General features: G+C 36.5%; 1 long non-coding RNA gene across 1 annotated transcript; it reads left to right on the forward strand.

Annotated features, from left to right (window-relative positions):
- Positions 1-3,070: 3,070 nt before the first annotated feature.
- On the forward strand, positions 3,071-105,825 carry LOC128851015 (uncharacterized). The gene is made up of 5 exons (XR_008448304.1): positions 3,071-3,464; positions 19,398-19,496; positions 62,843-62,962; positions 80,257-80,295; positions 100,267-105,825. It is a non-coding gene; the product is annotated as an uncharacterized LOC128851015 (long non-coding RNA).
- The last annotated feature ends 38,354 nt before the right edge of the window (positions 105,826-144,179 follow it).

The raw sequence follows: 144,179 nt of genomic DNA on the forward strand, positions 1-144,179 counted from the left end.
CCTCTAGATAACAATACTTCTGTGATGCAGATATTGCTTTTATCCTGCACAAAAGCTTTCTCAACACTACATGACAAAGATGAGGTTAGACTACAGGCAGTTGATTGCCCACCCTGTCTACAGATATCACTTGGCTTTAAGAAGTAATAGAAGAAAATCTTTAATTTACAGTATTATTGGATGGACTTCAAATGATCCTGTGAGCATTGATATTTATCTGTTTCTCTTTGATGAGATGTCTGGAGGAATTTCCTGCTTCTGTTGTGATTTAAAATACTGAGACACTATTTAGAGTAGTTTCATAATTTTTCACTTCTGCTGTTACTTATAACGAGGAAGAACAGTCTTTGAAAATCAGAGGAACTCCCTCATAAAAAGTTCCAGGAATTTTCTGGTCTTCCTGGAAGTTCAAAATTTGTCTCTGTCACCACTACTGTTTTGAGTCATATCTTCCTTATTTCTGATGTGTCAGATCTTGCTTGTGTTTTCTTCACAAATAATGAAAGACCAGAGGAAGAACTTAAAAGACTCGAAACAGATGAACTATGATGGGCTTAGTTCAACTTTAGTTGTCAATGGCCTCATCTAACAAGACAGAACAAGTATGTGCTATCCAGCAGGCAGAGAAAAGGGGGAGATTATTTTTGTATAATTTTAACAATATTTCTGTGCTATTTAGGGGAATTCTTTAAAGATATTCTTTCTGATTAATAAAAATATAGTTCTTCTACAGAATGAGCCAGTGTGGAATCTGAATGGCCAGGGAGATTTTGTTTTCTGTGAAACACCTGATTTCATTCTTAACTCTACGTACTTCAGTAAATCCAGAAACATAATATTGTGACCATAAAAAACAGCATTCTTGTGCTTACAAAAACACTGCTTTAAAATTGCTTTTGTTATTTCTTTTATAATTTATTGAAATATCATGTACTGCCTGATGTATCCATTAAGGTTAGGACAAGGTCTAGAATTATAAGGACAATATTCATGTTTCTGTTCACATTCTTGGCAGGAATGTTGTAAACTGAAGTAGATAAAAGCTGCTATTGAATGCTTAAACCCAAACAAGCAATTAATAAGCCAAAGAATATGCAATAAGAACTGGAATCTGATTTCTCATGCAGACAGTGTAAATGCTATCTCTGTAAAGCAACAGGATGAAAAGAGGAATGTTAAATCTAGGAAAAAATGAAATCTAGTAAACATACGAAGTTTTAAAAACTAATTTTTCAGTCAAGTTGAATAAAGCTAGCAATACATATGGTTGGGACTATGTGATACATGAGAAAATAAAAACCACGTTGAATACCGTTTTTCTGAATTAACATGTTAACAATCGCATTGGTCTCTAACTGAGCAGTTTGTCTGAATGGAAAGGACATTGAGACTGAAGAAAGAAATGAAAATTGGATCTTAGAATAGAATAGACTGGAAAGAATAGGATAAAGGAGTCAAACTCAAGATGTCTGGGTCATGTAATGGAAGAGAATAGGACAGTTTTTGCTGATCCATCTGTTTCCAGCAAACGTTGTTACAGAGAAAGATGACTTACTATTACTATCAGAGATTAGTTCAGATACTGGAATTTAGAATTGTAAATTTAATAGTTTCAGTCATACAGAGAATGAAAGGGATCATCTATATTTTGTCCCCGAGTAGATTTTTTATTGGATAGAAACTGCTTTGGGGATTAGCATGTCTGTGGTTCTTCTCTAACCTGCAGTATTAGACAGCTATTTCAAATCACAGCCAAGTGTATTGACCCTATTTCAAAATATAGTACAGTAAGATTAAGAAACACCAGAACTATTTTTTGGAGCAATCTGAATTAAACTCTTTTGTGTATATGCACAAGTTAAAAATCTTTATTTATTTTACAATTATTATTTCTTTTCCTTATTCAGTGTCAGGATGGCAATGAGGATGAATCGAGATTGAACAGTGAGTAGTGAAAAGACCTGCATTTATTTACTAAATAAAACTAAATCAGGGTGGAAGATCTTGGACTTTCTTCAGTCAAATTAGGAGAATCCTGGGGACTTCAAGCCTTTAAGAAATCTGATGTTGTATATGCCTCTAACAGACACTCACTAATTTGATACTTTCCATTTTTAAAATACCCATCGTAATATCCCTATGCCAGATTTGCAAAAATACTGAGCTGTAACAGCTCCCTCTTGAGTTACAATGAGCTTTATTTTGCCACTTTAAATGTTTAACAACATTAATTTACCTGAAAAAAAACAGGCCATAGACTGTTTAATGGGACACTCTAGATTAGTGAAAAATATTTGACTTATTGAGCCTTGTGCAATGCAGACCAATGAATTATCATCCCTCTCTCTTTGTTGAAACATTTCTGAGATTATGTCCTCAATTTCTGAAATATTCATATATAATAGAGGTAAATATGACAGAAAACTCATGAGAAAATGAATACTGTGCTTTCAGATAAATGTTTGAATAAGGTGCATAAATTAGGATATTGGCCCACCCACTGAAAAATAAAATAAAATAAAATAAAATAAAATAAAATAAAATAAAATAAAATAAAATAAAATAAAATAAAATAAAATAGAAATAGTACCTCATTTAGAAAAAAAATTATCTATCCTTATTGAGGCAGAGTCCCCTTGAGGGAAAAAAAATCATGTAATTGAAAACTGTTAAAACCAGTTTTGTAAAGTACCAGGAAATTCATTAAGATTTCGGACTTAATCCTCCACTTTTCTCCACACTTGAATGTTTCTCTCTTTATAGTATTTTTCCTTTTTAGTTCTTTTTATGTATAATTCTTTATTCGGTCAAAGACATTTCCCCAGAACTTCTTTTAATGTAAATTCTGTCCTTGTTAAGCACTTTTTCTGTTCCCAGTGCCACAGCTTGCACTGACAAAGATAACTATGTCAAGATGACTTGTCAATATGTTTTCCTGTTTGTTCACCCTCAGATTACTGTAATCTTCTGTTTGTGACATCCAAATGACTCACACTGCCTAAGACTGAAAAGTCTCTGGGGGATTACGGCTTTTTAGTTTACACAAGCTGGGGGTAGTAAAGGAGAAAGAATGAGATGAGCTATAGGAGTATTAATTAATTTGCCATTGAAGTTTCTCTGCACAGAGGAAAAGGCTAGATGCATGATACAATAAGAAGATCACAGCCACTTGTGACACAGTTGTTTCGGGCTGCTTGTTCAGGGTCTGTAAAGACATATTCAGCCCTTCGTTGCCACTTGAAGGAAAACCAGCTTCTTGGAAACACACGGACTCATTAATCCAAAGGTTATTATGGTTCAAAACTTTCTGATGTTTTGCAGAGCTTTCCCGGAAAAGTACTTTGAGATCCTGTCTGGAAAATTGCTCTTGAATAGGCATAAGTAACCAAACCATGGACAGCCATTGTGTAAGCCCTCTTCAAATCAATGACACAACACGAGTTCCATGTCTGCAAGCATAAAAGGTAAGTGAAAAATAAAAGTCAGCACTTTGGCATAATTAGTAAGCTGAAACAGCTGGAATGTGAAGGGCATTTAAACCTTCCTGCGAAAGGTCAGGGCTAGACTGAGAATTGGGTGACGAAATATGTAGCTAAGCCAGTTACACATCACTCAGCCAGATCATTCACTCTTTCTTAGCCCTTTAAGAGATATTTGCAAGCTTAGTATGAGACAATATCAACTTACAGAATTCCTACCAGTGAGGCAAATTCAACAAGCAAACTGCTCCATTTATTTTTAACAGTAATGAATTTCCATGGAAAGACAGCTGATTGTGAACTCCAGATTTGAGAATTTAAGTTTCTCCTCATATATGTCAGACAGGTTTCACACTGGTGTAGAGTATCAGCAAAGCAGAACAACAATTAGCCATTTCTCAGATGCACGGTAGGTTCAGGAGCCAACACTCTGTGCATTTGTAATTCTAATGACCACTTAAGATCAGAGTGCTATCCACATTGCATTGCATTTACCTTTGCAATTTACAGCAAGCTAATCAGATAACAATTTTAAAGTTCAAACAGAGAAGGAAGTGTTTCCAGCAGATAACACTTTTACGGTTACTCTCATAGCAAAACGATGTAAACTCTGGAATGCTTCCAGCTCAGAGGAATGTGAATGACTTCTTCTGAAGATATCTCCAGCAATTATAATGACTATCATAAAAACATTAGAGGCATTGCGATAAGTTATATATTGAGAAAAGTGACTATAGCAGCAATTAAAATCCTCCCATGACAAAACAAACAGAAAATTGAACTGTGTCATTCTCTGGAAGTAGAGAAAGTTTTGACAAGTATGTTCCTATTTAATTTTGAACATCTTGTCTTCTGTCTAATGGTGGCTGCATAATGCAAGACAGACCAGGACATGGGAGTTAGCAGTTTATACCCAACACTGACAGACTCATCAGACAACTCATCTTAATTTCAGCCTGAGGACTGTACCAGGTACCCCTTCCTGGTGTTATTCATTTATTTCTCTGACAAGAAAGCAGTATGCTCTGTATTCACATTGTGAGTGCTACTAAAGTATTGAGCACAGAGTATTATTTTCCCCAGTTGTTGCCAATATCTATATATTTTTGGTTCAAAGCTTCATGTTCAGAAGAAAAAGAAAATCTGTAAATTCAAGAAGCCAGGTTTGTCATCTCCTCCAGTTTACATCACATAAAAAAGGCTGATGCAAGCTATGTGTGTGAAAGTTGTGATACTACATAATAGTAAAAGTTGTTAATAATATAGACAGCACAGCTATACTGTTCGTTTTATTAGCTTTCAAAATAATTTGGTGTAATTCAACATAATCTCAATGCTATTTGAAAGATATTGATGTCAGTCAGAAGTATTTCAACATCATTAAACTACTCTTGGATAGCAAGGAGACTGCCAGAGGGCACTTGAGGCCGTTAAAGGAAAGAAGTTTGGTTTTGAATTCCAGACAATTCTGCAGAACTCTTAAAAAACTACTGAGGCTACTTTGACATACCACTCTAACACTTCATATCTGTCAGTGCTCAAACTGTGCACTAGCTTATGATTTTTCATTATATTGCAGAAAAGCAATTATACACACAGAAGTATTTAGGTTATTAGTCATCATCAGTTACAGGAGGTGTGTACCTATGAGTGTGTTTAAATGTAAAAATTATATTATAATTCCTCACACTGGGAGTACTCCAGAAGAGGAAGTTCAAATGGTTTCTCTCACCTAAGAATTCATATTACCAAACACTTTCTAAAACAGCTGTATGTACATAGATCTTTTTTCCTATTGTTCCTAGAATGTCTCAGATCATATTCTGCACTCCTATCCCACTCACAGTACTTCTAACACACAGAGGAAAAAATATAAGATTATTAAGGGACCGAATCCTGGAAGGAATCCAAAGGTACAGCCTTAACATTGCTCAGACTACTTCCACTGAAATCATGCAACTGCATGGGTATGAGGCAGAGACAGATGCCTTTACAGAAAAGGAGTAGTTTTTCATTTGCTAAGAGCAAATGAGTAATTGTTTCCCATGAAGAACTAATACAAGTGTGTTTGCCAAGAGATATTTCCTCATTCTGTGTTTATGGTTCTGAGGAAGTGTTTTGTTTAAATAAGACAACAAATGATCATATTTTCATGCTCTAAGAAAGGTTATCAGATACTTGAAGTGTGCATTGGAAAATGAGGCTCATGAAAGGCCTCAGTTAAAAGATTTCTTACACATCTCTCAGGGATACAGGTGTGAGAGAACTCTAAGGTAAGCTCTTCAGGGTTAAATCACTGTCATATGGAAAGTGGAACATTGTTTCCCCAGACCTCTTCCAGAAATCAGAACAAACAACACATTTTTTTCAAATTATATCTGATTTTTTTTGATCAGGCTTTTAATATTTCCAAATTTCAGCCCACGCTCTGTAGGTTTTATCTTGGAAACAGACTTTCCCTACTTTTTTCTTCTGCCTGTTGCTACAGTTCCTCATTGGTTGTCTTGCTCTCTTTGTGGTGCTTAGTTTTCAAAGATAACCTTTTAGCACATTTTTCCCCAGTCCAGAATGTATTGCAATGTCTCCACCTCTCTCTTTCTCCGGGAAAACCCACAGAGTGACAAATTTTGATACACAAACAGAAACAAGTGGCTGCCAACAGAAGGGAAGGAAGGACATGGGTGGAATTAGTTTGGGAGTGCCTTAAGAAGATATTGTTGCCCAATAAAGTCCCAATTATGTTTATAATTGTATGTTTGAGGTCAGCTCAAGTTAGTTGAGTATGTAAATAAAATTCCTGCTACATTTAATAAAATATCTGCATCTGTGTCTGAGGAAAATGTGGACACAGAAGGAGTTGAATATGTGGTCATTTACATTTGAAAGTTAAGTTTGAATTAAGTTTTTACAAAATTTAGCCTGAGTTCAGAACTGACTGATGGAGAGAGAGCATCAGTGTTTATATTCTAATGCTTGTGTATTCATTACAGCAAATGCAGCACCCTATATTTTCTTACAGACACTTAAAATTGCTGGTTCTTGTTGCACTTCTTCCTCAAGTAAATGATGCTCTTGGGTAAGCAAAATGACATAGGTGACCTAAGTAAATAATCAATAGACCCTAAGAAGTAAATTTTAAACATCATTTATCACCTGTCCACTGATCATTAGCAGCCAAGTTATTTTCTGAAAACACCTACAAATAATGCTGTATGACTACACTGTGAATTTCATAGCCTGTTCATACAGTGCAGGCAGATATATTTTTTCAGTAATTAAAAACCTTGAAGTACGTTACTATTAACCAAAGAGACATATTCCAGTTAAGGCTGTATGATTACCTTATTTCAAAATACAGACTAGAATTTACAGGTATCATATAGTATGCATTTTATGTGTTATGCAACACCACTGTAAAAAACAGAGAAGTACACCACATTTGCAGCTAAGCCACTTCTGTATTAATCTTATATAATGTTTCTAGCACATATTTTGAATTTTAGGTTATATCAGTAGCACTGATAATAAATTACATGAGTACACAATTATATTTATATACTAAACAAACTATTAAGTTACATTGGATAGTGACCATAATCTGTTCTTATTCTTGTCCAGTTGGTCTTGGCTAATGAGCCCTAAATTAATGAGCTCTCAGCTCTCAGCAACATAGTTCTGTCTAATCCCATTGAGAACAAAATTTGCATGCTGACAGGCACTGGGATGAAACTCTGTGGAAAATAAGGTTGAACATTCATTCAGCAGAAATAATTTGCATACATCTGTACTGGAGAAACATGGGGAATTTTTTTTTTTTTTTTTTGATGATGGAGCAGGTTACTTGCAAGAACAAATATGAAATATTAGCAAAAGGAAACACATTTTCTGGAAAAATTACAACCTTGTCCAGCCTGACATCAGTGACTTAATGGTATAAATAGTAGTCTATATCCTGCAGTTTAGCAGTACATGGACTACTATACAATGCTCAACTAATGAACTTTATTTTGGTGAATTAATTTACATTTTTGCTGACATAAAGTCAATAGAGCAATCTCTACTGTTGCTAAATAATCAAATAGAATTCTTCATCAAGAATTTTCAGAGCACATTTATACTTGTTTAGTTTCTCTAGTTGTTGATTAGTCAAATGGAAAGAAGGATTTCCTCTCACCTATCGAGAAATACTTTCTATTGTGTTTATTTAAAAGAGAAATTTATCCAAGATAAATCCCCCATGCTGTGATTTTACATAAGGAAAGAGGGAGATTCAGAGGTATTCTATATTTTGTATGCAACTCATTGCTGTGAAAAGGATTAGAAGGGAGTGAGGAAAAGTGAGATTGTGTGGAATTCAGAGGGTTTGCATCTACTGTCCCCAAAGCTCCTACTACTTCTACTACTTCTTCATATAGTAACATAAATTCTCCCTATGATATATGATTATCCTGTGCACCGTAGTAATGCTAAGCCAATTTGGTCTGAGGAAATCTTGGACTGCTTTCTACTATGCTTCAATGAGAGAGACAGAGTGGTGCAATTGTATAATTATTACTGGACAGTAACATTTCAATGATTATATCTGTTAAAAAAGACAGTATGTTAAAATTTATACAGACATAATATTGCTAATGGAATAACTTGTCTAAGTATTCTAACACCTGTGATTTCTTGTGTTTATGACCTAGTAAATGCCTAACTGTTGACTCTTTTTCCCCTGACAGCAGTTTATGTGTGTATAGATAGTTTAAAAATTGGCATTAATTTCAACCATTCACTCCTTTCTGAGCACCCCATGTTCAGAGAAATTCCATAAAATATTAGGAAAGGATGTTCAAACATGCCTGTGATGTTGGATATTGCAGGCAATCTTGGGTGTGCCTCCATTGCCTAAATGTAGTCTTTGAAACAAACTATGAGATACCCAAAGTTTTTGAGATATTCACATGTTAATAATTATGACAAAGGACCTACAGGTGACGCATGGTCTTCTGTAGAGGCAGATGTAGGCCACACAGGGTAGCCTAGAGGATCTCAGAAAAGCTAGACAACTCTGTCTTGGTAATGATAGCTAAACTTTTATGTAGACAACGGAGTTTAGTTGACACAGTGACATCCACAGAGGGATTCAAAGTACTCTCTAGTGAACATACATTTGATCAACTGACATTTATGTCGATGATGGACCATAATCTGTGAGCTGAATCCTATACTGTAGTCTCCAGAAAGGTCTGAGCGTCCTCTGTGTCCTGTGTCTTATCTGGACACCATAACTAAACTCACTAGAAAGCCCCTTGGCTTTGTAGGTAAATGAATTAAACCCTGGTTGTCTAAAGTCAGATGAGGTACATTCTTTCCTCACACTCTAAAATAGATCAGAAATGTTTACTTGACACTTGTCCTTGTACTTTGATACTACTGAGGGGTCAGAAACATTTTAATAAGCAAATTTTATACAATCAAATCAAGTAGTATATAATCAATAGGAAAAAGGAACACTAAAACTCCCATGAGGTCAAAAAACATTTAAATTCTAGTTCTAGAATGCATCTTTATAGCTGCTGTTTTGCCCAATAGAATTAAGTGATACAAAGAGATTTGAGTAACTATCTGATTGTTTAAATCATTATGGTTTTAACTGAATTTGACAAATATCAATTTAAAGGACATTCAAATGTCTTGTAGGAAGATATAGCCATCCTAAATTGTTATTTATTCTACCTTAGAATGTGAATAGTAGTGTGCAACTTAGAAATAAAACCAGCTTTTTGATACAAGAATGTGTTTTTGGAGGGTTGTTGTTATTCAAGTGAGCTTTCCTAAGAGAAATATTCTGTTAAAAAGTCCTGAACTTCAAGGAACAATTACTTGAAAAATGGCATCAATATTGGATTGCCATTTTAATGTATTTGACTTAGAGGAGTTAAAAACAAACATATAAAATGACCCTTCTTGTTATCTGCAGTGGGTAAAAAGGGCAGTTTAATGAGTTTTTAACAAAAAAACACATGTACAGAGTAGCTGATATGGTATCATCTCTTAGAAAGTGGGTGCACCAAAAACAATAATTAAAAGTGAGTGTACAGAACTGCAACTAAAGTATTAAATTTTTTATTTAGTTACATAGTATTTTCTGTCATGGATCTCACGCTTTACAGGGTTTTGGTGTGATTTCGTTCTCTGTCAGGTAAGTTCAAAATGGAAAAAATATTTGTTCAAGGTTTTTAGTGGCTTGCAGCAAACCTAATTCTTGCAAAACCAAACCCAGGTTCTATCTACCACTTAATACAGTAGTATTTCTTTGAAAGAAAGTGTTATATTCCAGTTAGAATGCCAGAAATGGTGAAATTATTACTGTTAAGTAACATATTAGTCCAATGATATTAAAGATATTGAGTAAGCTAAAAAAGCCTTAAACCACTATCTGACAGGTACAGTGGTGTTTTTGTACACAAGATTCCTCTGAAAGTTTCATCAAGGAAGCTTTCAAATACAAAAGTACATTCTAAGACAAAGGTGATGTAGGAAATACATGGGCATGTTATTTCAGATGTGTGGGTAGCCCTTCTGAAATTAATGAAACTGCCAAATAGTCTCATAAAAATCCTGCTCATAAAAATAGAAATACTTCTACAGACTGAGATGGATCTTATCTGGTCCCATCCATCTGTGTGTTTTTGAGAGTCAGAGCCTGCTCTTATGACCATATTTTGGTGGAAGACTTGGTTTTCAGATACCTGAATAACAACATTTGAAATGAAAAAGCTTGGAATGGGCTCACATTCTGAGATCATAAAGTAAAAAAGGATTGTATTTGTGTTTACATTGTGCCATGCTGCCACATTTTGTATATCCTTCTGCCCCTTAACACTACTGAGACGGTAAATTCCATGGGGCTGAAGTTTCCATTCTTTGTTTCAACATTGCCTGACAAGTGGGCTTCTAAGCAGAAATAACAAGTGAAAATACACACTACAAGAGGGCCTAGTATAGTATTAGTTTGCCTCCATTTATTTGCCCTCAGATGGCACTGAAAATTATTAGTATTAGTACTAGTACTAGTATTAGTATAAGTATTAGTATTAGTATTATATTGTATACTAATTATTAACTAAACACAAATTAAACTGTCTGTTCATTTTTTTTCTCACACAAGTATCTTCTCATAAACTAAGTCTTTTTCTCCTCTCTTTGGCCACACTCCCTCAACTGCCTATATGTCATTCGCCAAAAGGTTATTTCTCTTGCAAAACCATCACAAATCAGGAGAGCTTTATGTTCTTAATAAAGGGATTATAAAGAGGCTGTTCTTCCTTGTCATGTCTCTCAAGACAGCTATTTTAATGTAAAATACAGATGGAGAAAAATAATGCAGGTACCATCTCAGTGCAAAAACTTGTGGTCTCAGAATCTGCTAAGGATTTTTCTCAAATTCATAAATCATGTTTATTGTGAATACTCAAACTATTCTGAAACTACTTGAAAGGAGGATGATTGTGCCCCTCAGCTAGTTGTCTCTGCAAAGAGGCAGTTCTTACTAGTTGTAACACAGTGCTGCAGAAGCAAGACTTATTTTCCAGTCCCCAACTAGTTCTCTGTTATGACAAGAGCTGTGACAAACTACTAACATGAAACACTAAAATCAAAGCAAACATAGAGGTCTCTGCACAAAGCTCCACACAATATGACACACAGGTACAAGCTTCCTTCTTTAGTGAGATAGAAGCCTAAATTTAGGTTCTTGGTTTCCTAAATCTCCTCAAGAAGGGAGACATTCTCTCAGAGAGATCTTAGGTAGCATCTCCACTGAAGGCATAAGGAAACCTAGACATGTTAATCTCAGAATGTAGATGTCTAAAATGAGGTGCCAGGTTTACTTCCCCTAGTCCACATAAAATGCACTATATAACCCTTTATTTATTTATTTCTCCTTACTGCAAACTTAGTCCTAGTGATTACTGCAAAGAGATAAGAAGCAGTTTCGTTTCCCTCCCCTGTGCTCCTGCCAGCTTAGATGCAGAAGGTCTGAGAGTTACTGTCCCCATACCCCGAGGTAAAAAGATGTGAGATCAATAGTTTTCTTGGTTAACTTTACTCCACTAAGCAGGCGGCTGAAGCTTGTAAAGATCTCGCTATTAACAGGCAATTAAGGACATGATGTCCCAGACCAAAATATACAATATAGTGATACTGGAAAAGACAGAGATTTAAAAACTCAACCTTCTAATGAAAGCCCACATAACATATGTAAGTTTAGAGACTGATATTTCCAATGACATCTGTTCTGTTTAGCACTCTTGTCTCCATGTGTAGACTGCAGATGGACTGGCAGGCAGCTAAACATCATCTGTACATAGAGGATTTATTTTTTATATATTTCAGTGATATTTAGGGTTTATACACACATTTCTAGAAAACAGCAATTGCCAGAAAAAATGGTGGTTTAACACAGCTCAGATAACACTTTCCCTATCAATCTGCAACAAGGAGAAAGACCAGCATGCTTTTGGTAGATGAACTGAAAAGAAGGACAGCCAATCCATTGGGCTAGAACTTAAAATAATAGGACAACTGGCTCTGCCACAGGCTTCCTGCATGGTTTTGACCATGATGCTCATTAAGCCTCAGGAATGCATCAGCAAAATGTGGTAATATGTCTTGCACCACAAAGTTGCAAGGAACAAGAGCATAAGACTATGAAGTCTGAGAATATTTGTATGAAAAGCAGTCTTGTCCCGTATATCTCTCCTACAGATATAGCAAGTTGAGAATTATGCAGCAGTCAACCTTCATCCTACTTGACACGACGCTGGAATCATTAAGTGTTCAGATGCTTTCCTGGAGACTGACAAAGAAAATACTTGTATAAAGAAAATGCACAATCCTTTAACACTAATGGGGAGGGACTAGTAAATACTATTGCTCAGAATATATTCCTTAGACATACAGCCAGCTAAAAAGCACAGTTCATGATGATAATGTCTAATCTTGTTTATCTTCCAAACCGTTGTGAATGGTGCCTGTCCTGTGCAAAATCTACCGCTGTGCCTTGGAATTGTTGCGAATTAGCATGAACTATCAACAAGCAGAGATCCTAGCAACTCAGTACCCTGGTCCTTAAGCTACCTTCAAACTTGATTGGACTGTGAAAAACAACCTGACTGAGGACACAAAACACTACTGTATCACAAGAAACGAAAATATGGAATAGTCGTATTTTCAGAAACACCTCCAAAAGCATTTCAACAAAAATTCTGTTCCCCTTTAATGTCAGACTTCACTGGTTTTAGTGATTGGCTTGGGCTTTTCCCATTAGAAAGAAGAGACAGCTTGAAACAGTCAGATATCTCAAGGGTAGTGCTCTTGATCAGAATAGTTGGTATTACCTAATTCATGGCAGAACTTGTTTAAAGACAGAGCTTTTAAACAGCCATTTTATCTATCTTGTTGTTTCCCCTATCTTACTTACAAATAGATGACTATAATTTACTTTTACCTGTAAAATTTTGCTTGTAAAATTTTCTTTCATCAAAATACATGTAGGAGCTGGGGCAGGGAGAGGACACGGGACAGAACACGACACGGGGGACCAAGCTTTGTTTTCTTTGTTTTTTCCTAAACAAGTAAAAGCTTCCAGTAATTATTTTAATATGATTTGCCCCGTTGTTTGGATAATTTTTGATAAGTAAAGTCTGTTGACTAATTAACTTTATTGACTACTCATTTTAATCAACAGAGGAGGAAAAGTGAATGTTCACATGTTCTCACTTCAGAAAGGTCAATTCTTTTCTTCCTATTCACTTTTTCATTTTCTCTGTCTCTCCCTCCGAGTATATGTGAATATATGCCATATCATCCACTGCTGGCTGGATGCCAAACAAAGGTCTTTGGGGCTGTGGCTGCCTGATTCATTCTTCCAGCACTGCTTCTCTGGTTCTATGCATATAGTTAGATGCAGTAGCTCTCAGGCACTGTATTTGCATTCCTCAGCATTTTCCAAGCCATTTCATTTGAGACAGTAAATATTAATTAATGGACTTGGAATTTGTCCAATAAATTGCCAGTGAGCTACCTCAGGTGCTGTTAAAAATATTACTGTAACACATAGACTGTGCAGTACATGACATTTTGAAATCCACTATCATGTTTCTGAGAAAAGCAAATACATGAGTATACATATCTTCAAAAAGCTAAAACCAATATTCAGAGTTTTAAAAAGGATATAGGGGGTTATTACTTTCCAAGTCTTTCTCCTATTTATTCCTTTCCTAATAATTATTCCTACAGAAAAATCACAAACAGTTTTACTTAGTATGTTTTAAGGATATTCACATTCCAAACATTCCGGTCAACTAGAGTTTACAGTTATCTATTAACCAAATTCTAATTAATCTATAGATGGGTATACCAAAAATGCTTTGCTCTTTGATGAGAAAAAAATCTTGGTGCAGACAACACTTAGAGACTAATCAATAACTTTCCAGAAGTCAGACTGAGAATACAGTGCAATGTGAAACCTGAGACAGAATGTGTTACCACATAATTCCACGAAAAAGGCAAGGGCAAAATACACCACTAGTACTTTCAGGAACCTTCTCCAGTTGATATAGAAGACCTATCATGTTGATCTTCTGAGCATAGATGTGTTAACAACCTTTCAAGAACTACTGTATGTACTTTGTAAGTTGACATGGAAGCTAACATTTTAGTGGATGTAAAAACATTGTCTTAGGAGACAAGGAAGTATTTTAGAGACTCACTGTAATTATAAAAGCTGCTTTAAAACTTATAGACCTTTTTTTTTTTTTTTCCAGAAAGGAATAACATTCTATTTCTATCTTGTGACATTCATCATACTTTCCAGTCATAACCATTATATCTTTGGAGATTAAACAAATGCTTCTTCTAAACATCTCACTTCTATAATGATGTTTTTCTGAGGCACCTATACTCTATAGAAATTTAGTCTCTTTCTTTAACAGTCATGATATATAGTCCCAAGGCTAAAGCATGGCTCCTGAAATACATTTGTTAGGGTAGTCTGGTTTCCATTGCCATATTTTAGCAATTTGTGGCCCTTTTGTAGAATCAAGTATAAAAATTTTTAAAAGAAATTTTACCACTAGTAGTTTACATCTTCTAATGATTAACATTAGATTTTAATTCTATTTTCTAGCTTCCAACAACATACTACAACACAGTTGTTCAAGTTAAAAATGTCTTTATTGACTGTATTATAATCAAGATTGGGATTGTTCATATAACTTTTAACGAGGTACTATTTTGGCACACATTTTTAATATTGTGTTTCTTTTAAAACCATTTCTGTCATTACAGAGGACTGCTTATCCTTTACAATGATATGAATTAGGAGAGAAGTTTCTGTGATTCATTACCAGTTTAGTCCATTTCCATCCATTTTACCCTGAGACCACAAGTTAGTGGGTTACCTTCGCATTAAAGAAGAAAGTATTCAGTTTTTTTCGTAGCCTTTTAAGTGATCTGGTGCCTGGTGTTTCTTCTTGCTCAACTCCTTAATCTCTGTCAGAATGATAGCCCATAGAGATTCAAGAAAGTTAACTTTTGAAATTAATCTGTGCAGTTTTACCGAAATTGACCTGTGTCAAAGTACAATTTGTCCTTAAAAATGCCTTGTGCTAGTTCTCTGTCTGGCTAGTCTGATGCAGATGAAATCATTCCTAATTCCTGTCTTTGCATGAACAAATGCTTCCACATAGTCATAATCCATGTTCTATTACCTCATCACAATACCATCTAAGCACCTCACACTCGCTAATTAACCTTATCATCATAATAGTCCTGTTTCTAAAGATGAGACACTGACATACAATAGAAGAGTAGTTCAAGGTCATCATGGGAATGTGTCTGCACTACATACTGCAGTACAGAATGGAAACACTCTGGGTAGACCTATTGTTCTCAGCCAGATAAACATCCTACATTATTTGCCTCTCGCCTTATCTTTATTGTTTTAGGTATTTAGGCGAGGCACTTAGGGTATCTCTATGCTTTTCTGCAAATTTATTTTTAGATTCAGTCTAACATGGAATTATTCAGAAATAGCTGCTGCAAAAAAAAGTAATCCTGTTTGGACTCTATTCCAGAGCAAAAGAAGCTAATTTACTTAAAAAAATGTTAAAATTGCTTTTAAAATCCATCTTATCTTATGAGTGCATATAATTCTTCAAAAGAATACAGAAAGGCAACTAATAAAACAAATAAATTTTAACAAAGGGAGAAAACATCTGCAAATCCTGAATAGCCTGGTGTCTCACCTATTTTTAAACTGTACTTACTCCACATCCCTTAAAGGCGTACTTGATGTTAAAGAATGAAATGGTTATCATGTAGGTTCTGAAGACATGCAAATGCTAACAGCTCAAGGCTATACATCGCTCTGCTTATGATAGAATTTCAAATTTCTGGGTGCAAATAATAACATGTAGAGGGAAGCTTCAGGACACAGGATCAAAGTCTTGGGTTAAAAAAAATAAATTCCTCTTGCTCCTGTATGGCAAAATGTATCGAATGAGCCAGAATAGTCATTGGATGCTGTGACAATCAGATGTTCTCTTCCTGCCCTCTGATAAACTGCACAAGTATACTCAGTCTTTTCACAATTTTTCCACTTTCCAGAAGAGTCTCAGATGTTTCTTCCAAATCTAATTAAAACATATCTATTCAACCACAGAGATTTTTCAGAACACATCTGGGATTCTATTGCAGAAGAGACAGTCTTGCCATAGGAATCCAAATTTGATTCTTAGTGTTGCCTGAGACTTACAGATGCCCTTTGACACAACAACTTGAAAATGAATCTCAAAACCAAGGACTAATTTCCAAAGTTCAAATTCATAATTTCCAAAATTTACCATTTTGTTGTTTATTGTTAAGTTCTAGAAATGTATTTCTAAGCATTTGCAGGGCTGTACGCCAAATGCAAGATGTGGGCTGGGACTAGTTGGATAGTTTTAAATAATGTTACAGAATAAGTTACAGTCTCTTTCCTGTTATTCTTTTTTCTATTCTTTTTCCTATTATTTTCCTTTTTTCTCTGCTTACTTTTTCCAAACAACAATCTTCATAATTTTAAATTCTAATAAGAATTCAGATGGTAGATAGAGTTGCTAAGAACTGCTGAAAATCCTGCACTTGGTGGGACAAAAGCTCATGGAAATTTTGGTCTTTGCTCTCTTTGCCTCCCTTTTAAGTCAAGTGTGAAACACATATATGGCTAGATCCTAAGCAGGAGCAAATCATTGTAGCAAAACTAAAGAAAAGAGGGAAGACCAAAGATTTTAGTACTGTTTGTAATGTTTTGAGAGAAAAGGAATGCATTCCTTACTTTTTTTCATGAAGATACTGAGTGCATGCTTGTTTGTATATAATTGGTACACGGTGAAAATAACACAGCTGCTGTAAATGAACTGACTCCACAGACTTTGGAATATGCAGTCTGTGGATCACTCCATGATGTCTACTGTTTACTCCATGGTGCTGTGAGTTTGAAATAAGGACAGATACTGAAGTCCTTTGTAATTCTTGCATGAAAGAGTTTAAAACACTTCTCCCTCTCCTCGCTGCAACTTGGTGTTCAATACACTCAGCAAGATGACTAAAGAAAGACAAAAAACAACCTTCACCTTGCAGTCAAGTTGTTTATCTTCTATCCGTCTCAGTGGAAAGAAAAGTGTACATTACATGCGTATGCATTTATGCATATTATATAAATATACACACATATTAAGTAGCGTCCCCTTTCCTCATTAACACTTATGTGTTTTGGCAGGCACTACAAAACAAACAGGTGGTCTGTTACGAACTGATAGTGTTGTCAAAGTCTGAAGAGCAGAGGGAAAAAAGTCACGGCTTACATTCAGCCAAACTCAGCATAATTATTATTGGCACTTATTGCAATGAAACCTGTCAGGAGTAGAAAGAAAGATATGTCACTGTGTCTGGCAAAACACAGGAGAGAAGAGGACAGAAATGTTTATAACTCATTTGTATTTAAAGTTCTTCCTGGTGGAAAGCCCATCTCCTTATCCTTCCACGTTTGTTTGGTAAGACAGTCATGATCTATGAATTTTAATAGAACCTAGCCAACTATATAACAATAATGTATGAACAACTGATGGAAAATTCTGTCAGTCACCACATGTCATGTACGGATAGTTTCTCCAGTCTTATAGCCTCCTAATATTAAACCCTAGTTTTCAAAAAAAAAAAAGTGATCCCTGAAATATGTTTACTGAAATACTTCTAGACATAGGAAGAAAATTCCTTCCTAATTCCACTTGTTCAAGCTGTGCCCTGGAACATCTAGATAAGTAGTACCTGTAATACTGCCACTTCACCCTCTATTTTTCCATTTTCACCATGATACATTTAAATGCATTTTTTTCTGAATAAGAATTGAAATTTAGGAAGAGAAATATTAGTCTTCACAGTAACTTATCACAGACTTCACTAGTTAATTATATGGTGAGTAAAATAATTACTCCCTTTATAATACTTTTTAATTTCATTTATCACACAAAAGCTTATATCTTCTTAAGACACCACACCACCATGCAGTGAGTGTGCCAACTACTAACATCACAGGCAGCAGCGTATCACAGACTGTACATAGCCTTGATCATGCCAGTGAAAAGGAACGGACAGAATGGAGTTGGTACTTGGAAAAAAAGGGTTTACATTTTCTCAGAATGACAAATCATGGATCTCAACCAATAGCTTCTGGAAAATAAACTGCAAAGATTTTAGACTGAATGTCATGTACTTCTTTTGAGTTGCAGTGGACAGGCCTCAGGACTGAAGCTAAAACCTACAATTACTTTTCCTAGAAAACATCATTAGCACACTATTGATAGCTGATATGTTGGGGATTTTTTAACATATTCCTTCTTATGCTGTGCTGCCATAAATTAACATACGCACAGAGTATCAGGATCATGTTCGGAGCTTGACTTTCTTTTCTATAATGCATAGAGATTTGTCAAGAAATTAAGAGCTGCATATTTTCACTATGGACTGCATAATGGCATTTTTTAACACATGCTTATGTCTAGCATATGTAGTGTAAGTTTTCAAAACAGCACAATGCTAAATTACCAAGAATTCCCCCCTTAACTACATATGTATACATGCAACTCCCATGTATGTATTATAAGGGAAGAACTCCACTCAAATCAGCCCTCTAGGAAACCAAACCCAGCATCTCAGGTAATTAATGATTTCAGTTAAAATTTCTTACAACTATACACCACCAAAGCAGGGTGCTTCAATCTTTTTGCATGTGATCGTGCATTCACAAGGACGGGCCTTGCTACAGACAGGGATTCCACAACAATAAATATACAAGAAATCTTCTCAAGTAGAAGCATAAATGTTGTTACATTAATGTTTCCACACTTAATCTGATCATCTTTAATATAATACTAGTTTATTAGTACAGTGGAAAATAAATTGCAAGCTTAAAAATATGAGCAGATACTGCAATATTAAACATTTCTTTTCACAAAATCTTTTATTCTTTGTACTCATCCCTCCTTTTGTCCCCTCCTAAAAGAAAAGTCAGAAAAAAACATCAAAATACAATGTGTATTATGGACTATAATATTGACTGACTTTTCAAGTAAATGAGAAGTGCAAGGCTGGTGAAACTGTTGCTGCAAGATGTTGGAAAAGTATTCTTGTATTTTGTTTACCGGAAATCCATGTTTGGTAAGGTTTGAAAGTGGCAACATTTTAAGAGAGGAAGAATTCCAAAACAAATTTCCACAGATTTCCACAAAGTACTTCTAGGTTACTTTTCTACCTTGCTGGTTTTCTAGCTTTTCTTGTAGGTGATGATGCAGGTGAATCTGGTGACTAATGTTGTTTTTACACTTCCAGCTAGTCAAGAGTTTTCCCAGACTTTTGTCCTGTCCATATCCTCCAGTAAGAGATCCATGAAAGGCTTGGGAGAAAGGAAGAAGAGAAAGACAGCAAGTGGTGAGTGTTTCAGTTTGTAGGGCACTGCAATTCACAGTCTATCCTTTTAAGAGTTAAAGCACAAATACTATAACTGCTGAAGTGCCTTGGAGCTGTTACTGACCTTTGTGTGAGCAAAAAAGGGTTCAACTATGAAAGCTGGAGATTCTCTAGCACAGGTGTCGTTGCAGAGGTGTTTTGCTGTTTGTAACACAGTTCAGAGGCACAGTGCTCTCCCCGTCTCTCTGAACTGCACTGGAGACAGAAAAGTTAGTGCTGACAAGCATGGTAGCTGGCTTATGAAATACTCTGTGCAACCATAAACAGTAATTTTGTTCTACCTTAGGGAACATGCACAAGGTAGTGATCTCTGGCACGATCTTATGCAATGAAAACTGAAGAATCATGAAATGGAAAAGTTCTCCATTCAAATACAATTCCAAGATGTGGTTTTTGACAATGACAGTGTCAAGCTTCAGCTGAACTTCAGTGTAGCGAGTCCTGTTCTTATCAAAAGGGGATCATACATTCATGGAGGTCAACGGCCAATTTGTTAACCAAATGTCAATTGCATAGAAACACTTGGGAAAAAGAGATTCTGGTGAACTGAGAAGAAACTGGAAAAATCTGTACCTGCTAATTGAATTCCAATGAATTATCAAGCTAGAATACTGGATGGTATGTTTTTTAAAAAATGTTTACCTAAAACCTATTGTGAGCCTCTTGATCATAGCTGCTCTTGTCACTGGGATATTGAGATTATACTCACTTTAGCTTTGTAATTGAGGTCAGGGGCCTGCTCTTGAAGTGAACCTCTCAATCATCCCCATCGTACTTTTGTGCACATCATTAAACTCTTGCAAAATACACAATCTGGATTCTTTCAGATGAAATTAGACTGTACGCAGAGCCCCAGGAGTATACTCATCAGTTGCTGCAACTAATGAGCACTCAGCATCCAGGGCCAGGCAGCATCCAGGCCAAAGTAAAGCTTGAAACATGTTTAACATAGTTGTGAGGGCATTGGCAACAGCTGTTTTCCCATCCAGACCCACTGCACTAGTGGCTCGTGTTGACATAGTCTGAGTGAACCTCTTCTTTGTCTGACCAAGTATGGTGAGAAAGAGCTGGTTTGGGTTTCTAACTCCAGGGAAAAAAATTACAGATGTGTGAATGTTGAACGGAGAGAGACATTTCCCTTAGCCTCAGGCTTAGAGACATCTTTGTGGCTAGAGAATTAAGACTGTCTGTCACTGCAGGTTAAGCAGCTGTATTAGTGCCCTGGATTTTATGGTTCCCATTTTTAAGTAATGAGTTGACCACACACATGGTGTAAACAGCTGAAGTATTTCATTCAGCACTGGTGGTGCCACAAAATGCTAAGTACCTAGAACTTGCTATTTTAGCTAGCAACCAGTACTTCTGAGTAGCAACAACAGAGCAAGGTGCACTCTAGAGTTTTCAAATGGCACTCGCGAAGTTTTCTTCTAAGACCAAGCAGATCTTGGGAGTTCATTTAAAGTACTCAAAGAAATGAGCTGATATCACTTCTACTACCTTGCATTTGCCCGAGAGTAAGACCATATATATAAATAGTGACTATAAGTCAGGCGATATTCTTGTTACCTCATGTTTGCTGGCTTATATGTCTATATGTTTGCACAGGTATTCAAATTGAGCAACTGTAGCTACAATGTTTTGCTGCCTGGTATCACTGGTTGTTTTGTTGCAGGAGGCATTTGTAAAAAATGACAGATGAGGCAAAAGCCCCAAAGGCTAAAACCTAACACAAGACTATGTTTTTGCTACTGGACTATCTACACACTAGCTAACTGCTTTTTAAGTATATGGAGAAGTGTGTCTGAATTCAAAGCCATCATCCCGTAAACACTCAGAGTTCCAGCAGGTATTTCCATGCAAAACTTGATGCAGATTTCTCTGGGCTACAGCAGTCCATGAAATAACCACCCAGTTTCTCTTTCCACAGAGAGAGACCAACTTAAAATCAAGATATTTTTTCTCCACTTTAAACAAAGAAGTTGAAGTAGGAAAATCAGCATCCAGCTGAACGACAAAATGGACTCAATTTGTTCCCTCCTGCATCTGCCTCCTGAGAAACATAATGTGTGCAGGACAAAAAGGACAGGGGTTCGCATTCAGTGAGATTGGGGTAAAATGGGGAGTTGGGGCAAAAATTCCCTTTCTGTCTGAAAGTCCTCTCCAAGCTGGCATCCTCTAGTTTGCTGGCAGAAATGCTCTGATGACATCTCAGCTGACTTTGGAGAATCTGAGAGCTGCTATCTTGAATCTTTCTCCATTCTTAAAGCAGTCGCATAGCATGTAAACAGGCTGGAAAGTGGGTATATGCCTAGCAGCAGCTATAAGCTTCACACTAGTACAACTAATAATGACCCAATTCTCAGAGCTTGAGTTCTCTTCCCTTCCTTTATGATATTAATTAAAAATCACTGGTTTTATTTTCTACAAAAGCAACAGTGGGAAAAATGATCATACCCTTTTAATTTTCACAAACACTGTGGACTCCTTCACTGAACATCTCTGAGTCATTGTCTTCCTACACAGGGGTTAGGTTGTCTTCTATCAGTATTCACATTGTCTGCTCTTCATCACAACTCTCTAAACATCAACTATGAAATCACAACATCTCTTCCTGCTGTTGAGAATTATGCTAGAACATGTACAGCCACCCCACAGAGCATTGCCTTAGAGCTAGGTCACCTATTGCTCTGACAAAGATGATTTAGGGGTGATTCCAGACAGAGAGAGAAGGGGTGATTTAGAGGTCAGAGTGTGCTGTCAGCAAGAAAGGTTGAAACTGAAATTTGATGGGCTGAATGCATGTTCAGAAATGCCATGCTTTCCTGCCTTTATTATTTTATAGGCATAGCTTTGAAATCTATAGGATAGAGACAAGAAAGTGAACCTCAAATCGTATAATTGTAGCATCTTCCTTTATAGTGTAACTTGGCGTTTTGCTCATTTTTTGTATGCTGAGTATAAGAGGCCACACAAAACCAGTTTTTTTCTTCTTTGTTTTCTTTTACTGTGTCCTGCATTTGAAATCAGATACTCAAAATCAACATCAGTTCTATAAAGATACACACATGTGCACAAAAGAAAAAGAGGGAAAAGAACTAGGCAGTGGAGTCCGGAATGTCTTCAACCAAGCTACAAATTTACATTGTTAAGAAGAGCCAAACCACAGTCACTGCTGATTTAAAGGAACTCTTGTTCTTAGTGACCATCTTCATGAAGGAGAATGCATGGAAAATAAACATTAAAGTTTATAAACAGAAAGTAAATAAATGGTGCCCGGTGTTGGTCACCACAAATTCATTTATAGACTGCTGCACTCAAACCATCTGCCATTAGAACAAAAAAGCACAGAAGTACTTTGAAATGGTAACTTTTATTACAGAGTACGAAAATATCCCAAACGAGCTGAAATTGGGACTCCTTGTCTTTCTGTGTATGTGTGTGCACAGACATGTGCTTTCTTGTTGACATGTATTATTATGGAGGTGAGCTTTCCGCAGACATTGGACTACTCCTTCGCACCAGCTATTTTGAGACCTAGAGTAAAACAAGTAACAGCTTGCAAAAATCATCTCATCTTTACACAGAAGGTCAGCATGAACATTCAGTCTTCTAAAGAGCGCTTGAATTTAAGTGGTGCATATGACTTGTGCCTGACTGTAACAGTTCACTTTTACTCCTATAGGTGCTCTATAGTTCTATTAAAAAAAAAAAAAAAAAACAAACAAAAAACAAAAAACCCTGAAGAGTTGTCTGGAAAACAACAAAAATAGCAATCATATCAGGGTGACTGTGATCCTGGTAAAAGCAGGTTATTGAAAGGTGTCACTAGGTAGGCCTAACATCTATCACTAATTCTATACATTTGTCTATACATAATACAGTAGGGCTTATAATAGTGTTCACATATTGCACACTGTTGCAACAATATGTTGCACGCTGAGGGTGTCTATGTTCTCCCACACTGCAAATGCAGGCTTCTCTCTCCTAGTTTAGAGAAGGGTTTCCCTAAGACGGAATTATGCATAAGGAAAGCAACAAACCACCTTTTTCTGTGCAAGAAGGAAAAACAGCAGTGAAGTTAATAGTTACAGACCGCAGCAAGATACCACCCGTTGACTAAACAGTAACTTGATAACACAGAAAAAACACTTAGAAAAAAACAAACAGTAGCTTCTTCCAACATTAATTTATCAGCTGATTGGCATTTAAGATATGGAGATTGAAAAGGGTCTGGTCTCTAGGTGTAAGATGTCTGCTGCTATTCAGGGGCTGGAAGAGCATCTTCTGGACTTTAACTATGAAATGAAAACTACATAAGCACTGCTTCAAATAAAAATAGCTATTTTTTTCTAAAAAGGTGCTTTGTAACAAATTAAATCTTAAGAATCTTAGTAGAAATTATCTAATAAGTATTATATAAGACATGTACGTCTGAAGAACATACTGTTCATGGTCAATTGAAAATCAGAAAGGGAAGAACCTTGACAAATTCATTGTTGCTGCAAATTATAATTTCAGATACAGTTTTGATGATGATATAATAGTTTTTTAAGACTTTTTGTCTACAGCAAAGTCTCCCAGCTACTTTTTTGGTTTAGTTTCTATCTAAAATAATTTAAGGGCAAAAATAAATTTAAAAGTCCATTAAATGTCTTCCGCAATATGAAAATGGAATCTATTTGGTTAAAATGCAAAACATGGAAATTAATTTATTTTGTGAGATCTCTCTCTTAAGCCTTAGACGAATATTTGCAGAGTATTGTATTATAACTTCAACAGTCTAGAAAAATCTTTGAAAGGTCTAAGCCCAAGAAAATATTATACTGTAATATTCTCTACTGAATAGCTAAGTAACATACAGAGAAAGCACCTACTTCTCTTTGGCAAGATATTCAGCTGACTATATACCAATGGACTTTTTTTTTTTCTCCTTAGAAGGTTATTGCATTGCAGAAAAAATACCAGACATGCCAGCAAAGCCAAACCCAACAAACTGATCAGAAAACATTACTTTATGTTTTGAAAACAGAGCTCTAACGGGCAAAGCTAATGGGCTACTAAACACATCAAACCCTCAAGAATTCATTTTATGAAAAAAACCCACAGTGCTGGATGGTTCTTGTACACCTCCAGTAAACCACAACATAGCTCATGAAAATCAACAAAAGGGCTCTCATTTGCTTTCTTGGGTTTAGATAATGCTCATGATGAAGAGCACAAGAGATGCGTGAGAAACAGAGAGCAGCAATCGCCTCCATTTCCACAGCTTCTTGGGAGTTCAGATACAGAGGATTGTAATCCCTGTTCATTTTCCTGTGTGGCAGCAAAAATCACAGCCCCCAGGCAATGTTGCAATGAAGGGTATAGGTGCCTCTTCTGCAAGTCAGTCCTGCTTTTGGGGAGGCTGGCCCTTTGAGTTAAGTCAATAAAGAACTGTAAACAGAAAAATTGTGTCTGTGGCTATTTCCACAAATAACTACAGAGGGTATAGAAGTATATTAGGTGCCAATGGAAAAGATAGGTTATTAAATGATACTGCTGCAGCAGTAACTCTAAGAGATGTTTGCTTCCAGCATGTGCCTGAACCTATCCCAAGTACTTTTGTGCTGACTGTAAACAGTTTAAATATTTAGAAGCAAGGACTGGTTTTAGTCAGTAATAATATGATGTTGGGGTGGTAAAATGGTGTCCTAGAGAGGATTTTTCTTAGGAAAAAAAAAAAGGAAATTATGAGTTAGCTAGTGCTCCACAACTTTTAATGATCCAGGCTATGTTTTGGGGGTCTGTGTTTGTGTCTAAGCTGCAGCTTGATTCTCTGCAAGAATGAACTGGGGGACCTACTGGAACACACAAGAGTGTTCTTCCTGACCAAAATGTGAGATCTCCAAAGAAAGCCAGTGCACACAAGACAGGGCATACCCATATCTCTTCCCAGAACAACACTGGGACTTCACGGGGGCTGATATACAACCCTGGGCACCTGGAAGAGGTGCACAGTTGATCTGTATTTAGGAAGGGTGAATCTTGTACCTGTGGATATTTAGGGAGTTGACATTTCCTTTATGAAGTAGTCATTTCATCTTGTACCCGAAAGCCAAGTGCTGCTGTCCCACTGAACTTGTGACATGGAATAATTCCACTGGTCTGGGGCTTTTGCCAAAATGGAGAACATCTGCTGGATTCACCTGGAAACAGTGATCACTCAAAATTCCTGTACCTGTATAGAGCTGAGTTAGGACTTGATATGGCAAAAAATTCAGACAGAAATCTGCCATAATTTGGGCCTCTAGTAAGGCCCAATCTTTGTCTGACAGGTGAAGAAAAAAACCCACAGGAATGTTTGGCTGCATATTTCAACCTGTGATAACGAGTTGCAGCCTATCAGGGGGATGTTGAAGGTTGCTGACTTGCTGGAACAGGTGAGATCCACCCTGCATATAAGGGATATGAAAGCAGCCATAGGGAAGAGGAAGTTACTGTCTGGAACAAACACTGTGGGAAAAAGCCTGTTGAGTAAGTTTTCAGTACAGTCACATTGTTTTGAACTATGCTTCTTTATGGTAAAATCAAATTCCAAAAACCATGACTTAATGCCTCACTACAATGAGTGTCAGGGTGGAGATCCCTTTGGCTCACCCTACCCTGTTAACATTACCGTCTTCAGTTGGGAATGGAGGAAGAAATATGAGTCTGCAAGGGAAAAGAAAAAGAAGAAGAAGAAGAAGAAGAAGAAGAAGAAGAAGAAGAAAGAAGAAGAAAAATAAGAAAAAGAGAAAGAAAAAGAGAAAGAAAAAGAAAAAAAAAAGAAAAAGAAAAATAAAAAGAAAAAGAAAAAGAAAAAGAAAAAGAAAAAGAAAAAGAAAAAGAAAAAGAAAAAGAAAAAGAAAAAGAAAAAGAACTAAGAATACTGTTTGTAGCATTCCCAGCATAGGCTTAAGCCAGAAAATACTGGAAGATTAATAGGGAATATTTTTTGCATGAAGTCTCTAGCATGATTTCCATTGCTCTGGACAAGTTCATTTGAATATTAATCCAAATCAGGTCTGCAAAACTTTTTTCAAATATTTCTATGATTATAAATCTGATCAGAATGGTCCATCTATCCGTTAAATTGCTAGCATTCAGTAATTGTGTGTTACATGAAAAAAGAAAATGGACAATGGCCAAAACGGTGAGTGGCTGGATTCCTATCCAGTAATCAGCAGCAGCCTAATAAGATGTGGATTTTTCTGTAAAACCTGACACCAGCTTAGAATTGAAATCTGTTCCAAAAGTGGTTCTGGAAACATTTCTTTTCAAATTAGGTTTTCCTTCATTTTCCTTAGAAATTTTTTCATCACCCAGTAATTATCTTGCTGCTAAAAAATCTCTAAGAGAATCTTTATTGAGATCTTTTCTTCTGTGATACTGAAACATTGCTCCAGAGTAACAATATGAAGTCTTAATAAACAATCATTATTGTTCAAGTCATTGCCTGGAGTTAGTCAGAAGTCATAGAAAGAAGAGTTCAATTTCTTGGTCTGTGAAATAGCTTGGTGAAAGTAGTACATGTATTTAGATCCTAGCTCAGAGAAAATAATAATAATACTGTTAAATACCTCCTAGAATGTGGAACAAAATCAAATGAAGTTCCATTAATCTGTCTCAGGATGGGAGACAACATCATCCCAAATCCTAAATCACATCTGGTAAGCCACCAGCACAGCACAAGAATCCCTTTTGTATGGAGACTGCTAGATAGTCTCTGGACTTCCAAATGGCATTTGGCTCCAGTTCTTATGCATTATATACCTGGTCTTACAGCAGCGCTGAATTACAGCTAGCCCAACCCAAAAAGTACAGAAAATTACATAACTTTTTCACTGTTGTTTTAGGAGAGTTTTCAGATATAACCTGGAGTCCTACACAGTCCTACACAGAGTTTGTTATTCCTGTACAAATACTGTGCACTACTTAGGAGTGGTCTATTCTTAAACTCATTATAGTAATTTTACTCTAATGTAAATAGCAACGATACAAGTGTTTACAAACGAGTCTTTGCTCCCATATCCCTGTCAAGGCCTTGCCAGCTTCCTGCAGGGAAACTCAGTGACGCAGACCTTTATTCACTGGAAGGCCTGTGTGTTTATTTGCAAACAAAACATTTGCATGTGATCCGAAGCCTATGATTTGCCTACCATATGTTGTCATCCCAACCATGTTTGTTAACACCAGACTGAAAAAATAGGAGGGAGTACCAATGTCAAAAGTTCAATGGCACATAGAAAGCCTGGGCGCATATAAAGCATTAACTGTTGTTTATCAACAAAGTCACATATAATAGTATGACATCCTTTGTGTCTATATGGCAATCAAAAGATGGAGAGTAAACGATAATTTCTCTAATTATACACAGTGAACTTGTTAAGACTCTAGGGCAAATCTTTGCTTTCTTTTCCTCTTTAACAAGAGAAGCTTCCTAAACAGTTTTTTCTGATTTATTTGAATGTTACTGTTCTAGTACTTGAATTTTGTATTGAGGAGTCACTCCTTTTTCAAGATTTAAGATTTTCTTCTCTTTCATCCTATGAGGAATGGGCAGCATCACATTGCCTGAAGGGTCTTGCAGATAAAAGCATTAGTACGCTAAGCTTTCTACCTGCTTTCTTCTTTCACTCTATTCTTCTACAAATGCTGTTTTTCAGCAGTCAGTGCTTTTGCATTCTATACTAGCATGAACTCTCATACCAAACATTTGAGAAAATGCTCTCCTATAAAGACCAATGAATAAGAAGTGTCAAAATCACATCCTATATTTTCACGGAAACAGCCAGGCAAAGGATGCTGACTCCACTTTGACATGGAGATCTTGTGGGATAGTTCACATCAACCTCATTTCTGTGCTGGCATGACAGAATTACTGGTGATAAAGGTCACACACTTTTAACTTTCACAGAACCTTAATATTCCTGGCTACTCTGTAACTAACAGCCACTTGGGGTCCTGAAGACTTATTTCACTTAAGTTACTCTAATTCAGCATCAGTAGACTGCATCAAGGCAATGATGATGCTGTGAATGCCTAACTGTGGTTAATGCCTCAATGGGACTCCATGTTTTTTGGATGAAGGACATCATCAACATACCAATAGAAGACATTAACTACAGTTGGATTTCAGGAAGGATTTATGAAACAACACACTTTGATTGATTTTAACACGCAATCGGAAATAATATAGCTATGTCAAGGAAGCATTCAGCCTAAAATAATCTTCCCAACTTCTTAGCCATTGTAAGAAAATTTATGCAGCACAGCACTGTGCTAACATAGCTATATTGCTCCTGGGGCCCTCTGCAGAGAGCTGTACTGTGTCATAGAGACACGACAGCTACTTTAAAATAGCTTAAAAATAAGTATTTCTTATGTGCTTATGCCTTCCAAGGCATACAGATTCCCAAACTGCGTACATGGTGGATGATCCATGCACAGTGGGATTTCTGGAAGTAAGTAGATAAAGTCTGTTAGAACTCTACAGTGAAAGAAAACTATTCAAAAACATTTCTTATGTCTGAAATATCACCCCAGCTTCAACTCAGTAGCACACAGGCATATCATGATTTTGAAAACACCCATTTCTGTTCCTGAATTTAGTCCAAAAGTGGTAGTGACAAACAAAAATAACAGGAAATATATTCAGGACCCCACATGTACCAACCCTCATATCCGATCTAACCTAACTAAACCTAACCAAAAGAATTAATTTGAAAGATGAGTTCTGCAAAGAGTGAAATGTTTCTAATGATGGTATTGTATTACTTAAACTTACATTTTGCATCGCAGCATCTCAAGGGTCAAAAGAGAATGAGAGGCATTGACTTTCTGTTGTGTTTGTACACGGTAAGAAAAAAGTTTTGACTGTGTCTTTAGAGACAGCTAACAATAAGGGAGAACTTCAGAAGTCTGCAGAAAAAAAAATAATTACAAAGATAAATATAGAAAGCAACAAAATCCAGATAAACAAGAGCATGTAATAACCTGTATCTTAGGCAAAGGTTCTCATTACACAGCTGGACTTAAGAAATGGGATTGTCAGGGTGTTACCCCACTACTTCCTTGAGCCATCTCCTAAAAGAATACAGATGCTACAATCACATGTAGAGAAGTTCCTGTTCTAGCAATAGATGAGTCTTATCTGGTCCCACTCAGACTGAACTCTTTATCAGAGTTTTTGCTAATATGTTTCTAGCTTATTTTAGTTTCTTGCTCCATGTTTCCTCATCACCCTTTCTCTCACAACCCCTTTATTAAGTTTTCTGCTGACAGAATAATTTTCAGGCCTTGGAGCCTAGGAAAGATTTCTGAGGACTTGAAAAGATAGACCTTCAGTTTTGTTAGGCAATGAAACTATGGAATAAAACATGTCAGAAGTGCTAGATACTCTTTTATCCTCTTAACCAAGAAGTCAATTTGTGTAGCCCAGTCAGACCCTTTCGTAAATTATTACTATGCTACATGTCCTAATAGAAGAAAACTTCATCCTTTATATTCTGACAAGTCCTTCTGTCAAGACCTCCTTTTATCTAGACTGCCTATTTTAAAATACATATAACTGCCTGGAAATTAATGTATCTTTCTTACAAAGTTACTTTTATTAACATTTCCAGAATGAAAACCATATCTTCTCTGAATTCTGCTTCTGTACTTGCTTATAATTCAGATTCAGATCAAATCAAAGGAAAGCCTAAAAAATAATTGAAAAATCTCTACATATGTTTTTTGTTTGGATGAAATATGCAATAAATTCTCATGAAGTCTACTTTCACTTCTACTGCTAGACCCATTAAGTGAGAAAACATGAGGGAAGAGAAACAGATGCATAATTTTGATTTTTCACTTTATATATCTCCTTACAATAAAGCTAGAGATAAAATTAAATCATAAATGCTATAAACATTTGGCAGATTTAGGAAAGTTGTAGTCTGAAAGAAAAATAATGTATTAATAGTGATCTAGCAAAGCAAGGAAGCTACTAACATCTTGTGAGCTTTGGGCTACTGCAGCTGTCCAATACTAGCAATACGACAGTCTTCAGAGCATGCAGTTTGTAAGCAGAGAACATCAGCTGGTGTTGTGTGCCTTGTTTTTTATGAGATAGAGAGCAGTTGTCAGTTGATTCTGTGTTTATGCCTCCAAACCAGAAATGTCTCCGTTTTCCTGTGAGCAGGTTGTTGGCCACATCTATGCTCCAATTCCAAACCAGGAAAAGAATGGCTATGTGCTATGCTTATTTCCTCATTCCTATGCAAGAGTGGCTTCATACAGAAGTCACTGGAAATGACACACTACTCTTTCTTTGGAATTGTAAGGCACTGGGATGCATGTAATATTTGTCTTTACAGCTATCTGCTTCATGTCTTATAAGTGGTACTGCAATATGAATGGTGTAATGCAAATAAATAAAAACCAAGGGAAAATCTAAAAGTTTTTCTTTGCCACGGAAACACAAAGTTAACCAACAGCTGACTCACAAGTTATGTACATTACTGAGTGATGTAGTATGAACAAGGAAGCAGTTGGGTTTGGGTCACTGCAGTCTGCTGCAGTTCTAGGACCACATGTCCCACTTCATGTCTTTGCTGGCATTGAAGTTCTCACCAGTTGCTGGTACTAGATCCTCACCTTCGCAAAGAACACAAACTGCAAAAGGACCTTGCATTTATAGCAAGGGTAGTGTTCACACATAACCTCCTACATGATTAAAAAGTTTATTACCTTATATTTATTCTTTATGTATCAAAGTTAACTCTGCTTAGAAAGAAGCTTTTGTAACAAAACACAATCATAAGTCAGTCTCTGGGTTACACAAGTAAAGCAGGGAGAAAAACGATGTGCTGCAGAAACCAACTTTTCCAGAGAGATCAGTTTTACTGATCTTGGTAGTAAACCAAACTAATGAAAAAGTAAATGAAAAAAAATACTGTTGATGATTGAGCTATAATATTACTAATGTATTAAAAATATTTTTATTTAATTGACAAATCCACACTTCGAGTGACTACTAACATGCTCTACTCAGAGTAATTACTCACTCATCTGGGATTCAATCTTTCTTTAGAGCATCACATGCCATCATGGAAAATCCCTCTTACGTATTATTCTCATTGCTCCTTTAACAAGAGCATCTTCCATCAGTAATGTGAGACTTGGAGCAATAGAAACAGGCAGTTAAGGGGTGAGTAATTACAGGAGGAGAAAAGGGTATTGCACATATTACTAAACATAAAACAGAGACACTACTATAAGACATCCTTGCAACAATGCAGAGGCTAATGCATTTTGAAAATAGCCACCCAAATACTTCTCACTCTTTGACCCAGTTTAATTATTCTGAAAATGAGTACAGAATAAAGAATTTTGATACTCATTTGTGAGAAGCATTAATGCAAACCTATATTTTCCCTTCCAATTGAGGTTCCATTTCCTGCCAGATGAACCATGAAGTGGTAACAGCTTGGGGGTACATTTTTGATATGAGAGCTCTCCTAGGAACAAGCCTTTGAGATACAGTGAGAACCAGAGAAACCAGAAGAGAGGAGTATACAATGAGAATTGATATAATAAAGGACATATGCTGTTAAAAGATTTAAAAAATATTTAAAAGGAGTTAATATATTACACAAATAAAGCTGATTGATTGCATTTGCAGTTCAGTTAAGCAATTTCAAGAGTGCCAGTTTAGTATTCTCATTCTATAATGGCTGTGATAATTCATCATATTTGCTTTCCTACTTGTAATCATATTTTATTTTCTTTACTAGAATTCTACAAGTAATTGCTGGTGGCATATAGACTAAGTCACAGATGTTAGAACAAAAGATAAAACAAGTACACTGAATGTACATTTCGCATTTACACCCAACAAAGGTAGTCAGCTGTTCCTTCCTTGCAGCTGCTTAAAGGTCTTGCTGTCCTCTCCCACTAGAATGACTATCTGTTGAGAGACTGCAATGCAACAATGCTCTTGTTAATTATTTTGTTCTTTCTAATTGTAGTTAACATCAAGCATACCAATCAGAAAGGAAATGATATTAACTATATGAAGTATTTTTTCCCAAGTGCAGTTTTCATGAAGCTGGCAAAAGACTTCTACATTAAAAAACTAGTCTGACAAAATGTATGTCACATCAACCCATCAGATAACTCTAGATTCTAGAAGAGGATGACTCTAGCTAATTCAAGAGGTGTCTAGGGCTAGGTGGCCTTTTCTTCCCATCTGTACCAAAAAAACGGACCAAAGAGTCAATTTCTAATGCAGTTTTTATGTTTTTAAATTTCAGTAATCAGACTTATTTAAACATATATTATGTCACTCATAGTCAGGAAATAATCCAGAACAGATGTTCCCAGGTTATTCCCTGATAGTCCAAGCAGGTAAGTTCAGATTAAAAAATAATCAGAAGTAGCTCCGGAGCCCCCAGCAGTGCTTCCAAACACCAGGTACACCTGCTTGCCCTGCCTAGTAGCAATATTCCCCTGGGATTAGTAACTAGCAAAGCACCTTCTAGAAAAAAAAAAAAAAGTGTATTCGGTGCCTCACTTTATATTATATTTGAGGATAAGATGACAAAGAAAATTGAATCTGCAGTCATAAGACTAGAGACTTCAATTTCAATTAAGTCAATAGGAGATCTAACTATTACAGGACCTCAGGGCTGGATCCATAAAGTATATGACAAGCAATTTAGAAATCAATCTTAGTTTACCCCAGAACACTGTCACTTTAAAATAAGCAGTCTCAAGTGAAGGATAGGTTTTTAAATCCAAAGTTTATATTAAAATTTCATAATAAAACACTAGACAGCTAGGCAGCAATGAACATCGATTTACAGTTTAATGACAGCAACATTATCAGAATACTGAACTAAACCCCTTCAAACAATAGTCAATAATTTATCTGAGAATAGACTGGCAGTAGAAAAGAACTGGTCTGATTATATGAGATCCCAGATTGTTTCTACTGTGACAGAGAAACTGTAAATACATTTACAGAGCCCTAAACTAGGAAATTCAAGGTTTACCTGATCCTTGATACAAACTTTAATAGTAACAAGTTTCTGCTCTTTTCCTCACTCAGTGATTCCTGCCATAATATGAAGGGATATTGATTGATGAGGTTTGTAGTGAAACCCTGTGATGTCAAAATATGAAAAACACACTTCTACATTAGAATGTAGTACTGCATAACTGATTTTCAGCTGGATACTTGTACTGCGACACAAATGATATCAATGTTTTTGGATTCATACATAAGTGATGAAGAGAACTGGGGAACTTTAGACTCGAAATCCCTCTTGAAAGAATACTAAAGTTTCGTAATTAACTCCTCATTCTGACTTATAATTTTTGTTGAGGATTTCCTTTGCTTTTCAGGGGTTTTTTTTAGCCCCACAGAGTTTCAGTAAATTTCAGAATAAAAGTGCAAGTTAATTTCTATGATGTTGTAATTTTTTCTTATACCACCATTTGCTGGAATGTATGAGAGGAAAACATTATTATCCATTTTAAAAGTCTCCAGAGTATTTCTATCTTTTTGTCAGGCACATTTCACCCATTCTTCCATTGGCATATACTTCATGCACAGATTTAGAAATTCAATGTGTTGCTGTTGTTTCTATTATTTTTCATTTTTTGTCAAACATGTCATTTGAATACATTTCAACATTTTGGTTTTCAAAAATTATTTTCAGCTCACATGTTTGTCAACTACTGTACGTGGCTTAAGTACCTCGAGCTTTGTCTGACCAAAATATATAAAGTATCTAAAATATTTTGCTCCTGAAAATATGAGGTGAGTTAACCTTGGCCTTCTCAACAGGATAGGGGGACAAAATGGAATGAAAAATCTTGTGCGTCAGGATGAAGGCAGAAAGATCACTCATCAGTCTCCATGACGGGGAAAACAGATTAGACTTGGGGAAAATTAATTTAATTTATTGCCAGTTAATAACAGAGTTGGATAGCAAGAAAGAAAATACAAAATCTAAACCACCTTCCTCCCACCATCCCTTTTTACCTAAGATCAGCTTCACTCCTTCATTCCCAGCTCCTCCACCTCCTCTCACAGGGTGCATAGGGAATGGGGAATTGTGGTCAGTCTATAACAGTTCCTCTCTGCTGCTCTTTCCTCCTCACATTTTTCACCTGCTCCAACATGTGTCCTCTCCATGGGCTCCAGTTCCTGCAGGGAATATCCGCCTATTCTAACATGGCATCCTCCATAGACTACATTGTGTCTGCCTGCCCCATTTTGGTCTTCTTGATGGGCTCCAGAGAAATACTTGCTCCACCGTGGTGTCTCCACAGGCTGCAGAGGAGTCTGCTCTAGCACATAGAGCACCTCTTCCCCATCCTCCTTTTCTGACCTTGATGCTCTCAGGATTACTTCTCACACTTTTCTTTCCTCACTCCTCTCTGCTGTGCAAAGTTTGGAACTGACTGTGTCTGGTACGTTGCAGCTCCAACTCCTCCTCATGAAGGCCACCCCTATAGCTCACTGCTACCAAAACTTTGCCATGGACATTCAATAAAAAATAATATTCATCTTCAGGTTGATCACTAAATACTTAGGTTGCAGATTTAGAGAACAGAGTCTGTAGAGTCCCTGTAGTGTTAGTCTTCCTCAGCAGCACAGAAGGGAATGCTAACAGATGTCAGGGAAAACTAAAGTTATGCAAGGTTAAGATGTTGTTAACATAAAGGATCTTACACATATTTTGGTGGGGTGTTAAATTTTATCCCTGCAGTGTTTTTTTTGTCTGAAAATGGTAGTACTGTTAAGCAGCTCGCAACAACTCCAAACAAGCACTTTTTCTGAGGACAGTATATTAATGAGATGATTTAATATGACAGAACGGGGACATATTATCCGACTGATAAAAGACCGATTGCATCTGCTTCAGATTGTTCCTACTGAAAAATTAGAAGATGAGATTTTAGATAAACTCATAGACAAAAAATTGTTTACTTGTCCTAGTGAAAAGTGAGCATGAAGGATCAATTACTCTTGGTAATACATTAATATGCTAGTCTTTGAAGAATCTACATTAAGCCCCCCCTTTCCCTTGTTATAATTAAATAATAATGTAATTTCTTAGAATTTACTTATAGAACTATCAAATCTCACTTTTATTCCCAGTAGCATCTCAATATTTAGAGGTAAGTGTCAAGACAGAATACAGACTTGAAGATGGTTTAACAGGTGAATATTTTCTTTCCTTCCTAAGGATCAGTTATCGCAGAAAAAAACCCCAAACGATTCTTACTGTTTAACACAAAGAATAATAGCCCTCAATAAATAAAATGCATAAAATGATATAGCACTCAGAAAATGAGTAGATAATACTTGCTTTGAAATGATGGGATCCTCTCCTTTAAAACTCAGGAAAAAACTTATTCTGGAAGTCTTGGGTCTTCAGTTTTCTTACTTCCCTGACCTTCACGAGCTTTGACTTGGGCTTCCATTTGGGAACACATTTAAACACTTCCTTTACACTTAAGTTTTGGATCACTTTTAACCTGTAAAAGACAACAGATGTAAAGCAAACACTACAAGCTGAGAGAGTACCTAGTTATGTGCCTAATCAGAAATATTCAAAAAGTAAAGGGGAAAAGTAAAGAAAACCTGGGCTTCCGCTCATTAAGTCTAGACTCTATCAGCTTCAGATATCACTCCTTGAAAATCCCTATCATATGCGAGTCAGTGTGCAATTTACATGCAGTGGGGCTATGCAACTCAATGGCTGTGGCTGACGACCACTTTAGGAATTCTCTATTCTCCCATACTGAAGAATGTTTCTTTAATTTCCATCACCAAAAAAGAGAGGTAGAGAAAGTGCTTAGAAATTATTTTGTATATATAGTAAATATAGAAAGAAGATATTTTAGCTGAACCACAAAAATAAGCCCAGTAAATACATAAATTATAAAGACAATTTTCTTGCCGGCTTCTTTCTCCTCTGTCCATTATTTTCTGCCTCATTTATTTTAATTCTTTTACAAATGACAGAAATACTGAGAAAACTCAGACAGAAATTTATTCACCTGACCGGAAAAGGAAAAGTATACTTTGCTCCTCCTCACTCTGTACCACCTTTTCCCACTCCCTGGGAAGATATCCATCTTTTTCACTGAACCAAAATTAAAGGGGCCACTTGTCTAATAGGAGGAACACATAATATTCTTGGGTATATCTATCAGAGAACTCATGACCAATTTGACTTCTAGGGTGGCCTCGGGATCATTGTCAGCAAGCACTTTGTACTTTCTCTAGGCAATCTATGAAGCCTGTTTTGAGGAACAAGACAAAAGAACATTGAAATACTATTGGCTGTTCCAAGTGGTAACTAATAATAACACAGGGATTTGGGTAAAGTTTCAATTTCAGGCAATTTTAGAACAGTTGTATCTCCAGGGCTCAGTGTGCAGGAGGCAGCTGTAGCCAACTACATAGTTCATCATGCAAGTTTCTGCTGCTTACTCTAATTTTATCTGATCACACTATAAGCTAATTCAACTATGGTTGAGTAACAAGCAGGGCAGGGACATGAACTGGCTCATGTGCAACCATGTGAGAGTCCTTGCTGGCATAAAGGAAGGAAGGATCACATACGCAGCAAGAAGCAGAGGTAGTGGAAAGGAAGTGCAGTGGAGGGTGAGGACTGGTGGAAAAGGAGAATGTGGGAGGAGAGTGCCTGCACACTATTCAAATAGTTCAACTGCCTCATGAAAAAATGCCTGTAAGGTGATTCCTATAGAGTATCATGCTGTGTTTTGGGTATGTTAATACCAGATCTGTGGTAGTTTTAGACCATAGGTATGATTTAAAGCCCAGACATTTACCAATTTTTGGTCACATTTCCTGTATTCTTTTGTTTTGGAAATGAAACTTAAATGGTGAACAGAATTACTTTTTACATTGTTTCATAACTTTCTCTAGACATTTTTTCTTCCATGCCTGCTGGATTTTGTTGCCAGACGCAGTGGCAAAGAGTCATGTGCCATGTAAATCTAATCTGGTATTCGCTTGCTTGATAGCATTCTGCTACTTCGTCCCTGAGCTAGCAGGCATTTTGACTTGAGACAGCAGCAGAGGCCAGGGCTGGCTATAGCTTTCTCCCGTCTTGAACTGTAATGTCCTCAAACCTGCCTTACCTATGATTCTAACGTCTGCAAAGAACCCAGAGAAATAAATCTTTGGGACTGGCAAAACAACAACACAAACTGAATACTCCCCGTTTTATCTTTCCCTAACTTAGATCTGCATTGTTTGTTTTTCTTCACTTTGATCCTGATTTCTCCCCTTCTTTAGGTTTATTTGCATTCCATACATGGAAACATTAGCATAGAAGAAAACTTCTCTGGATATCAGTGTTTTCTTCCACCTATCTTCTACTTACATTCATGCAGATGTAAACTTGATTTTTCCCTTTTGGGCCATTGGGAATCTGAATGGCTGATTCTGTTGTTTGTAGAAGATGCAATGCTTTATCTATATATTAAAGCTAATGAAAACATAAAATATTCATATTGCATCCCTAATTGTATAATAAAGTGAAACATACGTCATAGTTGAAAACCTCCAGTCTAACTAGCATAGCCTAATAAATGCTTAAGTGAAACACAGAATGTTTAATGTTACCCAGCTACATATGTTTCCTCACTCAATTGTATCAAGAAAGACACTAAGATAATGTAAATATATATATGTGTGCGCGCAAATATAGATTCTTATTACAAATATCTAAATATCAGCTAATGTGTACCTTCGATGTTTGATAACCAAAGACTGACTTGTTCTGTTATTATTTCTACTACACATTCTTTGTTGGCAGTGTTCATTTGGTTTATTTGTGGCTCTTTTGCTTTTAAGTGCTACTGTTTAATTTATTATCAACCACTATTATTTTCTGTATGGTGGAAACATGTCAACTAATACAGTTGGAAAAGCCTATATCAGCTTTTAATTTATTCTGTAGCCCCAGAAAAATAATCCCAAATTTATCTTGTGAATCTAATTAAATAAACAGTCTTTGAAATAAGAATTCACAGATATTGTGAAGTCTTTTCTTTTTCAAAAATCTCTGCTCAAACATCAGTGTGTGGTTTTCAGGAATTACTTCTGCAAGAGATAGGAAGGCAAGGGTGAAAGTGACTCTCTTATTAGCAACAGCTTCCATGTAAGAGCCAGCAGTGTAAAACTAATAACAAAATTATCCATTTTCTAGAAGATTATGCATATATTTTCAGATTAAGAAAAACATCTTGTAGCAAGAAGGTGAATAGACTTCTAATCTTTTAAATACCATAGATAGAAAGATGAAGGAATGTGATTGGATAATCAGTACATCTCCAAACTAAATAATTAGAATAGATACACATTTTTTTCTTTTCTTTTTTTCTCTATAGACGAATTTAACCACTATTGGAGCAAGGATTAGAATAAACTTGCCCTTTAATCAGGGTTTTCTGCAAGTGCCAATTACAGTGATTCTTTTCTCTTTCTCAAAAGTTGCTGATATAAACTAACAAGACATGATTCCAAACAAGATGGATCTGATGTAACAGGCAATAACATTATTTATTTTAATTTTAATTTTCAATAGAAATACTTCATAAATATGCAAGCAAATTGCCTCCATTTCTTATCATTAAAAACAACAATACTGATATTATAAATTTATTATCTTCTGTCATTCTGAGACACTTTTTTTGGCTCATTTTGAGGGTTTTGTGTGTGATTGTAACAAGTCAAATGTTAGCACACTGGAACTGCTGACATTTGCCTTCCCTTAATGCTCTTATACAAACTTTGATTATGCAATCAGAGTAAGTTGATTGAAATTTAATATTGTCAATTTATTGACATTCCTTTCCAATTTCTTTCTCTTTTTCATGCACTGTGGACAACTGTATCTCAGTGTTGAATTATTTATTTGTAATCAGGCATTGTTTGACATAGAAACAGTGTACCACTATCTAAATGAACAAAGAACAAATTGATGAGGAAGTACATTTACGTAATAGCATTTAATCTATAACTTTGAGAAATGCTTTAGGATTACTTTATCTAAAAATCACAGTGAGCATGACACTCACACATTTTTTTTTCCACTGTTTTAATGCCTGGATTAAATTCTGCGTCATTTGCACATTACATTTAAAATAAAATATTGACTTTTCTTTGTCTAGTATTTCCACAGGTGCTTTCCCTTCTTCCTCTTCATCAAACAGAACCTACCTGTATCTTTAGATTTGAAGCTTTTTTTTATTTGATACCATAGATAAATACTGAATTCCACTATGGAATAAAGTACTGAATTCAATACACACAAAATTCTCTGGAACACAACCGTTTTATGACAGGTTGCTAGCAGAGGTCATATATCACTGAAGTGCCTTTTCAGTTAGTTTCAGAACAAATAGCAATGTTTCGGGATTGTTATTCTGCTTAATTTTAATATATTGAACACTTACACAATGATAATATCCCATAACAGAGCAAAAAAGATCATAAAAAGGGGCTACCACTCAATAATCAAGTTGAAGCCACTAGGAGAGTTCAACTGCAAGCCAAAGCTAATATTCCTATTATAATTCAAATTCATACCAACATCAGTGGCAGTTTTACCTTTGAGGTTTAATCAGATTAGAAGGTCATCAATGAGCCATATGACAAAAAGCTCTTGGAAGTTTAATTGCTTACAGGAACCTTACTCCATTTGAAGCTAATATTCATTGCAGATTAACAGGAAGAAGATTATAAGATAGACACTATAAAAATGTGTTTCGAATGTAGACAGGGATTTATTCTATGTTCCACTGAGTCTTATGTTCAGACCAATCTATGAGACTTTCACAAGCCAGTAAGAAGGAGCTGTGTTTCATCTCTGCCTGTTCTGCAGCAGAGTGATGGCAGTCCTGGTCAGGAAAACAAGAAAAAATTGTCTAAAAGAGGCATGAGTAGGATGTTTGGGACACTAATTTGGAATGCGTCTGAGCCAAGGTGATGCCTGCCTCAATGAGGTGAAAAAGGTATTAGGAGTGGGAGAGACATGTTCTAGGTAAGTTAACAAACTGGTAGTCAGTTTCACCATTCCTCTCTGTGGAGTTCAACTCATTCTCATTCCTGATCTAAAATAACTCAAATCTATTTCCTGCTCAAAGTGGCTATACTCTACCGGCTATAAAAGTGGCCTAAGGCAATGTCCTTGGGTTGAAGTGTGAATATTGTGGGCTTCCACCCGTGGTATTAGAAATCCCACAAAAGATCTTAAATGAATCTGAATCTTCACGAGGGAAAAAAAGAATATGAAACAGTTACTGTTCCATTTAGATTGTTGAGGGCTGTTCCTTATGTTCTCGATCTCTTCATGACTGTGAAAATCAGTCAGTCCAGTTCTGATAGTGGAGCTATCTTGATCTAACAAGGAAATATCTCAGCTCACGCATCTGAAATTCACATCTGCCTGCAATAATTTTCATCTAACTGAATCTTTCTGTCATCTGCTGTCATGAGTGGGCCTCACTTTTTCATCATTTCCAGACGATACGAACCAAAATTATGTTAAAAGTATTTCTGATAGTCATTGTTAACAGAAATCTCAATACTGGTTTTTGCTGACCTAAAGTTCATCTGGTTTTTAAGCCGCTCCAAGCATTGCATCATTAATAGCATACTCTTAGACAGAAGAATTGACAGCTACAGTGACACGGCACTCTGCATCTGTATGCATGCAGGCACATGTGCCACAAATCTACTATCAAACCTTTTGGTTTTTTTTGAAAGAGACCTATCTAGAAACTAATTCCTTCAGAAGACTGTCTCCTTTTCAGTATTCGCTGTAGGAAAATACATACTTTTCTCATCAATCTAACTGTCTTTGCTTTATCCAAGAGGATTTATTCAGATTGCAACTCACACTGTTTCAGTTAACGGGTACACATTAGTTCCTTGAGTCCACAGCTCTTAAAATAAATTTTGTGATTAGTCTAACAGTGCACTTAAGGAGAAAATAACTACTCCCAGTTCTTTGACCTAGTAATAGTCTACTTTGCAGTACAAATTTTACAGCAACATGAAGCACATGTGCTTCAAAAGGTATAGCATCATATGTTAATCCTACATAAGTCCATTTTTCTATGCAGGATGCATTAAAATATAGTAATACTGTGTATTTTTACATAATATTTGTATAGCTGTTAACTGGCCATAAACTTTATTTTAAAGATAAATAACTAAATAACTGACAAACATGTAGTATGTACTTAGCATATGTTAATAAATGACTGTTTTAAAGAGACTGCTGCAAAATTTGACAGGTAACTCATTTGTAGCCATAGACAGCAAATTAATATAATACATTTTACACAGGTGTTCATAATTATCCATGGCACATACTTTATACACCTGTAACACACTTGAAACTTTTATTAATAGCTAATGAACCCTAAATAAATTATGCATACCTTTAGCGTAAAGTACAACCCTGAGGCTGATGGTAACTGTGAAGAATCAAGTGTCCTCTGGTAATCCAAATTTCCTGTAAAGAAAATGGCTATTTTAATTGCAAGTTAGGTAAAACAATTGTAAGCGTTTATTATTTCAACAATGTCTCCTTCAGGACTTGAAGATAATGATGATATTCTCATTTGCAACCAGCTGCTTCCCTGAGATTGCTATGGTAAAAAATTTGCTTCTTTATGCAGGTGAGCATTTGTAAACAACAATAGCAGTCCGTAGATGTCATACTGAGCTTAAATAATTCTGAACATCAATGTTTAGGAAGCACAGCTGCTTATTTTTATCATTTATCCAGTAAAAGTATAGTGAAGCAGATTGTTAAGATTGAAGATACTTCATTAAAAAAAGGCTGTTCAAGGTTCTTTATTAAAGGTTTATATTTCATGCTAAAAAACAAATCTTGGCTACCTGAAACAGTTTATTTTCTCACTCCAGTGACTGGTATCACCTGTCTTGAGGAGCTGACTGTCCTGCAGACTCAGTTTCTTATGCATGACTTTATAAGGCCCACCTGCCACCACACAGTTTGTCCATTTTAAGAAATGAGACAAATTCATGGTGCCTACCTGCTTCATACTAAACCAGGATTCAGGATCTTTCCACTTTTCCGATACAGGCTAAATTGGAACTCATTCTTCCAAATATTCTTGAGTACTTAAATTACAAAAGGTTTCTCAGGTTCTCCCTGCACACAGTCCTATATGAAGGGAGAATAATGATATTCATCCAGAAGCACCCTCCAGGCTTTTACCACGGTGATGGAAAACAGCTGTTTGACTTCTGAAGTCTCTGGAGGCAAGCATACTTATTTATTTAAAAGGTATCTTGATTGCAGAAGAGGCAGAAAGACTGTTATAACTGATCAAATAAAGCGAAAAAGATTTGTTGAATAATTTATTTCACAAATATGGGCAAAATCTAGCAAATACGTTGTCCATCAAATAAAGCTTGCACAACTGAATTGAGAAAAAACAACCCTTAAAAAAGTCATGTGCCAACATATGTAAAAATCTGTTTCTGGGTCAGATTGGAAAGGACTTAAAGGAATATCCTTGAAGGGACCAAGGGACAGGTTCACATAATTTAAGTACTTAAGTTTATTAGTGCTGTCCTCAAATTGTCTCTCAAAACCCCTAGATAGTGGAAGTCCATAAATATCCTGCTTTCATCAGTATAGTCCCTAAACAGCTAACCTCCTTCTACATTTGTCTGGAACTAATTTATGTTTATCAGCTCTAAACAATTTTGTGTATATTTCACATCTAGGATCCACAGACAAGGTTTTCCCATGCTCATTCACCTTGAGAAGCCTGCTTTTAGAACATGCTTATTAATTCCTGCTAGGACAGAGTACAAATATCTTGAAGCCCTCCACTCTTTTTCAAAGCCTAGGGGAAGGAAAGATGATCTTTTTACAGAATAGCCTCATAGTTTAAGAATACAGGAGAGAAAACTTCATTTCTTTCATTCCAGGGAGTTAAAAACATTTGTATCCTGCTTACCAGGAATGGTTCTTTCACTACTTTTGACTTCACCAGATTGACAATGAAACAAATGATAGTAGATCTACACAGTCATTAAAATCACTCCTTAGCCTTAGATTCCCTCATTGTGAATAGATTGAAAAACTACCCTATAAACATTCACAAAGGGCTGGATGCTGCAGTGATCTGAGAGAGGTACAAAGCAGTGTGACATGACTACAACCAGTAGACATTTGTGCTTACGCTTCTCTCTCCCTTTTCCTTCAACACTGCTCTCCTCCCTCCCAAGTACGTCTGTGACTGGTTAAGCTTGATTCTTTGCCAGTACAGGTAAAACCAGTCTAGCTTTTCACTGTGGTGAAATTACATCCTTTCTGTTGACAATTAATCTTGAAAGTTGAAAGATGTAGCTGAAAAAACTGTGTTTGTTAGCACAGTGTTTGTTAGCATTGGACTGGATGTCTGAGGTATCTGATAGAGGAATTATTAAAAGCTATGAGCTATTTTTCATTCAAAAGTCAATAAAATGATAACCCTGCTTTTGTAGCTCATTGCTTCAGATAGGAAAGGCCACTGTCTCCTGGCTTGGCCACGAGGGGCACTTTGAATATTACTGGGAAAAGAAGAGCCGGGTCTCCTTTTTCTGGTTCACATGCCATTTTCTGGGGACCATTTTGTTGAACACGATCTTGCCTCGGGTTACTTTTAGTGATACATACAAAAGTGTCAATCAACACTGCACCTTTCTTTGTTCAGTGACTCCTCAGCCTTAGAGAAGTAAAAAAAAAAATTGTATCTGTGCTACATAGCTTTGTAATTAAGACCAGGAAAATGAGTTCATAAACTAGTCCGTCTGACGCATCATTCTTACTTTGAAGGGAAGACTGACCTTTGTTTCAAGCAGCATGCTAGCAGTCAGAGTTCTTCCTTTTGCCATTGGTTGAGATACAGGTGTTAAATCTTCACAGGGTGGTTTCAAGACCTCTATAGTGTGAATTACTGTATGTAAATATACAATTTTTCTGTTCTCTCTTTCTGGGGTTGAGATTGATACCTCAGATTAAAGGAATAAGAGATACGATTGGTTACATTCAGCACAGAACTCTCCCACTATAAGCAGTGTAAGAAAGGGAGGAAGGAGTCTTGAAGCTACCTGCCTCGGAGCAAACGTCTATACAGACATCAGGAGGGAGAGCTTGTCATACGTATGGACAAACCTCGTAGCAGATTTTCTTATAAATGAATAAATATCAGACAGAGACAAATCACTTGCTGAAAGTAACCTCCTAAGCAACATTTGGCTTCTCAGCATCTGTGTTTAGCTGAGGATTCTAGCTGAAGATAGTTACATTTGCAATCCCTAGAGGCTGAAAACTGGGATTAAATGATTAATAGCTTTCTTTTTTTACTCAGCTAGATGATTCACACTAATTACACTAATGGAGACTTGCATATAGTCCAGGTTTACACAATTATTTGATAAAGGTTTAGCAAATGTTTACTGTAAGGGAGGATTACAGCAAGCATAGCTGTGTATTCTCTTCTTCCTTTCCTTCTTCCTGTCGTATTCTTCTCCTCACCTTTCCACACATACTTGCTGTATTTTTCAGCCCCAATTACTCTCTTTCTAAACTTGCATGAATGATTAGAAATTATGCACTTCCAAAACAGGATCCCAGAAGCTCAAGCATCTGCTGCATTTCTATTAAACATTCATTTCAATATCTAATATGGCATGGATCAAAAGCAAGAGAAAGGGAAAAGAGTGAATACTATTGGCAGAGATAGTCAATTATTCATGGTGAATAATTAATCCCATGAATTTGTTCAAATAAATTATTTGCATTTTTTTCATTATGCCATAAACTCCTAACACCGTACATGAAATATTAAAACATGGCAGGAAAGCTACCATATAAAGCTATAAAAAAGTGGAATCATAGATAAACAAGACCTTACAGCCCAGTCAAAAAAACCTAAACAAACAGAAAAAAAAACAACAAACCCCTCAACATTTCTTAGGAAACATCAGAATAAAAATCCTTGTTTGCTCTTCCTTTAGCCAAACACAGCTTTCTTCCCTGGCCCCAAGACTGGAGATAATTCTGCTTATATTATTTTGAGTACTGATAGAAACAGTAATTTCTGTTGGGCCTAGTGAAAAGAATCATACTCTTAATTGTTATTTGTATTTGAAGCTATTTTTATTCAGAATCAAGTGTTTCACCTACAGAAGTAACATTTACATTTCAAATACTTGATCATACCAGTTAAACTGCATGCATCTCTTCACCTAATAGTCTTCCTGCATACCTTTGGATATGAGACCATTACTCTGACTTACCAAATCTGAGGCCCCAATTCAGGTTCTCCTGAGGTTTTGTCCTGTCTGATTGGACACTTACCCTAGAAAAAAAAAAACATGTGCAGCTAGTCTTTATCTGTGTGAGCATGGTAGATTTCAGGCAGTTGAAACAGTTGATGTGATGACAGCCATAGCAGCATCAGTGTGTTCCTAATCCTGAAATAATATACCTTGAGAAGATCCAGAGATATGTGCTTGTGCTGCTGCAATAAAGTGGCTACATGGTTTTTTGAATTGGTGTCACTCTTTCCAGGTCCTGCTAGCTCAGAGACTACATAAAATTATATTCTGTCTGCCTACAATATCCTATGCAGACGTGCCTTTTGACTGACTTTCCCTAGACTAACTTCAGTGTGATTTCTTCTGTCATAGGTTTCGGTGGGCTGGATTTTTACCCTTGGTTCCTAGTTCATCTAAAATCTAATTATGGTGCCAGTTCTTTTGAAATAGCAGAGACTTGTCTACTCCTGTTTTACTACTTTTCATTCCAATATAAGTAATACCAAAAAAAAGTTCCAGTAAATTTTAGTCATGGTAGTCCTTATTGTGTCATATGTAGCCTCCAATTTTTACCTATAGAGCATAGCTATTTCTACATGTCATATAACTTTCCATCTTTCCTCAACTGTCTGTGTAAGTTGTGGAAGAGATTCCGGACATGGGATAGGAACCTGTGTTCCCTCAGCCTGCTCATGCCCAGGAAGAGAACTCACAAAGGAGTTCTCTTTTTCTGTAACTGAAGCACTCCAGTATTATAAACTTCATTGGTTTTTAGGCTCTGTTATCAGGTTTTCAAAGTTCTCTTTTTCCTGAATCATTATCATCTGAAATAGAGGTTCTCTCCTAAGTGAAGATACGTTACATACCTGTTTCAGTCTGTTTCATCTCATAGTCACACATCATAGAGGTTAAAAAAAAAAAGAACCATCTATTACTGAATATCTTAACTACAAGTTAACATGACTTATTTTTTTAAATTTTGCTAAGTGTTGTCTGTAAGCTTACGCAATGTGATCTACTTTCTAATGATATCTTCACTTTTCTATTTAGATTTAGTCTTGGCTTATCTATGAAAACTGTACCAGAAAAAAAATCATCAAGTGATTTCAAAATACTCAAAGTAGTAATAACAACCTAAATGGCAAAAACTAGTCTGTAGCAGGTTAGAGATTTTGTCTGTGTTAATATGTCCGGTTGTTTGTTTCAAGATTTTAGGACATAGAATTTTTCCTGATCCCATAATATGTCATGGAAACAAGAGATATATGTAAAGTCAATGAATTTATTATTCAGTTAAAGATACAGCAAGAGCAACTGTCTCCCAAACAAAGCAGCCTGATAAAACAAAGTATCCCGTGTTTACTCAGGACACTAATTTCTCAGATCCTACCAGATAAGAAAGTTTAAAAAGTTATATTCCCATCAAGGAGTTTAATACATTTATAGATAGGTATGGAGAAGAAGGCGATGATCTATTGGATTCAAAATTGCGTTGTTCCTCTGTACATAATTCTGAGTCTCTCTGGCTGTTGAAAAATTTGCCTGTTGGGGTGTGCTGTGTGCCCTCTGGTTCCTTTCTGTTGAAACCAAGAAATTGATTTGGGAACTGCTTTATTTCCAGCTCTTCCCCGATATAGAACTGACATATGGCTTACTGTTGAAACATACCATCTATGTTTTAATTTCCCTCCTACCATTTCAATGCATAAGAATTTAGAATTAATAATTCATCCTTTTTATGTGTTTCGTACCACAGGCACTGACTTCTACCACTATATTTTTAATGTTTGCAATGGAATTTTTTATATTGATATTTATATGACATCAAAACATGAATAGAATTTTTTGTTGGAGTTACGTCCGGATTCTGTTTCTAGAAAACTGATTTCTCGATATGTTGACACTATTGTTATGACTTAAGACTATTGGTTTAGGAGGCAGATATAATTAGAGACAATATTACAGATGAATAATAGTTCTTGAAAATTGTACTAAGGTATTTTCAACTCTTACACTGTATTCACAGTTTTTTAAAGGACTCAGTTTCTATACAAGGACATTATTAAGGTAACCATCTACTCCAAAGTGCTTAGCATGCCACAGCTTGCAAAGAGAAGACTTCTGAAATTTTCACACTTTAGTAGATGCCTAAAGGGAATTTGAACACTTACAAAAATCCTACTGCTATCCAGACGCTTAAATGGGAGTTGATAGATGATAAACTTTTTGGAAAAATTAGCTGTGTACCATTGCTATATTGTGCAACAACTCTTGCCCTGTAATTTTGAACTGCTATAATTTTTGTTCAAAATGCACAACAGACACTTCTACAGCTCATTTACTAGCTGTATTACTGAAAGACCCCGAAAGAATCCTTGGTATTACTGTGGTATAACAGTGGAATTTTGATGCTCTCAAGCTTGCAGTTTTGGTTTATACCAATTGACAACACATATGCAAATGACTGTGCCTTTTCACAGGCTTTGTAAAACATTTTAATCAGAACAACAGAATTTATCAGCTAACTGCTTAGACCACAGTCAGTAAAAAAGTAAGTTTCATCCCCCCAGTATTCTGGTTTTCCAGATTATCAGGCATTGCAAGGAAGTGTTCTTTTAAATTAGTGATACTTAGTTGAGTCCTAAACTCTCCCTATGAGCACCAAAACAAGTGCAACAGGGTTGGTGTTTTTTTTCCAAATGGTTAAGAATAAGCAGAGAACACACAGGACCTTGATTAAGGTCTTGTCCTGGTAGGAAGAAAGAGGAAGCCGCAATAGGATCAACCCCTAAAAAACAGTTGAAAATTAAGAAATATCTTAAATCACATGGTAAGGAGATGGATTGTGCTTGCATGTGTAAGAAAAGGCATTTATTCTATAGGACAAACACTTCTAAAAGACAAACTCAGCATATATATTCTTTTTCTGCAGATCAAGTAATATCAGGAGGCTTTCCTAAATTGTCCTTTGTGCTTTGAGTGGTACAGAAATAGTTGTCAGTACGGTGAATGCATGTGAATGCATAATTCATAAAATCATAGCATCATAGAATCATAGAAAACCTAGACTGGAAAAGACTTTTGAGATCGTCAAGTCCAACTGTACCTGTCCACTACTAAATCATATCCCTAAGCACTTCATCTACCCGTCTTTTAAGTACCTCCAGGGATGGTGACTCAATCATCTCCCTGGGCAGCCTGTTCCAGTTCTTGATAACCCTTTCTGTGAACAAGATTTGCCCAATATCCAATCTGAGCTTCCCTTGGTGCAGCTTCAGGCCATTCCCTCTCATCCTATCATCTATCACTTGGGCAAAGAGACCAACACCCATCTAGCTACAACCTCCTTTCAGGTAGCTGCAGACAGCATTAAGGTCTCCCCTCAGCCTCCTCTTCTCTAGGCTAAGCAACCCCAGTTCCCTCAGCCACTCCTTGTAAGACTCATTCTTCAGCCCCTTCACCAGCTTTGTTGCTCTTCTCTAGACATGCTCCAGCAGCAAAATATCTTTCCGTTACTGAGTGGCCCAAAACTGAACACAGTATTCAAGATGCAGCCTCACCAGCACTGAGTATAGGGGCACGATCTCTTCCATAGTCCTGCTGGCCATGCCATTTTTGATATAAAGCAGGATGTCTTTGTCCTTGGCCACCTAAGCACACTGTTGGCTCACGTTCTGCCAGCTGTTGACCAGCATCACAAAGTCCTTCTATGCCAGGCAGCTTTCCAGCCACTCTTCCTCAAGCCTTTAGAACTGCATGGGGTTGTTTTGTCTGAAGTGCAGGACTCTGTGCTTGGCCTTATTAAACCTCATCCTGTTGGCCTCAGTCCATCAATCCAGCCTGTCCAGATCCCACTGTAGAGCCTCCCTACTACCTTCAAGAAAATCGACACTTTTTCCCAGGTTAATGTCATCCACAACCTTACTAAGGGTACATTCAAAGCCTTCATCCAAGCCTATGATAAAGATATTGAACAGGACTGGACCCAGCACCGAGCCCTGGGGAACACCACTTGTGACTGGTCTCCAACTGGATTTAATTCCATTTACCACCACTCTTTGGGCCCGGCCATACAGCTAGCTTTTTACCCAGCAGAGGGTACGCCTGTGCAGGCCGGGGGAAGTCAGTTTCTCAAGTAGAATCCTGTGAGAAATTATTTCAGAGATTTTACTGAAGTCCAAGTACACTACATACACAGCCTTTCCCTCATCCATCAAGCAGGTCACCTTGTCATAGAAAGTAGTCAGGTTAGTTTGACAGGACTGCCCTTCATAAACCCATGTTGACTGGATCTGATCACCTGGTTGTCTTGTGTGTGCTGTGTGATAACACTCAAGATGACCTGCTCCATGACCTTCCCCAGCACCGAGGTCAGACAGACAGGCCTGTAGTTTGCCCTTTGTGTAAACGGTTGTAATGTGACAGCCTCCAGTCAAGAGGAGGTGAGGCCTTCTTAGCGAATTTGACTCAATAGTAGAGCAACTATATGTTTTTTTTGCAGGGAGTAAGTAGAGGGATTATTTTTTAGTTGTTTTCATAACAATTCTACTCACCACTGAAGCTCCAGAGACCACATAAGGCAAAAGGAACAGTAGACTGCAGAAAGCAGAGGTGAAGACAACTTGCCCTACATTTCATATAACTGCATCCTAAATGTCTCTGTGGATATCACAGGCATCTGTTTAGAGTATTTTGTGGACCTGGCACATTATATTTAACAGACCTTTGAAGACACTTCCCTGAACTACCAATTATAAACATCTCTACTACTCACCACGTCATACTTCCCCTATAACATCTGAATGTCAGCAATGTCATTTTTCTCTATTCTCGCTTTTAGTGAGAAAAAAGGTCTGATCCCCTTATTATACCATTAGCTTTGATCAAAGAGATGAAAATATATCCTTCATTACATGATCTCAGGCTGCATTAATAGCAGGCATCTCTCTGACTCCTCTTTAAGGATACACCACTTAAATAATTAGTCATACTAGGGAAGGGAAAAAGAGGGTGCTGCAGTTGGAGATTACTAATATGCCAGACAACTGCAGTTCTCAGTTGAGAAAATGGTAAGGTGAAGCAGAGCAAAGAGTTCTGGCATTTGTTTTCTAAAGATTTTCATTCATTTTCTCTTCCATTACTCTAAACATGCTTTTGAAGTTCATTTGGGTAAAACAACATTGCATTTTTCTGTAGGCTGATAGAACCATCTAGGACTTAATATCTAAATCTCATACAAAACCATTATTAACTTTAATTGGCAATGGAAACTGATCATAGATTTTGTCTCAAAGCTGACACATCGACATGCTTCTAGAAGACAGGATTTACAGACATCAGAGTTTGAATCTTTGTTTACAGCTGATGGGAAGCAGCAACGTGAGAAAGTCTTGTTCTTGCAAGGGGTTAAAAGGTTAAAATTGGCAAGGACCTATGGATGGCCACAGACATTTCGAGAAGTGGGAGAGAGGAAATAAAATAATACTCCAAGGGTGCGGTTTCATCATTGGATTAACTAGCTACAATACTGGGCTGCTGCCACAAATAATGTTCCTCCTCCCTTTTTGAGCTCTTGCACTTGTATTGGTACCAAGTCAGATCAACTCTCTGACTCAGGTGAAAAAACAAAGGATTTATTTATCTGTAGTCAGCTCTCTGACACCTGACTCACTGAGAAGCCACACAAACTCAATGCTGATGCAAGTGGTGATTTTGAAAACTACCCTAAGGGAATGTGACAGAGTTTCAGAAGGTCAGAAACTACATGTTTTGTCCAATACAAATAAGTACTGTGGTTCTTCCTTTCAGAAAAGCACTGGTTTGTCTCTCTAAAGAGTATTATAACCTCATCTCACTCATTCTGACTATTTCAAATTCTTTGCACCATTTAGAAAAATCTATATTGCTGTTCATTTTAATAACAACTTCATAGACCGTATTTAGTATTCTTAAGGATTTTGATACGTTTTCCTACTTATTGTGCATAGTTTAAGAATTCTGGATAATCCAGAAGCCACTCAGTTAACAATTTGATAAATTTAGTTAGACCCATACATTTCTTTATTGAGCTGCAGATTCTGTGATGTACTGTACCACATTTGTCTCAGTTGGTGAGTGTCACTCCCCATAAGAGTCCACAGGGTAATTTTCCCAGCCTAGAGAATCATACACAGGAGAAAGATACCATACATGTTGCTGTGCTACTGTTTTTCGCAGAGCCTGGACAACACTTTTGAAAAACTATCCATTGTGAAGTATCCATCTTCCAAAGGTATCAATGCCTATGAACTCTAACAACATGGAAATTCCTTAATGGACAGTTGAAATAGAGAATAACCTCTTAATTACATTAATTATCAATTTTGCCCAGGCTTCTGGCAACTTTAATTAAGTATGGATACTAATAATTTCAATGAGCTATTATGAATGCCAATGACTAGTCCAGTTAAAGAATGCTTTACATGTTTGCTTGTTTTTTCTTTTTCAATTTGGTCACCCTCTTCATTCTGTCCTCCACAAAGTATTTGTGATGAAAAGGTTTTGATAAAACAAATTACAATTGGCTAAATGCTCCTGCTTTAATACTAACTTACTTCTGCAGGGAAAAGGAATAAATCAGTCTTAATGCCACAGGGTAATGACAGAGAAACCTGACTATGAATAAATTTCCCAGTTAACAAGAAGTCATGGAAGATGATGACTCAACGTCACCCTCACAGCAACTGAACAAGCTCAAGGAACTCAGAGGATGTCAAACTACTGTCTTCAAGACTCTTTATTGATTAAGAAAGATTTAATACCATTAACTTTACAAATTCAGCTGTTGTCTTACTCTATGTAATATGTAGCTAGCCTTGTAAATTTGTTTCTTACAACATATGTACTTACTTTTCTTACCTCTTTATTCAAGAAATTCTTTAGTTTCCTTCTCTCTATCTGAGACTATGAAGAGATTTAAAGTCTAGCTAGATATTTTGGGTTAACATAAGTTAACAGTTATGTTTCACTTCTGTTGTGATTTGGAAAACCAAAAGGATCAGACTCTAAAGCTGCATTCACAAGTCAGTTCTGTTCATAATTCATCTGGAGTTTTCTCATCTCTGAATTCTTTTTGATCTGAAATCTCTTAAATCTTGAGGCACTCATATCAATATGGATACTTCAAGTCTTACTGTCCTTATATAGGTGCAGTTACTTCTTTTATTTCAAGCTTGCCTTAATCTTGGCCTTGCTGTACAACAGAAAAATCACACTGATCTAGAGACTCAGAGGCACTTCCATGGCTGCTATGCCCCTAGGCCTTCTACTGCTATTTTATTTTCTCCTCTAAATGTGTCTCAGTGTATTTTCTCTCAGTTGCAACTAATTTGTGACCTGCACAGACTACAAGGACTTCATTTTTTAATATGAGAATGAATTTACAAAGTAGATTTTGTTTGTCACTATGGAAACGGATAGTTCTTTAACGGAGACTGTGAAGCAGTTGTTATTTCATAGTTGATTAGTTGTGAAATATTTGAAACAGAAGAACAAGAAACTCCAGTACGGTTTAAGAATATACTATCTCATTCCATTCATTAGCACAGAGTGATGCCAAAATACTGGCATCTCAAGGCAGTATTATCCTTCCAAATGCATAGCTGCAGAACAACAGTATGCAAATACGAATGGAAAAAAAAAGTTGGTTTTAATTAACACAACATGGGCTGCAAATATCATTAATGAACCACATTTAATTTTCTAATTCAAACTTCCAGCATGACAGGAACTTATTTCAAACTCTTAAAGGAATTTCCAAATACCTACTAGTAGGGCAGAGGGAAAAAGAAAATATTTTTTCTGCTTCCAGTGCAACCATTTCAGGATGAGATTGGTGGACAATCTGAATATTTTGTCCTTTTGATTCACTTCTTCAATCCCAACACAGTGAAGATCTATGCTGAGGGATTGTCTTGCATGTAACTACCCCAATGGAAGTTTTCTGAGGAAAACATACTGATATGAAGCAACTGGTTTGGATAAACACCTGAATGCATACACAATATAGAACCATGTAAAGATGTTTGAGGTAGTAGAAAAAGACCTGGCATGGTTCTTTGGCACAGAGTACTGCCATGAAGAGCTAGGTCCGAAAGCAGCAGAGACTGTTGTAATGCTGAAACTGAGATAAATAACATGGGCATTAATTTATCTCAGATTGGAAGTCCTCATCCAACCATAAAAACTTCAAAAGAAAAGAAAAAGAAATGAGGTTTGTCTTGCTGTAGGAGTTAAAGCTGTAAAAGCAATATGTCAAGTACACCAAAATGGATAAAGCTTAGTTTCTGACTGATTTCTGTCTTGGCAGTGATCTGACGGGAGATCTTTTCCTGTGGATGGAAAAAATCTGAGTCTCTCTCCCATGTTCATATTCAGTTGCATATAACAAATGAAAAGCTTAACCTTTCCCTCTGTAGGAAGAAATCTACAGACTGTAGTTCCTTTATTCAGCTGTTTTCTCAACAGTTGAAAGCACACAGTTGTCTTCAAGATTCCTACCACTCTGTCAGGTTTAAGTCAGTCATTATTTAAAGGGTTTATTTTGTTTGAATTTTTTTCTTTTTTTTTTTTTTTTTGTTGTGGGTAGAAGAGAGGCAGACAGATATTTGCTTACAAAGGATATTTGCATAAGCTGCATCTTCTTAGGACATAGGGCATAGCTTCCTTTTCTAAACAAGTTGTCTTCTACTCTGAATGCTCATGATAATATTAAGGTAGTATTATACCAGTACATACAAGCAACTGTCTAGCCAGCAATATAAATATTAAAGCACATCTGAAATGCCTAGTTATTATGATAATAAGTTCAAATGGATCAGTATGGGCAAACGAGTATAAGCAGATGTGATAGTATGAACTCAAGCTGAGTTGTTCAAAGATTATGGACCTTTAACAGCAGAGGAAAGATGTTATATACTGGCATTCACACCAGAACCAATGGAAAACAGAAAATTTGTGCCAGTCAGAAAATTATTTATAGCTGAAGCAGGAAAAAATTGATAAAATTTGAGTTATGTTGAGGTCTCATTTAATTTAGTAAACCCAGTTAGTTTGATACTGCAACACCAATGTAGTCCTTTGATAATCCTTAGAAGTTTTATTTATTATTATTAAATGTACAAACATAAGAAATATCTGTGATGTCTGTTCATTTTAATGAAGCAGATAATCCATCTCCATCTACCTTTTTTTCTTTTTCTGCTTCTGCCCTGAGATAAAATTAGGAAAAAAGATTTGAGAAAATCCTCAGTCAGGAATCTGGGCGTGGTCTCCTCTGACAGTATCTGAAAAAATCCCTCAGACTTTTTAAGCAAACCAAGCACTGCCAAGAAATTCCCAAAGCTTGTATCTAACTTTCAAGGTCTCCAGAGCCCCTAAGCATCTTAGACCTATTAATGTGTTCAGTGACCTCCAGAATCTTATGGATCCTCTGTTTTTAGAGACTGCTGAATTGTGAGACACAAATACTTTTGTGCATCTTGCATTTCTTTTAGGATTTTAATCTACATCACTAAAAATAATAGGAAATTCACCGATTTCATTGTCTGCTTATATTTATTAATACACACTAGTGGATTTTATTTATGCTACAATAGACTTTCTCTTTAGACACATAACATTATTAAACATTGCAGACAAGACAGACATAATAATGGGAAAATAATATCATTTTCTGTTAGGCTAAAATTAGAAACTGGATGAGGAAAGAATTCATGTGGAACCAAAACAGAAATATTTTCACATCTTCTGGAAAAACACAAAACAAAATAATTTACGTGACCTGAACCTGACAATGAAATCCCATTTATATATTCCATTTGTTAAATTAATTTAACTTAATTAACAAAAACATTTGTTATAAACACATGTTAAACTTTCAAAATTAAGTACTTAGTTTAAAAGTATGGAAATTAAGTTACTATTCTTATATGGAAACTTAGGCCCTTGTTTTCTTAAAGTAACTGCTCAAAAGTCTTTCATAAAGACTAAACTGTAGATTAAAAAGATGAGGCTGATAGAGAGCTCTGCAAGTGTCTCATCAGAGAAAACAGGGAGATTTCCTGACTTTTCCTGGCAGAATGGTCTGGAGAGGTTTTGCAGATAAAACAAACCTTAACCCAATCATGAATCTTAAAGATATCATAGTATCATAGTATCATAATATAGTTAGTGTTCGAAGGGACCTTAAAGATCATCTAGTTTCAACTCCCCTGCCATGGGCAGGGACATCCCACTAGATCAGGCTGCTCAAGCCCCATAAAGCCTGGCCTTGAACACCTCCAGGGATGGGGCAGCCACAGCTTCCCTGGGCAATCTGTGCCACTGTCTCACCACTCTCATGGTGAAGAAATTCCCCCTAATGTCCAGTCTAAATCTGCCTGTCTCCAGTTTATACCCATTCCCCCTGGCCCTATCCCCACAAGCCTTTATGAACAGCACCTCTCCAGCTTTCCTGTAGGCTTTTCAAGTACTGGAAGGTCACTATAAGATCTCTTCTGAGCCTTCTCTTCTCCAGGCTGAACAACCCCAACTCTCTTGGCCTGTCTTTGTAGAGAAGGTGCTCCAGCCCTCCGATCATCTTACAATCTTATCCTCATTGTATGAGGAAGATATGTGTATATAAGTCTAGGTACTATCTGGCAAAAGTCCTTTCCTCCTGTCACTTCAGCCTGTACTAGGATCCACTATAAGTTACTGTAGTTTTTAGCCACAATCTTTCATATGTTGTTGGTGATAAGGGAATGAGTCGAAAGGGAAAAAGACATATATAAATTCATTATTCCTTATTCTACTTAGAACATTGCTCTCCACAAAAAAATCTGTTGCGAAGTATAAGTTCCGCCAAGACAAATAACTGAGTGTCTTCTAGCATAGAATGTTTCTCAAGGCAGAATGGTAAAGTCAGTGATCAAAGATGTACTTCATTATCTCAGTGTTACCTCTGCAGCCTTGGGCATGCTGGTGATCACTAAATAAAAATAATTATTTAAAATCTATTGTTAACAAACTGCATATTTATTTAAGAAGCTCCCTGAAGATAGTAGAATGACGGTCAAATTAAATCTGTACTGAGAAGAATGCAACAAAAAAGAAGCATGCATCGTGTTGATCGTGATAAAGAAGCCAGGATTATGGCAACTTGATGTGGGCAAGACCTCTGAAAACAATTGCAAAACAAATAACAACTGCTGTAATTATCAAGTCACTTATCCGGGAAAACAATTAGTAGAATCCTTACCCACAAAAGGTAATTTAGCAGTTACATGTAAGACCAGTTTATGTGACTGTTTACCTCATGATACTTTTGCTTCACTCTACAGTTAAACTTGTCATAAGCATTCTTATTTTCCCACTATACACCCTGAAATGAAGTAAGAAAACATTTCAGTTATTACTTATGATGAGTAATAAGCTACAGCTTATTATCCCAGGTGATTTACCTCTTTTATGTGGTGATGAAGAAGAATTTTAATTTTGTCACCGTCGTTACAAAGATTTCAACAATGAAAGCACAGCAAGATACTTGCCTGTATAATCAATCTGATCTTTTAACATATCCAGGTAGGTACATTTGACACCAATGTATAGCTGTGGAATAAAAACAAAGCTTTATAATACTGGCTTTGAATATCCCAATCTGACAAACACTGAATCTCTGAGTTTCTTTTTATATTCCTGAAAATCTATAACATACATCCTAAAACTAAGCATCATTAATTATTTTTAAAAGCAACAAATTTATTTAAGAAATGCTTTGATGACTAGCAATATTAAGAAAATTTGCAAAGCTCTTCAGGTGGAAAGGCCTAGTGTAAGCATTTGAGACCAGTCTATGGGTCCTGATGGGATTCTGAGAGAGCTGGATGGTATTATTGCAAGACCTCTGTCAGTTACTCAACAATGATATTGGGAATATGGAAAAGTCCCAGTAAACTGGAAGCTAGCAAATGTTACAGGTTTCAAGAAAGGCAAGAAACAAGGCTCTAGTAATTATAGGCCTGTGAGTGTTAGTCCAGTGCCTGGTAACATTGCAGATAAAACTGTTCTGGGAATTATTCAGAAATACTTGAAAGACAATACAGTCATAGGGCAAAGCCTATGTGGGTTCATGAAGTGAAAGTCATGCCTTACTGAGTATCCTTTCATGACAAAATCACCCACTAATGGATGGAGGGAAGGCAGTGGGTGTGCATTTTTTTGGATTTTAGCGAAGTTTTTTGACACTGTTTCTCACAGTATCGTCCTGGTCAAAATGTCCATTATACAGCTAGACATGTGCGTGTTACAATGCGTAAACGATTGGCTGAAAGGTTGGGCTCAAGGAGTTTAAAGTAAATGGCGTAGCATCTGGCTGGTAGTCAGTCATTAGTGGGATTCCACAGGGATCAGTTTTCGGGCCCTTTAGTTCTCTTCAATATTTTTGTCAATGACCTGGACACAAGAGTAAGTTTGTTGACAATACAAATATAGGAGGAGCTGTTGATTCCCTTCAGGGCAGAGAGGCCTTACAGAGACATCTTGAGAGATCAAGGTGCTGGACAATCACCAGTCATATGGAATTTAGCAAGAACACATTCTGGATTCTGCACGTCGGACAGTATAATCCTGGATGTAGTTATGGAATGGGGAGCAAGGGGATGGAGTTCAGCTCTGCAGAAAAGGATGTGGGAGTTTTGATTGATGGTAAACTTGATATGAGCCAACAATATGCCCTGGCAACCAACAGGGAGTTGGTGCATTAAGTACAATAGAGGTAACCACTGGAAAGTGTTTGTCCCATGATACTCAGCATTGGTGAAGCCTACATTCAAACACTGCATGCAGTTTTGGGTTTCATAATACAAAAAGTGTATTGAAGTTTTAGAACGCGGCCAAAGGAGGGCAACAAAGATGGTGAAAAAAATAGAGGATGAGACTTATGAGGAATGTCTCAGTTTAGAAAAATGAAGGGTATCCTTATTGCTGTCTACATCTTCCTAATGAGGGGGAGAAAAAGAAGGAGGTGCTGATCTTTTTATCTCTGGTGTCTGTTGATAGAATGCAAGGGAATGGCTTAAAAAGCTGCATTATGGAAAGCTGGTTGGATATTAGGGAAAAGTTCTTCATTGAGAGGGTGGACAGTCATTGGAATAATCTCCCAAGGGAAGATTTCATGGCCTATTGGTGTTCAAGACAAGTTTGTACAATGCTCGTAGATATATGGTTTAACATTTAGGTTTCCCTGTATGGAATAAGGAGTTGGACTCAAAGATCTTCTTGGGTCCCTTCCAAATCAAGATATTCTATGATTCTATGATCATAATGGGAGTCCACATATTTCAGAATTTGCATTTATAATTTTTTATTTGCTTTTTCTTCTCAAATTTTGCTTTCTGGGATGCTGTTTGTGTGGAAAAGACTTCATAAATTTTCTGACTCTTCTACAGAAGAAGATCTTCCTGTTAATGCACCACCTTAGGAGAATTGAGACAGATGAAGAAAAACAAAAGACCAAGATCCTGATCTGGAAAGAGAGTGCATTTTTTTTTTTTCTGCCAGACAGATAGAGAAGAAGGAACAACCCCTTTCACTGGTGTAGGCAGCATCAAAAATATGGAAGCAGGAAAGAACTGAATCTAGTTTGTGGCGCCTTCTGGCAGGTTGGTCAGTTTCATTTACAGGATTGGTAGGTACCTACAGGGATTAAACTCCTCCCACGTGATGAACAACTTTTTAATGGGACAGGAAAGTTTATTAAGACATCTCTAGCTACATCCTAGGTACTGATAATTTTTGTGTTCTGCTCCAGAGTCACAAATTTTTCAGTTACTACCGACAGGAATACGGAAAACTCTCGCTTATCTGCAGATAATAACATTCAAAAGAAGATCAAGATTTATCTAGTCCAAGCCTTTATCAGTATGGTATTTTAAATATTCTGGCAATTTGTCCAATCGAGATTTAAAGATAAGAGAGAGGACTTCCCCAATTTGTCTCTCAAGAAATTATTTCAAACTCTGATAGGAAACAGTGACAGTGATTTAAGCATGTTAAATATATTATTTAGCTCTTTCAGTCTTTCCCCATGTAACTTTTTCATCACTTGTGTAAATTTCTTTCAGTTTTCTTCCTATTTGTCAACATCCCTCACCACTGGAGAGCCAGAACCAATTGTATTGGTTCAGATGTGTGCTCTAAACAGTTGTATATCAAAGTATTGTTAACTCATTGATCTAAGTGCAGTGATGTTTGTCAGAAAAAGATGGCACTGTGGTTCAAATGCTAGCCTGAGCCTCAAAAGATTTGTGTTTATTTCTTTGACAAAACAGAACTATCACCTGTATTTTTAGGCAAATCCTTTAGGGCTAAGTGAAAACAAGGTACTTAAGGCAGAGCAGCACTGTTCATTGCTGGGCAGGGCAGGGACCACTAAGTATCCCATGGGGCTATGGATGCCTCTCCACAGCAACACGCAGAGCTCCATGTTTGGGTCCTAGCTCAGGATAAGAATTGTATTCAGACTAATTAAGTATGTTTCTATATTTCTAATTCACCTATGTCATTAGACATAGGTGAATTAGAAACTAGACACCACCACCGCACTGTGCTAGGATGGATACTTATTTGATTGGTTCTTCTCCAGAATGTTCAAGGCCACACTCAGTGAGCATGTTATGTATATCAGAATGATTGCAGCCTCACTACATCTGTGTGAATCTAATAGTTCAGTGTTCACATGGTTTTAGAAATTAAGGTGAGATTCTGATTTTCAATCAGATGCAAAGGTATTGCCCTATTTCTGGCACCAGCACTGAGATCTCTATAACACAGTGCTGTGAATAACACAAACATGATCCATTTAAAAGGTTTCTGCTACAAGGTTCAGGAACTTAATGAATATCTCTCTTCGACCTTGGTCCCCTGGTCTCTTGGACCTTGGTCTAGGCATGCAGTTTATCACAATGAATTACCTGTTGGATGTGTGCATGTGGATAGGTTGTCACTCAAGTGGAAGCATGAAGCATAGTGCATATCTGAAACAGTGTTCCTCTCTAGCACTGATATTCATTTCAAGAAATAGTGCCTCATTCTACCCAGAAACCACAGTCCTGAATGCTTCTTCTTTCTGTAGGTACCTATAACAATTCTTTTAAAGAAATATCCTTTCATAATAACCCCAAGTAGTTGGACCACATACTTCGGAAAAGACAAACACAAGAAAGGGACCTTCACAGCATTCAACTTTAGTCGTTTAAGTATGACTAAGAAAAGAGGCCAGTCACCTTAAGCTTCCTATATAATTATTGCAAAAAAGACAGACTCCTCCAAGAGATTATTTAGAGCAAGAATTTAACTTTGAGAGACAAGTAAATTATATACCTAAAGTTATGAGGACTGAATAACCCTGAATCACCTTGCATGGGGGATGCAATTGCTTGTCTTGAAGAGTTCCTGGCAAACAGTCTGGCAAATGTTTAATGTGAGTCCAAGACCTCCTCCAGCCTCTTAAATAAACAGTATTCAATTCAGCCATAGGTGGAAGAGTACTGGTGGAGTTCTTAAAACTACATGACATAAGAATTGTTCGGAGTCAAAGACCTAGACTTATACAGGACAGCAGAAATTACAATAATGTAGTGCATGGCATCTCAGCTAAATCCTGAATCAATATTTCACAGTTTAACAAAGTTCTGACCTCTCTTTGACACTGAATCTGACCTGAATAATGGTTTCCTGTTATCAAAGATAGACAAATGTGTTGTGACTTTGAACTTTGCAACATCAGCTATGATGAAGAGAGGGTTAACACCAATCTCCACAGAACAGTTGAGATTGGAGGGACCTTTTCTCTTGCACAGGAAGGGTCTTGTACTAGAAATATCTATAGGCTCTTAGGTTGGTTCTCTTTTTTTCCCCCAAGTCTTCTGTCAATAATTACAGTGAAATGAGTAGTTTTCTTCAAAATATAAAAGCCGGAACAAGTAAGCCCATCAATACCAAAAGTTACAACATTTTGGATCTCAGATTACAATTGACTTCATCTATGGATACATCTAAAAACTGTCAGCAGAAAACCTGGGTTTTATGGAATGTATATAGAACTAATTAGACAGATAAGAGGAAACAGCCAAGAATGTGAAACAAGCTTAATAGGCATAAAGGGGAAAAATCCTTTAAGATCACATAATTTCTGTTCTCTGTGAAAATCCATCACAGATGTGAACTTCCTTCCTGAAGGAAGAAAAGAGGAAAAGATCATTAATCTTCCAGAATCTGAATCCAGAGAGAGCCACTAATGGCATCACTGTACACATACTAGAAAACTATATAAGGCTATGCTTCCACTATCAGCAATAGATTAACATTACTAGAAAATAAAGTGTGAATCTGATCTGGATTTGGCCCTGGTGACCAGACTAAAATGAGAGACCTTATAGCAGCCTTCCAGTATCAAAAGGGGAAAAAAGAAAGATGGAGAGTGACTTCCTACAAGGACATGTAGTGGCAGGACAAGAGGGAACATCTTTAAATTGAAAGAAGGTAGATTTAGATTAGATATAAGGGAGAAAAACTTCATCTTCAGGCTGGTGAGGCACTGGAACAGGTTGCTCAGAGAAGTTGTAGTTGCTGCATCCGTGGAAGTGTTCAAGTTCAGACTGGATGAGGCTTTGAGCAACCTTTTCTGGTGGAAGGTGTCTCTGCCTTTGGCAAGGGAGTTGGAAATAGATGGTCTTTGAGGTCTCTTCCACCCCAAAACATTCTATGATTTTGTGATAGTACTAGGAAAGTCCTCTATTTGTTCTAGTTACTAATCTAGTTACTAATATAAATAATAATGTCTTCAAATATTTGTCTTGAAAAAAATTATTTTTTTTTGCAGAGACATCACATGGTTGAATAGTGTGGAGATTTTGAGGTGCCCAAGTATTAAGAACCCTCAAGATATGGTTAGAAGCCTGAAACTCTATGGGTTTCCATGCTGCTCTCTCTCAAACCTGAGGTAATTTACTTTCCCTTATTCTTTTCACTATTACTCCTTCACATTCCTATCTTATTTTGTGTATATACGTAATATATATGTGTGTACATGTACAAACTCACACATTTTATATCTGTGATGAAGCATAATTCTCTTAACTGCTTTTTGTCTTTATAACTTATACTTCCCATCCCATATGTATATGTATATGTATATGTATCTCTGAAACACCTGAAGAGACATTCATTTGTGAGCTTGTAAGTTTCATTAACATGCCATTAATCTCTTTTCCTGGTCATTAACAAAGATGTTAACTAGTGCAGGACTTAACATTGATTCCTTTCCGTAGCATTATTTGCTTCCTCCCGTTCAATACAATGTGATTTACCATTGATGTTCATTCATTAACAGATCTTCAAGACACTTCTTTAATCCTCGTGTCCCTCATGACATTCTTGCCTCTAAATTGCAGAGACACAGATATGATGGATGGATCACTCAGCAGATAAGGAATTGGCTGAATGGTTGTATTCTAGTCTCTGGTATGTGAGATTCCTGATCTTAACAGTAAAGACTGAAGTGAAGAAGACTTTCAGTACCTCAGGTGTCTCCATGTCTCCAGGTCCCATGGCCCATTGAGCAGTGAGACCACATTATTCCTAGTCTTTTTTTTTTTTTTTTTTTTTCCCCAGTTATTTTCTTACAGAAACTCTTCTTGTTGCATTTGACATCCCTTGCCAGATTTAGTGTCAGGTGGACCTTCGCTTTCCCTGACAACATCTCTGAGTGCTCAGCTATTCATCCCAAATTACCTGTTCCCACCTTCTGTATACATCCTGTTGATTTTGAGTTTTGCCAGGAAAGGCTTATTCATCCGTGCAGACCTCCTGACATCTTCGCCTGTAATGACATAGTAAATATTCTACCCCAGATTGGTGCATACCAATCCTTGATTTCAGAAGAAGAATTGTTCTTAAAAAAGAGTCTAAGTCTAATATTTACATTCTGAGAACAAATTTAGGCCTATTGTGTGTTAAGAAAAATATCGATAGTAGTAAAACTGCTTCATGTTCTTTCATTCCTTTTTTTCACATTTTGAGCATTCACTAACATAATACAGAGACACCATTTGATTTATCAGGCCCTTATAGCTGAGAAAACTGCTAAGTCTACTGCTTTTGGCAGAGCATTACAGTTAAAATAGCAGTCTTTGATGAAGTCTCACCAAACAACATTTTTATTACATACAGTACTTATCATTTGTACTAAAGAGTTTTACAGGATTTTGTTGAGTACTCAGATAACTCTGTGCTTCCAGAAAACCTCAATTTACCTGATACTTCCAGGAAAAGTGCAAAAGATGGAATATTATTTGTCTTTTGATTTGTGTGTATGCACATTTATATCATGTGGAGGGTAAAACATAAAAGGTGAAACTCAAAGTGAACTAATATTTTTACACAATTTTATCCAGCAAAAAGAAGCGTGATAATAAATAGAAAAAATTTGTAAAACTGTAGAAACATCGTTTTCTACAAACTCCTACATAGAGTGTAGCTTGTAGATAAGCTTACTTCCTCTGTCAGGTCTCTCAGTATTACTGTAAGTTCAAAACTGGTGTCATGATGTTGAGTCTTTGTAAGGACATCTTTCTGCTATAGTCGCTTCAGTTGGCAGTTCATGTCACTGCCTCAAGCTTCCTTTAAAGAAATTAAGCCTTGGTGCCATGGAACACACCATTATGAATACTGAGCTAGCCAGCTTGGGCACAGGTACCCATGTTGCAATTACAAAGGAATTTGCATTTTGGATATTTCCCTCAGTGGGACGTGCAGTGACATTGAAGAACTGGATATGGTTTCTCTTGCTCGGCCAATTGGTTGCAGCTGGTGGCTTGATTGCAGCATAAAGTTATCCTCAGGAAATGAACGTACTGGGTAAAAGCAAAACTAGCTCCTTTTTCTAGTAGTGGAAGGCTGGAAGCTGATGCCAGGCAAATTTAATTTGAAATTAAAGCCTGTGTGTTAACAGTGAGGGTGATCAGTTACTGCAACAGAGTACCAGGGATGCATAGTCCACATTCTGGTCAGTACCTAATGGTGGTGGATGCCTGTCTACAAAATGTGTGGTATCCAGAAATAAATGAGTGACACTGTAGACAGATAATATATTTGGGTTGAAACAGGAAGCTCTGACAGCTTCTCCTGATAGGAATATGAACAAAAGAGTCTGCTAGAAGAATTCAAAGTTCTGCATTAGCAGTTCTGAGTGAACGATCTTGGAGTAGTTTAAAATAGTCATTTGTAAATGTTACAGCAGTTAGATTTCCAGAACAGTGACAGCCTATTCCTGCAAAGATGCAGGAAGCTATTCTTCTGGAAAAAAAACTGTCCAGTTTTAAATGCAATCTCACCTCCCTGCAGTGTCATGCTATACCCGACAGTCCCTCTGTTTTCATAAAGATGTCTAGACATCTGCTAATGCTCATTGCTTTGATGACAACTTATTCCATATGTGTCCTGTCTCAAAGAAATTGCACTGCCTGGAACTCTGGCATTTATTCAGGTTTCTATATTTCAGATTGTGTGTGCTCTTATTTTGAACCTAAATACCTTACTCCTTGCTCCTGACCTGTGAACAGTTTGAAGTTCAAAAGACAAAGTGTGCATGAACTTGCCCATTTTAAGGGTTTTTATTCCATTTTTTCCTATACCTCTCTCATATATACCTCCCTACTACTTTTGGTTTACTCCCTCCTTTGAAATGAGAAGAGAGGCCAGCAAGGCGGGTATTTCAGAGCAGAGAATCTGTGAAGCTGCAAATCCTCTTCTCAGCTGCTGAGCAGCAGATGCTTCCTCCCGAGGAGCTGCTTGGATGTGACAGTGAGAGGACCTGATCCTCTTGCCACTTGCTCTTGATTTGCTTTCATACCCTGATGTCTATGAAAGAGAAGCTTGGGCCAAGAAGGAAAAGGAGCCAGGAAATGTATCCCTTCATTCGCTAGGAAATGCTGGCACAGTCTAGAAATAGCAACGTGTTTCCTGATTACACCTCTGCCTTCATCTGCAGCTATCTCTCTTGACTGTATTCTCAAAAAGGGCAGGCCAGGAGTTACTAAACTTCAGCTCTCTCCATCTCTCTCGATCAACAAGCTAAAAATCTTGCCTACCATTACAAAGAACTCAGCCATTTTATAGGGGGATCTGTGTTTATGCAGTGACAATAAAGACACAAAGTGAACAACTGTTCTGAAAAATGCTTCCATGGAAGCTTCTCAGCATTGTTTGATGCCCTGGAGATGTTTCTGGTGCTAACGTGACTCCAGCTCCATGACTAATGCTTTCCTTAACAATATTGCCAAGTGTTAATTAAAAAAGAAACAAGAGGTATTTCTTTGACCTGGCGGCATTAGGATTGTGTTTGCTAAGTCGTTTTGAATGTTAAAGGAAAAGAAGAGCAAGAGGGAGAATGCAATTTTATACATTATGTATCATGCCCTGAAAATGTCTTGAAAAGACAAAAAGAGAGAAAAGGACAGGCATAACCCCTATGCCAATTAATATTTTCACTGGATATTAATTTGCAAACATTATCCCCTTTTAACTGACCTTTAGACAAACGATTAGACAGACAGTAAGCTCTGCTGACCAGCACATATATAATTAGCAAATAGCAAGGTGAGGTAGAACTGGTTTAATCTCATTTCATCCCTGAGACTTTATCACCATTTGGCCTAGTTCCCTTTATCCATCCAGAGATAACAACAGCTTTATTTGGCAATGAATTAAAGAACCAAGTAGCTTTGCATTGTAATATAGGTCAAACAAAAAGAGCACATTTGTTGTTGTGCTGCTTAGCAATCAAAATGCTTGGAGATTCTTGGGTGTGAAGGTTAAGTGGTTGCAGAGGACTCAGGAAGATTTTCAGTCTGTGGAAAGTGCAAAAGATTTGAAAGATTTTAACTGGAGCCAGCCAGCCAATTTTGTGGCCGTTCATTGTGACATCAGGCAGGAGATCAGAGTTTAAATTCCAAACCAGCTGGCAAGGATTCAGAGCAATGTGAAGACAGGATGTTTGGCGACTGTCCGGGAGGTTTCTCTTCATGTTAATTTTAAATAACACTTCCTATTTGGCTCAGAAGGAAAAAGCTGTATAAGTAGGAGAGTGAACCTTGTTTTGTCTTCCTCTGTTTTCACATAAGTAGTAGCACTGCTGACACTTCTGTGGGGAAAAAAAGCGAATTAGATTATATTAGAGATCTTTTCACCCTCTTCAAATGATTTGTTCAATAGAAACAGCCTGTCACCTTCAAAAAGCTTCTAAGCATTAGGTTATTAAATACCTACTGGTCACCCTGATTGGCTTCCTAATTTATTCAGTAAGCAGGCCAGAATTGATTGAATAATTTCCATGATTTTCCAGATTTGTAAAGTCATCTATCCCTGTGGGCTACAACTGTACTAACTCATTTGATGTCTCATTAGGTTATTTCAGGACATACTTCATCACATGAAACTAAAAATATCCCAGTGCCTCATAAAGCACTTAGCAGGTTTTATCAGAATTTTGAGCTATATAATTTCTTAAGAGTGGATGGGTGCAAGTATTATTCAGGAGTAGTAGATAAGGCACAGTGCTACAACGCCTGTACAACCTCTAATTATTTGGACTCATACTGATGATCATTAAAGAGAACTATTTCTTACCCAATGAGAAAGCATTCTTTTCCTCTCCTTTCCTCAAAGAACTTCTTGGAAAGAAATCTTCAACTTGGTAGGTAAGAGGCTGGTTCCAGGTCCAGAGCTTCACTAGGAAGATTGCATCTTGGACATATGGCTCTTTGGAGATTAGTCCTTTACTGACTGGCAGCCAGAAAACTACCTTGAGGCTGTAGCAGGAGGGGATGCACTGAGCCCTTCACAGCCTCAAATGCTGTCTAGCACTCAGTGCTCATGTGTGGATACATAGCATAAATGTAGGATTAAATTGCAAGCACAAGCCATAACAGTGATTCTGTGGGAAAATATTGACATTCCCCACATCCACGTGCACTAAAGAAAGAAATATCATCTTCCTAAGTTACATCTGAACAGCTGAAGACTCACATCTGTGCTACATCTGCACAAGCACAAGTGGTTACCTGGAAGGAAATTAATGGGATAGGAGGCTGTCTCTAACTGTTGAAGGAGCTGTGTAACAGGGGAGACAATGTTCTTTGGGCATAGTGTGCATTGTAAGAAGGCAGGTTATTGTTTCATTGAAACCCCTGTAGACTAATTCAGCAGAAAAAAAAGACGAGTACTTAAAACTGCTTTCATGCACATATGCTTGCTTTTAATAGAGAACTAGGCTACAAAAATCTGACAGGATGAGAACAGCAGAAACAAATGTAGGATGGTACTTTAATTTGTAATTACACTGCAAAACCAACAGAAGAGAGACAGCTGTGAAATGCACCCTAGTCGGACAGGAGTAGTAACACCATTTTTTGGAGTTTAAGAAAGCTCAGTTATTTTGATCGATTTGCTATTTCAAGAACCGATGATCTTTAATTTGGCCAAATCTGTTATCTTGTTGACTTTGGATATTTTAGTGTAAAATTTTCTCCCATATATATTTAACTAAAACCTCTTGGGAATATATAGGGAAATTTTTCTTAGAGGAATACATACGTACACTAATGCCAATAAAGAACCTATTCTTTCAGATTTTGCTTCTACGGTTGTTTCTGAGAACTGGGGAGCAAAGTACTGTGTGTAAGGAGTTTAGTGTCTGTTAGTCTCTGAGACTAGATTTCAGAATTAGATTCTTCAATCAGAATTAAGCAGATAGATTTAGGCTGATAGTTTCAATACCACACATACGTAATCCAAGGTCTTCCAGTTTCTGCTCCTGTAAGCCCAATAAGAAATATACCATGAAGCTAATTTCTGAAGTTCATTTCCAAGATGACTCAACTTTTAAAATGAACTAGTTTTTAAGATTTCTTGCATAGGAGAACTTAGCTACTTCTGTTTAGCCTCTCTATGTATATAATTTGTGAGTATATAACTAAGTTTTAGCCTCCTGTTTTTGAATAGCATGAGAACAACACAGGGATCTTGGTAACACATCTACCCTTCTGAATTCAGCACATGCTCCTGTAAGTCCGCTCACAGTGCAGGTCTGTAGCTTCACACTCTAGTTCATAGAGTGGTCAGCCACTTTGCAAGGACAGAGCCTGAGTCCAGTGAGACATTGTGGTGTCCCTGGTTTGCCTCCTGGGTCAGTTCCCCACTCCTAAAACTGAAGCTCTGAACTGTCCCCAAAACAGGGTTGAGTTTCTATAGTGCAATTTAGATCTACAGTTTTTCTCCAGAGTTCTTCATACAGATCTATTTGCTCTGAATGAGCCTCAAAACACAGTAAGATTCTACACGATTCTTCAAATCACTCAAAGCTTGTTTCATCTGGAAATAGATGTTATTTTACTTCAGTTATGATGTGAGAGGGAGAAGGTAAAGTGATACTATGTAAAGAGGATACTGCCATTTGATGAGAAATTTTGAAATGATACTTAAAAAAAATACAAAAAAAGTCCTTGCAACGAAATGCATGTTTAACTGGATATGTGAAGGTGGCTAAAGCCTAGATTTTTAGAAATGGCTGGTAACTTTGCATACCTTCTTTTTTGTGCTCAACTACCTAATCTTAACTTGGGTTCTGGAAAACCTTTAACATTTTCAAAACTGTCCGTAAAAGACTGTTCCTAATATATTTTTAATTCAAGTAATGCCCCAAATTGTCCCTCTACATGCTGTACACCAGCACTTTACAGATGGCCAAAATATGCCTACATTACTCACACATTTTAGTTGCAGGATGGATGTATGTCATTATAAGGTACAGTGTCATTGCTGAGTAGCTCTTCCTATCAGAATTAAATTGATTCAGACCTATGGGTGATATTATTGTTCATGTCATTCATAAGTATATCAAAAAAAAAGGAAATTAAAGGAAAAAATTAAAAAAAGAGTTAAAGGAAAATATGTATAAAGAAAGTAGTCAACCTTGTAGAAAAGAAGATAATTATTGACCTGAATGGTCAATGTTGCTCACTTTCTCTAGATAAACCTCTACTATTTGCCATCCTTTTGATTATAAATCTCACTAATTCCAGCAACCACTCTTGAAGGCAATGCTGCACTCTGAAATACATCACAGCATTTGAAGATGTTCAACATAGGTAATTAGTACATGACCTTTAAAGTTACCTTTAAAACTGTTCTAATTTATTTTAAAATAAAAAAGTAATACTATATGTGTAAGTCATCCATGCATCAAAACCAATCACCTAAGGTAAATTCCAGTTCACCTTTAAGTATCAAAAGCTGTAAGCCTATTTACAGCTTGGATTTACTAATATTTAAAGAAAAATACAGTTTAGCACAACCTGTCTGAAGCTACAAATCACATAATAGAGTATTTGCTTTCTAAATGTCATCTTGAAGGGAGCTTCTGTGGCAGAGCAGAGTATAGTACAGCTATTGAATCCAATTTCTTAAGAATCTTTGGGAAACAGAATAGAGAAAAAGGCTCAATGCGTTCATTCTCATGTTTAAAAAACACATTTCTGTAAATGCTTCTTTGCCTTCCTTCTAACCACAACTTTTGACATGACTAAATGCCCTGAAGAATTATTTATTTTGATTGCACTGCCCACGTCTTCTTCATTATTTAAGATCCACAACATGCTGAGTAAAAAGAAATTGATTTTGATTATTTTTCAATCAGTGCTTTAGTTTTATATATTTTCCACTTCAGAAAATTGTACTAAAAGTACAAAAGTGAATGTAATAACCAGGTAATTTCTATTCAAATATAAAAATCATTTTAAAAAATGTTTTATCAGTATATACCTCCTCTTTTCCTCTCATATATTTTGAAACAGTCACAATACAAATATGAATACTCAAAGGCATGGGCTTGTTTTTATAAGCCCTAAACAGCTCAGCAAACAGTTCCATTTATTGTGCCAACAATTTAATTATTAAAGAACTAAAGTGAGTTTGAATGTCTTAAGCTGGAAGACATTTTTCATATAAGAGTTTACATACTTTAAAACTAGAGAAGATATGAGATATTGTAAATCAACATGTGTCTACTAATAAAGGCATTTTAATGAGCATGGATCCTGTGCCAGAGAAGAACAAAGACAATTAAATTGTCCATGTCCCTTATTAATGCCACCTGGATCTAACATCTTCTATTTCCTTCGCACTACCTGGATCTCAGATTAGAATCTGAAGAAATTTCTTATAGTTGTGGTAAAACAAGTGGATGGCAAGTAAAATAGAAAAGCTTAGGTAGAGACTGTGTAATTTTATCTTATTTTATTTTTTCTAGTTCATAGCATATTGAGCTATGATGTATGTTTGAATGCATAAGAGAGTAAGAGTCAAGTTAGTAGTCTGTGTTGTAAGCTATTAATGTGTTTGAAGTATTATTAAGTGATGAAAAATGCTTGGAATACAGTATTAAATATAAGACTAAACTATAGTAAGAATTACATACATACAGTAAGTTGAATGTGGCATGGGGATGGATTGGTTAACACTTAAAACATATACCTCTGTTGTTAATGTGATTCTAGGCAGCCCTGATCAAAAGCCCTAAGGAATGGGCTGAAGTCTCCACTTGACTTTGAGAGACTCAACCAGTCCTTACAGTGACCATGCTGTGTCCTGAGCACTTTCACACACTGCTCTGCAAAGGTCGTCCCCTCAGGGCTGGAAATGAGTGCTTTGCACAGCTTGCAGTGTACAGCCTGGGCTGTGCATTTCACACATGCTTAGCTTTGATCTGAACACCAACACGATTACTCATCTTCTCTGAAGGTAAGTAGACATCAAGCCCTTTGCATGGATCTCCCTTGTGGGTTATGACTGGAAGGTCAGTCTGAGTTTAGTCAGGCTCTTCTTGCTTATCCATTTTTCTTGATTTTTTTTGTGTGAATATCAACAATTCTTGAGCTTTCCGGAAGTGATCCTTGAAAATAACAAGCTCTCCTGGATCCCATATTTCTCCAGCACTATCTTTCACAGGATTCTTCCAGGCAGATCCATGAGCATGAAAAAGTCTGCTCTCCCAATGCCACATATAGAGGTGAATCATTGCAGTGGATAACAACTTTTCTTTTTTTAAAAAGTCAAATCTCTGAGGATAGACCTGTAACTGAAGCTTGTATAGACTCAGAACTACTCCCAGCTGCTCTGGCTGCTAGCAGACATGATGGCTTGTGTTATTTAGGTAAAAACAGCAAGTCCCTAGGTTACTGGGAAGGCCTCTTTTCAATAGTAAGAGCTTTTTGATGTCTTTAATCCTCTGCATTGTGAAGAGCAAGAGATGACATGGATAAAATATTATCTGTGTTATCATGTGAAGCACTTGTTTCACAGACACTGAGAGTCCTGATGGTTTGTGGAAAATATGAGCATATACTCACTTACATGAATAGCTATACTGCCAGAATATGTGTAGAGCTATTTTTTCTACAGTTTTCTAGTAAAATGTGGATAACAGAGATAATTCTTTCTAGATTATTATTGTCATCTGTGGTATCTTTATCTCTTCAATATACCATAGAAAGAATTACCTATCATCATGACTTATTGACCTGTTTGATAGGAAACATCCAGAAAAGAAAGAGATTTCCTCTTATTACTAGCAATGAATGATGCAACAGCTGAACGTGCAGTAATCCTAAACACTGACTGTCAACTGGGATGTCTTGAACGGCTGTACTTACTTTACATACTGGGCTTTACTGAATGCTTAGGAAAAAGTTTGTGGTATACTTAGAGTTGATGTTCAGATGTTTAGTATTCACTAAATTATAACTACCACTTCATTATCATAGCTGGATGATTTGATGCAATATAAACTTGTGTCACATAAGAAAATATATTTCAATACAGCACTTTAAGATTTAGGTAAAATACATTCAAATATTTTATACTTAGACTTTTCCTCCCACCACCCCAGTAATGTTAGCTTCAGTTTCCTTTCAGAGAACCAACATTTCTCATTCACGAAGTGCCCAACACATTTTCAGTCCTAAACGAGTTCTAAAATGCATGACACAAATGTGAGAGGTAAGAATAATACTCGTAAAAACAAATGAGAAGTATTTTAATGAAAAATTCTGCATACATTTCAGCATCTAAGAGCCTTCCTAGGAATTAAATTTGCAAAACAAATTCTCTAGTCTCAGTTTTCAGAAGAGTTAATTATCAACCTATAGACCGATGTCTCACCACATGCAAAATGCTAGGAAAGCTGAAAAGCTGCATTTATGATTTAGATTAAATATCATACCTCATGATAATAATATGATTATATTCTGTGGAATTAATATTTTACAATACTCTTTTTTCAGCTACATAAATATCAGCTGCAACTTTAGGTTTGGGTTTTTTTCTGTTTAGCATAAAGAACAAAATTTATCATAGAAATTCAGAAAGAAATTTTTATTTTACTCCATGCTGTATATTTTCACCATAAAAACCTCAAGACCAGTTGTACCAGCTCAAACCAGAAGGCTGTTTAATATAGGATCCTGTAACTCTAAAAGAGGCTGATTATGGATACTCAAGAGAAACACATACAAAACTGCACAAGTACGCAGAAGGAGTCTATTGCTTTTATACTGCAGCCAACCTATGGTTTCACTTCATAGTCTCGGTTGTCTTTTTACTAAGTTGAAAAACTCTAGTTTGTCTTCCATTCATAAGGAAGATTCTCATGTATTTGAAAAAGAGATTGCTTATTTTTAGTTCAGCAAGTTGCTTATCAAAATAATTTCAGCCTGACATTATAAGATTTTACATCTGATTTTCCAGTGTTTCTTCTTTCATTATTTTTTTAATACTGACACAATTTATAATTTCTTTTTTTTTTGTAGCGTCTCTTAATTTGCCATTAAACTCCATTGATTTTTGTGTTTGTTTCTTTACATTGTAGTGTTTTAATTTTTTTAAGTCTGGTGTATTAGTAAACACTGAATGACTGATGTGTTAATTTCAAGAAGTTTCATTCTTTTAGCTGCTAATTTTATTGTCTTTGCAAGTAGCATTCTCATTTTAATATAATCCTCTTTTTTAGAAGGTAAACAATGCTGTGTGTATTTTTTATGGCTCCTTTCATCCAACCTAGTTAATGTATTTTACACCTTATACTGCCTATGACAGAGAAGTTCTTTAATAACTACGTCTACAATTGTTCCCCTTCACTGCCTAGAATAAAATCAAGGATTAATTCTCTTCTTACAAGTTCTCTGAGTACTTTCTCCCAGTAATAGTCAGGGTTTTTTTATTCAAAAGCATAGTCCCTTCACTGTGCCTCTAAATGACATTTTTCTTCTTTGGCTGGGTAAATGACTAATATTGAGGACCAAATATATTATTCACATGTCATTGATTATTCCTTTAGAGCTTCACTAAACCCCCTTGATATTTTGAGGTCATAACTGCTATCTCAGTCAGACTGATTGTTGTTTAATTCTCAGAACGCTTCTTGTTTGAGCATTGAAGTTCAATTAATTCAAATCGAGTGGTACATCTTAACATTATTAACCTATACAGTTTAACTAATTTATCCTTTTTTTTAGTATATACTATCCTCTAGAACGATACAAAAAAAAATGTATATATATGTTCATGCCAACTGATCTACAATATGTATGGAATCCTCCTGTAAAGGGCAATCTCAGCCTGGATCACAGCGTGCACAGTTCTTTCGAAGGCCATTCTTTTGATGACTCTCCAGATAGAGCTGCCTTCTGGTGCTTAAGGAAACTGGAAAGAGAAAACCTAATGCTGTGCTTCCCCACCTAAGGAACATCCCATAGAAGGCTGTTCAAAGACCAGTACAAGCAGAAGTAGTATTTCTTCAACCATGATGTCTTGGAGACTACATATAGATTGTTAGATCTATCAAACACCAACCATGACACACTTAGTATCCATGTGATATAACAACAGGTTGGGGTCTTTGCTTCTGTCTTTATTTAATAAATTGGAAAATAATATGATTAGATCATGAAAGGATCAAACATACAGTTTGATATTTCACAAAATAATTTGGAGCACATTTAAAAACAGAAGGTCCAGAGATATTTTCTCTCTGTCTTACATCCTGTCTTACAATCTACTTTAAAAGTTTACAGAATACATAAGAGTTTTTTATATTAAAACTGGTTTCTTTATGGGGGACAGAAAGAGGCATTGTTTGGTCATACTGAGAAACAGAAACCAAAGGTCCTACCATGTATAACAGTGTATTTCATTTTTTCCTTTGCAGTTTTTCAGACACGTGGAGTAGTTCCTAGGATTCTTACTTTTTCTTTTTTTTTTCCTTTTTTTTTTCTTACCCTACTTCCTTTAATGGATTTGACCTACACTGCTGTAATGGAAGAAATACAAAAGAGTAGTTCTCCATGAACACAAATCTGGTGGTCAATAATATGTTGCAAGACAAATTTTGAGAAAATGAAGCCAAAGAAATCTACTTGCTTAGTGTTCTTCCCTCTTCCTAACCCAGTATTTATAATCATGTTGAAAAATCTGGACCTTCCTGACTCATGGGTTCCAGTTTTCAAGCATGCCCATGGGTTTATAGCGTCTCATTTGTATGCTAGACAAATTACCCAATTTGACATAATCACATATAACTTCCAATGTTTTTCAGGATGCCATACTGAACCTGGAATCACCCAAAGCTAGATCATTGTAAATAACTCAAGAAAAGTATGAAATGACTCTAGAAACTAGAGTACATAATGTCCATCTAATCTATAATGTACATAATTATAAGCATTTTGGAAAAACATTTTTTTCTATCTGCATTTTAACATACAGAAAAAATGGAATATAGTTCTATATATTGTTTGCAATTGCATGCTGTATTTTTAATAGTATCTCCATTTATTTAAGCAGAATATTTTAATGTTATCATTTGTTTTACTTCTTTTATAGTCTCTTTTTGTAAGGTTCTGCATCACTCCTGGCTGGGCTAAAGCACACAAGATATGTTGCATGCTTGGTTTTCAAACTAATTTTTAAACTGCTTGTATAGTTTCTGTTCCTCATTAACTAAGTTTTTTTTCATACTTTTGAAAAGCAGCAGCTGCCCAGCTTTGCAAAAGCCTAATTTCAAACCAGAGGCACACGGACTGAGCACTGGAATGCTGGCATGGCTGGTTGGTGCTTCAGCCAGAATTCTGACTATTTACTGACAGCTGAGGTGACTACGAGTCCGCCCCACATGAAAGGGGTCTTCTCATATTTCTTAGAGAAGAGAATTTAGCATGTATGTGCACGTCTTTAGTGATTCTCTTCTGAAAAAAAAAGGGAACTGACATTGGGTCAGACAGCAGTGTGCAGACTACACAAATGTATTATTTATGAATAAATCTTAGGGTGGCCTTTGGGAGACATATAGGAAAACATGTTCCAGGTCTTTATCACCTTACATATTTAATTGCAGACCTGACAAAACCAGTGGGAGCTGCAAACAATAAATGGAAAAATGCGAAAACAGACAGATGTAGTTTTCAAGTAGTTCATCGTATGTGTCCAAAATATTTCCTCACTCTGCTAAATAATCCACTGCAAGCCAATGGAATTTGCTCACATAGCAAAAACCTCTGAACTGTTTTCTCAAACTTCTTGTCTTTTTCAGTCTCTAAACTACACCATGTCTAAGTCCTTCCATGCATGCTTTTACACAGTTCCCACCCCACACTGGATTTCACATTCCATGAAGACAAACTCTCCGTGGAACCCCTATTCTCCCTAGGCCTAAAATCCCACGAGTGAAAGAAAAGATACCACTCCAAAGAATATTCATATCTGTTTTCAGTGAATTTGGATGCCTGAATTCCTCCTTCTATATCAGATGTCAAAAGACTCAATGACTTCCGTTGAGGACCAATCAGCTTATGGCAATTTGTTGCTATGCTGAAGGTCAGAATGGTTGAAATTTGAAGGCTCTTATTTTCTACCAGAATTAATAATATTTATAATCATAGCCCAACATAAAAATAATGATTTTTATAGCAAAATTGTATAGTTGGTTGCTAAACCTTTAAAATATATAGACATAATCTAGATACAGTAGAAATCTCAATATTGATTTAATAGTAAACAGGGAATGTTTTATGGAAAAGTATGGCTGATTAATTAACCCTAAGGATGAGTCTTCAGATGTTAGTGACCAATCAGAAGGCTTACAATATCATTGAAGCCCCATTTACAAATATGCATTAAACATGCAATACCTCTTAAACTGCACAGAGCACCTAAAAGACAAGGATGCGTCCCTTAGTAGTTTATCCACAGCTGCAAGAATAAGCATTAGATACTCATCAGATACTGATTTCTAGTAAAGGTAACTAAATAACAACACTATCCAAAGCATCTTCTTTATTTTATCCTCACTTTTGGTGCAACAGAAATTATTCTTATGTCTAAAATTTGGGCCTCAATATGCCTTCTATTGACATTCCACAGAAAACATTTCACAAAGCACAGCTGCCTCTGCAATGTATGCTGAACAATGCTGTTGATGGAGAAAATGGCTATCGGTTTTGAGCTGGCAGATTATGGATTGCACCTGTCTTCTGAACCACTTGACACTATGGATTTTTGCTGAGACCATTAAGGGACCAGCCTCAAGCCCTCCATGCCCTGTATATACCGACAATATTTTCACATTTGAATTTATGTGCATGCCAATAATGGCCACAAAGAGAAAACAAAATCTTAAAAAGACATTTCTGAAGCAGGTGGTTTAATCACTGGAAATAAGAGAAGGATGAAAAATGCTTATAAATATGTAAATTTGTAGCTAGTGATTCAAAGAGACAGCACGAGATGAGTGCCTGGAATGTACATGCTACTTTTAAACAGATAACTTATGATTTAGGCCAAGTAAAAAAGAAAGCAGTGGTACTAATATAGCTTTTTATTTCAGTGGAAAGGCTTTAATTTTCAAAATCTTTTTCTTTATGGACAGAAATATTTTGTAGCTGTGTCAGCACTAAAGCACTGGACAGGTGGGCTGTTAAAACACACTGTCCTAAGGATCACGTCAGAAAAAACAGAGAACCAATTCTAATCCATGTTCTTGTCTCACTATCAAACAGAACCAAAAGAAAGTAATTGGTATAGTCATTAGTTCTGCTACAACTGAGGTCCTTAAGATAAAATCACTGATATTCTGACTGCAGTCTGAGCAGGTATATGAGAGGGGGACTTCCTTCACATTGTCCTTCATTTTCTTGTTCAGGCAATAACTGCTAAAATTTAGCTTATAGTTCATGCAATAGAATAGTACCATGTGTTGAACTGTCATCTTGTATAAATTATGAGCTTGAGTCTTCATAATATGAAGTCCCATTTCATTTGCTTATAACCTTGCCAAATTTTGACTGTTTATGCTGAACATTTCAGTGATGGGAAATTTTGCCAAAAATATTCCAGTTACTTCTCACAGAACTATCCAGGAAAGAAAGTGCTGCCAGTTTCTCCTAGACGGTAGAGTTATGTCTGAGGCTTAGCTGAGGAAAGACAGCTGTAGGGTTCAGGCAGAAGGAAGCCAATGTAAGATTTTTTTTTTTTGCTGTTGCTACCCTACACATTGCCTGATAAGGAGCTATCAGTATTTGGTTATTTCCAGATAAATCGTTTAACATGTCAGCGACAGTCACTTTGCACTTTTGATATCTGTGCAAGAATGTAGTCAATAGTATCCAACTCTGAGTCTCTTGAAAGTGTCTGTTTGTGCAAACTCAATAGTTTCTTTTTAGTAAAACTCTCAGAACAGTCTGTCTTCATTAATATGAAGGACTAAAATGAATGCACAGAACATTGTCAGTAACTGGCCAATAAGAAACTCTCGGTGCTTCTTCTGAGACCTTGTTTCTTCTCTTTCTTCAGTGTTCTACCCTCCACACCTAGAAAATCACCACAAAAACAGTTAACTCAAATGTAGAAATATCAAATATAACCAAAAGTAAGGGAATGATATTCAGATAAAGGGAGGGATGTTGGAAACTGACTTATAGAAGGGATGAGTGAGTTAAAACCCTTGTGCAGAAAGTTAAGTGGTGGAAACAGGAAGATAAAAATATGTTGGAGGATCAGAAGATGGCTGAAGGGAAATGCGACCATGCATACAAGATGGGCTCAGAGCAGAAACAAAAAGGAAAAGGTTAGGAGCAGAGTGGACTAGGAACATATCACAAGAGAATCCTGTTCTATAACACATGTAGGAATTTTATATACTCCTCCAGGAAGACACTTAGCTAACACAGGAGAGAGGGTGTGCACAGTAAAGACCTCATGCTCATTGGTAGCTTGTGGAATTGGAGAGCAACAGAATTAAGTTCACCAGAAATCTTACTTGGTTAAATGAACGTATTTGTTATGACTCAGACTTCAAAAATAATGCCTTACCTTTTCTGCAAGATATTTGCTTTATTTAGTCTTCTGGACGTTGGTTGTTGGGGTTTTTTATTATTTCTTTACTGAGGAACATTGATGTTTTGGGGTTTTTTTGTACAGCAAATAGTTACAATGCATTCATTGTTTCCTTCTGTCCTGTCTCCTCTGTCCTTTCAAAAGTCCTTTTTATTAACTGCTTATAAAGAGATCTCAAATGGATAAAATTGGCTAAAACAGTTTAGCGTGAATATGCTTAAAGCTTTTTGTAAACTTACCCTGTTTACAAAGTTTCTTGCAGACTTGCACACTGCTGCTGAAATTTGATGAGTATAGAGTTATTTTGGGTGAAATTTTGCTCTCTCGTTATGTTATTAAATTAGTAATAGGCTTCAAAAACAATGAAATCATATAATATGTGCATGATGGCAAGCCTTGAGTAGAAATAGTTGTGTAGGAGGTTCTTTTTTAAATGTGACTGTGCTAGTCTCACCCTATCAAAACTACAGACTATTGGATAATTCTTTGTTAAATTATGCAATACTCTTTCAAAATACAAACATTTGGGAATCAGTTCTCATACACAAGTCTTAAGTGAATACTTGTGACATCATCCTGCAAAAGGAAATTCAGTAAAAATTACTATAAATGCATACATAAGGAAACTTTGCCCGGGGGTGTTCTTTTGTCTTTTACTAAAAGATAGGCTATATAAGAGGGTGTATGTGTCTTTCACATACTGGCAGATTTAGGAGAGTCTGAAGGTATTTACAACTCCTGACTTTGAGGCCTTGTCTTAATGCTAATTCCTTTACCTTTTGTTCTGTTTCCCAGGATTTACAGACTTCCAGAACAAGAACGGACTACTTACATGTAAGAGATCTTAGATAAGGCTGCAACTGTCTTCATTCTTTGCATTTTTTTGGTTTGTATTTCCTGCTAATGCAATTTGAATTAGACAATTACATTGAAATCTGGTTCATCATCATGCATATAAGTTTATGACTGTGGGTCAGTCTTCTTTGGAATTGCATGGGGAGTAAAAGTGGTCTAGCATTTGGTTGTACAAGGGGTCTGCACAACATGCTGGGGTCATGCTTAGTGGTCATTTCAAGCAGATAGGGAATTTGAAAAAATGAAGACTTCAAATAGTACTGAAATACAAAAAATATAGGTGGAATTTTGTTTTACAGGCACAGGCTGCAAACATGCAGTTTAAATATGCAGTTTAAATATGAAATTTTCTAAAAAATAATGTCTTGAAAAATATCACTTGGACCTTGATCAAAGTATCCCCAAGCCACTACTGTCTTCAGTTTAAAACTGATCAAAAATACTATTATAAGAAGTCTTTAACTGTTAAAAATTTTATCGATGAGATCATATGTACATTTAAGCTTGATCCACACTAAGAAGGAGCTCAAGAAAAAAAATTTTTGTTCAGAGTCGTGGGACTCGACGTTTTCCAAGTGCTAGTGACTTTAAGTGAGTATAATTTTTCATCTAGCACTTCACACACTGGCACTGACAGCAGTTTAACTCTGGCTACTGTGTGTTACATTTGCTTCACTGCTCTGTAGGAATACCTTATGAAGTCTCTCAGTTGGGATCTTTTCAGAAAACTATATCCCATGCGAAGAACAACAATTCTCTATTCCACTTGAAGGAGACATTCCTGAAACACCACCACTATAAGGCTCCTTGTGCAAGGTGATGTTCACAACTAGTCTGTAAACAATGGACCTGTGGGCTAAGTTGAAAGACTTGCCGAATTTGCTGAGGTAGAGGTTGCTGGAAACAAACAGGAGAAAATATAAATGTCTTGGTATGTGAACACCTACAACAACAATTATCCACTCCCTCTCAAGTTTAGCAGGTTGAGTTCCCACATTACAAAGCTCTTAGTTTTGGGAGAAAGCCAGGTATCAAATTCTGTTCTAGAGAGGAAATTAGAACACCAAACCACTTCGGTCTGAGGTATTGTATCAAAAATGGTCCAATATTATTTTTTCTAAAGATACATAGTCAAATGCTACACAGCACAAACTGGATGTCAGCTTCCTTTTCTTTCAAAGGCAATGTATATAATTGCAACTGCCTGCAAAGATAGGCAAGCTGTCGGAATGAACAGCTTTGGGAATGAAATTATGACCACATTGAAGTAAATATGAATTTTATTTTAAAACATCTCTTGAAAATAGTACAGACCATCACTATACAAGAAAACTTTAGAAATAATACATATAACAGGAAAACACTTTTTTTAGAAGTACAGTTACTTCACAGGGGCCTTGAGTAGCTTGATCTAGTGGGAGGTGTCCCTGAACATGGCAGAGGCATTGGAACTAGGTGATCTTTAAGGTTCCCTTCCAACCCAACCCATTCTATGATTCTATGATATTCAGCTATTTTACCAGATCTAAATTGTCATAATAATAGGACCAAAATGATTATAAAATTACCTTCATGGTGTTACCTTTATGGCATTACCTTTACAGTAATTCTTCTCCTATACATTGTAATATTAAGAAATCAAAGGAAACAACTATCCCTATACTCTTGCAACACTCGGTTGTTATCTTCTACCAATATGAATGTCATTTTCCCTTATTTCTAAATGAAAACAGATTCTTTCTAAGCCTTCAATTTTGATGAAAGTCCTTCTCAAATTTCAATTTAATAATTATGAAGCACCTTAAAAAAATCAGTGATTACCAAACAAGCCTATTTTACAGGAAGTGTTCCGACACCATAGTGACAGCAATAAGATAAGTAGATAATTGTTTATTTTCTCCCTTAGTTTCCTATTTTTGTGTTCCTTGTGGGAATTTTATGTAATTGAAAGTAGAGCAAGGCATAAAAGGCATAAGAACACTAGTGGGAATTTTTGCTGCATATTCTTTTCAATAAACATGAAAATTATTTTTGCCTGAAGAACTTTTTGCCTAAGTATCAACTTTATAATTTTTCTTTCGTCCAATGCATCCTTCCTCTTAATGCCTGATTTTCAATCTCTTATGTGTTTTATGATAGCAATAAGTAAATTTTCCAAGAGATCCAAACCAAGTGTCTGAACTGTTACACACAGAACCTGAGGCTCCTGAGGTGAGCTCCCAGCGCTCACGTATGAATGCATGTCAGGAGTTCATCCAGCAAAATTTCTGTGCATTTAAAAGATAACTGTGACAAGCCACACTAGCCTTTGAATCAGGACTCCACTTTCAGCTAAGTACTTTTTTTCTGTGGTAGGAACACTGGCTCCTTATGATCTCAAGATTTTTGGAAAAAATACTGCTGTATTCGGATCTCACAAGTGGATCAAGACCAAAGAAGATGACATTTGATCTTACACACACTTTTCCTAAACTTCCCATTGCCTTCTGCTGCAAGTAGTACTCATATTCAAACCAACAGGACTTCACACATGCTTAAAGACAGGCATGTGCACAATGGCTTTCTGAGCTTTAGGCTATCCTTTAAAATTTTATTAAATAAGAGAAGCTTGTAATCTGATGTTAAATAGTGGGCCAGACCCTAAGAACTAGTCAGCTTTTACTCAGTCGATGTGACTCTGTTTGACTGACGACCTTGGGGCTTGGCAAACCTGATTTTTGTGAGAAAAACTTCCTGTACATTATGTCAAAGCTGTTATGTCTACTAGTTCCTCTAAGAACACAGTTGATGGCCCTGCAGGCAAGAGCAGTAAATCAGTTGCAGATTAGAGCCAGGATCACTTATGTGGCACACAAAAGCTGCTCCCAATTTGAATGGCTCAGGAAAATATGTACAGTTGTGACAGAACTAAATAACATAAGATCTTCCTGAGCGTCAATGACTGCAACAGAATTTATCAGTAACACAATACGTATAAACTCACTGGATTACAATTCAACTTCAAATACTCTTACATTGTAAGTCATAAAATGACTACACAGTGAATTAATTGATTTTCTTTTTTTTCTGCTTAATGCAATGGGTTTGCTTTCTTTTTTTTAAGATGATAAGATTTTTTCCCAATGAGCAACTTGTTACTATGTTTATAAACTGAAGATGCGTTTAATTAAAGTCAGTGTCAAGAACAACTAATGTTCCTTAGTATTTTGGAGACACAAAACATAAGTCCATCAAGATATGAAATATACAATTATATGTGTAAATATTTTATAAGCCAGTTTGTGCTCCCACCTACCATTTTTCCTCTCTACTGCTGATGGTTTCAAAATCAATTTAAAGTGCTTTTTGCATCTGAATATATTGCCTCAGAACTGTCATTTGAATAATTCATAGCTTCCTACTGAAACTAAAAGTATTTGTTTAAATCATGTAATGAAAAAAGCAGTTAAAGTGGGTGGAGTCTATGCTGCAAATTTCTGAAACAAATTTATTACTCTGATGTGTTTCCAATGCTTGAATCAATACCTTCAGCTGACGGCATCTCACAAACTTCTCAGCCTTCTCTGGTCCCTCCTTCTTGCAGCCTCTCTGCAGTGGGGACACTTGCTCTGCTCAGGCAAGCTTTGCGTTGAATTAATTCTCCAGCCTACTTCTATATGAACGAGGCTGTGTCATACTCACAGATCATATGCACTTTGTATACCTGTTTCATTCACTGAAACAAACAGATAAAAATGGTACATAAAACCAGACATCACTTGGACATAGTCATTCCAAAAACCTTAAGATGGGCAGACTGTGAGAAGGAGTACTAGCAGAGAATGGAGATGAGGATCGCATCTGCTTAGGTTAAATTTCTGGGCTCTGGCAGAAGTGTGATAACAAATGGAAACCAATCAAAACAAGCTTCTTCTTGAGGAGTGTTATATCTTGCTCACATGCAGAGAACTGAAGCACTGTGTAAGGACAGCAGACACCACAACATGTATGTTCAAATCAGAAGCTTAGAAATCTCAATTTCTCATGCTAGAACACCCCAACCAACTAAAATAATCCCACCCCACCTTTATCCAGACCTCACTAGATAACATATGTAACTAGATCCAACCTCCTGGACGTCCTGTTTTCCTCCCCTTTCTCCTTGAACCTCATGGGGATGCAGCACATGGGGACCTCTCTCTTCTGCAGCTAATCTGACAGGTTAACATGGAAAATGTAATAAGATATGGGAGCACCACAAACAAGTGCTTTCTCTGAAAATTTGAATAGACCTTATGAGGCTTATTTCCCCATGAGCAAACTGCAATCAGATCTCAGTTTCATAATTCAAATAACAGCTTACATAACAGCCATGCAGTCCGCAGTAGTGGACTGAAGTCTTACCGTAATAGGACGTGTAACACCTTATCTTATCAAGAGATTAGCACAGAGGTTTCTCTCCCTGGATCCCACCCTTTATTTGAAGAAAAACCTTGAGCTGTCAAAATCTTTCAATTGTTATAACTTCAAGTAACACAATCACTTCACATTTCTTAACTAATGACCTGTACCCACATCTTTCCTTTTCTCTTCCCTTTCTCAGGTGTGCAAAGACATCAGGCTATTATGTTTAGTTTAATCAAGTTGGAGAGATACAAACATTCCTGAAAATATATTAATTTCTCCCTGCTCTGCAGTTCAATAACATTTGATTTGTCATGACTATAAGTTCACACACTTCAAAGAAATTTTAAAGTGATATCTTCTAAAAAAGAAAGAAATAAAAAAAAAATGTTGTTGTATGTTCTGCATGATTAAGCAATACATTGGGGTTTTTTTCAGTATTTACAATCTATTTTCAAGTCTTGGTGCTAACAGTTGTGAACAAAAATCAACAGAAGTATTGTAGAGTTAATGGAGAACAGTCTGCCTCCACCTAATCATGCTAAAACAATAGTGATGAGCATTCAGCTAACTAGCTCTAACAAGGAAAGACTGCTGCTGCCATTCATCAAAAAGGCCATTTGGATAATGAGGAGAGATGGCTAGTGACATATTTCAGCAGAGGAGGCTTTCCTACTCGGAGCTTCTTTCAAAATGCCAAATTCTATCAATTTAAAAAGCAGGCATCACAGTCTCTTTGGTTTGTTAAGCAATCTAGGGAGCAGACATATAAGTCATACAGTTCCATCCAAGTTGAAACAAAGAGCAAGAAGAGATACCTAAGGAGAAAAAGATGCTGTGGTGTACATACCATTGTAATCTTCAGTCTTCTGAAAGAAGTCAGCTTAATTATGAGCTACATGACAGCTATCAGTCAGAGAGAGCAAATCTCTTGCTTTCTGTAAGAAGTTACTAATCTGACTATTGTTTTACAATTCTGGTGATTAGTTAAAGAATGCGCATCTCAAGGAATCTGAATATCCTCAGCTGGACAGACAGTAAAACAGCCATTTAGAAGAAAAGTTTTTCTTCAAATAAATGTACAATTTCAAAACATATTTAGACCAGTAAATACTGTGTGCCAGAATAAAACTGAAGAAGTGTAATCTGTTTCTTCTGCTTTTGCATGTAGTATCTAATAAGACAGCCACTTTATCACAAGAGAGAGCACAGTTGATTTTCTGAAATAACACCAATAGGGAAGATAAAATGGCAATAGAGTGTTCAAGTACAAATTGGTACAAATGTGTTGTACTGGCTTGTGTTTCTCCCATGTAAAATTTGTAATTGCTGTGATGGTGAAAAAATGTATTTTAATTCATCGGTGGAAAATACGTAAAAGAATATGTCATTCTGTATGAAAAAGGAAACGAAGTTTATGTACTATTTTCTAGTTATTTGCTATTGTAGGCAGCAAAGTTGAAGATACTGCCCAAGCTGTAAACAGTCTTGACTGGTAAAATCACTGTAGGTTTTCTTATATTCATCGTTGTCATCAACAAATATGCTTTTACTGATAATGGAACAATTGCCATTTTGAACAGGGTTGCTTTCCAGACTAACTGGCAAGAAACACGTTCAAAGTTTCTCCTGCAACATCCATTGTCAGCTGCTGAAGACAGTGGAAATCAAAAGCAGCAGAGCTTCAGTTCCACTGCTGCTGGGAAGTCGGGGCCTTCTCTCTCCTTTGACTTCCCACACAAGGGGAATATATTGACTTTCTGAAGTGCTCACTAACAAATCTAGAACTATAAGGTAGAGAAGATGCTAGGCTAATAGGTAAAAAAGTGGAAGAGTGGGGCATTCAAAAAACCAAAAATTAGTTCAGGAAAACTGATCTTTATAGGTTTCTTCTGCAGTCTATAGAGGGTATGAAGTTCCTTAATGAAGTTATTCAGAACAGGAGCTTGCAAAATGTTTTTGGAAGGAGCTCTCTTTCTCCACAAACTGTATACAAGACCTATAGAAACTAGCTTCAGCAGGCTTCAATCTTGCAGAATACTCTGTAGAGTGATCCCACTCCTGAATGTCTGTGTAAAGGAGGTAGCTATTCTCTTCCATATCCAAAGAGTCAATTTCAGAGAAGCATTTTAGAATGCTTATAGCTGAAAATTGGAAAATCTTCTCAGAGCAAAAAATCTTTTTGCATTTTGCCAGACCCTAGTGTCAAGAAGGTTTTGTGTTCCTCAAGTAGAATTCAAAGAAGTACATTTTTCTGGTAGGGATTGTAAAGTGAGTCCATGACTCTTTTAAGGTTTCAGTCATTACACTGTCTAGAAACAAAGTATGACATGTAAACTTAAGGAGCAGTTTATAGCTTTAAAACCTGCAAAACTACCGTGCATGTGCCTGTGTCTCATTAATTGAACTGTATCACAGAACTGTGTACTTCTACTGAACATTCTCTGCTTGTGCTGAAGTCATTGGAAGAGGCTGATAATAACACTCAGTTTCTTTTACACGTTTGAAGGAAAGAGACAGCCCCATGGCTTGCTGTGTGCCATTAAGCAGCAGATAACTAATGTTATACCTCATCTAAAAACTGCTAATTGAAGCCAGTTGCAAACTCATTGACTTCTTTTGGCACAACTTGTTTTTTTTATGTGCCTTTCTAAGTTGATTATCTCTGTGAAAGATAGGCTGTTACCAGGGCTTATATTGTATATTCCTAGTACTGATCTATGTTTTCTCAGTGTTACGTGAAAAATTAAGAAGTAGAAAAGGAAAGATAATTTGCCTTTCCTTGTGTCATACATGGTCATGACTAATTTGCTACTAGAAGTGGAATCAAAGGAGCCTAGTAAAAGGTTCCATATCTAATCCTTTCCCACGTTCAGTCTTACCTTGATCTCCGAAATGCTTTCATTCCCTCCTTAGGGCATGAATATTTGGTAAGATAAAATTTACATGTCTGTATTTTGTAGGAGAGTATTGCACATTAAGGCAAAAATTCACAACAAACCTCCATAGTGAAGATAGACTGTTTCATATCTCTATCCATGCTTAACTATGCAAAAATCAAACTCATTGTAGCTATGTGTGAATAGTCACAGAAAATACATCTTGGCTTAAAAAACAGGCATGTGGCGTAGTTTTGCCTTATTAAAGCTAACTGTTTCTAATCTTTGCAGCCAATAACAATAACTCTTTTACTGTAAGCATGGCCTTTTGGACTATATAACATTCAAATACAAAACAAAGAAAACCTTCACGTTTCTCTCTGAGCTAATGATAAAACAAAAGTACAGGGTGGTGCCATGTTGGCAGCAGCATCAGATTGCACTGATCTCTGTCATTTTTGGCAAATAATGAATCGACTCAGCCCTTCTAAAGACCTCATATGAGGTTAGAGATATGCTATTAGTGTAGAGCAGAAAAATACTGCTGTGGTGTTTACAGAAAGCACTTGCTCAGATTATTGTATTTGAAGTCAATTAGAAGAATCCTCTGATCTTACTGGCATGTGTTCTCACAGCAAACGCTATGCAGTTGTTATCACTAACCCCAAAGAATGCAGCCATCCTGGGAGAATGCAAAAAACATTTGCTATCCATGTTGATGCTAATGGCTTATATATCTGTATAGCAAAATCAGATCAAAATGATTGCCTTTAACCATTATGCACACAAGCAAAGGTTTTCAGGTGCCTGCCAATTTTCACAGAACAATTCATATATATATATATATATATATATATATGAACGCTGAGCACTGTGGTTCCACTCAGTGTTATTCCTTTCCACTATACTTTTTGAAATATTGATAGTGTCCAACACACCGCCGCCTTAAGAAAGGAGCAACTCAAGCACAGAAAGAGGATGCTGGTCAGTATATTTTCTCATTCTTTTTTAGATTGTTTTTTTTTTAGATGGCTTTTTTTCTTCGTTTTCCATGCTCCCACCAACTCAGTTATAAGCTGTTTCCTACCTACTTTGGTGACACTGAAAAGCACTTATCTGTAAAGCTTTCACTTATACTAGTCTTCAACACCAAAACCAGGTTAAATGCACATATCTGCATCTCTTTGTCTCACCCATATAGACACAGTAAAATATAACACACAAAGTGACCACATTCACCACATGCTTGATAGACAAAAAAGGATAATCTCAAGATCTCCATCTTAAGTTCTAAGCACTAAAATATATGTCCAAGGGAAACATATTAATTTTCCTGAAATATAATATGAAAAATTATTATGAATATATAATTTTCATAATAATAATATGAAATAGAGAAATATTCATATTTCTGAATGTTATGAAATAGAGACTATGTCCTTTGTTTTGCCTTTCTTACATAATTTGTTACATGGGTTTTCGTAGTCACATTGTTTCTTTTCAAAGTGTCTCTCATCAAATGCTAAAGCCCGCCTTACCTGCTTAAGGGGTTGTCTCTAGCTACAAGGCTTCAACAGGAGATGGCACATCTGCTGCCACCACTATTACGTCTGAAAACATCATGCAAGGTTAGATCAGGTTTGTATTCATTTTCTCACGTGCACAGACTTTAATCTGATCGCACCATTATCCATCACAGATACCCTTATTGCCATAAATAGCTAAAAGAAATCTACACGTAAGAAACTTTTCATACGATAAGATTAATATTGCTTCAAGTGCTGTGATGCAACAATAAGAAATAAAAGGAGGGTTTTGATGAAGAAAATGAAATAAAGAAGTGAATATTCTTTGAGGAGGATGTAAAATGTTATCCCTAAGGTCACGGCCCTTTCAGTGTGCAATCCTGCCTACTGTTCCCAAACTCAGGAGAGACGTCTCAGATGGCAGCTTCATCTCTTCATTATGTGCTACAGGCACTGCTTTCAAGGAATTTTGCAAAACATAAAGAGTGAGATCAGAGGGAGAGGAGAGAAGAACTGAACTCTTACAGCTGCCAAATTTGTATCACATCCATTCTGATTTTGTACCCATATGAAAAAAACACAGGTTGATTTCAGTCTTAATTTGATATTTCCTTTTCTAAGCCTGAGATTTCTGTTTGTGCTGTTTTCTTTCTCTGACTTTTCAACAACATGGTATTATGCTTCTGATACAGAAAACCTCTTTGCCAAGTTACTGAGTTCTGAGAGCTCTAATAATTCATCACGGTATAAAATTCTTTCTATGAACTTCCAGACAGCTCTGAGGAATAACACTGAGACATCAGTCTGGAGTTTGAGTGTAAACACAGGAGCAACAAAGTTAGCAATAAATCCTGTTAAGTATAATAGAGTAAAACTTTGCAAAGCCAACACTTTTTCACTGATTTTCACAAACCAACAAAAGTGTAAAATTTGTTGTGTCTCCGCTACCCACTGTTGCACAGATGCAGACATTTAGCACACAATTTGCTATTTCAGATAAAGAAAAAAATTTAGTATGAGGTCAGAGTCTCAGCATCCAGCATGTTTACTGAGAAACAAATTACTTGCTTTACTGGTTCCCATTGAACATACTGAGATAATCTTTTTTAATTCCAGAAAATGTTGTTCGTCTGCTTTCTAAAATGATCACTCAGCCTTGGTTTCCAATATCACTGGTGATTTCTGAAAATTACGCCATTGCTATGATTCGTATGGTGATTCAAAACACACATTTTGAAAATAATATAACTTCTTCTATTTAGCCAATACGAACTATAGTTTTAAAAGTCTTGTTGGTAACACGGAAAATCTTTTCACTTGTAGACTGCACGGCCTACTTGGTAAAGTATCCTGTTCAGACAAACACTTATATACCTGCATCTGGAGAGTTGAATAAGCAATGAGATACTATTAAAGACTTATTTAATTGAAGCATTAATTCATCAGGAAAGCAAACTTTTTATCTTGCAGTTGATTATTTTAACTATTGACTAAAAATTTAAAATACTGATGTTATTAAGAGTAATGAAGGGTTAGCTTTCCCACGTGTTTATGCTTCTGATTGCTGTTAAATTTATGATCTAATTAAATGAAAATAGTCATGAATAAAAAGCAAATATTTATGTTATACTTCTATTCATCATCATAAATGAAGCAGATGTATGGGTACAACATACCAAGCATATCTTCAGAAGTTTATAGCAATAAAATAGGATAAAACTTACCCTCTTATCCAGAGCAAATCAATTTTTTGATGAGTAAGAATATGATCCACTTCACAAGACAATCTCATGAATTTCTTAGGCAAGCTGTTTAGTATTCCTGGACAGGCTATGCATAATAAAAAAATACTCTATTCCCCAAATTACAATTGAAAATAATCCACTTATCCACTTTTAGCCTCAGCTACCATGTCTTCTGTTGTTGCTGACAAATGAATATGTCCTTTGATTTCAAGATGAAACAAAAAATATTTCATCACCTACTTCTCCTTTTACAGGTATTTCATATATTTGGGAATAAAACTGAGGATTTTTAGAAAATCCTGAAGAATAAAAAGTATATGTTAAATGCTTTCTTTATTAAAACTAAAATACTAACTGAATAAAACAAATTTATTCAGAGCACTGATGTCTACCTGAGCCTGTAAGCAGACTAAAATAAAGTTCTGAGGAACTTTGGCCATTAATTAACTTTGGAGTTTAGATATGGTGATTTAAATGCCTCTACTTCTAATTATTTCACTATTTGTTCTAGCAGAAAGAAAACAACAACAAGAAAAGGCAATTAGTGTGATTATTCTACAATTCCTATTTCTAATGCTTTTCTTTCCGACAGAAGACAAAAGGCATCTTTTCCAATGGCTAATTTCAGTGGGGTTATCAAGTCATAATGATATAGCCAACGCAAATTTTTGCAGCTGCACTGATGCTCCCAGGTCTGCAGAGTGTGACAGATCCTTGAGCTGGTTTTAAAAGGTTTTTCCTTTCACCAGTTACTCTAGGATTTACATCTGCCAGAATTTGCATGTGTATTTGGGGACATGCCATACCTGGCATTCTGTAGACTAAACATACCACCAGCAAATATGTTCTCCTTTTCACTGGACATCTCATTAAATAACTCAAAAGACCCTGCTCTCGTTTTAGCTTTTTGATTGGTTCTATCCTTTTATCTTTTTATTCAATTCAGTTTACTGAACAGAGAACTTTGTCACATACCTACAGAAGCCAATGCACCACATTGACTATGGAACACACAGGGGTTCAAATGTAACTCATAGAATGGCATCCTTTCTAATTGCTTAAATATTTTTTATCTCCTTTAAATTGGTATGGTTTCCACTAAGGAGCTAAAAAAAAAATTCTTAGTTTAACTCCTGCATTACTCTACAAATACTGAAACCAGCCCCAAAAGTAGAATTTGTTCTTTATTTGAAGTGATCTTTTCAAATTCCCATCACATTCCTTAGGGCAGTATTTATCATTTATATATAGATAAAGAATGGCATGAAGTTCATATTAATAATGGGGAAAACTAGTACAAAACAAGTGACTCATAAGTCTTCAAACTATTCTTTTATAAGAGAAAATATTTATTACATATGTGATTATCATTACACTTACTAGAATACAAATGCTTTATTAAACTATTACAAAATTGGCACTAACTGCTAATTATGTGTCTGTGATCTCTCAAGAGCTGAGATGTTCCAGGATACAAAGACTTCTCTGGAGAACCTATTCCAATGCCTCACCACCCTCATGGTCAAATATTTCTTCATAATATCTAATTTACATCTACCCTCTTTCAGCTTAAAACCATTACACCTCATCCTACCACTATATTCCTCGATAAAGAGCCCTTCCCCATCCTTCCTGCTGGGCCTCCTCCAAGTGCTGGAAGGCTGCTATAAGGTCTCCTCAGAGCCTTCTCTTCTCCAAGCTGAACAACTCCAGCTCTCTCAGCCTCTCTTCATAGGGGAGTGCTCCAGCCTCTGATCATTTTCATGGGCCTCCTCTGGACTCACTCTGACAAATCCATATTCTTCCCGTGCAGAAGACTCCAGAACTGAATGTAGTACTCCAGTTGAGGTCTCGCAAAAGTGAAGTAGAGTTGCAGAATCACTTCCCTCAACCTACTGCTTACACTTCTTCTGATGCAACCCAGGACACAGTTGGCTTTCTGGGCTGCAGGCATCCATTACCAGCTCATGTTGAGCTTCTCATCCACCTGCACCCCCAAATCTTTCTCTTCAATGCTACTTTTAATCCATTCTTCACCCAGCCTGTAATTTTGCTTGGTATTGCCCCAAACCACACACAGGACCTTGAATTTGGCCCTGTTGAACTTCATGCTGTTTGCACAAGCTCACCTTTCAAGCCTGTAAAGGTCCCACTGGATGACTTCTCTTCCCCACAACTTGATGTTATCAGCAAACTTGCTGAGGGTACACCCAAACCCACTGCCTATGTCTCTGACAAACATGTTAAACAACAACAGTCCCAATACTGACCTCTGAGGAACACCACTCATCACTAGCCTCCACTTGGTGCATCCCTAAGTACTTTAGGGACACCTCTGCCTTTGAGTTTGCTTTTGTACAGCTGTTTCCCATGTTGTTCACCCTGCTGATTACCTGGCCCTGTCTCTAAGCAGCTGATTATCATCTGAGAACCTACATCTCTAAATGGGTGAAAAATTCTGTTCTATATAAAAAGTCTGTTTATAAAGTGTTAAGACTTTACAAATAATTTATCTCAGGTGCTACATGGTAGATAGGTCAAGACTTTGGTTAACAATCAAAATTTTTAACAAAAGTAGTGAAGACTGGAAATTCTGCTTTGTGTTAGATATATGTATTTCAACATTTGTTTTCAAAATCTCTATTTTGGGTCTTGTAAAACTCCCTTTGAAAATTATTCATTTTACTAATGCTTAATGTTTTCTTTTGATTGTGAAAATTCTGAGGTATACTGATGCTATTGTGTAATTTGTTTTCTCAAGAGAAACCTAGAATTTCTTTAAAAGAAAAATCTAAATCAAGAAGGTTGAAATGGAAATAATTTTATAATCTGGAATTTAGTTCTTAGCTGAGCTATGTGAAAAAGATAATTCCTTATTAATCTTCAATTTATAGTGCTAAAATTTTACCATTGCAGACATTGGCAGGAATCCTATTGTAGACAATAACTGAGAGATGTAGCTCTACAGATTGAATTAAATGTTATAGTACTCATGTTGTAAAATAGTTATAGACAGCTCTGAGCATTTCAAACAATATGTGTATTTTTAAAAAAACAGAATGTGCCCCATATATCTGAATACCAAATAAGACTGCTAAGCCAAAGAGATAGAGTTATCAAAGATGGCAGACCATAAGAAGGCTACTTCAGATTCTATTTTAAAATAGATCTGATCTGATTCTTCAGATGTTCTTCAATAATCTGAAGAAGAATTTAAAGAAACCTTTCTAATTTCTCTTGACAGACAGAAAATTAACAAAACAAAAATCCTTCTCAACCTCCAATAAATACATTTGCAATGACCTTTTAAAATCAGATGGTAAAGGTAGAAAAATATGAATCATAGAGTCATAGAATGCTTTGCATTGGAAGGAATATTTACAGGTCATGTAGTTCAACGCCCCTGCAGTGAGCAGGGACATCTTCAACTAGATCAGGTTGCTTAGAGCCCCATCCAACCTAAACTTGAATGTTTCCAGGGACAGGTCATCTACCACATTTCTGGGCAACTTGTTTCTGTGCTTCACCACCCTCAGTGAAAACAAAAATTCTTCCTAATATCTAGTCTAAACTTCCCCTCTTTCATATTTTCTCCATCTTTCTTGCAAGCCCCCTTTAAGTACTAAAAGACTGCAATAATTTCTCCTTGGAGTCTTCTCTGAGCCGAACAATCCCAACTCTGTTAGCCCCTCTTCATAGAGAAGGTGATCCAGGCCTCTGATCGTTTCCGTGGCCCTCCTCTGAACCTACTCCATGTCTTTCTTGTGCTGAGGGCTCCAGAGCCAGATACAGTACTCCAAGTGTGGTCTTGCCAGAGCAGAGTAGGGGGGCACAATAACTCCCCTCATCCTAATAGCAAAGCCTTTTTTGATGCAGCCCAGGATATCATTGGCCTTCTGGGCTGCAAGCACACATTGCCAGCTCGTGTCCACCTTTTTGTCCAGCAAGACCCCTAGAAAAGCTCTTGAGAAAAATGATGATATAATCAAAGATCATGGAGTCCCACTTCTTTTTCCTTCTGGAAAAACTGAGTTAATGATCTTCTCTGATCTTGTTTGTCTGTTTCTCTCTGTGTCACACCAGCCTGGATCTTCAGTCTCAAGACGTATGAAAAGCACATAAAATTAGCATTCTGCTAATTTTTAGCATGTCTGCACTTATTCACAGTTTTGTCTTACGTAAATTTTACAAATTCTTCATGTGCAATAGGGCCAAGTGTTTTTTACTGTCCAAACAATGGCCCAAAGAGGCAAAATTTTGTTCATTACTAGAAAGGCAGAGTCACAGCTTTACAGGTTGTTTGTAAATCCCATTAAGTTTCTAAGCAGAATTCTTCTTTCACAAATATCTTCCAGGTGTGATGGGCTGCATGTCATTCTCTCCCAAGTATCTCTCCAGATACATTACTGAGTCAATACATTGAAATACAGGAAAAGATTTTTTAAATGGTTCCTATAAACGCAAAAGACCTTAAAGAGCTATATGAAAGACCAACCGGTAAACAGAAGCCCTCTTCAAAAGCTGGTGTTTACATAGCAGGTCATTGCATTCTAACAGAATTTTTACAGCTTTGATGTGCATGCAGACAATGAAAGAAGTTGCCATAAGACATTATTGCAGGAAAAAACTCATCCATGTATGCAATTGTTTGTTATCAATAGACAGCATGTACTCTAATTTATTTTGACTTGTTAGATTTGATTCACTGCTTTTGCATATGTTTGCTTTAAACTGGATAATCAAATCTGGCTGTGTATGAGCTTAAATTTCTGCTTTCACAGATATATGCATTGACCATTTTCTGGCACCTCTCCAAAGGAAAGCAGACAGCCTTTCTCACCAACTTGACCCTTCCACCTTACTTTCCCTTTCTCAGAATAATAGACAGAAATTTTCTTTGGAAAGCTTAACAAGTAATGTACCCATCTCTAGTCAGACTAGTGAGAACAATAAGGTATTTATTAGTATTTTTGCCTCTTTGCCTAAAGAAACAAAGTGTATGTAAATATATTCAGTGTGTGTCTAACCCTATCTAGGACAAAGGTAAAGTCAGTGATAGTTTGATAGGTAAAGGTCTGAAGGACAGTTAATTTCTTCCAACTGTAAAGATAAATGTGCAGGAGAGAGAATGTATCAGAACTTCCTATAAACAGCCATGCTTGAGGGAAAGGCTGAAGTGCAAGACATCAGTGCTTTATACAGTAAAATCTTCATAAATGTCCTAACTGAGATTGTCTGTCCCAGCTATCAAAGTGGGTAGTCAACAAGTCAGAATGTTGTAGGAAACCAAGCTTAATTACTGCCAGTCCTCACACAATGACTGAGAGCTACTAGCTTGGTAACAGCTATAGAAGTAGTCTAACTTGTAGATTGCAAATCTGATCCATGGGAAGATGTTCAGCATCCTACTTGCAAGGGTGAAACAAGCATCTGTCATCCTGGTGCAGGAAAAGCAGTTGCAGAGGACAAGACACGGTCTCTACAGGTACTGTGACTGATGCAAAAAAGGCCCTCTTGAAGAAGTCAGAACTATTTAGCTTCTGAAGCTTTTTCTGGAGGCATTGAGGAAGAATCCTACCCACATTCTGTCTGGAGTTCTGGCTGAAGGGAAAGAAGCCCTGAGCACAGTTTCTGTAAAGGCAGGCTTAGTCATTAGAGTTGAGTCAGCAGTAAAACCCTCTAAGCTGGTTCTGTAACCACATTACAGGGTCTGCAAAGCAGTGACTAAACCTGCTCCATGGGACACAGAGACTTCCTGCCTGTCTCTGTGGGTCAGCTTTATCTATGCTTTACCCTGTCAGAGTGTGAAGTGCACAGATGAATCAAATCACGGGTTGCAGGCCAGGTGTCACTGAGGGAGCCTTTGAAGTGAAAGTGCCACAAGGCACAGCAGGTATAATCTAGGCATTGAGCTTCCCAAGCGGACAGCACTGGCTACTTAACTTGAAACATGCATAGAGACCATCTTGCTGGTGTTACCCATTCACGCTCTCTTTAGCAAGCCACCTTTTCTCTGTCTTCCTGGTCTGTAAAACAGGAATACTGGTAAAGACATCCCATATTCTTCACAGGACTGTCATCAGAACTACTGAATTTCTGATATCAGAGTGCACTGAAGATTTAACATTATAAGAGAATTGGGTATAATCCTAAATGTATTTCTGTGTTATTAGATATACACACATGGCATTATTAATATGTACATCCACTTACTAAACAACTAGTTTGAGCAAGCATGTACTAATGTACCCTGGGCAATGCAACAGTGTTCAGAAGACCCATGGAGATAGCAGCTGCATAAATTCCATTAGAAGATACTTCTGTGTTCCAAAGCTTTATCAACTTTATCTGCCAAAGCTGGGAACAATATACAAAATGTAAAATTCCATTTCTTTCTGTTATTACAGATTTTCTGACATAATAGTATTCAAAATGCCATTCCTGGAAGAAATGTATACGCAGTAAATAAATGCTTTTTTATTATCCTTTATTATTCTTGCTTATCTGTTCCAAAAAACCTTAAGGATTTTGTTGCTGTTGTTTTATTATTTTGTAAATTGTTGATTAATTAAAAAAAGTATTAGGCTTTTTTTCCCTGACAGACAGCCCTCATTATGTGAGTAGGCTGGTGGACTAGGGATAATTAATACCTTGGATTTACAAGTCATGTTTAATCAATGCTATTCTACTTTTTTCCAGACAAATTCTCCGTGGTCTCCGTTTTACAGATAGAGTAACTGAAATATTGTAGGAGCATAAATAATGTAGGAGGATAAACAAATACCATACATCTTAAGAATCCTACAAAAATGAAGGCAGATGAAGCAAAAAAAACCCAAAAAAACAGTCAAGGAGGTACACTAGAGGTATTTACTATTTCGTTAGCTAGTGGCTGAAATCTGAGACTTTCTAAAGTGGTTTCCTTTGACAACATAAATAAAATGATGGAACCTTTTACTTGATGACTTTTTGAGACAACGTATGTCTCATGTATATGATTAGTAGTAGGACTAATCTATGTTTGGATAACTGTTCTGCAAAACCTTAGGTTTACCTGTCCTTGCTCAAGCAATATTTGTCTCATGCATGTTCCTCAGCAAGGGCTCCCTGACAGCTGCTTACACCATCACTTACACAATGGGAACACCCATTTTTCAGTTTCATGGATTTCTTTATTCGATGTGGTCTCGTCAGCTGGTTTTACTACTCAGGGTACTTGAATGCTTACTCCACCCTTTTGTTTAATGAGACCTGTAATCAGCTTCAATTCCAATAGGTCATTAACACCTCTCCCACAGCAATACAGAGCCAAAATTAGACAGGTTTGTTATGCCTGTTGCAGCATGCAATGGAAATACTCTCTGCAGGTTTTAAAATGTCTTTATTATAATTCATGTTCACGTGAGCCATCCGCCTTGCTACAGTAGCAACAAAAATGAGTAGCTTCTTGTCTTTTTTTCTGTATGAATATGCCTTGAAGGGTATATCATTCTCCTGACCTCTGAATTCCATTTCATAAATATATGACCAACCAAATAAAAGTACTATAATGTATAGCTCCCAATTTTTTGGTTCCTTACAAGAGAAGGATTAATAAATATGAAGGAACTACATCTGGCTTAGAAAGTCCCTACTTAGTAACTGGTGGAATAAAAGGTATCATAAGCATCTGATCTTGTCATCTGCCAAGATCTGATTTTTCAGAACAAAATACTGGGCTGGAGGGATCCTGTATGACCTTTCTTCTATTCTTAAAGGGCACAAAATAGTTCTTACTTCAGCATGTGAATTTCAGCCGCTAAACGCACCTTGCTACAGCATACAACACCAGGGAGCAGGTGTTTCCAGAGAAGAGAGTTGATAAGTGAATAACACATGCCTTCACCCATTTTTGCTGGGTTTTTTACTTCCTTTCTGGGAATGAAGATGAGGCTATTAGCGTAACATCTGCTTACACCTGAGATAAAAGAGGAGTAACATGATAGATACAAGAGGACAGGATGTGGTGGCAGAGAATATATGGAATCATAGAGTTGTAGAATGGTTTGGGTTGGAAGAGACCTTAAATACCATCTAGTTTCAAACCCCCTGCCATGGGCTGGGACACCTTCCATTAGGAAAGGTTGCTTAATGTCCCAGGCAGCCTGGCCTTGAAGACTTCCAGAGAGGGGTATCCACAACTTTCTGAGCACCTTGTTCCAGTGGCTTACCACCCACATCGTGAAGAATTTCTTCCTAAAGTCTAATCTAAATTTTCCCCCTTCCAATTGAACACTATTCCCCCTCACTCTATCACTACATGCCCTTGTAAAAACTCTCTCTCCAGCTTTCTTGCACCTCCCCTTCAGGTACTGGAAAGCAGCTATAAGGTCTCCTCGGAGCTTTCTCTTCTCCAGGCTAAACAATTCCAACTCCCTTAGTCTGTCCTCATAGCAGAGGTACTTCAGTCCTCTGATCATCTTCCTGGCCCTCCTCTGGACCAGTTCCAACAATTCCATATCCTTCTTTGGTTGGGGATTCCAGAAACGGACACAATACTCCGTGTGGCATCTCCCAAGAGCCTCCCTTGGCCTGCTGGCCACACTTGCTTGGGTGCAGCCCAGGATACAGTTGGCCTTTGGGGCTGCGACCACACATTGCTGTTTCATGTCAAGTTTTTCATCAATCAGTACTCCCCAAGTCCTTCTTCATAAAGTGATCTCTTCAGTAAACCAGACAACGGCTGCTTCTTTACAGTGAAAATTACTTGATGCCAAAACGTAACATTTAGCTTTGTTACATTTTTATTTACTTTGGTATATCTAAGTATTTGCCTGTAAAATGTTGCTGAAATATAGAGGGCTGTAAAGGTGGTGTCTATAAACAAGGATGAATATTAATGAGTGCCTTGAATTTAGAAATAGGTAGAGAAACAGTATACATACTCAAAGCCCAGCCCTCTGCCCACTGCTCCTGCCTTCCCTCTATGTTACCCCTCTGTATTTTGCTGACATGATTACACAATACCTAAATACACCAATTCTCCGAAAGTAAAGAAGATCTAAGGGCTAAGAATAGACTCTCTTTCAACAGATTTTCATCCTGGTTTTATATCTATGCATTTGCAGAATCTGGAAATGGAGGAAAATAAGAGACCATCTTATTTTTCTCCACCGAAAAATTAGCTGATTTTCAGCAACTGAATGTCTGACTATTTTCCCTTAAGAAAAAAAAAAAAAGAAACAAAACAAAACCTGTGAATATTAATATTACATACATAGTCTAAAAAGATAGATAACATGAGACATTAATATGCAAAATATTTACCATTTTGTTGTTATGTGGGGTGCAGAATGGGAATACAGATAATCAGTCCAATTACAGTTTGGCAGTTACCAATATGACAAAATCTAGCATTAATTTTCTCTCTTATTTCAGATACCTTAGTGAAAATGCCTGGGAAATGCATGAAGATGGAAGTCCTCCTTTCTCTCACCAAAATCTCTCCTCTCTGTCACATCTGAACCAGTCTGCTGGGAATGTACAGGACACTTTCACTTCTCTGTCTAAGTCTGTAACTCAGCTGGGAGCTCCATTTCCATTGCTCTCATCCTAATTCTTTTCCCAAGATCTACATTTATTTTAAGACATGGACAAAGATTTCTGCTTGGAAGTAAAAAGGGAAAAATATATCAAGACATAGACTTACCTTGATGCTCTGCCTTTAGCACTATTGTGTAGTTGGAATTGAAGTGTCCTCTTTAAAAGTTTGCCCTGTAATTTTTTTGCCACAGCTCAGCTTGGAAATGAGATGTAGTAACTCACTGCATTTTTCTGCAGATATACAATTGTAATTATTTTATTGCACCTTAGGTGCTTTCAAGCCCATAACTTACAATGTATGGGGCATTCATGGGAATCTGATGTGGAGGTGAACTGAGCAGAGTTCACGTAAGTTCTGCTATATACATTGAAAGACCTATACAGACTTTAAGGCAATCATATAGCTAATTTTAACCTATGAAATAAAATTGCCTCCACTATGGTAGCTGGTGGGCATTTTAAGTGTCCTCATATAGAAAAGCAAGCCACTAAATTGATAAAAAAAATAGATTTGGAAGAATCGTGAGGTTATGGAGACTTGAAACCTTTTCACAATGCTTGCATCTGCAGATTCTAGGACAATGGTTTATAATTTGGCTGAGACTTACTGTCACAATATAATTATAATCAGTAAATATAATGAAAAATATCATCAGTAGAGCACCCATATTACCTATAACATTCTTTGCTTCTTTCTGGTAGACCTAAGGTTGTTTAATGGAACATTTTTAACTAGAAAAAAAATAATGATTTACCAATTCAATTTGTTAATACCAGAATTAGATATAAAAAAAAAAAGAGAACGTTGTGTTTGTCTATTAATCATGGGAAGCTGAATAAAATGTATTGCTTCACAATTCTAAATCTTGCCTCAAGCTTCCAGACAGCACTTCAGAAAGACAAATCTGAGCCTCGAGTTTTATACGTCAGCTGCCACCAGAATAAATGTAGGTTATGTGACTCAAAAAGAAAGTGTACTTTTTAAATGATGCAGATGTTGGTTGTACTGTTTAAAATACCTTATTGGCAAGACCATACCAGTTTAACCATACAGAATGGCAATGGCCCAAAAACACTAATCAGCAAAGGCAGAAAATTGACTTGATTTGGGTGTAGATGGCTTGGGTTTACATGATGCTGCCAAGCTATTTTTATTGTTGTAGTCTAAGCCTTGGCCAAATGTTAGGAACAAAATATAAGCACATGTAATCTTCAAAGATCTTTTACTTCTGAGCTAAACCCAAATTGTACAGACATTTCCATGTCTGAGTTCAGAAGCTATCAATTTTATGGCATTTTAAAATCTACATAAATTTGTGTCTGTAAATAGCACAAGAAACAAAAGAATAGAAAAAAAGAGAAATCCAGAGTGAAGCACTACAATTTTTTGGAATTTTTAAGGGCAATCTTAAGACATTTTTCCTGTTCTGTTTCCAATAGCAGAGAAAGTATAAAAATATAGCTGGTTAACCATTTGGTTAGCCATTGTTAATAAATAACAAGGGTCTGCTTCCCAATTTCTGCAGAAGAATGCTGGTTTATACTCTGAAGATCTATCTCTTATTTTAAAACTTCACTTTGAAGTACATTGCTGGTTATCTAGGAAGCATTGTTAGATTATAACAATGTGGTACTAATGGTAATCTGTCCATTCACAACTGATTAATTCTATTTGATCCTGGTGACTCTTCTGTCTGTCTGAACTGGTATTGGGCTATAAATTGCATTTGAATATTATGTTTGCTATGATACCACTTTAACTTCGTATTGGACTGCAAGCACATAGGATTGGTAACAGGGCTAAATTTTCACAGCTCTATATGACAGGTAAGCCCCTGAACAAACAGTGGGCAACTTGTCAGGGCTAATTCTTTGTTTCAAGGCTGAAATGTGGGAAGCAGATAGCTAGGCAATAGGATGTTGACTCTGATTTCTCATTAGTATCAAGGTTATGCCCTGACAGAACTGTATGGCATTTTTAACAGAGTAGGCTATTTTGTGAAAGAAAGAAGAAATGCAGTGCAAGAAATAGTGCTCCTTTAGAATCACTTTCTAAATGTCCTACATGAAGGTGACTAAAATCTGAGAGTGGCTCATAATGTAATCTTGCTCTAACTGTTAACCTATGAACATATGCTTCTTCCATATACATGCAATCTAGTGATGAGTAAAATGAAATTGTGAAGAGATTTCTGGGCGTCTAATAGCAAATGCATCTTACAAAAGTGTGAAATAGAAACTTGCAAATTTTTATTTCATATTCATAAGTCAGATGATTTCGTGATATTTGTGAATATACAGTACGCATAAATTAAAGGTCAAAGTCTAGATTCTACTAAAGAATTCAGCAACTTATTCATATTAGTTTTTAATCTTCTAATAGCACCTCATTAAATGAATATGTATTGGAGTGACTAGGGCTATGGATTTAGGCTTCATGTTAATGAAACCACCAGTATGCTTCACAGTAGTATTTTTGTCATATGTTCGTTTACTACATATACTGTTGCCCAGTACAAAGATATCAAAGTTTCACACTTGTGAATTACTCTTTTTAAACTGATGAGACATTTATGGAGGGAAAAAAAAAACCCTTAATTTGAATTAAAATAATAGAATATGACTCTCATTATAAGAATAACCTCTTTAATCCTTCCTGTGACCTCCCTGAGTGTACAGTGTTGGTATTAGAGGAGGCAACACTTAGAGATTGTACTCATGTGGGAGAAACACAGCAAACGATGTTGAAAGACCAATTCTAAGTAGTGGTCCTGTATCCCTACAGAAAAAGTACAGCTCATTCAAAATACAAATCTAACAAGCATAAACCTTAGTGCAGCACTTGCCTGAGAATGGAGCATAAGTGTTTATTTTTTTTCTCTCTACTCTTCAGAGTAATTTATAACAACAGTACTCATTCTGTCTAAGCAGTCTCTGGCACCAGAGTATGCATATCAGCAATTGTAATACAGTCACTCACTATTGGCACTTCAGGCTAATAAAGTTTATTTCACTTGGAGTGCTGACATGGCTGTCTGCAAACAAGGCTCTGAGAACTAAGACAGCTGGAACATCATTAAAGAACATTGACTTTCTCTCTTCTTTTTTATCTTTTTCTCGTTGGTGGAACTTTACTGCATTTAAGAACGCTAGTCACCTCCCAAAACATGAAAGCAAAAATGGTAATATCATTTTTTATGTTTTCCTCCATATATATCCTAAGTAAAGTAAAACAGTGAAGAAGGTTAAAAGATAAAATAGATTTGGGGAAGTAAATGAAGTTTTTATACATTGTCCAAATCATTGTATCAGAGATTTCATAAAAGCCTTTTGTGAGTTTAAAACTGGATGTGTAGGGAGGGGCTGATAATTAATAATTTAGTACATTTGGCAGGATCAATATCACTAATTTGTTATGTCTGCAAAGTTAATTCCTATTCCTTTGTGAACTGAAGACTTGAAAAACTGAAGTAACAATTTCAAAGGGAAAGCATTTATAGGGATTAAGGGGAACTAATTGATTCAGTTTTAAGGTTAAGAAGAACTGATAATCTGAGAATAAATTTAAGGACTTCTTTACAGTTGTAGCACGTGCAACTTGAAGAACTTGCTACTTCACGTTCTTACTACTAGAAGTAGTTTCTGAAAATCAGATTTCACAGCTGATGCATATTTGATTTATTAAAAAAAAAATTCTTGCATTATCATCCTCTGGTCTTATTCTGTGACAAAGACTCTGTAGAAGGAATCCTAAGCAGTCCCTGCTGCGAAATTACATAGCTTAATACAGATTAGAAAAATATGGTAAACTGTGTTCCAGCCGAAGTTGAGGGACTTTTCAAGAAACTGATCTTTCTTTCCATTTTATTCCTGAACTATTCAAGCCAGTGAGCAAAGTCCATCCCAGGGTAAGAGTGTATGTCCATCATAGAGGTTTCTCTGCTGGCTCAAACTTGATAGTAAAAGCACTGAAGAGCAAATGCCACAGATAAAGGTTCACAAGAGCAGAAAGCAGCTGAAACACCTAATTGAATGAAAGGTAAAGGGCCAAGTACAAACCTATGGTGTGGAAATACGAGGTGCTGATACCAGTGGTATTCCTATCCATCTGTTCCATCTGCCACCTAAAGCACTCTCATCTGTTCAGCTCACAATCTTTGTGTAATTGTTCCCCAAAGGACAGACCGTCAGCATTTCTCTCTCTCTCTGGTGGCAATCATCATAGTTATAGGGCAGGACTGGTTGTTTCCTTGGTCTTTTTCATTGATCTACATTTTCTCGATCTTGCTTCAGCATTTAATGCCTTCAGGTCATTCCTTGTGGGACAGAATGCCTGTCTCCCTATTGTTTTTGTGGACACATCGACTACCATGTAATTATGGGAAATTACCTCTGTGCATCATGGTTTAAGAGGAGAGACAAGGATATTTCATGCAGAAACACAACAAAAAAAAAATGACATATGGAAAAATTGGATCACACACAAGAGGAAATTTCCAAGAGAAATTAATGGTGAAATTGATCTCTTGTGTTGTTTACAGATATTAAATAAAGAGCAGAATATTATATTTGGCTATAGCAACTACAAAACTACAAAAAAATTATTACTCAAATGTCAGTTTTTAGAATGTGCTAGAGTCATTTTCATTTCATACAAAGGAGAATCAAAGCTAGAGAAATCTTGCAAAATGTTTAAATAATACAAGTTAAACAACTATACTGTATAATGCAGGGGAATTACAACTTCCAGAATACATCTTCAAAATTGTCAGCATAGAGTAGCAGTCCTTCCTGCAAAGAAATGTATTAACTTCTCTAATTAAAATACACCTGTAATATTTTAGTCCTCAGTCACTGGCTAAAGGCTGTGAAGCACAAATTACTTCAATGCTCTAGTGACTCCTGAACTCCAGAAGGAAAGTTACATTCAGACCAGACCCTATTAACATGTTCAACCCGTTTCTCAATTTTTTTTCAGGAAGTTGATTGTTGGGGTTTTTGGTTTTTTGTCTTGTTTTAAAAATTGCCAAGTTTGTAGGAACGAATAGATATTTGGAGTCTTTTCTAAATCTTTATACACTTTATTTACTTGCAAGTACATCACTAGCTCAAATGTGTATATACACTTGTCCTTAAAAACAGTAAAGCCTTTTGTAGCTCAACATCTGGTTGTTTTGTCTTGTAAACTGCATGGAGTAGTGCTCTGAAGATTAGGACAGTTATATCCTTTCTCATGCAAAACTAGTAAGTAAATAAGTTATTAGAAGAGCAGGAATAGCCAGTGCAAAATAGTTATTTTCATTGTATATGAAGCAATTTCATTTCTAATTGCAGTGATACTGGGTTTAATAGACTTCTCAAATAAAAGAAGTCAATGAAAAGAATTTTTTATAATGGTGCGAAAAATTACACAAGGATAACTATGATTCTTGGATTACTAACAAGAATAAGTAATCTTCATGCATGTGTATGCACTTAATTTACTCCTTTGTATACAGGCATAAGATATAGAGGCAGTCTGCTTTTCACGTATGCTTTGAAATTATATAAATTGTATAAATAATAACACTATGCAAGACAACAGAGAATATATGCACAGTGGAAAATAAACATTTGAATTTAGAATAAGAGTAAATATGAAGTATTTCTTTGACAGAAATAAAACGATGGTGATGAGGAATACTGCCCAATGTAATCTGCTAATGAATAGCAATAACTAGAAATATTAGTTGTAATGGAATTATCTTTTCTCAGTATTACTGCACTTTATGTTAGAGTCCCAGAATGCTCCTGAGCAACTCATATGACTTCACTTGCCTTGGGGCTCATATTGCATTATGAGTTAAAAAATACTTAATTATTAAATAAAGAGATTGCCATGAAAACTGGCAGCCTTTCAGTCAGGATTAAAATTTAGAGCTAATTTCACACAAACCACTTATGTTCCGGGATACCTCTTCCATTTCAGATAGTTAATTTAATTCTGAAGTTACAACACACTTCCACAGTGTTTCTACTTTTTCTTTTATACTCCATGGCAAAGCACTAACATATAATAACTTCAACCTTCAAAAAATTTGCCTAGAATTTTACTTAGATCTTGAAACACTGAACAACAAATTAGGACTATGACTGTCAGGCCAACAAAAAACACAAATTCCATTCTGGGTTTTTCTCCTCAAAAATATCCTATTAGCAATTTTTTCCTAATTAAAGGGCCTCAGCTAACCTAGCACTTCAGGAACCACACCATGGAGATTTTCAAACTTTTGGAAATCTTAGAGCAAATAAATCTACCAGTAGGAATACATTGATTATTAACAGAACATACCACCATCCTAAAGTCCTTGTGTTCCAAATAGAGAAAACTAAAAGGCTGAAATAAACCTTCTGGCGAAAGTAATTCTGGCTACATCTCAAATCAAATACAACCTTCAGAGTGGTGACAAGGTTGCACCAAAATCTTGTTCAAGATTTTCCAACAGCTGCTGTTTGTCAATAGCACAAAAAAAAAAACCCAACTGCAAGTTGCCTCAAATCCCTAGTTAATCCAGAAAATATTGACTTTAATATTACGCTGGCTTTTGTTTGTTTGTTGCATTAAATAGAAAGGCAAAACCTCTGGATTGCAATTCTTCTAGAACTTTGTTTTAACTGATCTATACTACAGATAAAACTAGAAAAATCAAGGTGAGTCTGTTAATTTTATAAACTTTGTTGAAAATGGACGTAACCAAATTACAAAAACTACTGAAAAAGTTCTTTGTGTCTCTACACTCACAAAGGGACCTCTAGGAAATAATTATTTTTCTTCTGGAAAATACATTACTATATTGGCTGGCTCAGGAGTTTTTACTCGGTTCCTTGCAAGTAAAATTGCTGGATAAAGAGAAGATACGATGGCTTGACAGTGAGTCATAATATGCACATTTTATAAGTACAAGTTCAGTATTACTTCGTCATATTGTAGTTCTTTTCTGACATTTCATTCATATCATCTAAATATCAAGCAGTAGTTCCCAAGTCTATATATAATTTGAACACAGACAATGTGCTTCCCTCATGCTTATACCACGCAATGTGCAGGTGTCTGGAGAGGTCTGAAAGAAACAAGAGAGATAGTGCTGTACCACCTGGAATTAGAACAACAAAGGCCTTGCAGAGCTGCTGTCATCTCTCACCTTTGAGCTATTTTTGGAGGTCTGCCTCCTCTTAGTTGTGTGTAGATATATCCTTTGTATTTCAGCGGCATTAATATTTTCCTGTGCAGCTCATAGGGCAAGTAAAATTGCATATCCCTCCTCAAAATAATCTCCTTGTAACCCCAAACTTTTTTTTGAGCTATGCTTCATTTCACATTTTAGGGAAGAACAACAATAGACTGTTAGCCAATTTTGCTTTTATACTATGCTGTGTGAATAATAATGTTGGGCATGACGTATTTATCCTAGTAGAGAAAAGAAATTACTAATTACCAGAAAGATTTAATTGCACTTCTTTTAAATCAATATAAAATATTTAAATTGTTTCTATTATCTCTACCTCACAGAATTCTTAACTATCAGTCTATTTTGTTAGCCTTTTCAATTAGGTTAGCAGAGTTAATCAATAAATCAGTTTCCACACATAAACCCAGCAAAGCAGGGTCTTCTAAATTACACTACTAACTGAAGAACAGCCCTTTTCAGCTCATTAGACTCATTATAGAAAATTGTACTTGATTCACCAGCTTTATAAATTTTTTCTCAGACGACAGAATTTTCCTCTCTATCAAATTTAGCTTAATAGGAGGTTATTTAGAGATAAGTAAGGAAGCAATCTCCGGCTTTCCACCATAGACTGATAAGCTAATTTGTTTCGCTTAGCTCTGAGTGTGCTGAGAATGTCTTCACACTTTCTAAGGACCTGGAATGTGTCATGTAAGTATGGTCCTGTGCTGAGTGAAACTCTAGCACCAGCCCTGAGGGAGCACAGAAAACACACTGCATGCAACTCTAAAGGAGGGATATGGAGCAGTTCCTCCCATCATTGACCCTTCTTCCTGTTTTTAGAATCATTGTCTCCTGATAAGGAAGGAAGCCAAGTACTTTGCCCAGGAGCACTGGACAGTCTTTGTGCATTCATTCTTTGTCCTGTACATCTGGGTAAGGAGCAAGGAGATGCTAGTCCTAAACAATGCAGTTATTTTTTGCTTTTTCCCCATTGTAGCTTTATTGCCTTAGTAACCTGCAAATCACTTCATGTCCTACAGCTATCCCACACAGTATGGTATGTACACATCCATGAGGCAATAACATTTTTCACCATAAAATGGTTGTTCTGATAGAAATCTCCACTTGTAAAAATACCAAGCTCAGGAATGACACATAATTTCCCAAAGAAGGAAGGCTTTTTCTCTAATAGAAGTTCAGAAAATGGCTCTAATTCTCCTGAAGCCTGGTCATTTCATCTAACTAACTCTTACTGCGGAGCTATAGAAAAGCAAGTATTTCTGGGTAACTTGACCAGAGGGAAAACAATTAGGCTACATTACTGAACTGTAGCAATATGTTTTCTTGGCAGCAGACATGCCTCTGTGGTTGCCGCCACGTATAATGTACACTCTTTAAAGACTAGAAGCTGGAAAAACAAACAATTCAAAAGTGTACAGTACGGAGTCCTGCACACTGAATACGTACTAGAAAACTATATTTCACTTGTGGATTCATAAGCTTGTTTTACCTCATTTCACATGTACTCAGACCTGCTGGTTCACATACTCTATTTTAGACTAAGAGAAAAACTGGTTCATTTCTCAAAGCTCAGCTAAATTATTACTGAATTCCCCTAATTCATTGGCAAGATGATGGAAAGAGAAGCAGCAAGGAAGCATGATGAAAAGACCAGTGGAAAAAAAAAAAGCAGTTATTATGGATATACAAGACACATGCTCATGTAGCTTATAAATAGCTCTTCTATGCTTAAATACATATGCAATGCTATCAGAACTGTTTTAAGACATCCATTGCTCAGAGTTTAGAAAAAGTACCTTTAAGATTAGCTATGCAACTTTAATTCAGCCTTCTTGTATATTTACATTAGGACATAAACTTTAATTACATGACTATGTACTCTTGTTTTTAAGGGCCCTTTATTGCTTAATGCAGACAATAGAAGATGGTTACGCATCTGAGAGTCTAAAACTGTGTTTTAGGTTAATCAAGTGCAGTTATCAGTAAAAAAAGCCCAATATACCAGGGTTTATCTACTACCAAGGATCTCTACTCTACACAAAGGCAGAATATTAATTTTAAGGTTAGTACTTCTTATGGTGTTCAATACTGGAGATTAATGTTTGATCACTTCACAAACATTCCTGAATTTGTGCCTGGAACACCTCTTTTAATCAAGGGCATTGTAACCTCCAATTTGCAAAAGACAGTGCAGAGTAGAGAAGAAGGGTTAAATGCTTAAAGGTCAGAGTATCCACGTACACTAAGGTGCCTCCTTGGGACATGCATTTAATTTTCCTGAGAAGCTGATTTTATACAGCTCTTCACGTTTTTCAAGTTCATGTTCCAGTACGTTCAGCTGAGTTCTGAGAGTCAAGGCTTTCTCATAGGTGCTTGTGTCTCACGCTGGACATGAGGACACGAAATTGGCAATGACCTCAAGAAAGCGTGGTTTGCATGACGTGCTTAAAATCACATAGACATAAAGAGGAATGAAATTCCTCAGAATCATATTCAAAGATCTCAACAAGGAAATCCTCCCTTTTCTTTTGATGTCTCATTTTAGTAACAAACAACCTCTTAGTAATAAGACACGGTTTACTCTTTCAGTATGCCTCATGCACTGAATGCACTAGATTCCTGTGGAAATGATCACATCACTAAAGACTATATCATAATGCATATGTGTAAGGAGACTGAATTAATACTATTTGAAAAACAGCATCATGGAATTTTGTAACTTCTGAGTCCCTTAAATTTTGGGGTTGTTTTCTTTCTTATATGTAGATATGTATCTCTGTATATGTTTTGTGTGTCTATACATGATTTTCTTTCAACTGCAACCTGAAAGTAGAGATACTTTATCTCAGGGCATCGCAGTGCTTCCCCATGTGTCCTGAACAAAAAGAGTAACTTAGAGATAGAAATTAGAGGGTATTATGCTTTGTGAACAAGAAATAAATGAAAACTTCATTTCTCACGTGAACTGTTTCTATCAGTGGATAGAAGAGATTTGCTGATAGAAGAAATTGATAATTAAAATAACAAGGCTTTGTCCTGCAATCTAGCAAGGGTTTCTGTTCACACCAATCTTGAGTTAGTTTGCCTTGTACTTTCTAATCATTTTATTGCCATTTCTTGGGCTCTTATTCTCTTCTGTTTTCCTCTTCACATACTCTTATTCTCAATATGGAGGGTTTGATATGTCTCTGAGCCTTCTGAAACTACTAACATAAAAAAAATAAAATCCCAGTTTGTCTGTTTTGCAATTCCTACCATCTCCTTTTCACAGACTGCTTTTGTATTGAGTTCCCACAGTACTTGATATGTTCCATTCAGCCTAAGATTCCCAAACTGTTCCACTTCCAGTCTGCCATGCTATGTTCCAGTTGTACTCTTTGCCTCAGTGAGCCATGTAATCTCAGTGGTCATTGTTTTCCAGCAAATCAGATGCCATTTCTTCTACTGCTTCCTTGATTCATGCTATTTTTCTTGTCAGACCAATCTGAATCTATACTTTGTGTCTTCACTGGTCATGGATGCAATTGCCCACACACCAGACACCAGTCTCATTCTCCACAGTAAATCTCATTCAGCTTTGTTTCCCTCAGGTATTCAGTCTCATGCTTGATAAATCCAATTTTCTGTTTTCTGACTGTCAATCCTATTTATTCTCCTCCCCAATCTTATTGTCACTTGTATTTATTCATTAATACAATCTTATTCCTCCCTCACTCTCCTGCCTTGAATTTCTCTTTATACTCTTCGGGCAAGAGCCTGAGAGAGAGCCAGGAGCAAATTATTCAGACCACAGGATGGGCAGATTCACTGTCTGTGGTTGCGATAGTCGGCTTGGTATTCCGGCTAGGATATTCACGTAGGTATGATCCTATATGGGTTTTCTAAAGAATTAGTCAAAGCAGGCTGCTAGAAAAAAAATGAGAGCAAAAAAACTTCCTCAGAAATCCTTTCTGGTGTGCCAATACATGGCAAGAGCATACATGAGTTAGCATATGTCTGTAAGAGTGTGAGGGTCTTATTGCTCTGTCCTAAATGTTGGACTTATTCCATGATCATTCTCTGAAATAAACTAGTGCTGGAATCCCTGGGCAGCAGATTTGTCAACCTCAAGGTCTCTAAGATTACAACAGTTTCAAAAACACTGAACTAGCAAATGCTAAACAAAGAAGCCCAAGCTCAGATAAAAGCACCTGTTGCATTTAATGTCTTTTTTTTGAGTTTTCACATTTGACTTGTTAACTCCAGACAGACTTAAAACCCAGACAAATCTGTGCAGCCCTTCCTGAGCGTGGCCAAAGGCATATCTCTGATATAAAGGCTTTTTCCTTTTCATTCAGATAACTTTTACCTTTTTCAGAGGAAGTTTAATATGAACAAAGCAGTCTCTTTCTCTCAAGCTTAGTTTTCAGAAATATCCAAATAATTTTGACTTGAATTAAAATATATATAAAAATAATGTAATTCTGCCTAAGACAAGCAACCAGCTTTTGAAATGTCAACTCAGTTATTTAAAATACAATAAAATTATAGGTGGCAGAATACAGTATCTTATAATGGGAACCTTAAAAAAAGACACTGTTACCACTTTCATCTCTAACACTGAAACAAATTTAGAGTGCTCTTTTCCTAGAGGATATTTTGCTTGTTTTGGAATTGTTTTTACTTTCTTTGGTTTTCTAGTTTCTACCACCACTGAAGGAAAAAACCAACAGCAAACAAACAGAAAACAACTCACTGCTTAAATTCAGATTACAAGAGAGAAAAACTGTTGCAAACTGGACCACAATTAGTGCAAGCTGATCGGGAGAAATATTCAACAGCAACACCTGCCTGCCTGCATAGCTACAGAAGGGATCATACTTTAGAAACAGATTAGTCTTGGGACTGTCTTCTACTGGATCAACCCAACATTTCAACAGTAGCAAGAATCTGCAGCATCAGCAAATTCACTTTTTTAAAGATTCATTCTTAAAAAAAAAAATCCATTTTAAGCTTAAAATAGGGAAGCTTTTCTATTTCCCAGCCAACACATTAAATGTTTTGAGGTGGAGAGGGTAGACAATGTTTCAATTTCTTTGTTTTCTTTTCTAAAATACCTAAAGATAATTCTAAATGCTTCTGGAATCTCTTTCAACAGTGTGATTTCTAAGATCTTGTCTACAATGGGATTTACTGAATGACATAGCTCTATCTCTTTCATAGACTCACATACAGGCTTCCCTACTGTGCCTCATCCCAGTGCAGCTTGTATTCCAGCAGTACCACAGCCGTAAATATCCACTAAAACTTTTCAAAACACTGCCTTACCAGCCCATTCTTTCCATTACCACGTTCCTTTTCAAAGCTTGACATAGCCTGGGTTATGGGACCCCGTCAAACTCTAACAGCTGGATCTAAAACAGCTCCACAGAGAGTGGAAAATCAAACAGTAGGAAAGATCTGAGGAATGCTGGGAAGATACAGGTGGTGCAGCTCTCACAAGCTGATAACCTTGGAAGGATCCTTACACTTTATCTGTCTAAAACCTCTTTTATCAGTTTTGCTCAGGGATGAAACACTTTGTTTTGGAAAAATGAAATAAAAATGAGATGGAAAATAAACCAATGTCATTTGGAAGATTGAGACAGATTTAAATGCTAGACTTCTTGTCTGCTTAATTTAAATACCTGCTTTCCCTCTCAAAATATATATGTGTGGATACATATGAACATATATACATATATGTATATTCATGTATTATTTTGTTTATGTAAACCCTAATTTGCACACTGATAGCATAGTCAATTATTTCCAGTGAAAGTGTTTGAATTCTTTCTCTCAATTTTACCTATTTACATATGATCTTGAACCTCACAATGTTTAATCTAGTTATCCTCAAAACACTCCTTAAAAGGGTGGGATGGCTCCTGTGGCTGGAGAACTACAGTACAGAGAGCCACAGTCTAAGTGATTTACAACAGTAATGTCTCAGATGGAACCGGAACTGAAATAGGATGAGCACGAGCTTCAAACGCTTCCTGTCTTTTGATATTAAAATAAAGACACAATGAAATGTATCTTTTAACTTAAATATGTGTAAATTTAATATCAAAATGGATATTCTACAAGTTAAAAATCCTACAATTCAAAGTCATTCATAAGCCTTTGCTTTTTCTTAAGTCTTAAATCATAATAAACGAGTAGGTGTGTTTGCAAAATTCTCTGAAAAGCATATGAATCTGTTAAAGAACCTTTTTAAGAATCTATTTATTCTTTTGAAGAGAAAATTTGGATAGATTTTTTTTTCCCAGTTGTGTTCCCAGATTCTCAAGCTCCCTCCAAATTCTGCTTCTCATCACTTACATGCAAGTTCATTATTTTAAAACCTGTTCTCACTGTGTCTGTGCAAATCCATACCAATTACCCTGTTTAAATTGCATTTCACTGACACTGACAATATCAGATAAAAAAATTAAACCTGCGTATTGCTGAAAAGGGCAACTACAATAGCAAAAGCAGGAATAAAAAAGAAATGAGAATGATAGGGTGTTTAAAAATAAGTTCCCTGATAAATCAGAAGTACACCTGATTTATACATTCTTTCCTGTAATGACTGCAGGTTTAAAATACCTTACAGCAGAGGTTATAGATGTTTCCCATTATTACCTTTTTAAAAGCTCCAGAGCCTTATAGCTCATCTCAGTTCTGGAGAGACATTTATATTATATATTACTAGCAGGCACACATGAGCATTCTTCTATTCTGTCAAGAGGGGCTATGGTATAAATTGGTGTATCCAACATTTCCAACACTGTTTCAGTGGTTGCCTGAAAGCTCTTTAGGCAGAGTTCAGGCTCTTCACCTTGCTTTTTCACAAGAGGGGAACTCAAGTACAGATGGTCAAAGAGAACCACAGCATTCTTAGTGACTGGGACCTAAATGTACCTAGAGAGGAACCAACCTGAAAATTAAAGTCTTTTCCTAACAGATGGTCTTTCACATGATAGATTAAACATGCACATCAAGGAAGATGGAGAGGTTTAAAAAGTTGCTGCCTCTGTTGAATTATTTCTGAGGTACATAGAACATTTTATTTTACATTGCTCTCAAATGTATTAAAATACTTAAGGAAATAAAAAAAAAAAAAAAGAAAGAAAACCCAACATTTTCACTTTTCTTTGACTTGTTTTTCTGATATAATCCAATTTACCTGCACTTTTAATCTGCTAAAAACATACCTTGCTATGTTCTCTGCATATTTTTAGCATATCTCCCAGTGTAAGATCTTTACACAGGGTTCATTAGATACTTTCTATTTATTGTATTCTGAATGAGTTAGCTCAAGAAGTCCTATTCTTCCATCCTACATAGACCATATTGGTTAATCTCAGCCAACTGTTAACAGCCCAAAAGCCCAAAGTGAGGTTATCCATCTCAAGTAGTTATATCCATCTCAAGTAGTTATGAAGATATGTCTGCTGTCACCTGTCTTGTTCAGTGCGTACATGAGGTTGCCTGAGTAATTAGTATGAAAATCTGTGCTGCACTGACATAGCACACAGATCAATGTTTCTTTCTCAGCAAACCAGCAAACCCAGATGGCACAATGTCTTTGCGTTCACAGTGTCTGGGTGCGATTGAAACTTGGCTCTCATATCAGACAAAAGAGAGATTATAGAGGAAGACAGGAGGGGGAGGAGGTGGGCAGAAGAAAGGAATGGCAGGAATAGCTTTTGCTTCTGCAGTCATAACTATAGCTCACCCTTATCAAAGAAGTTCATAGTATAGACCTGTGTTATGCAACTGATTGTTTTTGGTTTGTCCAACACTGTCTTGGGTCAAAACCCCTCCTTTATACAGCATAGCTTTTTGCAAGATAGAAAAAAAAAAAAAAAAACAGCTTAGTTTTGTAAGTGCTTGAGGATGCAGCTCAACATGCTGATTCAAATCTGTACATACTTGAGTTGTATTTACACCAGAGACAATCCTTTCCTGCACACGTTAGGGCAGTAGTTCATGTATGTACCATTTCCAGCCTTGATGTCCAGATATCAGACAAGCACGTGCTTTGTTTGGAAACCACTGTAGATGCTACCCACGTATCATGTCACATCTCAGCCATTGAGGTGATGGATGGACAGCAAACAATCCGTGTAGCACCTTTAGTATTGTTCAGGATGAATTTTGCACTGGATAAGGCTTTATACAAGGCAAGCAAGTTCTCTTGATTCTGAACTTAAAATAGCTAATGTAGACATATCCTTATCTCATATGAAGTGATTTTGGGGATGTACACTATCTAAGAAAAAGTGAGGTCATTCCTCTGGCCATTCTAAAGTGACTGAAACCAGCGAAACTTCAGTTATCTGGTCAAGGCATTTGAACTATTAATCTTTCTTCCCAGCATGCTTACTCAATCAAACGACACTGTTGTAATGCCATCACAAGGCTTGTATGCTGCTATCTTGGAACAGCTATAAGCACACAGACTCCTCTCTGTTCATGTGTTTGAAAGTATCCTGAGCCAACATTAGCCTGTGACACAGTCCGTATCACCCTCATGCCTATGTATCAGCAGACAGTTTTCATGTCACTCAAAGAAAAAAGTCCTCAGGGAAAGGAGTATGAAACTATACTTTTCTGAACAATTTGGTTTACCGCAACACTTTCTCCTGCAGAAATTGTGAATCAATTTTGAATTTCACCAATTCATATTCAAAGTCATTAGTCATCAGACAAAATCTGTACAGCTGAGCTTTGCAGAGAAGAATAACAGAAAAAATGTAAGAAATGTGTTGATCCCATTATTCTCTACTTGAAATAGAAGAACTGTGGTGAATAACCCAAGATGGAGGGGCAAAATTGAAATCAATTAGTATATACTCCTTTACCAGTTTTTTTCTACACTACTTTTCAGGTTAATTATCTCCTTCCTATACCTTTAGTGAACAAAAACGGATAAACATCTACATCTGTAATATCTTTTTCTGCTTTCTATGATTTTTAGCTAAGTGTGTATTTATTACGTAGAAGCAGTAGAGCATGTTAATTTCTCTCAGAAAAAAATACATTCAGCAAACAAGAAAAAGATATGGATAATATTGTGTGTATATATGCTTATTAATGCTCTCCCCACAAGCATGCACAAGCAATATTTCTCATAGTCCTATGTGAAAGTTGGTGTTGGTGCACACAAATCGGGTGTACAGCACTTCCCATTTCATTAATTGACCACAAGGTCTGCTTCTCCAGTCCCTCATGGGAGTTCATGAGGACACACATCTGGCACAATGTTAATTATATTTACTCCGGAACACAGCAGTACATTAACTATTTCCATTGGCAGATTACTTTCTATTACCCTACATAAAAATGGCTGACATCTTCAAAATGCTAATGAGAGATTATCAATTTTTATAAGAGCTTGGATGGCTTTCAAAAAATTTTAAATGTACTCAACAGATTGTGAAATATACTCAACATATGATTATAAACACAATATGCTAACTTTGTTGTTGCATGCCTTGAAATATACTCTGTCAGAGATTAAATATAAGTGGATGAACAAATGTCTCTAAAATATTGGATTTTTTTACTTCTTTTGCCTAATTGCTTGTTTATCTTCAGACATTTTTTACACCCAAACTGAACAAAATATAGTATCTTTACAGTACCTGCATCAATTTGCACCATTGAAAAGTCTGGCCCATTGCATTTTGAGTCATAAAATTAAATTATGATTGGTTTACTGAAATAAACCACTAAACCAATTGGATTGTGGAAATACTTTTTCTTTCTTACTACATTGTGATGAGATTGCTTTAAAATTATGTCTCTACCTATTCTTTTTTAAACATTTTCCTAACAGAATAACTCCAGTTTAAGGGTAACCTGGTTTTATCACAAGATTTGTCATGACTGAGACACCAATATTCTCAGCTGAGTATAATGAGATACACACTCATGGTCTATATGGAACAGATTTACCTTCCAAGGTATGAAGGTAGATCTGTAGACTCTGAATTAGAGCTGTGATCTATTATTCCTTGAAGAAAATTATCTACAGACACAAAATAATCACAACTGGACATCTCTTCTTTACTCATTCTAATCTGATTGAACATAAAAAAGAAGAAAATTAAGTGATGCAAAGTGAACTAAGGAGGGAGAAGGGAAAGAATGAGGGAAGGAAAGAGTGAAGGCAGGAAGGTGGAAAGGCAGGAGACAGGAGCAGGAAAGGAAGGCAGAGGTGAAGGTAGGGAGGAAACTGGGAAGGAAGACTGATAAGAGGGCAAAGACGATCATGAATCAGGTGAGTTTCTGAAATTTACAATTCTTAATCTTGAACTGTGACAAATTAATAAGAAATTGACTTATTTAATGCTAGTTAGATATTAGAATTTGCGTCCTCAATTATTGCTGTTATTTACAGACTAAACCCCTTAACAACAACCATTGGGAATTAATTAATTGAATAAATCCAGTGCTAAAGTTAAAAAAATACAGAACAAATAATCTTTCTCTGAAACACTGGACATGTAGCAGCTCCAAGGTGAGGAAGTGCATAAAGGTAAATGGAAAAAATCTTCCTTGTTTCAGACAGATAAGCTTATATTTTCAACAGTTTCAGCTCTCTTCTTTTTTCATTAGCGGTGTGAAGGATACTGGGAGTGTCCACCTCACCAATGGAGAGTACTGTAAACAGATCAAAATGTTATGCTTTACATTGTTTTGCAGAGGATCTGCAAGACATACTTATTTTGCAAACTGACCAAAAATATTACATTATCTTTTCTAAGTCTGATATTATGAACCAAGTATAATCCAATAAAAATAGCTTTCTGATAAAATAGGGTACTTGCACAATCTGGAAGACACTGAATATGCTCAGAAAGTATATACCTCCCTGAATAATCTTTACTTATTATGTACAGCTCCAAGCACTGTTTTATATTCTTTATTCTTTGTAATAAACTACAACGGTAATGTTGGAAGCATCACAGACTGGAGGATAATGCATACAGGGCAGAAGATATAACTTTACTTTTAACATAAATAGAAGATAAATGCCAAGCACAACAAGCTCAGCCAAGGTAATCATCTTGAACAACATCAACAAAATAATAATTGTGCCCATAAAAATATGCAGTGATGTAAAGAATTTAGCTCCTGAAAGTATCCTTTCCTTGACAGGGTATAATTATTAGTTAAATTAGTTTCTTATTGTATCCATAGTAGAATGACTGTAAATGGGACTGATGTAAATGGGAACTATTTCATTTGATTTCTTTGATTTTATGCATGCATTCTGAAAAAGACTTATTACAGGCAACGTGTTCTGCTTTATTTATAAAGGCTCAGATATAAATCTGAGTACATTTACATACAAGTATTGCTGGATTTAGGTAAAAAGTTGTGATGTTTCTATTCTCAGCCTTTCATACTTGTCTCCCAGAGGATTCTGCACCAGTAACATCCTTAGAAAAAAGAAACGGATGTTGGCACCCTGGTCATCATAGTTCATAATCCAGCACATTAAGTGAGATTCATCTTCAGTAGTGTCTTCAACTATATATCTTCAAGCTGTGCTTTGCCACTGCTGTGGAATGGACATGTTTTATTGGCTATGCTGTAGCAACAGGAAGTTTGGAGTGGTTAAAACTTCATTCATGTTGGTAGTAGTCATCCAACTCCCCTGTCAACATATCAGCCTTGCAAACCTGTTAATCAGTGTAGACAAAAACAACAGTAGCATGATCATAGAAACTTTATTTTGAGGTAATACCCTAGTGAATGAAACAGTAAGACTAAGCTCTGCAAGTGATGAGGAGATGAGCGGTGGCATCTGGTTTGGAGGGTCTCATAGTCACTCGTTACTACAGAAACTGTGCAGCTGTCATTCTGCGAATATCCCCCTTGCCCTTGTGCTCTGGAACACAAAAGTCACTGAGCAGACTGTGGGCTGTAACGTGAAATATATTATAAATGTCCTATAATTATAGATATTAATAAGTCAAAAAAATAAATTGAGAACAGAAAGCATGCAAGATGACTAGAATCTGTAAAGGTAAGAACAGGGTGATGGAGACACCTACCAAAGTCACAGATTTATTTTGGAAATGCATGAAGTTTCTGGTATGTCGATTGGTAAGGTAGTATGAATTAGTCAGATGCTTTCCCAATATTTTGCTAGAAACTTCAGTCTTGATTTGTAGTTTAGATAACTTGAATTTGGACCCAGACATTAATGGTCTATTTCATCCCCAAAAACAAAAATAGACCATGTCCATATTTGAGAAAGACTGACAAAATTACATGGATTTACAGTAGATGAAGACAAAGTCTACTATAAAGAATTTTTGATGTGCTCACATGAAAGGTAAATAACTATAGAAATAACCTCAGATTCCAATTCACTAAGAAGTCCTATCAAACAGATTTTTCCCTTCTTCCCAATGATCTGCAAATTTCAGACAAATATTCATGACCGGCCACTGAAGCAGTTTTAAAATACCATTCAGACCACCTGGTTCTATGAAAAGCTGAAGCAGTCAGAGTCTAAATGAAACAGCAAATCCTTGAAGAACTGTTTATATTTTGCTTTATAAAGTATGATGCTGATTCTGATAAGTATCCTGGTGCTACTGCAATATAAATAGCAAATAATAATAACAATAATAACAACAATAACAATAATACTAATAATAATAATAATAATGAGTTATTACCTTATATAACAGTACAAAGCCAATTTGTTTTAGTAATGGGATTATAATTGATTTTATGTATATATTTTTTCTAATACAGAACTGTTATTTACTACACAATCATTTTTTTTTTAATCAATTTTATTCTTTTTTTTCTGGACAATTTAGGCCAGACACACAAACCATTATAAAACTTTTATGACAAATATCAGTTTGGCATTGCATGGCACAATTATGGGCATTGACGTTGTAGCACAATTGGTGCTACTATGCCAGGAGAGGAGCAAATATAAACTGTTGGAAATGTAACAGTAATCTGTTGACCCTCACCCTAAGTTCAACTAATTTAATGATCACTTGTTCTTAAACTCCATATCTGCTGAATATAAATGATTCCCCTGTTACAGCTGTGAGATAGACAAGTTGCTGCAAAAGCCAAATGAAGTCTGATAAGGGAACTCAGCTGAATCAGTGGCCAGCTGTGATGGGACCTCTTCCAGTTCATAGGAGTTTTGGCATGTGAATGAAGTACTGAAGCACAAGAAATGGTTATCATGAGGGCTGGATGGATATTTTTTACTAATAGATGCATTATTAAGTGAAGTTTTCCTTGCTACATTGAATAAATTATTTAAAATAACTTGCTTCATATGGAAATTTACCTTATTAAATAGCATTCATTAATTGGACACTTTGCTAAGAACCATTTTTGCAAATATTTAAGCAGCTTTGGCTCTGGTCCTGCAAAAACTGATCTCCACTGATGGCACATATTTGTGTGGATTCTTACTGAAATGAATGAGATACTGGAATTACATCTGTACTATTGTATTAAGATAAGACTACAACTGTTCTCTTGCATCAAAGCAATAAGGGAAGGAATGGCCAATTTTCATACTACCAAACACACTTCGGCACCATGATAGGGAAGCCACATGCAAAGTGTGATAGTCATGGACTATGTCCCTTCATGTATCATGGCTGATAAAGATTTGGATAAGGTAGAACTGCAATATTGTATACGTGGTCTATATAGTGTATATGTTAATAACAGTGAGTATCATGTGTGTATCTACTGAAGACAAAAGATCCTTCAAGATATATTTTAATTATATTTCCCAGACATCATCAGTACATAGGATTTTAAGCTGTCATTTGATATATATGCTTATGGAGACAAATAAAGATACCAAAGCAGCTTTTAATCCTTTGCATGTGGTACTGACATCCTAATTTTTGGGGATTTAGAGCGTTACTTACTGTGTCATTTGTCAAGGCCTCCAAGGAGAAACAAACCATGGCAGAACACCTGTAACCATCTGGATGAATATGTGGCATGATGGCAAATGAACTAGTGGAATAAAACATAGAAAATCTGTGTTTCTTGAATGGAGTTTACTTATGCTTTTGTGCCTGGTGATCCCTTCTAGAAAGCACTAAATAAATAAAATGCAAATTTTAAACAGGAGCTTAAACTAGAAGGCTGGGTATAAAGAGGAATTTATTCACCTGCTATTTATTTTGTTTCCCTCATTTTCAAAGATCTGGTATTTTGTGGTGAAATACATGATCACTAGATAGATGTGTAGCACTTTACATTACAACACTTTCAGAGTGTGACATCTAAGAATAATATATCAGAGTTGATAAATTTGGCAGAAATACAGAAAAAAATCAACAGTGATCTCAACATACTCTACAACGGAGACTGATATTATTATTGTTTCATTTTTACAAACTGAGGAATTGAGACTCAAATATGTGAATCCTCTTGGCCATCTTATGCTGCCAGCTGCCATTATAACATCAGAACTAATATTAACATTTAAAATTTCTAACCAATTATTTTACCTGAATTCTTATCAATATTTGTCAATGAACATGTAGAAATCTTATTTTGGAGAGCAAAGTTGAAATCCCATTTTTGCCTGACCATGTGTTTGAAAGAAATTAAAATTTAACTTTGTGAAGAAAATGACCAAATGAAAAAATTACTGGGTATTCTTTTTTGCAGAATTTCTCCTACCCAAGTTGCTCCATTCTCCATAAATAATTTAATTCTTCAGGAAAAATAATGTTTTGTTCACTGAAATTTCTATGCTTATAGGAAGAGTTTAGAGAAAGTTGATGTTAAAGCTTTGACGCAGCTATAGTACATTTCATACAGGAATTTCTGGTTCACTGTCTGCTTCAGATCAAACAGACTCTGTATGCATATTTGAATCTGGATCTCTTATCTGCTAGGCACAAGCAAACTTTAATCACTCTGTTTTTTTCGAAAGGATAGTGTCCTCACACTGTATAGGTAGTGTTAAAAAGATCGGAGAAGAATTAAGTCAACATTCTTGTTTTGAACGGGAAAGGCAGTTGGGTTTTTCTTGCTAAAATCGGTAAGTGTCAAATGTCATGAAGTTCAAACATTATTTCTGAATAAAGGGAAAATATCTGCATTCTGCAAACCATATAGGAAAAATGTTAAAAGTTACTAGACATCATTTTCTATTGAAATCACTATGAAAACCTCTACAGACATAATGGGATTTTTCAACAATAGTGCCTACCCAATGCCTATAGATTTTCTGGATTTATCTACATTTGCAACTAAAAAATAAGGATGCCTTTCATCCTGAGCTGTGTAAAAGTCACAGAAGAAACCAGAGGAAAATAAATTCCATGAGTACTCATGGAGTTTCACTGTTTCATTGTTTTAAAACTATATAATTTTGTTCACACCCATTTAGAATAATCCATTAAAATCACCACCTCAGATAATCTGTGAGAAGGAAAAAAATAAGGCTATCTCAAACTTCTCAACTGACCTGCAGAAGCTTTTGCTGCTATCCCACCACGTCTTTGTTAGTGTGACTCAGTGGGAGCCACGACTGATCACTCAATAAACATTTCTTGTTCTTAATGCTGCACTGGACATACAGTCCCAGTTGTTCCATGGATAAAATAATTGTAGAGTCGCTGAGAGTATCAATTTTTATTTTGTCAGTTCTCTTCCTGACTCTGCTAGGGCTCATCTCAACTCCCTTCATCTCTAAGGTGTTTCTGTTTTGTAGGAGACCCAAAACCAGAGGCTATAGCCCTTGAAAGAGTTTTTCATTTCAGGGCTATGCAGATGAAGGGAGATTATCCCTTTACAGGTTTGTAGTCAAGAGACTATTTACTATTTACATTTCAAGAGTGGCCAAAGTTTAAGAATTGTTAAGCACTTGATTGCATTAGTTAATGTCTTGTCCATTTTAGGATTTAGAACAGTATACTTGAAAGATGCAGGGCAGGATAAATGATAAATGTCTAAATTGGTCTTGAAGATCCTGAAACTAAGTTGTAGTTATTGGTTTTGTTCTTTGTTTTACTTGATATTTTTCCTTTTGTCACAGGTGCAAGCCCAGTTATCCTGAAGAAGACTGGCACTAGGTCATAAAGTAAAGGTTGCTCTGAATAAAACTTTCTCATCAGAACAGATTCATGTCATGCCGTTAACTAACAATTTTGTTCATTTTCCTTGGATTTCTGTGTCTGACTTGCTGTGAATTCTACAGAGGAGTGTAACACCACATTATATAGACATTTTCAACACGATGCCATAGATTTTAGTTGGCATGTTATTTTCTTTATTCAAATGAATTTAAGAGAATCATAAATAAGGTGAGACAGCAATAGCTAGGAAATCACAGTACTGAATGCTAAAAGGTCGAAGTGGGACAAAATTCAGAAATTCAAAGTAATTGAGGTATTAATAGCCAGAAAGTTTCATTCTTACACGAACATAAAAATGAAAGAAGAGAGAAGATCTTCTGACATCACAATGAAAACAGAAAGCTATTGAATGGAGGTTGCTTTAAGAGAGTTTTAGAAGTTTTTATGTGGCCATTTACATAATGAGAACCTGTTACTAGTGGTGTAAAGATCTCCTAAGTGGAAAAAAATAGAGTGCTTATATGATAAGCCTATAAGATAAGTTTTACTGTTGTCGTATTTGAGGAGGGGTGGGAAGTGTTAGAAAAAGCTTTCCACTTACAGAACTGTTTATTCTCAACTTAGGTTCACTAATTTAAATGTCACAGTTGAAGGTTTATCTCTAGCTATGTGAAAAGTGCAGGCACATACCTCAGGCAGGCATTTCACTTAATCTGCAACTTGTTTCTGTGTAATGATTAACCTGGGTAAAACTTTAAATAGTTATTGATCATTCCATTACCTAAGCAGCTGATAGAGCAGAGGTTAAGTTTATGGAAAAGTAACAAAGTTTTGCCTGGTTTTATCCTTCAGCTTCTGTGCTCTGAATACTTGGGTCTAAATCCACAAAGCATATGTGAACTTGTTTAAGAATGTAAATAGCATCCCTGAGTCAAGGATATTATTTGTATATGTAAAATCAAACATATATTTAAGAGTCGTGATAATTGAAGGTCATGTCTGATGCAGCCCAATCAAGCCTCTATGAAGTTAATGCTGATCTTTATATTATAGTTCCTACACAAACAACAATTTTCCTTTCACAAGGCAATATTTAGAGAAATAAGTTTAATATTTTTTTAATTATTCTTGTTAGCTTGTCTCCTTTTAGCTTTTCAGTTATGATCAGACATAATTTACTGAGGCAAAAGACAGCTGAAGAGCAAAAAGTGTAAAGGTAGCATAAAACAAAGATTTATGTTAGAAAAGCTTAAAGACTTTTCTGCATTCTGCAGCTGTGGGGTTCACTGAGCCAGTGTGAGGATATTCCCATTGCTGCAACTGCCTTTACTATGTCTAAGTATGCTGCTGGGACCTCCTGCTCTCCTTCATGTTTAGTGAATAAGATAAGATTTTATTTACTTGAAAAAATTTCCATTGACTTTTGTGCCTGAGTAGGATGAAAAAGAGTCACGCAAGGTGAAATGAGTCTCAATTTATATTCAGACATCTCCAAAAAAAGGTATATCATGAAGCAGACATTTAAGAATGTCTGCAAGATACCAGTTCCTTTCCACTTGTTAGAACAGGAGAGATAATGACTTGCTCACACTTTATCATCAATATCACAAGCATGTAAATCTATACAGGATTAGTTCCATTCAGAGTATCCCATAACCTTTCTACAGTGATTATTTGTTTAATTACAGGTTGCAGCAAAGGAGATAAAGCAATCTTCAGTGCTCTTGCTGGTACTGTTGAGCTGATCTAATTCAGTTTTTCGACTAGCTCAACTAATCAATGGGTCATTCCATTACTGAAGAAGAGAACTAGAATATATTAAGATTTAACATATGATGGTTTTCTCTGAAAGAAGGGTTGCTAGTACACTATCTGTTCAGGGCAAGCTGTGAAATGACAATAGTTAAGATGGAGATAGGATAAGTTTTAATAGCTCCTTTTTATAATCAATGTATTCAAAACAATTTCTAAGCTAATATTCTCACTGTTGGTATACTATAATCATGTTTTACATAGGAATAGATACGGTGAAAGCTATTAAGATTCTCTATCTCTCTGAATTCCTATTCTATAAAACCTGCTACATTGGGTAAAAATAAGACAGAGGGATGCTGGGTTCACTTTCTAATGTTAGTAGTGACCTTCTACACTACAGAAATAACATTTGCAACACATGAAACAGTAGTATGGATAGGCAGACTTCAATTTAATGCCTCTTCTTACAAAGTGAGCTTGGAAACTTCGGAAAAAAAAAAGGTGTATGTACCAATTTTAGTGTATAAATTCAGCATTTTGGCCCATTGTCACCAACCCCCTAATTTTCACTTGGGTGTAAGAGTGGCAGAGTTGACTTAAAGAGGTACAACCCGTGTTCTGTTCAAGAACATTATCAAAGTTTGACAATACACAAAAATACACATGTATTATTGCTTCTAACTTCCACAGATTAATCTCTCTGCATGCTTTACATCAAGCCAGGAGAGCACTGGAAGTATAGAATTGGTGAGAGTGATTGCTTTCTCTGATCCAGTACAAAATGGATTAATCCTAGATTTAAAATGAAATAAAAAAGTTTTCTAACCAGATTTTTTTTTAAATTAGTACTAGTAATTCAAGTATGCCCAAATCAGCATTCAGACTATCTGCTTTATTGGGAAGTTTGTGCAGAGAGAAGGAAAGGTATCTCACAGCAGTATTCTAGAATTTGAAATGTGTAGTATTGTAGCTTGCAAAATATCTGACATTATGCTTGCTCTATATGGACTTCAAATTATAGTTCACCTGCTACTGAAGTCACTGTAATCCATGGACATTCTCTTTACATTATAATCTAAAATCATCCATTTCTCATTGCTCAATTGACTTCCAGATTTTCAAAAATACTGCAAAGAAATTCTACCTGCACTTTGTTAAGCTCGATGTGAGCCATGTCAGCATGTAAATATGGCAATGTTACTGTTACAATTGCCAGTACTTCTGCTTTTAGAGATGGAGACTTATGTGATACCACACTGCAAATACACTTCCCTTTTGATTTCTTGCTTGATATGATAGAGATTAACTGTTTAAATGTAACTTTTTTACTAATGATGATTATTAATAAAGGTGAAAGAAAAAGAAAGCCACTATCTGTTGTTGCTGGGGGTTTTGTTTGGTTGGGGGTTTTGTTTGGTTTGGGTTTTATTTCCTCAGTTTAAACCACTTATAAATCTTACCATGATAGCGCTAAATACAAGAAAAATAAAATACAGAATAATCAAGCAGCTAATCTATACTGAACCTGTGTTTACCTCCTTCTCCTTCTGCCTACTGGTTGCATACGTTAATTTCATCTTGTCTTTTAGGCAGAAACCCCTTTAAAGTAGGGACCATGTTGTACTCTGCTTTATGGGGCCTGGCACAACACACCACCTACCTGATTTAATCTTCACCTCCTCCCATAATATAAGTTACATATAGTAATGTACAGGTGTAAGAAATAGTTGAGTAAAGTCATTTTTATCTTACACAGCACATTGGGAAAGACATACAATTACACAGTTTGTGACAACTCAACAGTATTTAGAAGGGACTGATTTCTCAATCATCAGTACATACACTGTTAGGGCTTTTTTAAGGGATGAGAGAAAATACATGTGCCAGACTTGACTACTGATCAAGTATATTTTATGAATCTGTTCCAGGTATAAGAATGACAAGAAAGCGTTCTAATCAACAGCCTCAGCTCCAGTGTTTGCTCTTGTAAGCACCAGCTGAGCACTGGATCTGTAAAGCGATGTGAGCTTGATCTTCCTTGCGCAACACACTTCTTGGCTTCTAAAAATCTTTTCCTTTCCTGATACAAGAGTCAGATTTAGATTTGCCCCCTCTTTATGGCCCTGTGTAGTAGCAAGAGATGTTTTATTCTTCCACTGAGATCTTCTGAAATTGTCTTTTTTCTCAGTTCTCACCACTGTGTGAGGCCTTTATCAAAGAAACATGTTCTACGCTTCAGTATGACAGCTTGTACACCTGAACTATGGAAATGTTTTGCAGAATGAATAAGCTGATTATGAACTTACATATTTCTCCCCCCTTTTTTTGGACTACAGGAATTGATCTAGTATGGGACACATATTCTTTCAGATGAGTCTCAAAATGTCCTACTTTTTCTTGTGTGAACAATTTGGAGATACACGTTTTACCTGAAGTATCACTAGATCCAGAAGCACTAAAACTTTTGGCGTGTGTCACACATTTACAATAAATGTACAAAAGCTATGCCATTTTCTGTGCATAATTTTAAAGATGGTAGTAACATTTTCAACCCTGTTGATTCTGCAAAGAATCAACTTCATGTTCTTGAATGGTTACTAACTATATGCTGATCAGCTTGTAGAAGTTTATGATGAGATTTCTCTAGAATACTCATTTGCTACAGCCTGTCCCATTGAAAATTATAACAATTACGATGAATGCTCAAGAATTTTTGGATGCATAGATTAATCACTTTGGAATTAAAGCAAACAGTGAGATTTGCATTTCTGTATTTGATTATGCTTACTGAAGCAGCAATTTATTCTCTAAAACCATTAACTGAATACCCAAAAGAAGGCAAAACAATAGTACCGTCTTTGACTTTAGCTGCCTATTTTTGGAAAGTATGCAGAGCACTGCTCATTTCACTTAGAACAAAGTCTAGGAGAGGCATGATGCTTGGCCTCAGAAAAACAGCAAAAGTATATGGCTCAATCTATTGAATACATAAACAAAGTTAACGATGTGTGAAGCAACAAATAATCTTGATTTGTTTGGCTACTAGATGCAAAGAATACCTTGACCATTCTCTTCTTTTCTTGAAATAATGTCAAACTGTTTCCTGTCCGTGGCAAAGCTCTGAAAGGCTGAGAAAATGAGCAAAGTGTAGTCTCCATTTAAATATGACAACATCATACTATCAGCTGTGAATACAACTGTTTTCTGTGATTACTCTGTATGGGTGCTTGTGGCAGTGGAACAAGAAGGGATTAGACAGCTGGACATGTTCTATCTCTGTCTCATTCTTTCACATAACACTTACCAAATCACCTGATTAAAGGGATGAATGGGATCGAGTGTACTCCTGTCAGGTTAACAGATAGCAGATTGAGAAGAGCTGCCAATATACTCAAGGTCATGCAGACATCCAGAGAGGCCTAGGCCTGCTGGAGGAATGAGCTTAGACTAGACTCATGAAGTTCAAGGACAAATTCCACCACGCTTTTTGCAAGGAAGAGCCTTGCAACAATTCAGAGTGAGTTGGGGGACACCATCAAGTTGAATGTAAGACAGCAGAGTGCCCTAGCAGGAAAAGCACCCAACAACCCAGAATTCAGCGGCATGACCTGTTAATTAGGGAAGAAATTATCTCCCTATACTCAGCACCCACTGGGTTGTGTCTTGAGTACTGAGCCTGTATCTGCCCAATTTGGGCTTTCCAGTAGGGAAGACTCCAATAAACTGTACTGAGTTCCACACATGGCCACTACACTGGTCAGTGGCTGCAGTATTGCCTTGTGAGGAGAGGTTAAGGAAGATGGGCTTGTTCATCCTGGAGCAGGGATGGCTTCAGGGGGTGCAAACAGCAGCCCCCCAGCACCTACAGGGAGGGTATCAGAAGATGGAGCCAGGCTCTGTTCAGTGGAACATGGGAGGACAAGAGATGCTAGGGAACAACAGAGACATTTGCTAAAAGAACAGAGGTATGACCAGATATAAAAAGATACTGCTTCAGGATAAAGACATGCCCAAGAAGTATATACAATCCCCTTGCTCATTGATTTTCAAGATCCAATTGACTAAAACCCTGATTAATCGGTCTAGCCTTGCAGCTCTGAGCAAGAGACTGAACTAGAGACTTCCTGAGGGCCAAACCGTACTGTCCTATGAACAGCCTGAATCCATGGGGCATGCGTGACTGATAACAGTTCTCACTGAGGAAAAATGTCACTGACTTTGGGAGACAATCAGGTTATATAATTTTTTGGTTGGTGATGCATTTATTTTTCCCCAATTTAACCATTTGTGTTTCATTTCTACAGAAATCAGAAGTTTGTTGAGATAAAGAGAAATACTGCATCCAAAAGTTTTGACCCCAGCATGGACTTTACAGGTATCCATGGCAAGCCCCCAAACCCAGGAGCTGGAAAGTGCTCCCAAGCCCAAAAGTTTATGCAATAATATAGGAAATATAAAGATGCAGCACACAAGTCTGTAAACTTGGCTGATAACCTCAATACAGTGGAGCAAAATAGATGCAGTTCAGTTTTAATGATTAGTAGAGAGATACACAAGATGCACATACATGATTTAGGGAGTCTTGTTGGCATCACAACATGTATCTACAGCAGTAACGTATTTTTTAATTTTCAGTTATAACTGAACTTCCAGTGTATTCTCAGAATGTATTTTACTTGATCCTTAGGTATATGGTCACCGAGTTTTGAGTAATTCCCTATCAGTATGATATTGGCTTTGAAAAAGAAATTTTATTCCGTATTTTACTCCTTGTAGTGTAGAGAGTAGCAATGCCAGAGATTGCTTTGTCAACAAAATGTATCACAGTATAAGGATTTTTTTCTTACTGTAACACTTAGTTTAGCTGTTTTTTATAAGTAAAATTAATCCAATAACCAATTGCACTATTTGTGTGCAATATAAGCGCATAAGCTTAAAGTAAGTCCATTTACTATGTATATTTGATTTCATGGGTAATTTAGGATCTATCACTCCTGTATAGTGAATTACTGGCTCACAGAATTAGTAGGACAGATTTACAATAAGCAAAGATGTTAAGTTGTTTATCATTGATGACTGGGTATCTATCTGAAAAAATCTCCTGAAAGCTGAAAGGGAAGACAACTGCTTTTTGCAAATGCCAGCGGCACTGAATTACAAAAAGAAATTGACTTAAATATATAGAGAAGGTAATCAGGCTGGTGTATCCTGGAATGCCATCAGCATTGGGTTGTGCATCATATATTGCATAATTAAATGATGCCTGTAAGTAAATTGATAATAGGTTACCAGAGACAATGTAATAACTGACCTAACAATACTGGTGTAAACATGAAGGTAAGTCAAAATACATTTAGAGATGGCACACCACATGATGGTATTAGCAGTAGTCATTTACAAGTTTTATCAGACATCTTTCCAGAACCTACTCTTGAACTTAAACATTAATTTGAGTCTGATGCAGAAAATTCTGGGTAAATAAATACTCTGTATTACAGAAACAGTGAGATTATTTGATTAGCATGGTCCCTTCTGGACTGAAAATATACATTTTAAAAAATGCACTGTAATTAACATAATGACTTACTATACGTTTATCGTAGTCCAAAGCCAGGCTACATGTGAAGATGCAGATTGTTGTTGACCATAATGATGTGCTACCTTCACAGATTGCAGAGTCTGGAGATCACTTTGTTGTGGCATTATAAGGAATGACAATTTATGAGCTGTGTGACAAGTGTTCATAATCCACTCAGGTTCTTATCATTTGAACTAGCAGATGTGGTGGGTACACACAATTTCTAATGAAGTCAGTAGGAGGTGCAGATGCTTAGTGGATATGAAAATCATGCTCATAAAAGTGCGTAGATAGCTATTTCCAGAGATAAAGTTGAATGACAATCCCATGGTTAGGGTAGGTCTGGTTTATGGTGCATATAAAATTTAATGGAACATTAGTAATAGGTTTATTTTATTTAGTGCTGATGAGTATCTTATATGAAAAATGTATGATTTTGGAGAAATTTATGGCTAAGCAAATCACTAACACAGTGTAGACAGCATGGAGACTTTAGCCACAAGTTTATTCTGGTTTATTTTATACAGGAAAAGCAACGGATGCAATCTAGCTGGATTTCTGTAAAGCCTTTGACACAGTCTCCACAACAACCTTCTCTCCAAATTGGAAAGACAGGGATTTGGTGGGTGGACTGTTCAGTGGATAAGGATTGATGAGAAGCTTAACATGAGCCGGCAATGCATGCTTCCAGTCCAGAAGGCCGATCATATCCTCAGCTGCATCAAAAGAAACGTAGCCAGCAGGTTGAGGGGGGTGATTCTCCCTCTCTATTCTGCTCTCATGAGACCCCACCTGGAGTACTATGTCCAGTTCTGGAATCCCCAACAAAAGAAGGATATGGAATTGTTGGAACCAGTCCAGAGGAGGGCCAAGAAGATGATCAGAGGACTGAAGCACCTCTACTATGAAGACAGACTGAGAGAGTTGGGGTTGTTCAGCCTGAAGAAGAGAAGACTCTGAGGAGACCTTATAGCTGCTTTCCAGTACCTGAAGGGGGCTACAAGAAAGCTGGGGAGGGAATTTTTACCAAGGCATGTAGTGATAGGATGAGGGGGAATAGTGTTAAATTGGAAGGGGTAAGATTTAGATTAGATATCAGGAAGAAATTCTTTACAATGAAGGTGATGAGACACTGGAACATTTTACCCAGAGAAGTTGTAGATGCCCCTCTCTGGAAGTGTTCAAGCTGGATGAGGCCTTGAGCAGCCTGGTCTAGTGGAAGGTGTTCCTGCCCATGGTAAAGGAGTCGGGACTAGATGAACTTTAAGGTTCCTTCCAACTCAAACCATTCTATGATTTTATTCTTATAATGGCCTCAAGCAGTTCATTTCAGGATTTCCACAAGTAAGATAACCACACGTACTTTTACTTATGCTCAGATAGGAATACTGTGTCTGTTAGATCATAATTAGTGAAGTAATCAGTACTGAGAGCCAATTAGATGAGAATAGTATAGATCAATCTAAAGTTCCTTCCCTAGGTCTTGTTTTAGAAAACATCTGATATCTAGCAAAATATTTATGATTAATTAAATTAAGCACGTATTTAAGTTTGTCTGAATTAGAGCATCCTTTCTTTAAGGAGCTGTTTGCAGTGGATATGTTAGAATCATCATTGTTATTTTATTTTAATATTTGAAACAGGCACTTTTGAAACATATTTTCTCATTTTTTTTTTGCGGCTTGAACAGTGTTAAAAACTACTGTTTGCCTTAGAACTTATCTAAAGTAAGTGTGGCTCAACAAGCAATGAACTCATCTGTTTATGGCGGTTTACAGTGTATTCATTTCATTGAAACTTAAATAATACCTAATAGGTTTTACTGCCTTACTTAATTTCTATTATTCATTGCAGCTAGTTATTGTGCTTTCTTCTTCATATCACTATGTTCTTTAAATTGACCTGTGGACTGAAGTTTTCCCAGTTGTAGCATAGGGTAATAACTTGTCTGATGCTTTCCAGGCAGTTGACTCAGGCATGAGGGGAAGACAGTGAAGGAAATGTTTCTGACCGAGCAGAACATTTAAGTAGTTAGTTAAAGTTAATTCCCATTTTAAGTGGCTTATCCAGAAGTTATCATCTTAAGTATATGACTCAAGGTAAGCTTCTTCATGTGCGCTGAGCTGAATCAGTCCTTCAAGAACCTGGAACCGTATTTGTCAATAAATCATATACGCATAACTTAATGTATTTCTTAATATGCACTTACTAGGTAAATTTAATCACCTGAACTGTAAGTGACTGATATTCTATGTTGCCATGCAAGATAGGAAAGGTAGAATGATAAATAAGTCACAGAACAGTATTATGTTCCTGGAAAAAATTTGCATTTTCTTGAACTGTCCATTCTAGAAAGCAACTCAGTTTCCCATAATAGAACTTTTATTTTTTGGGCTAAACGGAGGATGATTATCATTCCTAAAGGAAATTTTAAGCACAAAAATGCAATCTGATATATAACTATGAAGTCAATGAAGCATTAACATTACAGGAACTGAAAGATAAGATTCTAAGATTCTAAAAGGCCACAACTCAGTAACAGAGTTTCAAATCTTCTTTGTTTTTTAATTAACAGCCATAATGCAAAACAAGGGTAAGATTCACATGCTCTAATGAAATCAGAGAACTTATTCTTCATTTACACAACAGAAGGAGAGAAGAATTAAATCCTGCAGTGTAACACATATCCTTGGAACTTTAAATTTAATACTTTCTTTTTACTTCAGAATGCCTAAGTGCATTGCCACTTCATTATTTTTTCTTCAGCATATAGTTCATGTGAGCATGACAGAAACATTCTTCCTTCAGGATTCTACCATAGAGACTATCATCTCAGAGACCAAACAGTTTTTTAAGCACACAGAATGACTGAGTTGATAAACATTACATACTTCCAAATAACATTAAATGGGTATCCCATTGTTTCACAAGTTGTTAATATCATGCTACAGTCTTGACTAGAAAGACACGAGAAATACTTATTGATTTTTCCTGCAGGACTGTAATTGCAGTCAGTCTGCTTTTTGCATCCTGCAGGATGTTGTGATAATGATTTCACTGCAAACAGCCCATTCATTTCTAATGACTACTTCATTTAGATTTGAAGGTTTCCAACTAATTCTTTCATTTTTGTGCGATCTTAAAATAACATGCAACATAAAACAAACAGCACATAGATTTTTAAACTTAAATGGTATTTTCTAAATAAACTTTGAGATATATTTGAGATTAACCCATTATTTTTCTACTATTTTCCCCACCTTACTAAGTGCATGCAACTAGGTAGCATCTTCTCAACAAAGAAATAGGTGAGCACTCACCTCTGCAAACTGGATACAACCTTATATTTATGTTAGACTGGATGGCTGGAAGTGATTTTACATGGGGTGTTAATCTTCTGCTACATAATAGTATGTGAAAACCTGCACCACACTGTGAACTTGTGTCTCCCTTAACAGGTGCCTCACTGAATTCTGTCACATTTAGTATCTCAAGGACATATTGCCAGCTTTGCTCAGGGAAATTAATATCCTGCTCTGTCAGTTGCTCCTTCATAACTGTAGAACTGCTGTTGAATACGGTAATACTGAACAGGAATGAAGGTGACAGAAACTGAATATTTCAGGGAGAACCCTTTATGTCCAATAATCATCACTTATTTATCCACTAAGAATTTTTTTTAAAAAACAGGAGGGGTCTTTTTTTGCTATGTATTCGTGCATCTGGGTTCCAAACCAAACAGTAAATGGTAGCATAACCATTACAAAATGTCAGCTGATAAGAGCTTTCACTGTCGCTGGGCAAATCACCACACAGTCCTCTTAACTACATCTGTAACAGGAAAAGAAAAGTTATAATTCTATAACCCCACTAATTCTTCATATCACAAGCAATGCAATGAATCCTTTCATCTCAATTTGGCTGCTTGTCCTGAGGACTGGATTTATAATGATGAAAAGAGTGATGTTCACCTTGCCTAGCAAAAACAAAGACTACAGTTTATTCTTTCTATTCTAGAAGTCCACTTTTCAATCCTGTCCCAGTTTATGTACACCAAGCAAAAGGGATGAAGTCAGATGAAGAATTCAGTCAGGAGTATACAGAGCATAAATTTTCACAGGATTTGTGTACCATGAATAGATACTCTAAAGGTTACTTCAGAGCATTCTAGCTGGGCATCTGATCCTGTTTATTTTAGATGGAGTCACGTATGTTCCCATAGGTGGCCTGTTAGTTAACTTAGGCCTCTAAGCTAAAGTCATAAAGCTATACAGCATAAATATTTCTCATACCGCACCTCGAATACTGTGTTCAGTTCTGGGCCCCTCACCACAAGAAGGATGTTGAGGCTCTGGAGCGTGTCCAGAGAAGAGCAACAAAGCTGGTGAGGGGGCTGGAGAACAAGTCTTATGAGGAGCGGCTGAGAGAGCTGGGGTTGTTTAGCCTTGAGAAGAGGAGGCTGAGGGGAGACCTTATTACTCTCTACAACTACCTGAAAGGAGGTTGTGGAGAGGAGGGAGCTGGCCTCTTCTCCCAAGTGACAGGGGACAGGACTAGAGGGAATGGCCTGAAGCTCCGTCAGGGGAGGTTCAGGTTGGATATCAGAAAAAAATTCTTCACAGTAAGAGTCATTGGGTACTGGAACAGGCTGCCCAGGGAGGTGGTCGAGTCGCCTTCCCTGGAGGTGTTTAAGGAACGGGTGGATGAAGTACTTAGGGACATGGTTTAGGGAGTGTTAGGAACGGTTGGACTCGATGATCCAATGGGTCCTTTCCAACCTTGTGTGATTCTGTGATACCACTTCATCCACTTATATGATCCATGAATTCTAGTCTGAACATGTAGAGACAGAATAGAAATCTGACGTAGTATTAGCTACCATACCATAAAAACTCCTCATTTTTATTCATCACAGTCATATTCTCTTCTATTCTAGTTTTTCCTAGTCTACTCTACTCAATTCTATTCTGTTCATTATATATACTATACATCTTAATATCTAACTAATGCATACTTTATATATTACATATTTTATAGATATAAAACTACTTATTATATAGCTGCATTCTTATATATTGCAATATACACACCTATGTATAAGTGTCTCTGTGTGTGCATGTATTGTAATACATTCTGCACACATACACCCCATAATACGTATATTGGGTTTGAAATTCCTTTGTGGAGACATAGATTTCAGTTCTCTAATTTTATCCACCCTTCTCTTGAGAAGAGATGTTACAGCAGATTGGGTAGGTAGAAAACCACTGTGACTTCAAATGAAAGTTGTTCTGCTCATTACAAACCTCTCACAATACAGATAGCTATATCTACAGAAAATATTTACCAAAAATTCCCTTAAAGGTGGTTACATCTATAGAGGATAAGGGAGAGAAGAAGAAACAAAGGAAAAGAAATTGTATCATATGTATGCAAATGAAATGAAGATAGGAAAAGAAAAGTAAAACACATATTTGACAATAAACAAAGAACAGAGGGAGGTAGTGAATGAAGCATCAGTGAAAATAATGCTAAGGCAAATGGATGCTCCATTAGTGATGACAACTACAGATGTAATCTCTCAAGATGACATTGTCCAGAGAATGTTTTCTTCCAGTAATAACAGTCAGGCAGTTCTTAGCAGAACTGTTCGGACTATAATACCCTTCTTTACCAAGGCCTTAGATATTCCTGAGTTTTCTTTGTGTGGTGAAACAATTGCAGAAAGGACGTGATACATAAACACTTTTTTATTTCCAAGACACAAGGTGTTAAATAGATCTGTGTGTTTTGTGGCTGAGATGCACAAAGGGGAGATATATAGAAGTGTAATCATTACATTGCTGTTGAATGTTCAAGCAGTGCATGTCCCATGTCAGTGTGAGGTAAGCAGCAAACGAGGCCAAGAAAATGGGAAATGTTATGCCAAATTATGGGTGGCTGGAGAGATGGCTGTTCAATACCTGAAGGAGAGCAAGTGACCAAGAAAACTACTTCTTAGAACAGAGTGCAGATACTTCACCTGACGTTTCTGAAGAATATATTAGCCTGAATGCTAATTCTGAATGTGTTTCACTGAAATAATCTTATATATGTTTAATAAACAAATATACGCCCCTGAAAAGTGAGTGTCAGCAATACAACAAATGATACATGAAGAAATTCATGGACTGATGATGGTGAAAAAAATGGATCTAGAGTATTCCTTACTGTCGACTTTCAAGTTGTCTCCCAATGAAAAACTATTACAAACATGCTTAGACAGAATTAAACACATCCCCCTCCCAAAAAAGATCCACCTTCATCATTATAAATGAAGACTATATTGCATTAACATAGTTTTTGAATGTTTCCATTTTATCCCTCACACACAGCTCAGGCTGGAAAACATGTCCTGGATATTCAATTACCCCAGTGTTTTGTAAATACAGAGATTAAATAGAAGGGCCACTAAAGGAAACAAATTATTTTAAAAGGAAGTAAACCTCAAAACCTCGTAAACTCCAATGAGTGGATACAATCTCTAACCCAAATTTCAATTCTACAGTTCCTGTTCTTCCTTAGAAAAACTAACAGAGAATTTCTTAATTGTTTAATTAAGAAATGTAATGAAAAGGCAAATGACACAGTATGGTTCATTCATTTACAGATTGCTTTAAAAATAATTCTGTTTCCAAAGTTCTATGGTGCAAGAATTGAAAAAGCAGCATGGCTGAGTTTTTAAAAATTACATCCAGTGTGTCCAGACTTTCTTTTATATTTTATAGGACAATCTCGAAGCTAAGCTATACTAACTGCATTCTTCTTCAAGGATATGTGGATTTATGCAAGTAATGTGAATTTCTTCAGCTTCAGACACACAAACCATGATCTAACAGCAATAATAATCTCTGAAAAGCAGAAAGGTACTGATACTGGCTTCTTGAAAATTTTATACGCCCTCAGGCTTTTCCTTGAGGTAAACCCTCGGGTAAATTACAATCACTAACAATCACTTCCTTCTCTTCCTACATGCTTCATCAAACCCATGTTTCACTGTTGCATTTATCAAGTTGTACATCTGATTGACAAGTCACAGATCTATAATTTTAATGAGATTCAAAATTTATTCTACTTATAGAGGTGAGCTTTGAACTCCTCTTGCAAACTCCAGTCCTGCAAGTACTCACATGCATGAACAGTCTTCACACAAGTTGTGCCATGGAACTGGAAAGAGACCACTCAGATGAATGAAGATAGTCACATACATAAGTGTTTGTAGAACTGAGCTAAGGTAAGTTACAGCTTGTGAAAACAAGCATCCCTTGGTTCACTTTCCACATACAAATACAGAGATTCTAACATTCCCTTATATTGTAAAAATATTAACAAGGCAACTGAGAAAGATGCTTACTCCAGTCACATACCATATTCAACCAGAACCTTCCCCTGCGTTACTGTGCCTCGTGCTCCTGTGACTACTAGGAAATTTTTTTTCTGGCATATTACAGGCGCATATATATCCACCATGCTACAAGCAGACGTGAACTCATATCTTGCAAACTAAAATCACAATACACTCACATGCAAACTAAAATCTATGTAACTGCTGATAGTGCTGTGCTACACTTGCTAAAAACATTTCCAAGAGACATTGCTCAGGACTGTTGCTGTATGAATGCAACGACACAGCTTTTGGATAAGGGCCAGACTGAGCTCAGCTGCCTTGGAGACTAAGCACAAACACAGAGTATAGATATAGCCCTAAAAGTACTATGGGGCACCTCTAGGCATTCTGCCAACATTCTACACCAGCAGCAAGAGCAACTGTGACTTTCCTTCTCCTTCCTGACCTGCTGCGCCTCCTCCCCACCCATTCCTAGTTCGTTGATACTGTGGTAGGAAAGCAAAGATTCAAGTGATATACTTATGAAGGGAATTCCCCTTAACCAGGAAACTTTCGTTCACTCGGTTCCTCTCTATGACGGACACTTTATATTGAAGGTTAAGCTGAAGTTTGATGTATACTTGCTGAACTCAGGCATTTTGTAGAGAAAGGTGAACTAAACTGCTCATATTGATCTTTCCCTTAATTAGAAAGGAAATTATTGCTGTCCTGTATCAAAAAATAGATAATAAAAATTCAACTAAAACAAACTAAAATCAGACAGCTTTAAACACTTAAATGTTAAAAATGAACATCTGAACTACTCACAGAAGTTCCCTTTGCAACAATAAGATACAAATAGGCCCCTCTAGAGTGCAATTCATTTAATCTTAAAATATTTAACTGTGCTATATATAATGATTCTTCATTGACTCTGAAATGCCAATATGATTAGGCTGATGTGTTACATATCTAACTGATAACTAAGATATGAATTATGGCAGATGCCTTGGTGCTATACTTCAATAGCATATAGATTTTTAAGGTTAGAATGACCTGTTATGTCCTACCTCCTACACAGCACAGGGGGATCAGATAAGTGATATCAGATTGAATCCAAGAAATTTGTTAATATGAAATATTCAAAACATCAAAATAATTCTCCCAAATATCTGGAGGTGTTCTTACCCCCTTACTTATAGAAAGATATTTTTTATTTTACAAGTTAGTGCACATAAACTCAAAGAACATCATAGCTTTTAGTCCTGAATAGAACAGGAAAAAGTAGGATTTTGACCAAAACATTCAATTTCATTGGCTCTCCATGTCACTACTTGAATTTCACACATAGGAGGCTCAAAGAAATTTAGCAGTGAAAGATAATCTTATCTTTCACATCTATCTTCTGCAATAGCCAGGGGAGACAAATAAGTACAAAGAGGTCTTCTAACATAGTACATGCACAATTCCCTTAGAAATTACGCTGAAATCAAGAAAAATCACAGGATATCATACTCTCAGCTCCAATGTAAACAGTGTGAAAAGGAAGTATAGGCTTTCAGCCTTCTGGAACAGACTTCCTCAGCTGAGATGTCAACATGGTGTCAGCCCCATGACAACACGACAAAAGTCAGTATAAGGTCATGGTATAGTGGCAAAGTCTCACACCGCTAACCTGCAAGGTGGTATATGCATTAGTCTATGCAAAGGGTGTAGAAGCCTATGATTTTTTCCTTGGTGCTCCATTTACTCAGGACAGGGTTGCATTAAAATAATGAACATGTGAGGAAATTTGGGCTCGAACCTGGAGTTTCTCTTTCTCAGTATAGCTTTACCTGAAGCGGCTAAGGCTGTCTGTATTCGCGTCAATAATTTCAGATATTTTTTTCCTAAATACAAGACCTTTAGCAGATGCTGTCACCGTTGATGACCTTTTAAAAGTAGTGCTAAGCAACAGTATCAGCAAAGTTTTTAAGATATTCTTCATTTTTCCTCTACTTGTGTTTTCAGAAACAGTTCCAGACGGGCAGTCCTGAAAGACATTAGGTGTGTGTGCAGGGATAATGCAAGATTCTTCACAGTGATTTGGTAATCCAGCTTTGACCCAAATTACTCCGTCCATCCTTGGTGACTCATAAGCAAATATTGCCAAAAAGTGAAGGTCAGAACAACTCTTTATGTTAGCTGTTTTTTCACATGAATGTGTTTTTCTATGCACCTCTGCTTTCACCACCATTTTCTTCCAGCAGGATCAGCTGATGCCCTGAAATAGGGACTTCGGAACCCCTTGCTGCATTTTAAAGACCGTCTCGGTTTATCGCACATCCCTGTTGTGATTTTACAGCCATACTTTCAGGACTTGCTTTTCCACTGCTGCTAGTAAGCAGAAATGTGACCCTCAGAAAGACCACATTTATCTGTAATATATATGAAAAAAACCCTAAGGTGAGTATTTTGCCAATGGCAAATTACTGTTCTAGGACACTCTTATTACCACTTAAAATAAAAAAAAAAACCCAGAAATTGATCTTACTATTCTCTTCAGTATAAGGCAATATAAGAAATTCTTATTTTAGAGTGAAATTTCACTCTTTTCTAATAAATACACATACATATGTATATTTAGTACTAACTTCCCAGCTAGAAATACAGTCCCTGTGCTTTTTTTTTTTTTTTTGATTTCGTGTTCGATTTCACGTAACAAGTATTTATCTTCTTTCAGCCACTAGAGGCTGGGTCCTTGACAAGATGAGGCATTTCAACAACAATCTTGACCCCTTTGTGAAATAGTTTCTCTCAGTATGACGCAAATCTTAGCCTCTTCATCAGCACTTGTAAAACAGTTGACTCATGCACCTGACTCTTCCCATACTTGCTCCTCATAAGATCACAAGTTTCATTCTCCCAAATAAAGGTCAAAGTAAACCAAAACAAAATAAAAAACCCAAAAACTCTGATGTATCAGTAAGACAGAGCAGCATGCAGCCTGGAGCTTCTCTGTTTCTGTGAATGGCTGATGTACTCTGTTTTCATCCAGTTTACTTGAAGTGATTTTTCAGACTGATAGCTTTGTGGAAGCTTTTTAACACAACCTAATTTCAAGAATTCTACCATAGAGAACCTACGCTTTTTGCTGTAAATCTTTCTGCCATCAATACTTGGTCCTCTAGGAAGTGTATAACATGGTCTGGAATGCATTCAGGTTGCCCACATGGCTGCCGAGGATCATTCTGTAGTCTTCCTCATAAAGAGTAAAAAGATAATGTCAAAAAGTCGTATCCTTTTCCAAGGGCATCCGAGAGAACCCACCTAGATGCAAGGTTATTCCTTCTTTTGTTACCATTTATTTTCACTGTTCAGGTTAGCAGAATTCCCTCATGTAACCTCTGGTTGATTTCAGTATTTTATTTTCTGGGTGGAGCGCAACCATGATTATTTTCTGTAAACTGTTTTAGAGTGGGATTGTGAAATAGAGGGTGAGAGAGCTCAGCTGTGTAATTCTGGCACAATGAGCAGTTTCAAGGGATCAGAAACTTTGTTATGATTTAGGGTGAGTCACTTTGGAAACTATCCCAATTTACATGGAAATCTTCCCCTCACACACTATTATTCCTTTTCTATTCACTGGATTGTGCCTGTTGAAGCTCAGGGTCTTATCTATAAGTGACATGGAAAATAGCTCAAGGAGCAGGATCCTGTCTGTAACCTCTTTTCCTTGAAAATAGGAAATATTAATTTCTCCTTATTTCCAGGATATTTGAAATGGTGTAGGTTAAGAATAGATTTCATAAAGATCTGGATTTCACTTTGAAGTCTAAACTAGTGTAGTATAACAACAAATTACTTCTGCAGTGCAAGGGTGCAGAGGAATATACCTTAACAGATAGCTACAAACATTTACGCAAGATTCACTTTTAATTTCACTCAGTAAAAACCATATTAATTCCCACTACTTCACAGTATGGTGCAACTGCACAACACTCCAGTAACTTACTCTGGATTGTGAGATACTGTCATGACAAAAAAAAGCTGACCTGTGAACTGGTGGCTTACAGTAGGAACCAAGCAGAAGATGTTTAAGCCTGGGGAGAAACGCATGTCTTTAGGAAAAATATCCAGAGAAAAGGACAGGAAGCATTTATATAACAACTATTACAAAATTCAAATTTTTACTGGCTGATACATTGATCATCATTTTTGAGAAGCTAAACCACTGCAGTACAAAGAAAACTATGGAACACACACGCATATTATGAAGAATAATAGAAACATTCAAAGGCCAATTTGATCTAGTAGCACTTTAAAAAAAAAATTACATTGGGACAGAGCGTGCTGTCCTAATACACACTTGGAAATAGTTGATCATTAGCTACACCAACTCCAACGCTATTATTTATGGCACCAGTGCAACCAGGTGCTTAAAGAGCTGTGTAACTTTAATACTAGGAGACATGAGTGTGGATGCCCTTAGCATTGTGAATTACATAATCTTTATTTCAAGTATGTTATTAAACAGTATTTCATATTCTTAATATTTGCATGCCAGTTACAGTCACTTTCCATCTTGACTCTTTTTGCAAACAAAATGACACTTCCTTTTAAAGGAATTTTTGTTAAAAGGAGGGCCTACTCAAAAGCCACTGTAATTAAGATAAACAAATGTCAGTTTTACCTATCAGAGAAAATGCTCCACTTTAGTCAGCCCTTTTCTGTTATCACCGAGAATCACATCCTAATCAAGAGTGCTTACTGTTCAACACTTCAACTGGTTGCATTCCTAGTATGTAAACCAAGATGTTCTACCTATCAGCTTTTTTTAGTTGAATAATTTGTTCATATTATTGCACTGCTTTTACTTACTTTTTTTGTGGCACGTTTGCTGCTGGTCAACACAAAACTGATGTTATCATATATCACTGTCACCTTTAGAGACAATTTATACTAATATATGTACCCATGGCGAGGATTGCTTTGTACATCCAGTCTGGTTAGAGAACAATTAAACTCACTCTGGAAGTAAATCAACAATGATTTGATTAACTTACAGTAGCAGATCTCCAACTGCATTTCAATTTGAAAGACAAAATATCTGGATTTCATCTAAAAGATCTAAACCACAGTCCCACACCAACAAGCTGCAGTTAAATATATAAACAAGTTTTATAGTTACTGATGTAAGAAATTTTCAGAACAGTTAAAACTGCCTGGGGTTTTTTATTGTTGTATTTTAAATATTGCATTTAATTTTTTTAAATGCATTTCCATTTGAACAACTTACGGTTATTTTAAAGGAGTGTGTTTATGGCATTGATTATCTTTACTTTGACAAGTTACATGCTTTTGCAAAATTGTTAACATTCTGCTTCATGGTGAAGTAATCTTTCTCCATATAAAAGTATATAAAATCACTTTTTCACAAAATCATAGTTTCTGTTGGACTGCCAGCCTGGTTCCTGCAGGCTGCATCAGTTTCTAACAGTAGTGGCTCAAATATCCTAGGATCCCTGGGAAGATCTTTTTTCCTTACAGAGACCTGAAGCTTGGATCTGTATTACAGTAAGTAATCATGGTTACTTTCCACGTGATTCTTTGGATCTAATGCTTTGTAGATGTATTGCTACAAAGAAGAGAACTATGAACTTCATTCAGGCAATCTGATATAAGAGCAACTATGATGACAAGAAAATGAAAATTGAAAGAAA

This window comes from Cuculus canorus, chromosome 1 (assembly GCF_017976375.1).
Source record: "Cuculus canorus isolate bCucCan1 chromosome 1, bCucCan1.pri, whole genome shotgun sequence".
Lineage (NCBI taxonomy): Eukaryota > Metazoa > Chordata > Aves > Cuculiformes > Cuculidae > Cuculus > Cuculus canorus.